The sequence below is a fragment of the Chelonia mydas genome, chromosome 9 (genome assembly GCF_015237465.2).
Source record: "Chelonia mydas isolate rCheMyd1 chromosome 9, rCheMyd1.pri.v2, whole genome shotgun sequence".
Classification (NCBI taxonomy): domain Eukaryota; kingdom Metazoa; phylum Chordata; order Testudines; family Cheloniidae; genus Chelonia; species Chelonia mydas.
In genome coordinates, this window is record NC_057855.1 from 83,476,725 (window position 1) to 83,620,903 (window position 144,179).

The 144,179-nt window shown below is 42.7% G+C and overlaps 2 protein-coding genes and 1 long non-coding RNA gene across 9 annotated transcripts; 1 reads left to right on the plus strand and 2 right to left on the minus strand.

The window, feature by feature from the left end:
* Positions 1-950: 950 nt before the first annotated feature.
* LOC122461582 lies at positions 951-2,165 on the minus strand. The gene is made up of 2 exons (XR_006283551.1): positions 2,023-2,165; positions 951-1,090 (listed from the first exon to the last, which is right to left on the minus strand). It is a non-coding gene; the product is annotated as an uncharacterized LOC122461582 (long non-coding RNA).
* ACSL4 (acyl-CoA synthetase long chain family member 4) lies at positions 2,125-50,477 on the plus strand. Of its 7 annotated transcripts, none has more exons than XM_037909444.2 (17): positions 2,168-2,228; positions 22,358-22,521; positions 28,436-28,482; positions 32,041-32,280; positions 32,607-32,784; positions 34,614-34,723; positions 34,818-34,956; positions 36,501-36,651; positions 38,484-38,607; positions 39,776-39,847; positions 41,020-41,159; positions 41,707-41,879; positions 42,099-42,173; positions 42,643-42,831; positions 44,103-44,217; positions 45,566-45,723; positions 48,103-50,477. In XM_037909444.2, exons 4-17 carry the CDS (start codon positions 32,053-32,055, stop codon positions 48,258-48,260), a joined length of 2,010 nt encoding a protein of 669 aa, XP_037765372.1. In that variant the 5' UTR covers positions 2,168-2,228; positions 22,358-22,521; positions 28,436-28,482; positions 32,041-32,052; the 3' UTR covers positions 48,261-50,477. The 7 variants fall into 7 exon arrangements, 6 of the variants coding, with proteins under 6 accessions (XP_037765371.1, XP_037765370.1, XP_037765373.1 ...); XM_037909446.2 differs by having other exon boundaries at positions 2,172-2,228; positions 32,044-32,280; XM_043521728.1 differs by lacking the exon at positions 22,358-22,521 and adding an exon at positions 23,790-23,866 and having other exon boundaries at positions 2,188-2,228.
* Positions 50,478-66,666: 16,189 nt separating this feature from the next.
* NXT2 (nuclear transport factor 2 like export factor 2) lies at positions 66,667-81,198 on the minus strand. Its single transcript, XM_007060146.4, has 4 exons — positions 80,589-81,198; positions 79,857-79,943; positions 78,551-78,695; positions 66,667-77,983 (listed from the first exon to the last, which is right to left on the minus strand). The coding sequence occupies exons 1-4, from the start codon at positions 80,601-80,603 to the stop codon at positions 77,805-77,807; spliced, it is 426 nt and encodes a 141-aa protein (XP_007060208.1). The 5' UTR covers positions 80,604-81,198; the 3' UTR covers positions 66,667-77,804.
* Positions 81,199-144,179: the final 62,981 nt, after the last annotated feature.

The window sequence follows — 144,179 nt, forward strand, 5'->3', positions numbered from 1 at the left end:
TCTTGTGAAGTATTATGAACTTCAAAGGACTATATTGAACAATGTACCAGGCAAGAATGGACTTTGGGGATAAACAGTGTCAAGTGGTTTGCCTGGGGGAATCTCTAGGGGGAGGTGAGGGCAATTGCAAATTCCACACTTCTGCTTATGCAAAAACCCAGTGTTTTGAAGCTTTGTCCAGAGCAGAGGACGATTATCAGCTGATTACCTGCTTAGAGTCTCAAGATCAAAGGCGCAAGCTGTACAAAGGAAAGACTAACTTATTAGTGGGGTTTCTGGTTCCAACAGAACATGTCATGAACTCGTAACCCCAGGGAAAACCCAGTTGTGGATTTTGAAGGACTGACACCTACCAGAGCCCCACACAATATCTACACTAGCACTTTTGTTGGTAGAACTTTTGAATAAAACCACTCCCCTAACCAACAAAAGTTTCACCAACAAAAGCGCCAGTGTGGACAGCACGACATAGCTACTGCTGCCCGTTGGCTGTGCTGCTGTAAAGTCCATAGTGTAGACATAGTCCACGTCTGGAGTAGGAGTGATCTCTGGTAAGCTTATTAGCATGCATGTAGGTTCATTTATTGTTTTAATACATTTTCTCTATAATGTTTTCACCTTAAGAACAAATGTGCTTGCTTAGAAATAGCTGTTGTGGTAACTTGTAACTGTTGTCAATTACAGCTGTTCATAGCCTTTTGACAGAAAGTAAAGCGCAGATGCTGGCCTGTTTAGGCAGTCTGGTTTGTTGGGGATATCACAGTGTAGACAGGGAGCTGTGCTGCCTAGAAAAAACCTGGTCAGGATGGGGGAGATGTAGGTCTCTGGCCCAAGAGAGGTGATGGCTGGGAGCTGGAAGCCTAAAAGTGGGTGCCCTTGTTGGACCACAGAGGGGGAGACAGGTGCAGTTGCTCTGAACTGTAACAGATGGCATTTAACAAATAATTATATATGATGCCCCGAAAGCCTGAAGTTTAATAAAAAAAGAAATCCTGTATGATTTCAAACAGCCTGTTCAGCTACTCCTGTCATGTGTCCCCTCAATTGGGAGTGGGGTCACGGTCACCTTTTGGGGGACTCCTCAGGCAGGCTAGGAAACAATGACAATGAGACCTGCCTTAGTCATTCTCCAATGGGGTCTCTTAAATTCACTGTCTCTTGTTACTCCCCACATATCTCTGATCTGATCACCCCCCCCCCCATGCATTCCTTTGCTCCTTCTTGCCCTCTGTTCACTTCTCATCCCCCCATTAATGCTTCTTCTTCCTCATTCCCTGCTTCTCTTCCTCACCCTGCTCCCACCACCTCATCCCCTGCTTTCCCGACCTCACCCCTCTTTCTTCTTCACCACACCTCATCCCTGCTCCTTCCTCACCCCTGCTCCTCCCACTTCACCCTCCTCCCCACCTCATCCCTGCTCCTTCCTCCCCCTGTTCTCTCAACACCTCATCTCCTTCTTCCTCCCCCTTCTCCCCCACATCATCCCCCGCTCCCCCCCACTTCACCCCAGCGCCCCCCCATATCCCCTGCTTCTCCCTCCCCGCCGTTCCCCCAACACCTCATCTTCTTCCTCCCCCACCTCATCCCCCGCTCCCCCCCACTTCACCCCTGCGCCCCCCCATATCCCCTGCTCCTCCCTCCCCCCAACACCTCATCTTCTTCCTCCCCTTCTCCCCCACCTCATCCCCCGCTCCCCCCCACTTCACCCCTGTGCCCCCCCATATCCCCTGCTCCTTCCTCCCCCTGTTCCCTCAACACCTCATCTACTTCTTCCTCCCCCTTCTCCCCCACCTCGTCCCCCGCTCCCCCCCACTTCACCCCTGCGCCCCCCATATCCCCTGCTCCTCCCTCCCCTCCGTTCCCCCAACACCTCATCTCCTTCTTCCTCCCCCTTCTCCCCCCACCTCATCCCCTGCTCCCCCCCCATATCCCCCGCTTTCCCAATCTCACCCCGCTTCATCCCTCCTCCCTCGACACCTCATCTCTGGCTCCTCCCTCACCCCAGCTTTCCCCACAACTCACCCCCGCTCCTCCGTCATCCCCCGCCGGCCCCCGCACACCCGCCCTGTCCCCGCCGCCCCCTCCCCGCTCTCGATGGCGTCAGCGAGGGGGATTGGCCAGCGGGGCCCCCCCGCCCCCGCGCGCGCTCAGCCATTTTAAGTAGCGGGAGGAGCCAGCCGCCGGGGTCACTCGCTGCAGCCTGAGCCTGGGCTCCGCGCCACGAGCCGGTGAGTGCGCCGCGCCTCCCCGCGCCCGCGGCCCTTCCCGCGGGGGGAGTTTGCTGGCCGCTTCGCCTGGGGCGGCGGGAGTCGCTGCGCCCCGGCGGGCCTCGGGCGAGACGCGCGGCGGGTGGGGGATTCCCCCTCCGGCCCTGGGGGTGGGGACGCGACTGTGACGCTGGCCGGCGGCGGACAGCTCCTTCCTGAGGGCGGGCCGGAGCGGGCGGCGGGGGGATGCTGCTGCGTGGGCCGCAGGCGGGGGGCCCGGGCCGAGGTGTCCTTTAAAGCATCGTGGCGCGCCGGGTAACTCGCTTCTCCAGCGTCTCCTTCTCCCTCACGCTGCCGGCCCGGAGCCGCAGGCCTCGGCCTGCTCCCCAGCCCTTCTCCCCCGTCCGCTTCGCTGTGCCCTCGGGCTGCATCACCCGCAGTCCGGACACGGTGAAATCTCTGGGGACTGCGTCTGGCTCTGTTTTGTGTGGCGTGGCCGGAACCGTTATCTCCCCATTGACACGTGCTCTCCAGGGGTGCTGAACGCCGAGCAGGTGCCTGGAGTGTGGCACTTGCCCAGCAGCATCGCCTCCTTTGCCTCCTGTGTCCTGCCTCGCCACTAGCTGCAGAGCCAGTTGCTTGCTGAAGTTGCCCTGCATCAGCAGCACCCCCCCACCCCACCCCCGGCTCATTCACATCGGCCTTCCCAGGAGCTGGATGCAAAGCAGATGGCTCTTTATGGCCTCAGCTGTGATATCTTCTCCCGCACACGCCCCTTTCCTGGTTGCAGAGAAGGCTGGGCTCAGGAAGTGGCCTGATGCTGATGTAGTGCTCGCACACGCACACACACAAAAAAGCAGGAAAATGTGATTCATTGCTTAGCACCATCCAAGGTTGCATATTTTCTGTTTCACGTCATGGCAAGAGCATATGCTAAATGCAGAGCAAGAATGTGGCGTTTTCCTCTTTGAAATACAAACTGAAATTTTATAGAATTGTAAAATCTTTGCTGTGTGGTTTTTGGGGGTTGTTTTTCAAGCTGATAAGCATACATGTGTATTTACTGCATAGGAGGTAATGACACTTAAATAAGCCAGTTTGGGGGGCACTGGGGATTAATTTTTCTGGTTAATGTAGGAAGTCCAAGTTCTGTTGTAATTCTTTTTACCGGTTGTTGCTTTGAGGAAAATATTGTAGATCATTTTCTGAACCATGATGCATTAGTTATCTTTTTTTGGTTGTCATCTTACTCTTTAAGTCTTCAGACAAGGACCTTTAAGTAAAGCTTAATAGCATGAAAAGATTTAGCCCAAGCTGAGAAACACTATAAATCAAGTTTCAGAGTAGCAGCCATGTTAGTCTGTATTCGCAAAAAGAAAAGGCGTACTTGTGGCACCTTAGAGACTAACCAATTTATTTGAGTATAAGCTTTCGTGAGTGAGCTGTAGCTCACGAAAGCTTATGTTCAAATAAATTGGTTAGTCTCTAAGGTGCCACAAGTATGCCTTTTCTTTTTAGTACAAATCAAGTGAATTGGCTGCCACAATCACTTAAGATTTTTAAAGACCATTGTCAGGTTACAGTCCTCCCCTACATTGTTGCTACCATCTTAGGTTATTAAAACCTAGATATTAATCAAATTTACTTTTGACCGATAATATTGTTTCTTACATTTCCATCATTGCCAATCCCAAGTACTCAGAAATCATGAGTCAGGCCACAATGATCATGAGACTGTCTTAAAAATCATGAGATTATTAAAAATAATACACTCTAGGTTCTTTTAAATTTGCCTTCTGATTTGGGGACTTTTTAAGGTTCATGTTGTCAAGCTTTTCTCCACAACCATGATGCCTAGAATCTTACTTTTTAAAAAATCAAAAGCTCAGATTCTCATGGGATCAAAAACAAACAAACCCTACCAACTATCATGAGACTTATAATGAAAATCAGTAGTAGCCAACTCTGCCACCCATCTCAAACAACAGATTTAGACTAATGAGTTAGACTTTCTGTCTTTCATGAAGTAAAAGTAAGCTGCAATTGGGTTGAAAATAATTGAGGAGAAGGATTACATTTAGAAAACTTGGTTCATTTGAATTTTGAAGTTGTTTTAGTATTACAATAGTTCTAAAAACATTTTTGCATATTTAAATTAACAGCTTCTCTACACTGATGGATAATTTGGGCCTAAATTACCCATCAGAAAATAATACAAAAAATGAATGAGACCTGATCTTGCTAAGGGTTTCTTAATGCATCCATTGTTCAAGTACCTTCCAGGCAAGTATCCATGTATAACTAACTAACTACCTACATACATAATGTGTTGACAGATGGTAGAATACTTCATTATTGGACTGTATTTATTGGGAGCTATAATGATTTACACTGGCTAGGGATCTGGATCTGTTCTTGGGATAACCCTCATTCTTCTTGTAAGAGTACTTCTCCTCTCCTAAAACTAGAAGAAGTTTCACCTCTAGAAGGCATTATTAAATACAAATATTCACAAGCTTCTGAAGGGTATTTCTAACCTACCAGAAATACATATCATGCTATTTTAGAATTGAGTTAACATTTGAATAAAATATTAAACAGGGATATGAGCTCGAGCCAAATAATTGAATATTATGCAAAATGAGTATATTTTGCTGGTTAATGTTAATGGCATTTGGCAGTTTAGAGAAAGTAACTTATCTTTGTCTCGGATGACTATGCAAGATATAAATTTTTTTTTTTAAAAGCTAATTACTGAGGGTACAGTAGAGCTGGAATAAATACATGAACAAGTTTCCATTGCATGTTTGGTTGTTTATACAGTCATTTATCTTGAGGACTTTTATTTTTTTAAGGATAGCTTGGAGGAAAGGAAGTTTGAGTGAGGGAGTTTTTTTTTTTCCAGAAGGATGCAGGATGTACAGTCACACTATAGTGTTTTTTTATTTTGGTTAATTCACGTAGTTGGCTGCCATTACACCATCTAACCTTTGGTAATAGGTGGTACACACATTTTCGTCGGCCATACTTATCAGTCACCCTGCTTCGTAGAATGGCCAGAAGTAGCTGCTTTAGGGTTTGTCTTCACTGCAAAGTTAACTTGAATTGTAAATGTTGCATCTAACTGGAGTCCCATCCACACACAAACCCCCTTAATTCAAGTGTGGTGGTGCTTCTAACTCAAGTTGGCTGACCTAAGGGGAGGAGGGGGGGAAATGTAAATTTGAGCGAGTGCAGCTCAGCAGCTGCTAATACGACTACTTTGTAGCAAGGTTGCAGGCTAGCAGGGCTTGAGTGCTACTAGTCCTCCAGTGCCTTCCCAGAGTTCCCCCGTGTGCCCAAAAAGGACGGACAAGTTCTCCCACCATTTATTGGAAAAGAATCATAGAATGGCTTAGCTTACTGCAACACTAAGATTGGGACGTACCCTGAGAAGTGCAACACTACTGTGGATGCAGTGAACGTTGGTGGACACACTGAAAACTCCCTTGAGCTACGCTAACCTGAGAGGAATAATTTGAGCATAGATACTTGTGTAAACTCTGCAATGAAGACCTGCCCTTAAAATGGGGTAACCCAATTAGCCTTTCTTCTGCTCATATAACTCAGCATGCTGTTCTTGTTATATTAAGCTTACAAGCGCCTCTCCATTCAGACTGATCTTTGTTTTGTTTGTATTCTGTCACTTCGTAGTTTTGAACTGTATGGTCGTCTGGGCAGGGAATCTTATTCATTTGCTTAATTTGCTTTCTGTATGTCATTGTGTACCTCTACAGAGCTAAGTAAACTGTAGATAACATAGAACCTCTTAGGGTATTCCTACACTGCAGCTTGGAGTATGCCTCCCACCCTGGGTACACACTTACACTATCTCAGCGTGAGCTAGTGTGCTAAAAATAGCAGTATGGCTATTGCGGCGCTCAAACCCACCTGACCTTGTGGGTCTGAGCTCTGGTGGCTAACCCTAGCCTTTATCAGTGCCCCATCATCCACACTGCTATTTTTAGCGCACTAGCTCAGCTAGAACTAGTGTGAGTCTGTCCCCCTAGGCTGGGGGAGACACTCCCTGCTATAGTGTAGACATACCCTTATATGTACTTGTGCCAGGAGTTAGTCTCCTCTCAGAATTGGTTATCCTCAGTGCCTGTGAGAGAACTTTTGCACATGGCTTTTATACACCTAAACTGAAAAGACCTGATGGAATAAGATTATGCATAGATCTCTAAAAAGGGAGGATGGTTCAGACATCAGTGGGACTTGGGAGACCTGGGATCAATTCCCTGCTTTGTCAGAGCCTTATTGTGTGACCTTAGCTAAGTGACTTAGTCTCTTTGTGCCTTAGTTCCCCATCTGTAAAATGGCAATAATAATACTTCCCAACTTCATGTGGGTGTTGAGGATGAATACATTAAAGATTGTATGGTGCTCACATAATATGGTAATGGGGACCATATAAGTACCTAAAATAAATGGATCTGCTGTGTCTATGTAGCCTGAAGCCATCCCGATGAGTAAAATTTTAAATATTATACAAGCTTATCAGGGCAGGAATTGTCTCCATATGTATTTGTACAGTCTCTCTTGTCCAATGGATCGCCATCATGATTGAGGCCTCTGGGTCCTACCATTATATAAACAGTTTGATTATAATAAGACCAGTATGTAAATGTGTAAGGGGAGTTTTACAGTTGCTATTTTCAGTATTACACATAGTTTTGACTCCTTCCCTAAAAAAAATATGGTGGCTTAACTAATGTTCCAAAGAAATTTGAAGCACAACAAAGTGTTGTCTTTTATAACTAGGCATGTGGACTATAAAATATGCATTTATGTCACTACTAATTGAAAATATTAGATACTGTAACAATGTATTCAGCAGACTTTTCTTCCCAAGACTTTGGACTGAGTACAAGTCTTATGAATAGAAGATCATTTAACTCTGAATTTGTCACCGCCAAATTGGCGGTATTACAGTTTTCATTTATGTTAAGTGATAGTGGTTATTTTGCTGTTCATTTTTGAAGGGATAACAACCTATTCATTTCAAGTATTCTTGCTATAAAATTCTTTTCAGAGAGGATAATAAGAGTCACAGATAGAGAACCCACTATAATATCAAATAGATTCCACAGGAAGATGGCATTTTATTTCACACTTCTTCCAGGATACATTAATCCAATACAGTGTGAGGACCTGTCTACGCTGTGCATTAGTCTGCACTAGAGAGGTGTAAGTTCTAGGACACACTAGGGTGTTGCACAGTGACTAGCCTTTGTGGACCCTGTTGGCGGACACACAACGTATTAATGTATTACCATTGCGTGCGTATTAATGTAGTACCATTTGAAATTTTCTTTGCTGTAGAATCTAATCCATAGAGCTGAGCTCCTTAACTCCCATTGAAGTCAAGGAGAGTTGAGTGCTTTGCACTTTTTATACAGTTATGTCTTTAACTGGATGGTGCACCTTAAAGTCAAGGAAATATTTGTATTTAAGCTTTATGTACTGCTGCATTGTGTCTAATATCAACATACCATGTATTGTGCAAATGAGGCATTGCCTTTAAGACAGGGTGATCCACAGATAAACTTACAGTTCTTTCTGAGGCAGGGTTGAGGGCTAAGGTGTAGTCAACTAATAGTGAGTTCTCTCTTGATTAAACTGATGCAACAGCCAAAACTTATTAGGAATTGCTCTTCTTGATGTATTTTTTTTAAAAGCACTTTCATTTTGTTAACTTGGTTATTCTGTATGGTAATCTATATAGAAAATATGCATATGAATAAGGGCCATGTTGTATTAACTTGCACAGTGTGACGGGGCAAGGCCAGATGGCTATAGAAAAGTAGTGGGAGATAGACATATTAGCTCCAGGCTAAACAAATCCCTGGTACCAGGATAAGTGAAATGGCAGCTGCTCCAGGTCAATTAAGACACCTGGGGCCAATTAAGAACTTTCCAGAAGGCAGGGAGAAGGCTAGGTTGATTGGGACACCTGAAGCCAATCAGGGGCTGGCTGAAACTAGTTAAAAGCCTCCCAGTCAGTCAGGTGGGTGTGCATGTCAGGGGCTGTAGGAGGAAGTTGTGCTGTTGGAGAGGCTGAGTAGTACACACCATATCAGGCACAAGGAAGGAGGCCCTGAGGTAAGGGTGAAGTGGAGCCTGAGGAAGTGAGGGCTGCTGTGGGGGAAGTAGCCCAGGGAATTGTACATGTCATGTTTCTAAAAGGTCAGCTACCATAGCTGATACTATTAGGGTCCCTGGGCTGGAACCCAGAGTAGAGGGTGGGCCTGGGCTCCCCCCCCCCCCTTACCTTTGCCCCCTGATTAATCACTGAGACTGGGAGACAGAGACTGTGCAAGGAAGGATAACTTCTCCTCACCTCCCTCGCTGGTTTATAATGAAAATGGCTCAGTAGACAGTGACCCTTGTCTCTAGAGAGAGAAGGGTTATGTACAGGGTCACGGTGAGCCTCTGAGGCTAGTGAAATCCACCAGGAAACGTGGGACCCACGGAGGCAAGAACAGAGCTTTGTCACAACAGCTACAGAGAAGGAAAATACCTTTTCTTATTCGATCTCTCCAAAGTTAGATTACATGTAACACAAAGTAAAATAGTACTAACAGTGTCTTTTTGTCCTGTTACTATTAACCTGAATGTATTTATCAGATGGTAAATTGTATATGCTTCTAATTCCAGCACCTGGAATCTGTATATATGTATGTTTTAATCCAGAAAGAGCTCTTTAATTTCCATTGTAAATGGGTTAGATGTGTTTATTTCACAAGCATGTAAATAGCTTTTGCATTTTTAAGAGCGGGGTGGGGGGGAAGTTTCGTTTTTAAATAGCTCTGCCAATAATGCATGTATTGTACAAACCTATTTACATGGGGAAGAGGAACAGCTGGAAGACAGAACTAAGCTTGTTCAAGTTTGTGTCTGTAGCAGACCTACTCAAGAAAGAGTGGAGGAACAGCCTGCCAGCACAACTGCACCTGGTACCGCCATTTGGTGTATAAGGACAACATCCACACACTCTTAGTACATTAGGCTTATGTCCAAGTCACAGAAGATAAACTGTATAACTGTTTAAATATCAGACTCTAATACTTCAGAGCTTCCTCATCTGGGCCATAACTGTAGTTCTGCATAGACTCTCTCCTGTTGCTTGACATGCTTTTAGTAATTTTACAGCAGTGTGGCTGAACAGTTTAGCTTCCTTTTATGAAGTGGGACTTACTGGAGTATTGTGAAGAAGCTGAAAGTTTTAGTCCAAATAGTTAAGAATTGGAATTTTTTTTGGTGGTGAATGCACCTAGCAGCACAAACAAACCTTGAGCCTACCCAAAAGATAAGGACACCTGCAAAGGGGTCATAAACAAATATGGGACTATTTTAAAAACAAGACAAAACCCACCTGTGATTTGTGTTCACTTCTTAATCTGGATACAAACACTGCACTAATGAAATAATTTTTCAGCACCTAGTCCTTCCTGTGCAAACAATCAAAAGCCTTCCCAGATTCCAAGTTTGCAAATAAAATTATAACAAGATCACAAGTCCTCACCGAGGGTTTTGCAGTCTCCCCCCAGATAGAGCCAGCTCTCTAACCTTCATCTCTAACTAGGCTTTAAAGGAGTACCTCTTATGAGTAGAGCTTTTTAAAGGAAATCTGAGGATAATTAACACTTTTTATATAATAAATCCTTTTCTTCCCCAGAGAAAGAACTCTCAGAACAAACATGCCCAATAGTGTCTGCTACCTATCACTCCCCTCAATGCTATATAATTCTAAGGCTGCTTTATCACAAAGTGCCATGTTGCATAAAAGGTTTATTAAAAAGGGTTAATCTAACTCCTTTTGTATCCTATTAAAGAGGGTCTGGTGCCTTAAGTAGCTACTCAGCCACTGAATTATCTAGTCCTCTAGCAAAAACATTTGGTTATACCAGTACAAGATCTGCAATAAAAGCCTCCTAGGATTTTTTTCTTTTGTCCTGAACAAGCAGGCTCTTTATGCTTTTGGCCTAAATAAACATAAATAATACAGTAAGGCTTCAAACCCTTCCAGACCTTGCTCTCTCAATACTTCAGGTTTTTCCTCAAAATTCTTCCCTTTTTCCAGTAATTATTCTAGTTTCCCACTTAATCTCATGAATGGGGGAAGAGGGGGCAGAAAGGGGTGGAGTGGCTGTGTAGTTACCTCAGAACTTCATGTGCTATTGAAGGAGGTTCTCTTATCTTGTTAGGGTATTGTCATGCTGCTTAAGGGGATTAGCAACCTATAGTTTTCCATTAAACAGCTAGTTAATACCAACTTCCCACACATCCCAATATTAGAGAATATATGCTACACTTTAGTTAATAACCTCACTTCCTCTTTTTAAAGTGCAATTAAATTTAAAGAACTGTTGCAACATTATTATTGACATTCATACATTGTCCCCTCTGGTCTATACAAAACACTACCACCAAAATTCTCTCCCTCACCCATTGATCCAACTCATTAAATTCCTTCTCTGGCTGCCCTTATCATACTGCATTTAGTTTAAACTTCTTTGTACAACCCCATTCCCCGGCCTATATCTACAACCTCATCTCCTACAGAATGACTCTGAACAATATGAAAACTTAGGGTGGGCTTTTAAAAAAAAAAAAAAAAAAAAAAAAAAAAGAGAGAGAGAGAAAAAGAAACAAACCCCTTAGAACAATCTAATGATCTCAAGGAAAGCAACATAACATATGGTTACACCTAAATCTTTTCACGGAGTTGTGCAAAAGTCAGAAAGTTCTATTAGTCTCGTAAAAGAAACTTTCTGAGCCATATTTTAAGTTGGTTTTGGACATGGAAGATCTGTATTAGTTTGACATAGTTTAGCTTTAAAACAAAGGACTGGGAGGATAAATCCTGATGCATTTTTATGAATAATTACCATTTAGTTAGTATAATTCAGCAAAAAGGTGGTGTTTTGGACATCTAATTGCCAGATGCCTTTCATTTAAGAAAGCTAAATTGAATCCGTATACAAATATATAGGATTCTGTAAACTCATCTCACAATTGACTCCACAAAAGTTTAATTTAAATATTGCATTGCTAAAACTCAGTCTAGCTGTTATAAAAGCATTTCATTTAAGGCCTGGTCTACACTTAAAACTTAGATTGACATAGCTACCATGCTCAGGGATATGAAAACCCCATATCCCTGAGCACTGTAGTTGCACTGACTTAAATCCCTGACAAAGACACAGCTAGGCTGTTGAAAACATTCTTCTGTTGACCTATTTACCATCACTTGGGGAGGGGAGATACTACAGCAATAGAATAACCCATTTTATTGCTGTAGTAACTTCCCCACAGTATCTACACTATAGCCATAAGTGTGCTGCTGTAACGCCTTAGTGTAGACAAGCCACAAGAGTATATTTATCAGTTAAGATTCATTTTGCAGGTTTGATACTGGTATTACATGCTATGTGACTTGGATATCTGAGGGTACGCACAGTATATGGTTCAGTTAAAAATCTCCCATCTAAGAACGTCAATGTAATGTGTTGCAAACCGTTTTGTTTGACTTCCAGTGAAAAGGTCAATCTGTTCTATTTTAAAATAGAGCAGAGCATGTTATACAATTGCAGGTACTTTGATTGCCAGTAAGTTGCTGATGGAGCTCACATTATTGCAGTAATCTAAGACAATATTTTGATTGAAAGGTTTGTTTGTGTGCTCGTATTTTAAAAAGTGTTTGTCAACCTTTTTTTGTTTTAAAAACAGCCATTTGGCTCAGCTACTGAAAGGTCAGTTGCAGTATGGTTACATGCACTTCATTAAATATCTTCTGGAATAATTGGCTCATTATACTTCAAGGTAAAATAAATACTTTTTTTCTGACCTCTGCTGCTAATAAGTAACAATACTGGCAATAGCCAGGGGTGCTTCATTATTTATAAACTTTGTTGAAATCCTACATACACGTTTAACTTTCTCACCTCAGGAGTAGTTATGGCTTGACTGGAGCTGTAAGGGGAAAGATGAGCATTCTTGAAGTTGGTAGAAACATTTTCTAGTTCCACTATAGCTTCTTGAGTACCTCTGCATCCTAGTCTTCCTCCTGTCAGGCATTACCTAATTAGCTAGTCAGAGTGGTGACAATGCCCTCCTACATGATGGGGCTGTCACCCAGACATATGATTCACTAGTGACTGACTTGTACTTCAAGACCATAAGGCATAGTTTTTAAAGTAGTTACATTGTTCCTTAAATATTACCATACACACCTCACGATTATCATTAGTGATAAGTTACAAGTTTTCAGTAGAGACATTATGTGCTACCCTTGATGGATAAATACCATGGAAGTGGTGTATTCAGTGTAATGGTGTATCAGGTCTGAGGCAGGAGTTGCTTTTAAAGAAGGGTGAACCCTTGCCCATTGGCACCAATGGGCCTCTGTGTCGCAGTGCTGATCTCACTGAAGGGAAGAAAAAAATACTTTTAACACCCACGGTCCTCTTCTTGACTAACAGAAGAGAGATAAAGAGTTATGGTACCCTAGAGAAATATCTCCTCCTTCAGGCAGATGGAAGGCCACTATGATATGAAAGCTCTGAGTGTCGGGAGAAGCGGGTGTTTTGTATTTAACACCAGTTAAGTAGCTTGGATAGTCAAATATCCAATCTGTAGGCCTCAAACAACATTTCAGGCTTCTTTAACCATTGCTTATGAAGGTTTCTCTTTTGGAGAATAAAGACCTAACACATTTAATTTCTACATAACTCCTCTTGATAGAGTTGTGGTCTCTGGCTACTGTTACTGGAGAACCTTGTGTTTAATTTTAAAAAGTGGCTTGTGTAGGAAATATGAAAATTTAAAGACAAGCCTCTAACTCTTCCTTTAAAAAACAAAGGCAAAAAATCAGTCATTTCACTATCACACTGATGATGGCTGATATCTAAGAGGGCAGGAAGTAAAAAATGCAAATGCAAAATTGATGGTTTCCTTGATAGTGTGTGTGTTCATATGTAAAAGGATACATTTATAAAAAATGATGACAGAGCATTTTTTCCCCAGTAATAAATTGAATCCTAGATAGACAAATGGATATTTCAGACAACCAGATGTCTCATTTAATACAATAAACTGAGTCTAACACTTTCAACTCTTTCCTCTCCGACTTTAAACTAGTTATTAATAAACTATGCATTAGTCAGTGTGTAGTAGTTGTAAAAAAAAAAAAAGGGGGGGGGGATTGGATATCTAAGCAAAAAAAGTTTGCATCATAATTTGTCAGGATACTTGAAGTAAAAAGGAGATGCTGCTGTAGTGCATAGTTTCAAATGAGTGCAAATGAATAGCATAGGATGGATTAATTTATCCAGAATCCTTTAATACAGCATAAGGAGGGGATTCTCTGTAATGTTTGCCAGTGTACATTACATATTTAGCTGATCAGACTGGCATATTTTCTCAATTACTTGTATGATCCACCCCCTCAGCCAGAGAGGTGGTTATTGGGCAAAACTGATACATTTAGTTTTCTTCCCTTCAGGAAGTCTGTTGTGGCTGACTGTTTGGTGTTAGCTATTTTTCTAAATCTCCATTATGAGACCATCACTGTGCAGTTGAATCCTGTTGAAAAAGACTAAAATCTTTACCTTCTTCGAGGAGTGTCCCTGTGGGTGTTCCACTTTGGGTGTCTTGGCACCCTGCGCATGTAATTGGAGGTTTGTAGTAGCAGTGCCCTGGTTGGCCGCATATGTGCGGCAGCCATCTCATACCACTTTGAGCAGCTACCTAGCATGCGCAGCCAACCGTCCCTCAGTTCCTTCTCTACTGCCTTTGGTTTGAGTTGGAGTAACAGCAGCGCCCCGTCTATTTAGTGAATTGTTTACATTCCCACTTTTCTTTATTCCTTTTGTTGGTTTTCCTCCTTTCCCCGTCCTTATTTACCCACTTAAGAAAAAAATTCCTTTGTTTGCTTCCTCCTGCCACCGGCGGGTCTCGGCCAACGGTGACTGAACTATGGCTGTTTTTCTATAGTCCTGAATATCCTCAGGCATGCCTGGCTTCCCCGGCTTTAAACGCTGCCTGACCTGTAGGCTATCAATTCCTGTATTTGATGGTCCCACTCAGTGCATCTGCTGTCTTGGGAAAACCCACATACCACAGAAGTGTCCACACAGCAAGAAATTATCTGCCAGGATCCTGAAAGCCAGGGAACTCCAACTAAAATTATTAATGATGGAGAAATCTCTCAGGCCAGCCTCCGACCCAGAGTCCAGGACTCCTCCTGGCCAACAGTCTCCAGCAACAGCCTCAGACAATGGCTCCACCCAAACTGTAGCTAAGGACCCTGCACCTAGGAAAGCGACCAAATGTCAGTTGCAGTCATCGCCACAGAGAGATCTCCCTAAAAAGGAGCAGTCTCCTGGGAAAAAATCTGCTCCGTAACCGATGGCACTGAGAACCTTGGACCAAGAGGCACTGGGAATGTCCAGTACCAAGACGTTCCAAGGCACCAGTGCAGCCAGGCTCTCACTCAGCTGCATGAGCTAAAGCTAAGCTCCTTAGCTCGGCACCAACAGTGCCGAATAACTACTCTGCACAGGCTAGTATAATGGTGCCACCTGCTGCATATACACAGCTTAACAAGACCTTGGCACCATCGGTGCATACTACGGTGCCATCCATGGCACCGAGCTTCCCAGGACTGCAACCCTTCACCACACAGGCAGACCTGGCAATCTTTTCCGTGCCGGGAACCCCTCTGTTCGGCACTGAGGGCACCCCAGTCAGGCCAGGACCGAGCCAAGTAGGCACTCCTGTTAGATCTGCACCCCCACTATCCAGTGATGAGGATGACTCAAGCCTTTACACCCCTCGTCATTCCTCCCTGAAACCGGGACCCTCTCACCAACAACAGTCTCTGTAGCAAAGCTAGCAGGCAAAACCATGGATGCCACTACCCATTGTCATGCCTCCCAATTGACCATACGGGGACCCACAGGCAATATACAGAGCCCAGAACCTTAAACCCCCCCCCCCCAACCCGCTGGCGACAAGGGCCACCCAGTCCCCTTCACCCACGAACCCACCACCATCAGAGGCCCAGGAGGAAGAGGGAGAGGAGCCAGAAGAGGCTCCTGAAGGTGATACACTGCCACCCACCCATATTTCGTCTTCATCCCCAGATGAAACAACTATGCCACCACCTCCCACCACAGGAGATGACTTCAGGTCCTTCCAGGACTTATTCAAAAGAGTTGCAGAATTCCTGGACATCTCTTTAGCAGAGCTGCCAGAGACCCAGCTCAAACTTACTGACCTCTTGCAGGCATTCCTGTCAGCAAAGATAGCTCTGCCCATTAACTCAACCATAACGGACCCTTCAAAGATAATATGGCAGACACCTGCCACTGTCCCACCATCCTCTAAATGCTCGAACAAAAAATTCTATACCAGCAACAGGAGCTGAGTTCCTATTCACTCATCCGGCTTCTAATTCACAGGTCGTAGAGGTGGTGCATCAAAGGGGAAAACAACCCCAGTCAAAAACTACACCTTATAACAAGGACTGGAAAAGGCTTGACCTCTTTGGACGCAAATTTTATTCCGCCTTGTTGCAATTTCGTATAGCAGATTATTCAGCTCTCTTAGCAAAGTACACCTACAACTTGTTCAACAAATTGAAATCCTTTATTGATCAACTGCCAGAGGAAGCAAAGGAACAATACAAAGACAACGTTGCAGAGGGCTCCCTAATCGCCAAAACAGCCCTGCAGGCTGCCCTCGACTGCTGACACGGCAGCCCAATCCATGGCCAAGTCGTCGAGCCTCATGACTTCATTCATGACTGAATTCCCTAGGGAAGTACAAGCCACAGTTGAGGACCTGCCCTTTGAGGGCCAAAAACTATTTGCCGAGAGCACAGATGCAGCTCTTCATATCTTAAAGCAGTGGTCTCCAAAGTGGGGTGCATGCAAGACCATCCCTGGGGTGCGCGGCAGGAGGAGCGCCGCCAGCACGGCGGCAGCAGCGCTCCTGGACCTTTGATTCTTCAGCGGCATGCCAGCGGCAGCTCTTTTTTTGGCTTCCGTTTAGAGCTGGCCCAGGGGGTGCGTGATCCAAAAAGTTTGGAGACCACTGCCTTAAAGGACTTGCAAACAACCTTGAAGACCTTGGGTATTTATGTTCCCCTGAACGCATCCTCATGGGGAAAACCATTTGAACCCCTTGCAACTTGCTCTTTGCTACATCTATCGAAGGTTTCCTTATCGAGATCACTTCAGCAAGAAGAGTAGGGGAGCTAAGGGTACTAATGACACACCTGCCCTTACCACATTCCATAAAGACAAAATTATCCTAAGAGCCCACCCTAAAGTAGCCTCATTTAATTTAAACCAACCCATTTACTTACCCGTTGTGTTTTTTCCAAAACCCCATGCCAACTTTAGGGAAGCATCCCTTCCCACTCTCGACAGCTGTAGAGCTCTGGCCTTCTATCTAGAAAGAACAAAGACATTTAGAAAATTATCATGTCCCTTTCTATCAGTCGCTGAGCAATCGAAGGGTGAGGCCATCTCTAAAACAGAGACTCTCTATTTGAATTTCTGGTTGTATCTACCCGTGCTATCATCAGAGCCACATCCGGGCTCCAGCTGGGGTTCATATGCACTCCACCAGAGCGCTATGCTCATCAGTAGCGTTTTTCAATAATGTATGTATCGCAGACATTTGCAGGGCAGCTACCTGGGCCTCAGCCCACACGTTTACCAAACACTATGCCCTGGAACAACATTCCTCTGCTAACACTCAGTTCAGACTCTCTGCTATCCACTGTCAAAGATACTCTGAAGCCCCTCCTTCCATCGAGGGGTACTGCTCCATAGTCCCCTAAAGTAGAGCACCCACAGGGACACTCCTCAAAGAAGAAAAGGTTACTCACCTTGTGCAGTAACTGAGGTTCTTCGAGATGGTTGTCCCTGTGGGTGCTCCACTACCCTCCCTCCTCCCCTCTACTTCGGAGCTTCATGCTGACTCTCTGGGGTAGAAAAGGAACTGAGGGTTGGTTGGCTGCATGTGCTAAGTAGCCATTTGGAGTGGTCAGCGAGGGCACTGCTACTACAAATCTCCAATTTCAAGGGTAGGGTGCCAAAACTCCTAAAGTGGAGCACCCACAGGGACAACCATCTTGAAGAACCCCAGCTATTGCACAAGATGAGTAACCTTCTTTAAACCCTGAGTGTCTGTGTATAGCTGCATCCTGTTCCAGGAACTCTTGACCCCAGCAGCATGTCAGCAACACACTAGCCATGCTCTGGCTTCCAGCAGCCTTGGTTACCACTTGCAGGGTGACTCCAACATGTTCCCAATCCTGAATTTTATCTTAAACAGGAGTTCTGCATTGTCCAGTCCTCTCCTGGAGAGTTTAGATATTATAGGTCCATTGCCCCTGTAAGGGTCAGTAGCCGACAGCCTGCTACTTTAAATGGAGTTAACAGCTCAGTTTAAACAGAACACTAGTATCGTTTGTATTAGAAAAAATAAAACAAGTTTAACTACAAAGAGCTAGATTAATTGAATACAAGTATAAGGCATTAAAGTCAGAAATGATTACAAAAAAAATGAAGACAAAACATTTTCTTATAGCTAAAACTTAAACTAGACTTGGTTCAAGGTAAAATCCTTATCACATGCTCCCAGCAACACTGCTGACCAAAATCTCAAGGTGGGATTCCCCAACCCTCAACAACCCTCAACGTCTAATGTCTAGTTCCTTTGTCTTAGGTGAATGAGAGAGTACAATATGGAGAGAGAGAGAATCCACGGGTTGTTTTTGTCCTTCACTTTTATAGTCAGTCACCCTTTGAAATGCATTTTCATGAGGGTTATTCCTAAAGTTCCTTCCCAACGTGAGGACGAAGACATGGAATCTCATGGTGAAAGAGGTTCCATGTTGCTGTTTGCTAAAATGCAGATCAATCTGTTCCTGCCCCCCTTCGTTGCCAAAGAATGGGCACTTTGACTGGTGATTGCCAATCAACTTTAAGCACACCTGACTAGAGGCGTCAGCTTGTTTGTCTTTGAGAAGCAAGTTTTTTCCTCCCCTCCTCTGACTTGTCTGGTAAGCACATTTTGTGGTAATTTTAGCTTATGTTCATAACTTTACACACAATGTTGCTAAAGGCATTTCACCATGATATTGACCAGTGAGCTGTTAGTTTTCAAATGATACCTCACAAGACATATTTTGTATGAAGATGTTACAATAGTATGTAGGGTGTAAATACAAGGGGGCATTTGGTCATAATCAGTAATTGAAAAAATATGCCAGACTAGTTGCTGGTTTAGCAGATAAATGTGTGGTCTACAGTGGGGCTTAGGTGGGCTTAAGTATGTTTCCCAGGGGTATGAAGTTTTCATACCTCTTAAGTCATGTAGCTAGGTTAACCTAATTTTAGATGTAGACCACACCTCACTTAGTAATATATATTCAAATCTCGTTTTAAGAATGTTCTGCCTACTTCAGGCACTTCTGATGCACCTCTCACTATAATATTTAAAACACCTGTGAGGTCATGATGTACAAATGTTTAGTATCAAATCATATTTGAATACAGGCTACAAGAGCTGCAAGACTAGGGTAGGCAATATTTAAACAGTTCATTAATGATCTGCTAAGCTTTTTGAATAAGCCCCTTATCACTGTTTTCATAGAGATGTCCTATAGTCACCCTGATAGCACAAACTACCAAAAGTAAATACTTTATTTCATTAGTCTTGGCCCTGTAGAATATTTAATCAAGGCGCTAAGTTTACTCTGGACACGCACGCACCAGAATGTAATGAAAACTATCAGACCATGGAAACGTAAATATATATGTCGCTCTTATACACTCATAAATGTTTTCAAAGTTTTCTATATGGAGAGATACGGTTGCTCATTTTCTGTATTTCTTATCCCCTCTTTATTACTAGGGATGTTTGCAAAATAATTCACAAATTCTATATTTTTTTATCTGTCCCTGATTGCCCTAACTAATGTCATAATGCACTGACATCCCAACTGATTGCTGCTGAGGTTATTGTCACAAACACAGGATTATGACTTTTGAGTGGTGTATGAGCAGATCATAGCAATGTAGGGCTAAAAGGGATCTTGAGAGGTGATCAAGTACAACCCCCTAAACTGAGGTAGAAACAAGTAAACCTAGACCATTCCTGGCCTGTGTTTGTCTAACCAGTTCTTAAAAACCTCTAGTGATGGGGATTCTACAACCTCCCTTGGAAACCTATTCCAAAGTTTATTACCCTTATAGTTAGAAAGTTTTTCCTAATATAGATTCATAGATATTCAGGTCAGAAAGGGACCATTATGATCATCTAGTCCGACCTCCTGCACAACTCCAGGCCACAGAATCTCACCCACCCATTCCTGCAAAAAACCTCTCACCTATGTCTGAGCTATTGAAGTCCTCAAATCGTGGTTTAAAGACTTCAAGGAGCAGAGAATCCTCCAGCAAGTATCTAACCTAAATATTCCTTGCTTGCAAATTAAGCCCATTACACCAACCTCTAGTGGACAAGGAGACCAATTGATCACCATCTTAATCTGGGTAGCTTCATTTCTCCTGCTCAGCAGGTGAATGCAGAACTGGGAGACTGATCAAACCCTGAGCTTTCACACTTTGTAATTTTATTTTAAATTACTTTTAAACTGAAGTAAATCTATGCTCAGGATAGGGGGTTGGATCTGGGTGGCACTTATCTTGGGCGGCTCCCCGCAAGTGGCGACCTGTCCCTGCTGCTCCTAGGCAGAGGCACGGCTAGGTTGCTCTGTGCACTGCCCCTGCCCCAAGCACTGGCTCCGCAGCTCCCATTGGCTGGAAACCGCATTCCCTCCTGCACCCCAGCCGTTTGTCCCGAGCCCCCTCCCACACCCAACCCTCTCCCAGAGCCTGCACCCCATAGCCCTCCTGCACTCTAAACCCCTCATAGCCGTTCCTCCGCTACTTCCAGGGAGCCACATGGAGCCAGGTAGAGAGTCTGCTGCCCCAGTGCCAACCAGACTATAAACTGGACTTTCAGTGAAGATCAGAAATGCCAGTTTATAAAGGTTTCCAGTTGGTAAAGTGCCGATAACCGCTTTTACTGTACTATGTACTTATTTCCAGGAATGAAAATTCTGAAGAAAAGGCACGCATTTCATAGTGGACTCCACTTATCTGGAGAATTATACTTTGTTTTTATTTTAAATAAGTTTACAACTTATTAGAATACTGCTTGAAAATCTGGTATATCACATTCCCAGTGTGCTGCCCCTGCCCTTAGTATCGGCAAAATTATCTGTTATGTTTTCCCTTTGAAATGTTAAGTCAAGAGCTACCTTCCTACTGTAGAGAAGTAATGATTTGTATTCATTTACCTTTCCAAGATGTAGTTACATGCCTATATTTGTCATAGAAATATTACACATCTTATTTTTGCATCAACTTGCAGTGTTTTTTTCAAAAGAGAAGTTACCTACAATTTGGAACCATGCTAAAATTCTGCACTGGTTTCTTTCTCCATATGCCAGTTGAAATAACCTTCTCTGTATGCCATAAGTATTTTAAATTCAGTTTTTTGGAACTGGTATGAATTTAGAATTCCCTTTTTAAAATTGCCATTTTAAAAATCATGTTAAAAACTTCTGCTTTGAGCTTGTAGTTGCATATTAATCTGAGGCATACTAAAAACAAGTGGTGTGAACTTGCACAGAGTACCTTACACATAATATAGCTTTCATTCTTTTTGCTTTCCTAGAACGTGTTAAAAATAGAACATGACTACAGTACATTTGGAAAGTGAGGTCAAAGTAATACTGTATAGTTGGAAGTAAAGACCTACTAGCAAAAGGATACCAAGAAAAACGCACAGATACACTCAGAAGCCTCAAATGAAGAGATGTACATGAGGAAATTGGAATAAGAGGATAAACTAACTTGAGAAATTTCAACTCAAAATTTTAATGCATAATTTTGGTGGTTGAGCATAAAAAGAGGCCTATTATTTTCTCTTCTAAGGAGAAACAATTATTAAACTGTGTTAAGGAATAAATTTCCCTTGGCATATTTTATATACCCCCTTTCTATGTGCAACATTGTTCTTTTTTTGCTTTCCTGTATCTACCTCAAAGTGTTTGCATCTCCTCCTTGCTCAAATGGTCCCCTACTACAGAGTGAATTAGTTTAAGTAAGTGTATGGTTTTCCATAGAAATAACCAGTCCTAGTGGATAATCTGAAGCTTTCATCTGTGATCATCAGAGAACAGTCCAAAAATTCTGACCCATTTCACCAATCCAAGTATTATCTGATTCGGGTGCTATACTCTAAGTCATATTTATGGTTAACCAGTTAGATTTCAAAAGCAAGAATGGCAAGCACTGTAGCATTTATCAGCACGCGGTATTTCTCTCTGAAGTGAAAAATGTGCAAAGGATGGCAATATGATACAGCTGTTTGTTTGCCTCTTGAGATCACCATGAGGGATAACACCAGTGACTGAAACCTCTGATCTCATTTTGTAATTCTCTGGTGTCCTCTCTGGTGCATGGTGTCCTGAAATGTGTGTGGATTTGTTTGTTTTGGAAAACTGGTAAACTTGCTTTGATTACTGAGGGCTGGTTTTCACAACAGAGCTAAATTGGCACTGCTGCAATTGATGCAACGGCATCGATTTAGCAGGTCTAGCAAAGGCGCGCTCAATCGATTTCTGTACTCCGCCTCAACGAGAGGTGGAAGCAATGACAGCGGGAGAGCATCTCCTGTCAACATAGCATAGTGTGGACCCTGCAATAAGTAGATGTAAGCTATGTCGACTTGAGTTACGCTTCTCATGTAACTCAAATTGCGTAGCTTAAATCAACCAGCAGCTGTAGTGTAGACTCTTCCTTAGTGAAGAATGTTCCTCTATTAGAACGATCACAGATAAAGGTAGAAGACTACATATGTTTATGGAGAAGTGTAATTCATTCATGTGTTTGTTTCTTGTATGGCCAGGGAAGTTAATAAATCCTACGACCAATCTCTCTACGTCTGAGTGTTCAGGTTTTATCTGAAGTAATGGAAGATGTACACATCTCATGTAGTTCTTATGTTTGACTTCCCAGACCACGTGGGCTGCCTGTGTCCTCCTCTGCACCCTAATTGCAGAGAGGAAATGACGTAGAACTTCCCGCTGCTAGAGACAGGACAACAGTGGAAGAGGCCTTGGGAGACTCTTGGGGGGGACCTCGCTTCCCCTGCCCCCCACACCTCAACCCTGTTTTTTTCTGTAAGTGTCTGAAAATGAGGCTGAGGTGTTTTGGTTTTTTTTGTTTTTTTTCTGTAAGGGTAGGGAGGGAATGTGGATGCTCAAGCTGTGTGAAGAATTCTGACTGGCAGCCTAATCCAAGGAAAGCATGGAAAGGCTTGAAAGGGAAACAGATGAAAGGGAAACAGAAGTAATTGTACTTTTGGCAAATTGCTTTTTTATTTTTGTTTATCAGTTTTTCCTTTTACATTGTAAGCTCTTAGGGGAAGGTACTGCCTTCTATAGGTGTACAATTCCTAGCCCAAATGGGGTCCCAACCTTGGTTTGCAGTCTTTAGGTGCTGCTGGAATGCAAAAAATAAATAGTACCATCATCTGTTGGGAGGAGGGTGTTTATGTTCATTTTGTCCTATTTTATATGAAAGGACGCAAATTTTTCTTGATATCCCAGTTTGAGACTTGTATGAGTAAGTAGAGCTCGAGGAGGTTAAAGAACAGATGAGCAGGACACGCATGGAAGTCTTGAACCATTATTTTAAGAACCCAGGGATCATGTGGTAGTACAATGCATATGGGTACTGTGTGCCACTCCCTAAAACTATTTACTTCCTTGGTATTGTTTATAGGTTTTTCTATAACAGTCATCACTGCAGTATCTGGATGCCTCACGAACATTAATGAATTTATCCTTATCACCCATTGTGTGTGTATGTATAATATCGATCTTCAACTCAGATACATAATAGTTGAGCTTTACCATAGGAGGCCAAATCCTGTACTAAGCCTATGGAAATGGGCTGGGCAAAAGGAGTTGAGAGGGAGATTTTTCTTTTCCAACTTCAATAGGAGTAAAGGTCCTAGTAGCTAGATCTGTAAGCAAAATGAGACCTTATTAATTGTCTTGAGTTTCTTTCGTTCCTTACCAGAAAAAATATAAATTGTGTAGTGAAGATAGAACAATATTGTCAAGGTCAGAAATAGGAGCTGCAGAAGTCACAGAGGTTCTGGAAAGTCTGGTCCTATTTGCATTTCCTGTGCCTTGTGACATAATGATATAAAAATATGCAGAAAGCTGTCTGAGAAAGGAACAAACTTGAAAACTGGTCTCTGGATGCTTATTTTCCAGCAAGTTTTTAAGTTGCATAAATATTGGCACAGTCTGTTCTTACAGAACATTGACATCACTTGTAAACATTGAATCATTTCATTTCCGTTGATTTTTCTCTCAATGCTTTCTGGGATATAAAGGTTGAAATAAGACCTAAAACTTTCCTAATGTTTTTTACGTAGGCTTGTCTCTTTGCCTTATAAGTGCTCTCTTATTCATGTGCCTAGGGACATCCGTAATAATCTTGGAAAGAAATTTGGTGAGTAGTTGGTGTACTGAACGCATTTTCCTGTCTGCTTAACCCAGTCCTTTCTTTCCAGCAATATCTTTGTTTCAATATCTTTAATTTCTTCCTCTGAATCTTTGTTTCAAAACCAAAAAGTAAAATAGACTTTCAGTTCTAGTATTTGAATAAATCCAGGGGGTCAAGATTAATATTTACTGTTGATCATGGTAATAACCTATACATTCATTTGATGTACTCTGTTATATCTTTGTAATGTGTAAAACTGGATTTTCACTAACGTTTTGTGAATATTTACCATGATCTCTAAAATGCATAGATTTGTCTAAATGATAGACAAATTCCAGAAACTTTCTTGGTTATTCATATTTGGCTTTTTTGTGGGTGGAAGGTTTCAGTATCATCTTCTGAAAGAATTTAAACTTTGAATGCTCATTCTAAGAGTGAAATCCTGGCCCAATTTGAAGTCAAAGGGAGTTTTGCCACTGACTTCATTTGGGCCAGGATTTTACCCTAAGTGTTCATCTAAAACTCTTATTTAAACTCATTTAAGTTCATTTAAACTCTTTCACACATTCCAAATTCTAGTCTTTCTTTACAAAAGTAAATACTTCCTGCTCTTTCAGCCCACACTCCACTTCCTCACTAAAAAGATTTACTATTGTATATTCATTATTCTGATTTATTTCACTATAACTGGACACTTTTGTAAATGCAGCTTCTTTATCTGAAATGTTCATTTTTCTGTTTATGCTGTTTTACAACCAATGCAAACATAGGCAAGTCTTTTGAAATAACCAAGGAACTAATACAATTCATATGCTTTTGAATGTTTCATTGTCCCTCTGTATGAGTTTTTTTTGTACTAACAGAATCTCTTGCTAGTGGAAATAACTGTTAAATTCATGCTTCTTTGCAATTAAATTAGGTTAAAATTTCTGGGCAAACACACTTAAAATAAGTTTTAAAATTATACTTTGGAATTCTAATTGCTTATGCAAACATTTGATGAGTAAATATTACTTCCTCTGGTCTAACTATTGAAATCTAGAGCAGTACATTTCATCCTTGGTGAATAGTTTTTGTCCCAGCTTCTAGAGCTATAACCTATGCCCCCTCTTTTTCCATTCTTTAACTGTCAACTTAATTTAAGCTTTGATAATAAAACTAAGAGCAATTATTGGAAAAATTAAATCTCTTGCCTGCCATTTATTCCATGTGTGCCATTTATAAATTAGTCATAAATTGATGGCCTCTCTGATGTCCCAGAATTGGTGCCCTGTTTTAGGCTTTCTTCGAAGGATTTAATTGCTAGAGAATAAAGAGATGCATATCAAAAACTGTCTCTGAAGCTTTTAATTGAACATCAAAGCTAGACTATGTTGTAACTATTAGTTACTACCTACCATAGATGGTAATGCTTATGTAAGTAAGCAATGACATCACTTGTACTATATATTTTTCCAAGCATTTGGACAACTGAACTATAAAAGTTCTGTAACTAACTTGTAGCTAGTTATATAAAGTGTGCTGTTGGCTTATGAGAGAGGACTTTGATGTTTGTACTGTAACAATTCCTCCCAAACTGAATGAGGTCTCGTCTAGACAGCTAGCATATTGATGAATAAGCTTTGTTTCAAAATTGACAAAATGAACTGACTAACATGGAGGAAAATCCAGTGGGAACAGTGAAAATGTAGCTATCAGAAGGCAACAGACAATAGCTATGATTATTGTTTGTTGTTTAGATTGTGTTAGTACTGAAAATGTGCTAGTTTCTTTTTAAACAGAGGGTAGTACAGTTCCACTGAAAATATAGTTCCTGCCTCAAGAAACGGAAGCTCCACTATACTGTCTCCAAAATAAATAGTGTGTAGGCAAAAGGGTTTTGAAATTAACACTTAATTAGGCTTTGCAGTACAACATTTTTTTCCTAAACTGATGTAATGTAGCATATTACTAGGTTTTTTTCCCCTAAGTGTTCTAGGATTACGAAATGTCGTCTTTTTCATAAGACAAGGATTTTTACCCAGAGATACAATGTGAACTTTGTCATACTTTGGAGTAATCCATACTTTGGCTTGCCTTGAGAATGTCCTTGATGGTTTCACAGATACAAGACATTTGCAGTCCCGTTCTCCCCCCCCCCCCCCCCCCCGGCAAAAAAAACACATGGAAAAATAGACAATGAAAGCATAAGCTTAGATGTCAGCACCAGGGCTCATTTTGTAACCAAATGAAATCAATATCTAGACAGTCTGCTGGTCTGAAATGACTGTTTATGATGTATATTATGTGTAATATATGCTGTGGTATAAAGGTTTAAATGGCATGCGTTTGGGATGGTCACATTACCAATGAGTAGAAAAGCCTTAGTTATACACATCATCCCATAAGTGCCAGTAAGACCTTTAAATCACAAAATATTGTGTTTTTGTATTTGTCTCATGTTTCAAGAAAAGCTATTATAGCAACTCTCAGAACATGTTGTGTGCGGCTTTTGAAAGTATTGGGACTTTTCTCATTGTCTACACTTGCCAAGGGGATTGACGTGCAGCGATCGATGCTTCGGTGGTCGATTTAGCGGGTCTAGTGAAAACCCACTAAATTGACTGCAGATCACTCTCCCATCAACTCCTTTACTCTACCGGATTGAGAAGAGATGGGGGAGTCAATAGGAGAGCGTCTCCTGTCGACATCGTGTAGTGTGGACCCTGCAGTAAGTAGGTCTAAGCTACGTCGACTTGAGTTATGCTATTCATGTAACTCAAATTGCGTAGCTTAGATAGGCCTTGTCTACACTACAGGAAAAGTCTTAGTTACTATAGGGAGGTCTACAGAGAAGTGCTACAACTGTGCTGCTTTAGCGCATCTGGTGACCATGCTCTATGCTCACGGGAGAGCGCTCTCCCATCAGCATAATTACTCTCCCTCTGTGAGAGATGGAAGCTATGTTGGCAGGAGAATGTCTCCCGCCAACATAGTGCCAGTGTGGACAGCGCATAGGTTGCTGTAACTTGCGTGGCTCAGCGGATGTCTTTTTTTTTTTTTTTTTCACACCCCTGTATGATGTAAGTTAGACCAACTTATAGTGTAGACCTGCCCTATGAATCCAACTATCTAAGGGTCAGAGGGAGAAGAATTTTATAACTAATAATCTGTTAGAAAATTTAGGGCATTTTAAATCTAAAAGTAACTATCCTTGAAGACAGGTTTCACAGTAGCAGCTGTGTTAGTCTGTATTCGCAAAAAGAAAAGGAGTACTTGTGGCACCTTAGAGACTAATGTTAAGGAAAAGTTAGCACATGTGACTCCATTTTGGTTTGGGGCCCACCATTGTCTAAAAGCAAGCACATCATGCACCAGGAGGAGTGTTCCTTAGATACTGCATTCCTGTGAAAATCCTCCCCCTTGTCTCCAGCCTGTCTTGACTCCCGGTATCTGTTCTTTGTCTGTCCCTACCTCCCTAACAAATTTATTTGAGCTGTAGCTCACAAAAGCTTATGCTCAAATAAATTTGTTAGTCTCTAAGGTGCCACAGGTACTCCTTATCCTTGAAGAGAGATAACAAACTTTAAAGTCATAACACTTATAGGTATAGAAAAGATACCACTGATGCAGAACTAAATCTTGGCCACACTTGAGGTTGTAAAAACATAATATGATTTTGGGGAGTGGACTGAGTGAGAGACACATACTACATTTGGGGCAGAAGAAGGAAATCTTTTACTACACTGTTACGTTAGAGGCAGGAATCCATGGGGTGGTTAGAGGCAATCCAGCCTGGCCTAGCTTCGCTCTCTCTCCTTTAAGACAAGCATATCCTGCCTATGGTTACCATCAGTGCTTAATTTGTGCCAGGGCTGAGCACTAGCACCTCTAGGCTTGGCAGTTCGTAGCCCTGGTAAAACTTCTTGGCTTGCTGTGTCAGTTATGAAAGTAAAAAAAAAAAAAATTGCTTCAGCGCTGGCACAAAATTGGTTGAGCCCTGGCACCTCTTCTGTTACAAATTAAGCACTGGTTACAATACATCCCGGGGGCTGGGGGGGGACAGAACCTGCAGGAATAGAAAAGTTGTTTGTATCCCTGAACGCTGGCTGATGCATGTTCTAATGGCTCACAACTTTAAGCTCAGTCAATACATGATGGATCATGTGTCAGAGGTGCACAGTCATATGGGTAATTTCAGTAGATTTCCATAGAGTTTAAGGCCAGACAGTATCATTTGATCATTTAGTCTGACCTCCTGCATTCTCACAGGGCACTAACTTTCACCCACATACCCCCTGTATTGACTAAAGCATGACTGCATATGTTCAAAGTACAAGACTAAAATGTGAGTAACTTGTATATTTTGTGACTCCGATGAAAACTTACTCTGATTCATTTAAATAGAAGAGTAGTGACACTATCTTCCTTTTCAAAAGGATAGGGGAGAACATGAATTTATCCTCACTGTTTAAGTACATAAATAGCAGGTTTCAGTTTTGGTTTCTACATTTAATATTTTTAGTTAGCTTGGTACACAATCTTATCAGTCTCTCTCTTCTCTCCCCCACACTCTTCTCTCCCATTTTACTGTAGAGTGAATCATCATTGAAGAAAACCCAGTCATAACTGTTAGATATCCTGTAAGTATCTTAACATTTATTTGTTAAGGCAGAAAGTTACAAGTGTTTTTCTTTATTTTAAGTTTGGACTTGTTTTTCATCAAATTCTATGGCATTTTTTGGATTTCCAGCTGATCTCAATAGAGCAATAGTGGGTATAATAAGCCATGGGAAAGTGTGTTGGAAGGAGAATGAGAGGCAAATGGCAGTAATGTTAATATAGACCATCTGTGTGCATAACTTAGTTTCCGTGTATTTTACAATACAAATCCAACTACAGAAGCCCACTGTACAAGAGTAACTAGTACTTTGATATTACAGCAGTGAGTGCCAGACAAAACCCTAATGCAGGTAGAATGTGTGTTCATTTTAAATTAGTTAATACAGAAATCATCTTAAAATGTTTGTTTTGGGCCATATGCTTCAGATAACTATGAGTTATAGTAAATGTAAGGATTCTTAATAAAGTGCCTAATAGATTTAGCATTCGTTGCTATCCCCTGTAACTCTTCAGTATACTTACACAATGAAAATACCTATACAGTGTAACTTTAATCACTCCTTTCATTGTGTTGGGGGCATTGTACAAGCTGTTTAAATACCCACGTTAAAATTAATACTCTAGCAGCCTATGCTTCTTCCACAATCTTTATTCCAGTTCAGAATTGTACTTCTCTTGGTACTAATACTTAGGTATACCTATCTTCTACGTTTGCTAGTTTGTCTCCAGATCTTCTGCCATACTAAGGGACAGGTGTTGCTCAAAAAAGCAGTGTTTGCATTTGAAAATGGGGAAAGAATGTGTGTTAGATGTCAATCCATTCAATCTCAAATATTTGTCAAGGGACTTGAGTAGATTTGTAAATTCTCAGGTCCCAGTTCAGCCGCCTTTACTCAGGCTGAGTAGTACTTACTCAACAAATAGTCATGCTGGTTTCAGTGGGACTGCTTGTGGAGTAAGGCAATGAAATTGTGCCTTTAAGTTTGCATTAGCCTGCTGTAATCTATTCTCTGGTTCACTCGCTATATTATGTTGCATGCTTTTGTCTCTTGAAAATACTGAGAATTCCCTTCTCAGTGCTGATTTTATCACATTGTGTGGTGGTTAACTGCCATGCATTGGAGCTTTAGCTTTAGTCCTAGCATTTCTGCTTATTTTTATGTACAACCTAAGCTAATTCAGAACACTCCAGCTGAAGTAACTGGAATGAAATTATCAGCACATCATTTTAAGACAAATAGTATAATAAATGTCTGCCATTCATTTGAAGAGACTGAAGTTTGGAGTGCAAAACAGATGTTTAGGGCTTTCTTCAAAAGACTTATTTATGTAAGACCTATTTTAACCTAATGGAGCTAATGTACAGTAACTTGGGTGTAATACACACAAATGGCTGTTTAAATAGTTGTTGGTAATACAGTGAGACTTATTCTGTTATGCTATGTTTGCTGAGCAGCTACTTTGGTGCACTTTTTACAGTATCAGTATAGTGAAACGTGTCTTAAGGAACCACTCAGTAACTAGCTTATTATACTTCACTAAGGTGGCCATCTAATAAAAGTGAAGCATAACTCTTCTCAAATTTATTGATATTTTGAGGTGAGTTTTAGGATGGGAGGTTTAGTTAAAACAACTGATTTAAGTGGATCAGACAGATGTCACTGTACTTAAATCTTGGTGAGAAAACATGTAATTCACTCTGGGGGGGTGGGGGGAGAATCTGTATTTTGTCAGAATTCAGCTTAGTACTTATGACTCACTCAATTTATTTGCTAAATATGCAATTCTTAAAATTATTCTGTAGAATGAAACCACTACTTATCTCCTACCAGATAGCGTGGCATGTACCTACAAATCTCTCATGCATTATTTCATTCAATCAGACTATGCTTATACCTAATGGATACTATATGTGTTGCTGTGTGCTAAAGAAAATGTAATTTTCCATATTAATAATGGGTGTTGCTGGTGCTTGTTGTGCTGTTATTGGCAGTTTAAAAAATTGAAATTTTAGTCACTCTCCCTCACCTGAGGTGATGAATATATATAAACTAAATTCCTTGGCGTGTCTATACATTCTCCATTCTTGATGGTGCCCTGAGAGAATTCCCACATCCTCAAGTTGCCTGTTAATCAGATCTCCATCTTCCAGGTGGGGAGGGGATAGGCCTTGCCCTAAACCAGTCAGCACTGCTCCCTAATGTGTTGGAGCTGTTTTGGTAGGTGCTCCCTTTCCTCTGCTTCCCTGGGGCTGTGTGCATTGCCTCCTCAGCAGTTGCAACCTTCATCCGACCAGGAAACAAGGGTTAAATACTGTAGTTGAACCCATGTCTCCCACATGTCGATGCAGAATACTGGTGTTAGGCCACTGAGTTGGCCCAAACTAAAGTGGGATTTTAATTTTTTTGTGTGTGCGTGTGTGTGTGTTTTTTTTTTTTTTTTAATATTTACCCATTAGTCCTCTCACAGACCTAATTTTTACAGTCCCTACTCAGGAGAGATTCCTGTAAAACCAATCAAATACTTCAGGATTTGATTCTAGTTTTATGATGGAAGGTGAGTTGGACTTTTTCTTCCAGAAGTCCTTACGTTTGTGTATTAGAGTAATTGCCTTACAAATCAAGTCTGTGTAAGCTGTGCACATTCAAATAGAGCTTCTCAGGCCTGCTTTAAAGTAAAAGCAGTTACCCAGGTGATGTTAGAAGGAGAGTTTTATATGAATCTTGTGTATTAATTAGGTCTACAGTGTGTGGGTTTTTTATTTTATTTTGAGGAGTCTCAGTAAATATGCTGTATTTTGAACACTGAGTCAATTGATATAACTTTATTTCTGAAAGTCATAAAAAACCAGTACTACCATATCTTCCTACCCCTAGCACAAATATTTAAGAAAAAAGCTACTGGCCTTTGACCATAGTTATGCAACTTCAGGATTGCTCAACTAGCTTAGAAACACAATATTTTGATGTATATAAAGGACACAGTGCACTTTAAAAGACCAGAATTATTTAAACAGAGACAAAGGGGGCATAGGGGGGGACCTTACAAGAGTAAATATTTGTGAAGGTCAAAAACAAATAAGGAAAAGATTCCTCTCAGTCTTCAAAACCAATTGCTCATGTGCCTCTCAAACCAGTTACTTCAGCCTCCTTTGTCTTGCTGCATGTTGGGGTGAAATCATAAAGGATTGAAGCTAATGGACTGATTGCTGGTGTCACTAATTTGTTAAACTTTCTTTGTTTTCTTTCCTGCTGTCTGCTTGGCTGTGATCTTCACCCACAGGTGTCTGACTTCCAAAGGTTACTAATGTTTTAGATGTTACTCTAAAACTGAGCTATCTAAGCTTCACTTACTGTTGTTTCCTTGACTGTACTGCCACTTGTTGCTGCTTCTGCTCTTACCTTCTTCATAGAACCGAGATTCTCTGAACCCAAAGGACAAAGGAAAACTTTTTTGAACTATCCACTATGAAACTTAGACTAGATGTATGTGCCGTTTTCTTGCTCCCTGTGTACTTCTTAATATCTGTGTACAGTGCCCTTGTATTTATTCCATGGTATTTTCTTACCGATGCTAAGAAGAAAAAGGCTATGGCAAAACGCTTAAAAGCGAAACCCATCTCGGACAAGCCTGGAAGTCCGTTCCGTTCTGTTACTCATCTTGAGTCACTAGCAACCATAGACATTCCTGGAGCAGACACTTTGGATAAGTTGTTTGACCATGCTGTAGCAAAGTTTGGGAAGAAGGACTGCCTTGGGACCAGAGAAATACTGAGTGAAGAGAATGAAATGCAGCCTAATGGGAAAGTATTTAAAAAGGTAATCTTTAAAGTTTTTTGAATTCTTGAAGTCTGTAATGTCAAAAGCTTTGTGTCTTAACGATAAAGTATCTGTTGCAGGCCCCCTTTACACTGTTTACCATTTACATTTTATGGTGTAAAACTGGATATTTAACTGTAGCTCAAGAAAGGAAGCTATAATACATGCTGTTAATATTTTTCTTCAGCAAAAAAATTGAGATGAGTAACTTTTTAAAAGATTGTATTTGCTAGTATGTTTTCCACACCAGCTTACGGAATAGGTGCAAACATGTACACGAACAGTTTAGTGTCATTATCACAAAACTATTCTACTCTTTTTACCAGTTAATCCTAGGAAACTATAGATGGTTAAACTATGAAGACATTAACCAGAGAGTGAATCATTTCGGTAGAGGACTAGCTGCACAAGGACTAAAGCCAAAAAGTGCCATTGCCATATTCTGTGAGACCCGAGCGGAGTGGATGATTGCAGCACAGACCTGCTTCAAATACAACTTTCCTCGTGAGTGTTAAAGTTGCATTTGCATTAACTATATTTCTAGAAAAATTTCTTCAGTCAATTCAGTTCTTTACGTCTAGTACATCTGCATATTTCTGGGATAGCATTTGTTTAAAAAAATTCTGGAAGAAAGTGAAAAGTCCTAATTTGTGTTCAGCTTTCTAATAAACTATATGTTATACATTGCTGATTTGTGGGATTGTTGCTAGCAGCTGTAGTCAGACTAATTTGTTCTGCTTATTATACAGTAGAATTTTTTTTTTTTTTTAGAATTCAGAACTGACTTTCACTTTTTGGAGGGCAGGAAAGAGCAATTAATATGGACCCTTTGACTTAGTTAGCCACACAGATTTGATAAACAATTTTGCTCATAACTGAAAAATGCAGCAATGCTATTTCTTTGATTGCTTCTGCCACGTGACATGTTGGGGGAGACTGGATTTTGGGTGGAATGGAGAAATGTTAGGGTAGCTGAAATATGCAAAGCAGCTTCTGAGGAGTCTTGTGAACTGTTTAAACCCTCCACCTTACTTTAATCAATGTACAAGACAAGTACTTTTGAAAGAAAAATAGCAGTCCTGAGTATATTAATACACCAAAAACTTCATTGTGAAGCGGTTAGGGCTGTTACACCCACACACACACGCTCTCTCTTTCGCTCGTTATTGCTTCTATCCAACACAAACCATGCACCACAATTTGAATTCTGCCCCCCTTTCATTTTTCTGCGTTCACTGAAACACCTTCCCTCCTCCCCCCCCCCCCCCCCCAACTCTATTTGTTGTGAATGTTTGGTGCAATGGTTGGTTGTGTAGGGAAAGGGAGATTTGGCAAAGAAGGTTTGCTGGAGGACTATTAAAGGGGATGATGGAATGCTGGCACCCATAGGGAAATATAACTAAGATTGTAGTGCAGGGGTCCCCAGCGCGGTGCTCGCAGGCACAATGGCGCCCGCCGGGGCAGTTGTGTGCACCCACAGGACACCGCACCACTGAAATGCCACAGCCGAGCGCGGCTGCCGGAGAACCACCTGCTGAAATGCCGCTGAGAAGCGTTGCCATTTTTTGGTGGCAACGCTTCTTTCCACGGTCGCATTTCGGCGGTGGACTGTCTGGCGCCCGCCACAGTCTTCTGGGAATAGGAATGTGCTAATCCCACAGAAAGGTTGCGGACCACTGTTGTATTGTGTAGTCTGTGGAGTACAGTAACTGTAGTAATAGTAAGGTGTGTGCATGTGGTGGCGGATACTGTTAAGTGGCTTAACTTTTTTTCCATTTTCTTGCTTTTGTCAAGTAGATGTATGTGTAGTAATCCTAACTACTTCATAACAAGATTTTTGAGTATTAATTCCCTATTTTAATGCTTTATTGGAGGTGATGCCTTACACTGAACACTTGTTCTCTTGGAGAATTGATTAGTAAATGGTAGACTGGGTTTCACTCTTCTCTGGTATGAAGCTTTAAGAATGGTTTATAGAAGCAGAAAAATAGAGGAGATCCTCAGGACTCAGCTCTCCCAAAGTTTTTTCCTCCCTCTGTGTGAAACTGGAAAGAACACAGATTTGTTTTCAGTCGTTTATCATGCGATATTATGACTGAAATTACATTTTCCTCTTTCCATACCACTATTATCATTACCATAAACTCCTTGCTTCATAAAATTCCATCATGGAAAAACTAAAAGCTGCTTTTATTCCTCAGTGGAAAAGGATTGCAGTTGAAAAGTATTCCTTCCCCTGTCTCCCCCTCCTCCACGCGGACTAAATTCTATACATAGAAAAGCTTTTGGTTTGTATCATTCTGCTGTTAAACTTATTTTTATTTATAAAACAGTTGTTACTTTATATGCCACTCTTGGTGAAGAGGCAGTAACCTATGGTCTGAATGAATCTGGAGCATCATATCTAATCACTAGTGTAGAACTTCTAGAGAGTAAACTTAAGGTAAGTTGGGAACAACTATTTTGTCAACTGTATTTCACCCGTAATCTTACAATATACGGTACTGTAAGTACTAAATTTCCTCTTTCTTCAACAGCCTGCATTGTCAGAGATCCCCGGTCTCAAACATATCATATATGTGGATAAGAAGACTATCAATAAATCTGAATACCCTGAAGGACTAGAGATTCATAGTATGCAGACAGTAGAAGAATTAGGAGCCAAACCAGAAAATTGTAAGTGAACCAAATCAGGATTACCCAAGCAGTCCAGTAAGTGATTGAACCTGATTTGAAGGGATATGTATGGGAGGAGAAATGTCCATTTAACCTAAAAAGGAACTGGCGTTTACTGTAGAAAAATTACCAGTCCAACTCAATTTTTTAAATAAGTGGGAAACTAGAAGTAAAATATTTGAGTCTTTTATCTTAATGTTCCGTTGTCCCAAGTGGATTTTGTTTCAGCTTAAACTAAGTTTAATTTTAGAATGTGACTGGCATGGTTTGGCCGAGCTCACTTTCTAAAAGAAGGGAAGGTCATACAGAGTTAAGGTCAGGCTTGGTTATTTGTTTTTGGTTTGTTTTAATGAACGTTTTAAAAACTCCATCACTTTTTTTTTTTTTTTTTTTCTTTCCTGATGTCAGGGATGAGCATTTGTTTTTAGAAAAGTCTTTCTGACCAATTTTGTAGCTAGAAGACCCCCCCCAAAGCCAGGGTGATAAGCGCTGGACTCCCTCCTCCAGTCACTGTGAACTACAATTGGCTGGCTGGAGTAAGAAACCAGCTTCATTAAGGAGGAAGTGAGCAATCATGAGGTTTTGCTTCCTGACACCCAGGTCTACAGTTCCTGCCAGGCAGCTCCTCTGTTACTGGAAAGGAGAAGATGTGAGCAGTTAAAGGAGTTGGTTGGCAGGAACCGGAGGCTTATGCAAGAAAGTACGCATTCAGTAGAGCTGCTTACTTTGTGGTAGGTTGCTGATTTCTTGAATTTGTTGCCAGCACCAAAGGGCTAGAGGTAGGTTTGGGTATTTTTGTGAACTCCCCTAAATGTCCTCCCACTCCTACCTTTGCTCCCCTTTTCTGCTGCAAAGTCATCAGCCTGAGGGTTACGGGTTTTCACAATAACCAGGACAAAAGAGAATAAATGTCAAGGCAACAAACTGGGTTAAAACAAGTTTAGTTTATTTTCATAAGTTTATTAGCTCAATGTATACTGACTTCTGGGTCTGTAAAACTCACTTTCCACCAAGTGTGAGATTTTTCAAGGCATCCTGACTTTGAAATATTTAAAAACAAACAAACTATATGTTTTAGCATCTACAGCCCTGGCTTTAGAGCTGTTACTAATAGAAAACTTGATATGAGTTTGTCCCTCATCACTCCAAAGTATGAGCCTCTTCTGCACTTCTCCCAGGCATTATTTTAAAGGGTTTGACTAGAACGTCATTAGGTTTGTCCAGTGAAACTTTGCAATGACATTACACTTCCAGCCAAATCTATCTCCAACTTACCCTATTGCCTTGATTGAATCTGCTGGTGCTTGTTGTTCCTAATGGGATCTGCCACTTTTTTTTTTCTTTTTTCTGGACTGTTTACCAGTAGAGCATCACTAACTTTGTTTTTGTCAGTGTCTTATGAAGACCAGTTAACTTAGTTTAGTCTTTCTGGAGCTTCGATTTCATCTCTTAGTTTGTCCAAGAAGTAATCACGTCCTGCTAAAGTCCATGTGAATGACATTTTTTTTCTCTCTCTTCCCCCGCCCCCCTTCTACCTTTTGTAGTAGACATCCCTCCAAGCAAACCTGTTCCCACAGACCTGGCTTTAATAATGTATACTAGTGGGTCTACTGGGAGACCTAAAGGAGTGATGATGATTCATAAGAACTTGATAGCTGGAATGACAGGCCAGTGTGAGAGAATACCTGAATTAGGGTAAGAAATGCTCAGTTGCCCCGTGTATGTATAAAATACCATTTTGTTTTATTCAACTGGAATAAATTTTCCTGGATTCCAGAAAGCCTCTCACTTGTATAATTCTGAGAGTCCTGGTGACTGTTTCTTTTAAAAATACGAACTTCAGCAAATCCTGTTTTTTATCCACCAATCTTACATACATCATATGTGAACTGAGATTTCTGTAATCACTTTGAATTTATCATGCTCTTGGACACAACCATAAGTGTCTCTCTCCAGCTCTTTAGTCCTGTTATGATTTTTCTACAACTAAATGAGATTTAAAAAGATAGACAGTATGGCTTCTTTAGTTACGTCTCCTCCTGAGATGTACTTTCAAGATATCCATCATAACTGATCATTATGGGGAGAGTCTGACCATATATTTTCGCACAGGGTATCTGTCTGTAGATTATTATTGGTTCCCTGTCCTTATCAGCATGAGTCCTGAGAAAGTGGAAGGCAGAGGCTGGTGGTTTCCAAGCAGAAATTTTTAAGCAGCTAAGATAACTTCAAGGAAAGGCCTGCCTATTCCAGGGGTCTGATGAGACCAGGCCCATATAGATCCTTCTACATGTGCTGTACGTAATCTGCTTAAATACCTTGCTTACTTCAAGCTGGTTTAAAAGACCACTTTCATTTGGCAGCTAATTTGGTCTTTCATTTTTTAATTATTTTTATTAAGCTTATATAATATTGAGATAAAATAGGCAATAAAATGAACCGAGAAATATATTAAGTTTTGGCTATTCAGTAACAAAGTAATGGCAGACTTTCATGAGGGTTCTTCAGTGTGTTGAAGGATAAATTGGTATCCCTGCACCCCCTTCTCAACAAGTTCATGAGGGGCATGACACCTTTTGAAATGACCCATATACAAGAAACCCCTTCATTGTGGGATATTTATGTGGTTCTGCGCTGAAAGATCTCTTTCGGACCATTTGATAACTCTCAACTCAAGGTCACAGAACGAATGAGCTTCAGGCTCTAGTGACTGATCCACCTTCTACTAAAATATTTTAAAATGAGGAGCTGCTATGAATTTTTTTTGGGGGGGGGGGGGGGGGGGGGAGGAGGGATTTGAAGGTGGAAGGGCTTTGATTATCCAGCTTCAAATAGAAGCTAGTTTCAGCCTTAACTCCATAACTGGGATTAGAGACCTCCTACTTGGAAAGGAAAAGGCAGTTGGAGCACTAAGGACCTCCTGTGTTCCACTGCAAGAAGAATCCCTCTGCTAGAATCAGTGGGTGAAATCCTGACCTTGTTGAAGTTAGTGAAAAAATTCCCATCAACTGCAATGGGACTTTCAAATGTTGAGCTTAGAGAATTCCCAGTGTAGTTGCATACAGGCAGTGGCGAGCTGGAGCCACTTCGCACCAGTTCGCGCGAACCAGTTGTTAAATTTTGAAGCCGGTTTACAACCGGTTGTTAAAGAATACAAGGAACCACAGTGTGCTGTGCGGCAACTAGAAAGCTTTTGAATGTTATAACAAGAAAACACTTAAGCACATGGTTAACTTTAGGCAATTTTTACTCACCCGGTGGGTCTTCGGTGGCAGTTCAGCAGTGGGTCCTTCAGTGCTGCTGAAGACCCGGAGCGAGTGAAGGAACCGGTTCTTCAGCTTTTGGCAGCTCATCACTGCATACAGGAGAACAGACTCCAGTAGTGATCTGTTTATGATGTAGATTTTTGGAAAACTAGTAATTCTGTCTTTCTGTTCTTGATAATACAATACTCTATTGCACTAGATGAAGTATTTTCAGCCCACTCTTGGATCCCTACGTTAATTATATAATCCTTGCTTTGCTAGACCCAAGGACACTTATGTTGGCTACTTGCCTCTGGCTCATGTATTAGAACTGACAGCAGAAATATCCTGCGTTACCTATGGCTGCAGGATTGGATACTCCTCTCCACTCACTCTATCGGACCAGGTGAGGGGAAACTTTCAGCACAGTGTTTAAGCAAAATCTTGGTGGTTGTACTTTTTTTTTATTTTTCTTGATCAGTTACTTATCTTATTGCAAAAATATGATATACAATGCAGTTAATATCAAAAGCAGTAGTACCTTCTGAAAACGTAACCACAAACAAAAAGCTAAGCTCCTGGTGAAACTGTACAATAGATTTCAAAACATGCATTTCTATCTACATTTTGAGTTTTCATCATCTTTAGGTAAAATCAGAATTACCCATAAATTAAAAGAAAAACCAAATGACTGCACATAAGTGGTGTGTTTTGTTTTGTTTTGTTTTTTTTAGTTTCTGCCTCAGTAGATACAGTATTATCCATTGTCACAACAGGATATCAATAGGTATCAAAAGACTAACTGCACTTGATTTTTGCTATAGCTGACTGAGTGTCAAATGTTCTCCTTTTAGTTCTATGATTTAAAAAAAAGATTTAACCATTGGGTAATTCACACAAAAGAAAATTAGTTTGTGTAAAAGCTCTGCTGAGCCTGCCCTAGCTTTTGGTTCTCTTGCTTGCCTAATAGTTGTCAATGAGGTGAAACCCGTAACAGAAGATCCTCCATTAGCTGACTGAAGGGGCAGAGGCACTTGTTGGAAATGGGTAAATAATCAATAAAAGGCTGCAATGTGTATCTGCATCCTCCAAATGTAAATAACTGAAAACATCATAAACATGCTGAAGAATGTAATAAAGTAGAAGAGAAAATGAACACAAGTTTGTTATGCAAACTAGCCAGCAGATGCACAGCTTGGAAGCACTGAGGCACAAGAAAACAAATCACATGTCGGATGGATTTGTGGGGATCATCATAACTTGGTTCCTATTGAAAATCACCCCTTGAAGTCAGACCATACAACAGAAAATGCTAGAAGGATAACTAAAGAAAGCAAAAACGATGCACACAATGTGGCTTGGTCTAGCAAGCTTTGATTTCAGCCGATATTTGGCATGAGATGAGGCTGACAATACACCTTTCTGCTCCACCCCACTGAGAAAATAGTAATCTGGGGAGGGAGGGGGAGAACTTCAGAAACTGCACACTAGGTTATCTCCTGTTTCTTTCTTATTCTCCCCTAACCAGTCACCAGTTTCTCAGTTTAACGTTTTCACGTTTGTCTTTATTTCAGTCAAGTAAAATTAAGAAGGGAAGCAAAGGAGACTGTACTGTACTGAAGCCCACACTGATGGCGGCTGTGCCTGTAAGTATGAGAAGGTAGAGGACATGATTAAGGCTACGTTTTAGTCACGGGTATTTGCCGTAAAAGTCATGGACAAGTCGCTGGCAGTAAACAAAAATTCACAGCCCATAACCTGTCCATGACTTGTACTATATACCCTTAACTAAAACTTGGGCTGGGGGGGCTGCGGGTGCTCCGAGGTGGGAGGGTGGGCGGCAGTGCATGGCCTGGGACCCCGCTGGTGCTGGACGGGAGTTGGAGAGGCTGGAGGGGAACCGCAGCCAATGGGGGCTGCGGGAGTGGTGCCTGCAAGCACAGGCAGTGTGCAGAGCCCTTGGTCCCTTCACCTAAAATGAAGAGCTGCAGGGACATGCCAGCCCCTTCCGGGGAATCCCCCTTTTTCCCCCCTGAGGTAAACGCCACCCCGCAACACAACCCCCTGACCCAGCCCTGAGCCCCCCTCCCACACCTAAACTGCTGCCACTGTTCAGGCAGCCCCTGAGCCAGCTGCACCAGCCCCTGCAAAAGTCACGGAGGTTATGGAAAGTCACAGAATCCATGACCTCCATGACAGACACGCAACCTTAGGCATGATTAGCAAGGACATTCTTATTTTTCCATATATTCACTCCAGCAATATCCCTAGATGGCTAACAACATTGATGTGAAGTGTTTAAAAAGTCTAAGGTTTAAGATGCAGCTTGTAGAAGTGCATCAGTGTGTTAACTAGTGGAATAGTTCTAAATGGTCTCCGAGGTAATTTTGGTTACTTACCTAGGACTGACTATAGAAATTCAAGGCCAGATTGCCAAACTATAAAATGTTTTACTATGTGAGGCTTTTTCTTTCTCCTAGGCAATCAACTTCATAACTTGAAAGGGGTTTATGAGGCAGGATGGATGAGGAAAGGAAAAAATGTGACTTTGTCCTCCAGTTCTGTTACCCATTTCCACACATTATTCTACCACCTTGAATAGTCCCTAGCTGGAATAGAATATAAAGTCATTAAATAGATGACATATTAAGGGAAAATGTTAGTATTACACAACAATTTGGCAGAGACTGCATAGCTAAAGTGAAATCATCCATTTAAAATGAATAGTACTTTTCTTGTTTTGTTTTTTAGTTGGGTTTGATGCATGTTTTCAATCAGAAGTAGTAATTCTTTGTCCTCTTTTCAATCTTTGCTGTAGGAAATAATGGACCGAATTTATAAGAATGTCATGAGTAAAGTCCAAGAGATGAACTATATTCAGAGAACTCTGTTCAAGATAGGCTATGACTATAAACTGGAACAGATCAAAAGGGGGTATGATGCACCTCTGTGTAATATGTAAGTACAGTTAAAGGTTCAAATATCTTTCAATGTATATAATTTATCAGAAATTAAGAGGTGATTTGAGCAGTCTGTAAGCAATTCTCCTTGTGTAAGTAATCCGGTACTAGAGGACTCCAGGCTAACAGACAAAGGCATAACAAGATCCACTGACTAAGTCTAATTCAGAGAAGTTCAAACTGAAAATAAGATGAAAGTCTAACAGTAAGGGCCATTAATCATTGAAACACATTACCGAGGGATGTAAATTTTCCATCTTTTGGATTTTTTTAAAAACCAGACCGGATGTCTTTCTAAAAAATGCTTTATTTCAGCCACAAGATACTGGGCTAGACGCAGGAGTTACTATGTAAAATTCTATGGCTTGGGTAACACTTGACAGACTATATCATCATGATGGTCCCTTTGGGCCTTTAAAATCTGTGAATCTTATTACTTGTTAGATGTGTCCGCTGAATAGATAAAGAGGGGTATGAGAGTCTCTAGCCTTTCCTGCAAAGGAGTAGAACAAGTAATATTTATACATGGTTTCTTTTACCTCAAGACTGCTGTTTAAAAAGGTAAAAGCATTGCTAGGAGGAAATGTGCGTATGATGCTTTCTGGAGGAGCCCCTCTTTCACCTCAGACACAAAGGTTCATGAACATCTGTTTCTGCTGTCCTGTTGGCCAGGGTTATGGATTAACAGAAACCTGTGGAGCTGGAACAATTACTGAAGGTATGTTAACATACTCGTGGAAATCTGCATGTTTAATGTAGATGTGTGAATTTTTTAATTTTCAAGTACAGTTGAAAACATTTGTAGCTCTTAACTTCTAGAGAATAACTTGAGTTAATAGCTACCTTCCTATTCCAGCTCTGTGTTTACATTTCAGTATTGTCAGATTAAAAAAAACTTCTGGCCACCATCTTACTGTTTCTTTCTAACTTCCCATAGTTTCTGACTATAGCACTGGCAGAGTTGGGGCTCCTCTTATTTGCTGTGAGATTAAATTGAGAGACTGGCAAGAAGGTGAGAACATTTTTTTTTTCAGGACATTCTACTTAATTCTTTCAGTGAATCTGGCTGCAAATTTCAAGCTACAGGTAAAACATGAATATGAACAGTTCTTGTCAAAATGATCAGTTGGCATTCAAACCTGAAGATACACAGCAAACATAGATAGCGATGACAAACTGCAGAGCTACCAAGCCTTTAAGATTCATGCAAATGCATGATCACTGTTGCATAATATGTGTAACAGTATAATATTTTGATCTCCGAGTAACTAGTTTTACTGTTTCTAGCCTGTTTTCCTGCTGTCCACAAAATCAACTGTAGACGTTGATGTAATGATGTCATTGAGTATTAGTATCTTGTGATCTCTTGATAAATGGATAATCACTTTATTTTGTGTGTGAATTCTTCAGTATCTTCCAGGGAAAGGAATGTATATTGTATCAATCTGACTTGAAAACAGTTTTACTTATCTGGCTTTCAGGTGGCTATACTTGTAGAGACAAGCCTAATCCTAGAGGAGAGATTATAATAGGTGGACCTAATGTCTCTATGGGATACTTTAAAAATGAAGAAAAGACAGAGGATTTCTCCGTGGATGAAAATGGCCAGAGATGGTTTTGTACTGGAGATATTGGAGAATTTCATCCTGACGGATGTCTACAAATCATAGGTTGGGGCCTTACACTTTTTGCCAATTTAAATGCCAGTTAAGCAAGAGCATAACCTCACACACGTGAGTAGTCTCATTGAAGCCAGTAGGACTACTCATGCTTAAAGCTACACACTTCAGTAATTTGCTCAACCATGGTGTTAAAACATATTCTCAAAACTTAGTGATTGTGAAGCCCTGAAATTGATGCGGCTGTCTGTAATCTCATTAACTGTCTCTACTCAGCCTTCACTTTGAAAATTTACACTTTGTTTTTTAGTATTAGTTTAATGGCTAAAATTTAGATTCCCTGTGACTTTTTTAATTTTAGTTGCAAGTCTGGAAAAATTACTCCTAAAGGGCATTTTTTAAAATGGACATTTCCTTAAAAGTTAAATGCTAATCGCTTCTAGGTCAGAGGTGGGCAAACTATGGCCTGCAGGCCACATCTGGCCCGCGGGCCTGTCCTGCCCAGCACCTGGCCCGGGAGGCTCGTCCCTGGCCTCTCCCCCGCTGTTCTCCCTCCCCCAGTCACAGCGCCGCGTGGGCAGCGGAGCTGCGAGCTCCTGCCGCTCTGAGAGGCATGCTAAGGGGGCGGCGGCGGTGAAAGGAGTTTGGTAGAGGGTCCTGGGGGGCAGTCAGGGGACAGGGAGCAGGGGGCAGTTAGGAATGGGGTGGAGGTTCCTGTCACGGGGTGGGGGTGAAAGGAGTTTGGTAGAGGGTCCTGGGGGACAGTCAGGGGACAGGGAGCAGTTAGGAATGGGGGGTCCTGGGCGGCAGTCAGGGGACAGGGGGCAGTTGAATGGGGCGGAGGTTCCTGTCACGGGGTGGGGGTGTGGATAGGGTTGGGGCAGTCAGGGGACAGGGAGCAGGGGGGATTGAATAGGGGTCGGGATCTGGGGGGGGGGCGGTTTGGGGCAGGGGGTCCCAGGTGGGGATGAGGAGCAGGGGGGGTTGGATGGGTCAGGGGTTCTGAGGGGGACAGTCAGGGGGCAGGAAGTGGGAGGGGGCGAATAGGGGGCAGGGGTGGGGGCCAGGCTCTTTCGGGGGACACAGCTTTCCCTACCTGCCCTCCATACAGTTTTGCACCCTGATGTGGCCCACCCCTGTTCTAGGTGACTTGTTTGGCGTTCCTTTGCTTGTACTTTTTTTTTTTTTAAGTCTTTTGCATGGTATTCCATTAAAATTAAATAAGCATTTAAAATGTGGTACTAAAATTATTTTAACTGAGTATATACAAGTGGAAGAATCTAAACTCCTTTAAAGCAGCATGCCTTTCTAACTGTTCCTAGATCGTAAAAAAGATTTGGTGAAGTTGCAGGCAGGAGAATATGTATCTCTGGGTAAAGTAGAGACAGCACTGAAAAACTGTCCATTTATTGACAATATCTGTGCTTATGCCAAAAGGTAAGTTACATTAATATTGTCTCTTCCCCTCAAACTCATTTAGGGGCATTCTTTTATTTAATGCTTGATTTATATATGGTATTCAAAAATCCTTTGTCTGAAATGCGGATTGTAGGCCTAATTCTCCAGTGTACTAAGGCCCTCTTATAGCACTAGAAGAGTAAAGGGGGTGGAAATACCCCTGAGGCTGCCCCCCCGTGCAGAGGGTCCCCAGATTAGTGCAGATCTGACATAAGAGCTCTACCCTGGCCCTGTTCCCAGCAAGCCTTGTAGGGAGTAGGAGTGAGGGGTGTGGTCACTGTGCACTATGCTACAGCTGTCCTCTGCATACACAGGCCCTTAGAACAATGGGAAGCAATGTGTAAATTAGAACAGTGCTGAGGCCAAGCAGGCTCCCAGCTGCACCAGAATAAGGGGGAGTGCAGGATCAGCTTAAAGCTTCCTTGATGTATGTGTTTCCCACCACAACTCCCCTCATTACTGCCCATGGGGGGGCGTGTGAACCACCGTCTGGGGGAGGCTAGCCTCCCAGTGCCACCCATAGCCATGGGCCCAGTCCTGCAGCTAGCCGCCCTAGCCCCAAAGGAGCGCTGGGAGGGTGGGCAGCGCGCAGCCCTAGCCCCGGAGCGCTGGGAAGGTGGGTGGTGTGCGGCCCCAGCCCAGGAGGGCGGGCAGCTGCAGTCTCCCCAGCTCCAGAACATGGAAAGGTGGACAGCATGCAGCGTAAGCCTCCCCAGCTGGAACACTAGGGGGGCTGGAGCTGGAGGACTGGAGCCACATGCAGGGAGCAGTCACGGCAGGGGCGGGACCACGGCTGGCTGTTTAGGGAGGCACAGCCTTCCCCCAGCCTATGCGACCAACTGCCCATGTTCCTGCCCCAATGCAGGGGCAGGGTAACTGAAAATAGCAGCCTTCTTACTAAACATAAGTACAATCTATTGTTTATAGATGGCTTTGGCCTTCAGTCAAAATGCTATGGTGTTTATGTTGACACTTACAAGCCTGATCCAAGCATTTTCTGTGGGCTTTGGAAAAGTCCCTACCTTCCCTTAGTAGTAGATGGTGAGACTTTACTTGCACTCACTTGCTGGATACTGGATTTAGTAGAGACTCTGGACCATTCTATAACTTCTCTCTAGACCAAAGTATGAGACTGATTGAACCCAGTCACTTACTAAAAAAGCTTCATGATAAAGGTTGAATAGTGTGGTGGGGGGAGGAGAGGAAGAAATTAGCTATATATCTGAAAGAATTGGGGAATATTTACTTAGACTCAAGTAAACTTTGACAGTCTGAAATTCTTCTTACTTCCCTGGTTTTTTTTTCTTGTACTCTCATCCTGTTTTAGTGATCAGTCTTATGTGATCAGTTTTGTGGTTCCTAATCAGAAGAAGCTGACTGTATTAGCTGAACAGAAGGGTGTCAAGGGAACGTGGGTAGAAATCTGTAACAATCCTATCATGGAAGCTGAGATATTGAAAGAGATTAAAGAGGTGGCAGATAAGAGTGAGTATAATTTAATTGTTTTATATACTGTACTAAGCCAATTTCACATCTGTAGATATAGTCCTCTCACTCATGTTTTCTAACTTGCTGGGAAATCTGTGGAACATGTTACCTCTGGATGTAGTTGATAATTTTGAATAGAGTCAAATCTTATCTGAATGAGTAGAGGAGCACACTTTCAGGCAATTTCTTGTTCCTAAAGTAAGACACTGTGGGAATCCAGTCCAGTAAATGTTACATGAATGATACAGCTGGTTTTAAAACATTCTGCTAATCCTTGTTGTAGTGCTGGATGAATGGCCAAAAGCTGGTCTGGCTGCTCTCTAACATAGCCTATGAGGCCAAAGAAACGTAGGGTGACTTTTCAAGGAACAAGGAAAATTTAATTGAGACTTTATGGCCGAACAGAAACACTAAAGATGGTATTGGGTTTTGTCTCAATTTCAGTTATTTTGGCAATAACCGTACTAATAGAGTACACATTACATACTCTTCCATCACTTATTCCTACAAGATTAAAATAGACTGATTCTCATCAGGACAATAGGTTAAAACATTTACAGTACAATTCTAAGAGGATGGTAGGCAGCTTTTGCATGAGTTGTTTTGTTAAATTTCCATGTGTCCCATTGAACTGGTGGAAAAACTTAACTCTATTATTGTGTTGCATGTAAATCATAAAATGTTTTCCACATAACTTTTTTTATTCTTGTTCCTCTAAGAGCTTGGCTTATAGAGAAAAATCCTTGACAGCACTAATGTTTTAGATAGAACTAAGGCCAAGATCTTTCCTTTGGCCTTCATTCCAAGGGAACATTAAACAAATCATCTTGGAATCACTTTTTAGCAGAACATTCTGTAGTTCAATCACAAAAAGGCATATATCTAAACGAAAACAAAACTATATTGCAACAACAGTCTAAAGTTAAAGCTATAAAGTTAGGTCATACAGCAGGAGCTATTCTTTGTTGCCACTGATTCTAATAATTGTAATTTGCTGCCATCTACTTGTTGTACTTGTGATAGCCTGTTTTGGAAATTCAGTTTCTAATTGGGGATTGGTGGCATTTTCATTTTACTCTGTTTTGCTGAAGTATTAATATTATGAAGCCAATATCCTTGTTTAGTGTTTGTTATTATGGTTAATTATGTTATGATAGTGCCTAAGGGCTACCTGAGATTGGAGCCCTATTATGCTAGGCCCTGTATAAACACAGAATAAGACCGTTCCCCCCTCCAAAAGAGTACATAATCTAAAAATGTTAAATGACTTTCAGCATTTCCATTGATTCACTTTCAAGGGTTCATAATTGGTCACTGGCTGCAAGCAAGGATTTCTTATTTGAAGGAACTGACTTTTTTTAAGGGCCATGTGGACTTTTAAATGACACTAACAAAAGTAAGGAAATGCTTGCTCACTTTGTATGTTTGCTTATTTGGAACTCTTCTGATTTAACAACTTACTTACCCCATTTAGTCTATGCTGGTAATTTGTGTCTCCTCCCCCCGAATATTTTTAAAAGACACACAACCAACAGATGAATTAGCATCTTTGTGCATGGACTGTACATTGGAAACAAGTATGTCCCCTAAACATGTTTAGTCATAACATGCAGAGGGGTCAGATTTTCAAAAGTGTGAACGCAGTGTTGTCTGTAATGTGGGAGTGCACATGTGTATATGCACACATCTGTAGCTTATACTCTATTTTGGATTTGTGTGCGCACACACTTTTAAAAGCTGTCAACTGTGTTCTACTAAAATATTCTACAAAACTGCACAGTAAATAAAAATAATTATGTAACTTGGGTGGATCATCATATCCTATCACATGGTATGAGTACAATCCGTTTCATCCTTCTTTAATTGCTACTGTGAATAACAGTAATCATGGGCCTGATCATGTAATCCTTGCTCACAGCTACCTTCCTGATGCATGCTACAGCCACTTTTTTTTTTTTTTTTTTTAATACCTTATTGTGCCTAGACTGCAGTCTCTCTTTTGAGGTAGGGACTCATTTGTTTTGCACTTTTCATTTAGCGTGCAACTTTGTTACTGCTTTGAGATTTTATTCTGTGATCCTCATTTGTTTGGCACTTTTTTATTTACAGTGCCAATCCGCTGGAGCTGTACCAAAGATAAATGCTATGGCATGTGTTACTAGAATAATAGCAAACACTAAGTATTACAGCCATAAGTTTGCATTTTCTTTCTTCAGTGTGTCGATTCCGTGACTGTATTGATATGAAGTTATTCCACTATAGTACAGCAGACTATTGAATATAAATCCTATTCCTGTTGTATGTATGAAGTTGTATGAATCAGTGTTATCTGTGAATGTAATCATAAATGTGTTTTTGTTTTTATTACCCCTGCAGTGAAATTAGAGAGATTTGAAACACCAATCAAAGTACGGTTAAGCCCTGAACCATGGACCCCAGAGACTGGTCTAGTAACTGATGCTTTCAAATTGAAAAGGAAGGAATTAAAGAACCATTACCTCAATGATATCGAGCGAATGTATGGAGGCAAATAAACTTCTGAGCTGCATTGACTAGAAAGTTGTGCAGAAAGTTCCTTCTCAGACCCTACAGGACAGAACTCAAGCCTCATAATATTGGACATCCTTGTGTACTGAAGTTACAACAGGTAGTTCAGACAGTACACGAAATCAGTGAAGACCTCCCTAACCTGTAAAGCCGGGTCCTATGGGGAAAAACACTTTGCTTATGGAACCAAACTTTCTAGCTGCTCGCAGAAAACACTTACCCACTTTAAACTGTTTCATTTGATCACTTCCACCTTGGAGCTGGATGTGATCATGTGAAGCAGTGTGACTTGATAACCTGATTTCCACTGTTGCTTCTGTATTCCAACTGCTTTCCCACCTGTTTTTCTCCAGTTCCCCTTACAAATATGAAAATGAGTTAAAATGGAAATCTGACCATTCCTGCATCAGAGAAAGGTAATTGGTGAGGGGAAAAAATAAACGTATTTAAGGTTTGCACTTCGTAATGCAAAAAGTGAAGATGAAGTAGGAAAACGTTAAATACAAAGCATTGCAGCTTTTGCAAAAGTATTGGTTTAATGTCTTATCTCAGGTCCTGTCCTAGATTAAATGAAAATAAATAGTTTAACTTGACACTGATCTGTATCAATGTTACCTAAAAGGCCAGTACAGATGCATAAAGCGCCTTTTATAATTTAAGTTCATGGAAGAGGGAAAGAAATCTGAGGTTGTTGCACTGCATTTAAGCCCAGTTCTAGATTCTACTATGGCCCCTTTGTATTCAGAAGCTGTGAGCCAGAAGGTTAGCTTCAAATACCACCTCTTCACATCCTACCCCAGTTATATCCTGCATCGAGCTCAGGTCGACAAGATCCAAGAATTGGGCCCATTGATTAATACTCCATACTACAGAATTTGTTCAAGGCCACAGAATTACATGGCACTGACAGTAGACTGAATCTTCTGCACATCAGTTATACTGTGAATATTTTCAGTGCCTAAAAAGGAATATAAAATACTTACTGAAATAATAAGGGTGAACTGAAAGGCTTTTTAAAGATCAAACTAGTCAGAATTTTATTCTTCATGAGTGTTCTATGAACAACTTATCTCCAGTAGACTTTAAATGTTCTGAGATTTTTTTATACTTGCCAAGATGGCTTGCTTTTTTTTTTTTTTAATTCAAAACAGCATTTTCAACTTTGACGCAAAGATTTAAAAAAAGACTCCCACTGCAAGAACTGTTGCTTGTTAGGGAGGTCACCAGCTAGCATATAGAACTGAGGTCTTAAACAAGTAAAGGCAGAACTGACATTCAGATCATTTTTGTCTTTAAACAGCCGTGAACCTTTAAAGTCAATATTCTGTTATTGCTTTGAAATATTAGGCCCTGATCCTCCAAATGCTTAGTTACATGTGTAGCACTACTCTTATGAGTAAAGCTAAACACACATGTAAGAATTTACAGGATCAGGGCCTAAACCATTTTGTATTAACTTATTAAAAAGTATTACTGTTCACCTTTTTAAATATGTCAGTCAAAACAAGCCACAGGTGGAAGCCAAGCATTTCCCATATTCTTCTTTTACCTACGCTTGATGAGCTTGGTCTCTGGTTAGGGATTTTTGTTCATTAAACTTGTTAAAAGAGGAGAAAATACTTGAGGTAGAACTTTGTCTTTCTGTTTGTGAAAATGTTTGTTTTAAAAACTGGAAACCATAGAGGTGCTGAAGTGGGAAGGAGGCAAAATAATAGAATAATTTGTTTTGCCATTGAGTGTGTAACATCCTGTACTGTTTCTTCAAAATCGTTAGTTATCACTCTGGGCTCATATATCTCTCCTAGCTGTTCCCACTTGAACCATAAATACTGTAAAAAGTGGAAGCTCTTGCAACTGTTCTACTTTGCACTTCTTTCTTAATCATTTTATATATGTTGCTTACATTTTGTACAGATGTGGCTCTCAACTGTGATATTATAACTTACTTTGATCTAAAGTATTTATAAAATAGATTTTGTCTATTCATAATATTTAAATGTTGTGTATATGATGGTAAAAAGGAAAATTATCTGATATTGTCATTGTAAAGAGTGAAAGGTTTTATATGAAACATCTTCATTATATAGTGATTTTAAAAAACAATCAGGGCAAGATTTTCCTTCTGTGAGGTGTGTGTGAATCCTTTTTTTCCCAGCTCAACCAACTTTCAAAGTGAAAATAAATCATGGTTATGGATTCGTTAACTATAAGCTCTCGGACTGTCCTTTCCTCTGGGGACCAATTTATTTTTAAACTTTCAAGGAACTTTTTTTTATTTTTATTTTTTTACATGCATAACTCTAGTCAAACCATAACACTGCCAAGTGATTTTGCTAAAATCCCTTGGGGATGGGGAGCAAATCAATTTAAAGTCAGCTGCTGCTAGTTGTGCATGAACTTTCAACAATCATTAAAGGGGATCAGAAAAAGGCCTCTCTTCCTTATCTAAACACATAGACTTGTTTATGAATACAGGAAATACAGCCCATGTCAATAGTGGCTTTTCAGATTATTAGTCTTGGAGATATGTATGTTTTCTTTGTGTATTAAAATTATTCATTGTTAAAGAACTAAAATAGCTTTTAGACTACTTAAACACCACAAAAACTAATTAAACAAATGTAAAAAAATAGTTATGTGCATTTAGATCTGATGGCAGATCTTATGAACTGCTTTTTTTAAGCACTATAATGTATTTATTGGGCCTCAGTAGTTTTCCCTCTATTGTACCCAGATGTTTTCATTGATGGGGATCATTATTTTCAGTGTGTATGAAAGTTAAAGTAATCTTTCACAGATGGAATACAGTTGAATTGGCTCTTGTTTGTCAAAGTGTTTGAGAGACTGCATTTTTGCACAACACTATCTTAGATCAGTTTTTAGATAAACTCTTTAACATATTGATTTAAACTGAATAGAGAGAAGTGGCCCATGCTTTCATGATGGGCAGAACAGGTATCTTAAATTTCAGAGAATTGCATCTTTTTACCTACATCCTTTTGATATCGAAGGAAGGGCTTGATCCTGCAAACATCTTTAGTGCTTTCAAGGGGACTATGCACAGTAGTACAAACTCCACAGGTATTAAGTATTTGCAGTGCATATTGTAAGAATTCTAAGAGGTGACTCACTCAGGGGGTTGGGGGATACCCTACAGCATAAAAAACAGATCTGCACTGACCCTTATGTTGCTTTAAGAAAGTAACTCCTATCTGTATGTAGGAAATATGGAAACATTGAGGGGAAAATCTTAGTACTGTACAGTATATATTTCTTACATTTAAGGAAAAAAGACTTCAAACACAGCAAATATTTACAATAAATCTTGACAGTTATAGAAACAAAGACAGTGTTGCATACAATACTTGCCCCTTAATAAGAACTTCATTTCTGTGACTTACTTACTGTTCATTGTACATAACCATGGAACTTAAGTTGCTTCTGGAAAAAATGTTTTAATATGCTGACTGAAAGTAGTACTGCAGATACAGAGAGGAGACAAATTATTCTGTTGGTGGATGATAGTTTTTTCAAAAACATTTAGCAACTAACATTCAATACACCACTAACCAAAAAAAAACAAACAAAACACTACGCAGCTTTCATCAGCACAGATGGTTGTATTAAGGTAGGGGCCTGGCTTCTCGTCCGACAAATATACTGAGCTGCAATGGAAGCTGGTCCATCTCAGCCACTTGCTAGATGTATAAAAAGGTTGGGAATGTTCAAGGTCTGGGAAAGCTGGTTCAAGCCAATCTCTAATAAAAAGCCATCTCTGAATGATTGAGTGATTTGACAAAGACTGGATTAGAGTGGTTAAAATGGTGTTGGTTAACAAAGCTACTCTATGAATTGATTACTTTAAAGCTCCTTTCTGTTAAGTACTATTTATATACTTTCAGGAAGGAACTTTTTTTTTTTTAAGAGGCTTGAAGTGAAAGGTTGTAGAGCTGACTTCTCTCTTTTTTTTTTTTTTTTTTTTTTTTAAATTCTGTAGAAAACTGTCCATTTTTCATCACTTTCAAATTCCTAGACATTTTTCCAAACACCTCCATACGTGAATGATCATGCAAAGGGCAAACCTATTAAGATGATGTAGCTGCTTTAGATAGCAGAACCACACTAACTTTGGCTTTATTTTATTTTAGCCATATTTTTCTGTAGGATATTTAAAAATGCATTTAAAATATGACCTGGCTCATCTAGATTAGTGTGAAAATGTATTTGGACTAAAAAAAACCCTTTAAAGTGGCAAAAAGAAAAGGAGTACTTGTGGCACATTAGAGACTAACCAATTTATTTGAGCATGAGCTTTTGTGAGCTACAGCTCACTCCGATGAAGTGAGCTGTAGCTCACGAAAGCTCATGCTCAAATAAATTGGTTAGTCTCTAAGGTGCCACAAGTACTCCTTTTCTTTTTGCGAATACAGACTAACACGGCTGTTACTCTGAAACCTTTAAAGTGGATTTATATTTAAATTTCTTGAATACCATTACAGATTAAACCAACCACATAGTAAAGAGGACTGGCTACATTTAATAAATATAGAGTTAAAACATCATTTTTGGTTACTCTGATTTGAAGAAATAAGCTGTGATAGAAATAGGGCCTTTTAGGTCTTTGAACTGTTCCATAAGTCTACCACTGGGAGTGAGATTTGATGCAAGAGTCAGGCCTCTGTTCAAAGACCACTTGGACATGACTAGTTACTGTTTGTTCCTGGTTTGGTGTCTTAAGCACAGAGCTGGTTTTGCAAGTAATTCTTCCTAAAACACCTTCAGTTAAAAGTTTCCAGTCTGGTCACTATATTAAACTAAACTAGCATATTAGACATATCCAGATTAGCTTACTCTTAGAACATAGAGCTCTCTAAACGTGAAAAAATTCCTCCCACGGCTAACATGGGCTCTATCTGTGCCTTTAAAGCAAATTTGTTCATTTCTCTGCCTGTTTCCCAATCTGTAAAACAAGTGTAGCCTTAATTTTTTACTAATGAGTATGGTGAAAATATTGGTGCCTGAATCTGAGGGCAGAGAGCCACAGGCATTCCATATACCTACTTGTGTATTTGCGCACGCTGTCAGTCTTAATGTGACCACAGCACATACAGTCTTCCTGAAAAGCCAGGCATTGGCCAGTATACAGTACATGAAAGATGCAACAGGTTACAGAAGTACTACATTATTTAAAGAGAAATTTTGTGAGATGTTCCTGTCTGATGGGAGCTGGGTATTCATTTAATCTTGAGCTTCATTTTCTTGGTACCTCTGAATTCTCCCCTAGTAGGACTGTCTTCACGCAAGACTCGTCCTGAGGATCCCCATCCTTCTAAGCAGGGACCGGTATATTGCGCTTTAAATTCCCTAACACAGCCCTTCTAGCCAGCTGCAATGAGAAGGAAAGAGTAAATAATCTTCTCTGGTGCTGCCCATAGGGACCATTCTACATAGCAAAGTAAGTTTCTGGATCCCAAGGAGCATCTTTTCCACAATACTAGTGAGCATTTGGTTAAACTGTTAAGGCATATTTTATTTTTGTTGCCCATTTTACAATGTGTTACTGCAATAAACAAAGGTGCTAGTTTGGGTTTGAAGTGTATTATGAACAACACACACTGGCAATGCCCACTTCAGTCAATGGAAGTTGCTTGTAGTTTGTGAGAAGGCAAAATTTGATCTGAAATGCCTGCTAGCTCCCAGTGAGTTCAACGTCTGTTCCAGCAGAGAATTAAACACTGGCACAATTGAGCAAAAAAGGCTGGGGGGCGGGGGGGTTGTTAGGGGGCTTATTCCTTCACCTACTTACTTCCCTGGTCCTTCTCGCATGAACAGAGAGCAACAATACCCGAAGTCCAAAGGTGCAAACAATTCAATGTTTATTGGGGTGAACTTCCAGCAAGCATGATTCCAGTTTCCTTCCTTCCTTAGTATCCCCCTTCCCAGCTCTGCCACCACAGAGCCATCCCTGTTCCCATTCCCCCCGCTTAGCAAAACATGATTCCAATTTCCCCACCCCCATTTCCCCCCTCACTTCCTGATTCACTGCAGACTATAAAAACTTGAGTTCTGCTTAGCTATACCTTAACCAGGGGGCAGTGAGTTGTATTGGCCAGTGGTGCCCAGGCTCCCGCAATATTCAGGGCCCGGGGGCCCGGCTCCACCAATGTTTGGGGCCGGGTCTCTCCCCCCGGCCCCACCTGCTGCCGCCATGCACCTTCCCCAAGTGCCCCTGGCCCCACTTGCTGGCCCCGCTCGCCTCCCCCGGAGCCTGCAGCTCAGCTCACGTTGACTCTGCTCCGCTGGCTCCCGGCATCAACTGCTCCCGCAGGGTCCTAGTGCCCACCAACCACCAGTGGTAGGGCAGGCTGCCCTAACCCTGCCCTACTGCCCTAGCCCTGAGCCTCTCCAACACCCCAAACCCCTCATCCCCAGCCCCAGCCAGAGCACTCATCCCCCCACACTCCTGCCCTAGCCCTGAGCTCCTCCCTCATCTCCAGCCCCAGCCAGAGCCCTCATCCCCCCCACACTCCTATCCTCTGCCCCAGCCCTGAGCCCCCTCCTGCATCATGAACCCCTCATCCCCAGCCCCACTCCACAGCCCTCACCCCTGCACTCCCTCCTACCCCCAAACTCCCTGCCCCTTCCCACACACCCCTCCCGCCCCCAAACGCCCTCCCAGAGCCTACACCCCTCCCACCCACAAACTCCCTCCCAGAGCCTGAATCCCTCACCCCCTCATACACCTCCATTCCCAGCCCAGAACCCGCACCTCCCACCCCCTGCCCCAGCCCGGAGCCTGTACCCAGCACCCAAACTCCCTCCCAGAGCCGGCACCCCAGACCCTCTCCCCCACCCCCTCCCAGGACCTGCACCCCAATCCCCAGCCCAGGACCTGCACCCCAGACCTCCTCCCCCCACCCGAACTCCCTCCCAGAGCCTTAGGCAGGTGGGGGGCAGAGTTGGGGAGGATTCTGGGCACCACCAAAATTTTTACAAACCTGCCACCTTAACCAATCATTTTACTGAAATTTAATTAACCAATCCTAACATATTGTAACATGATTATTTAACCAATTATATCCCACCACCTTAATTGGTTTACACCCAGCAAAATTAATTATACAGCAGACAGAAACAATCACAGAACCAGACAGAGATTATACAGACAAACAACAGGGAAATGGGGACTACAGTGATAGAACAACAAAGAAATGAGGATTCTACCTAGCTATTGATAAAGTGAGTTCTTGCCAGACGGGATGCTATCAAACTAAGTTTTCTTTTACAACTTCTAGGCACTTCCCTTTCTCTAGAGGCGATAGGACAGGATTGTATTCCTAACATCCCAATAGCATCTTATTTCAATGTGACCAGTTTGGAATGTGAGGATGTGACCGTTCACTTCCCAGCTTATGGCTGCCTCTGCTGCTTAGCCAAAGGCCTTAGCCTAAAACCAGGGCCTGAGACTGTCACAGTAAGAGCAGGCCCTTATACCGGCAGACAGTGATTTTGACTCTTTCTTTTATAACCTCTATAACTAGCTAAGTGATAAGAATACACCTAAATTCTTAGAGTATAGGCCTTTACAGACAGGCCTGAATATCTATATCCTAACAGGGAGGTAGATTGGCATAAAAATGTCTTTAAAAGGGGGGGAGGGGCTGGTTAGCACGCTAGAAAGTGAAGGCACTAGTGCAGTAATGCTGGCAGTTTTGATAAAGGAAGAAGAGACCATCACAAACACTAAGCTGCTGTTTCTTTAAAAGTCGCTGATGACAAAAATGAGCCTCCTGGTTAGTTTCACAAGAACATACAGCTCATTCTATAAACATTTACTCTATTTAGATGCCTCAGGACTTTAGGTATGTGCTGGCAGGGAATTGTGCTTGGAAAGGAAAGAAACCGAAAACATGGCTTGATCCAACACAGTCTCAGCCCAGAAAAGCAACTTAGATGTCGGACTGTGCTGAAAAAAATATAGAATATCAGGGACCTCAGGAGGTCATCTAGTCCAACCCCCTGCTCAAAGCAGGACCAATCCCCAATTTTTGCCCCAGATCCCTAAATGGCCCCCTCAAGGATTGAACTCACAACCCTGACTTTAGCAGACCAATGCTCAAAGCACTGAGCTATCCTCCTCCCTTTGCCAGGGTCTCAATGTTACACTATCCTGGTCTTTGGCTTACTTTAATTACAGGTGACCATTGTAATGTGTAGAAAACAAGCTGCACTGATGTTTCAAGCTGGGGTGAGCACCACTGAACCCTCTGTATGCACTCAGCAGTGTTATTTATAGTTTGAGTATTGTAGCCTGCTGTGGAAAGCCTCATCTATGATACAGAAACATCTTTTTAATAAACCAACTATTTGAGCTAACAATGTTGTGTGGATGGGCATAACTTTATTTAAAAGGTTTCAGAGTAGCAGCTGTGTTAGTCAATTCATCCGATGAAGTGAGCTGTAGCTCACGAAAGCTTATGCTCAAATAAATTGGTTAGTCTCTAAGGTGCCACAAGTACTCCTTTTCTTTTTGCGAATACAGACTAACACGGCTGCTACTCTGAAACCTGTCATTATGCAAGGCACTGAATTTAGCCATATGGAGTGGAAATCTATCAACTTCATGAAAAAACTCGTACAGATACAGACAGACATCATCTTCCTTTCCAAATGCAAACAGATGGATATCATACTAAAAGGAGTGAAGGTAAAAAATCCATTACAATCTACATACCACACAAACTATGTGACAGCTTGTGCCACACGCTCTCAAAGAAACAGCGGAACCACCTGATCAACATCCTCTACAGCAAACAGGGAAAGATTAATAAAAGCCACTGAATGCATCCGATGAAGTGAGCTGTAGCTCACGACAGCTTATGCTCAAATAAATTTGTTAGTCTCTAAGGTGCCACAAGTATTCCTCTTCTTTATTTAAAAGCTTTTTTTAAAAAAAATTTCAATGTGGGATAGACAGAAAACTTTGGTCCAGTTCACCAAGCCTTGCACCTTGTGTAGCCACATACACTAGTGCTAAGTGGATGTGAAATCACAGCCATTCTGAGATAGTAACATTTCTCACCTTGTGCTGATGCAAGCTACTATACAAGGTGCAGCACAATAGTGAATTGGGCCTCAAATTTTTAGGAGCAGTATCGTTAGTGGTGAGGACACCTCCGTTGCGCCAGGGTCTCAATTTTAAAAGACCAAATGTAAATGAGTCAACCTCTCTCTTTTGACAGAGAGCACAGACATTAAGGAGCCATTGGGTAGGAATAAGGTTGGCAGAACTGCCAGGAAGATCTTGTAATGAAGTCTGTTCTGCAGGAATGGTCCAGAACTTAAAAACTAGAAGATGGCAGGGCCATGTGGTGCTGCTTACACATAGAGCGTGGAAAAGTTCAGTGCCAGTGCCCCCTTTAGCTCCGCACAGACTTCTTTATAGTTCCAGCTGCCTCACAAGCATGGAGCGCGTTCTGCCTGCTGCGGGAGGGCAGATCCAGCATCTCCACCATTGCCTCTGAAGGAAACTGGCAAAATGCTTCAGGAGCAGTCCCAGCTGTGTGCTCCGGAGGTGTCAGGAATTGGCAGAGAGTCAGGCCAGCCAAAGAAGCTGCACAAAGGGAGAAGGGGAGGGAAGTGCAATGAAGAAACTTGGCTCTGTAAAGCAACACGCAACTTCCCACTGCCCCGAGGAGAAGGCGACAACTGTTGTATTTAGAAACAGTGGCAGTGTTAGTGTCTGATACTTTACTGCACTGTAGCCTCCATTTAGATAAGTAAGGACTTACACACCTGCTTGGGTAGGTGCTGAGGCACTAGGGCTGCCTGATTCTTATAACCCGTTCGCCAGATTGCAGGCACTGGTTCAGGGCCTAATCAGAGGTGATGGGCGTAGGAGCAGAGCCAGAGCTGCGTTGTGCTTGCTGCTAACCTTAACCACTGCAAGGCCCCTTTGTTCTAGTTGTTGTCTAGGGGAAGGGTGTGAAAATGGAAGGGGAGGTTCCATTGTTGGAGGTGGATCCTAATTTTTAGTTTGTTTATTTTTTAAAATAAGTGCCTAGCACACTAGGAGGGCAAGTTTGAAAAAAACAAAACAAAACTCCTTGTTTGCTGTTTATGGGTTCAGGGCCATATTGACTCACTGACCCTCCTCCCCTAAGGCTATAAAATACCCCTTTCTGCTGGTACAGCACAAAGCATGTTGAGACCAGTACAGAGCTCTAAAATTTCCTGAACTATTCTCTCCAACCTTTTCTTCTCACAGACCAGGCTTTCCTCAGCCAACTTTAGCTCCACTTAACATAAAACATAAAAATGACTATAATGGGTCAGACCAATGGTCCATCTAGCCCAGTGTCCTGGTGCCAGATGCTTCAGAAGGAATGAACAGAACAGGGTAATTTCAATTGATTCATCCTGTCTAGTCCCAGCTTCTGCCATTCAGAGGTTTAGAGACTGGGATTACGCCTAATAACCAGCGATGGACCTATCCTCCATGAACTTATCTAGTTCTTTTTTGAACCCAGTTATACTTTTGGCCTTCACAACATCCTCTGGCAATGAGTTGTACGTTGTGTCAAGTACTTCCTTATGTTTGTTTTAAATCTGCGGCCTATTCATTTCATTGGGAAAACCCTGGTTTTGGTTTTATGTGACAGAGTAAATAATACTTCCTTATTCACTTTCTCTGCACCATTCATGACTTTATAGACCTCAGTTATATCCTGCCTTAATCTCTTTTCTAAACTGAACTGTCCCAGTCTTTTAAATCTCTCCTCATATGTAAGGTGTTCCATACCCCTAGTCATTTTTGTTGTCCTTCTCTCTACCTTCTCCAGTTCTATCTTTTTTTTTACATTAGGCAACCAGAACTGCACACAGTATTCAAGGCGTAGGTGTACCATTGCTTTATATAGTGAGATTATGATATTTTCTGTCTTATTATCTATCCCTTTCTTAATGGTTACTAACATTGTTAGCTTTTTTTTTTTTTTAAAACTGCTGCTGCACATCAAGCAGATGTTTTCAGAGAACCATCCAAGATGACTCCAAAATCTTTCTTGAGTGGTAACAGCTAATTTAGACCCCACCATTTTGCATGTATCGCTGGACAATTTTTCAACATTGAATTTCATCTGCTATTTTATTGCCCAGTCACCCAGTTATGTAAGATCCATTTGTAATTCTTTGCAGTCAGTGTTAGACTTAATTATCTTGAGTAATTTTGTATCATCTGCAAATTTTGCCACCTCACCGTGCATCCCCATTTCCAGATCATTTATGAATATATTGAATAACACATGTCCCAGTACAGATCCTTGGGGGACTCCCTCATTGACCTTTCTCATTGTGAAAACGGATTTTTTTTTTTTTAAATAGGTGTTACCTTAGCTATCCTCCAGTCATCTGCTACAGAGGCTGATTTAAGCGATAGGTTACATACCACAGTTGTTAGTTCTTCAATTTCACATTGGAGTTCCTTCAGAACTCTTGAGTGAATGCCAACTGGCCCTAGTGACTTACTACTGTTTAATTATCAATTTGTTTCAAAACCTCTTCTACTGACACCTCAATCTGGGACAGTTCCTGAGATTTGTCACCTAAAAAGAATGGCTTGGGTGTGGGAATCTCCTTCACGTCCTCTGCAGTGAAAAGCAATGCGAAGAATTCATTTAGCTTCTCCACAATGGCCTTCTCTTCCTTGAGTGCTCCTTTAGCACCTTAATCATCTACTGGCCCCACTGATTGTTTGGTAGGCTTCCTGCTTCTGATGTATTTTAAAAAAAAAATTGTTTTTGTATCTTTTGCTCTTCAAATTCTTTTTTGGCCTGCATTATACTTTTACATTTGACTTGACAGAGTTTATGCTCCTTTCTATTTTCCTCAGTAAGATTTGACTTCCAATTTTTAAACAATGTCCTTTTGCCTCTGCCTCTTTTACTCAATTGTTTAGCCACTGCTCAGGTTCCCTGTGCCTGCCCAGCTCTTTGCAACTGCTTGCTTGCCCACTTTTCCCTCTGCCTCCACTGCCCTGCAACCACTGTGCTCTAGGGGCTTGTTTACACAGGGAAATTTACAGGCATAGCTTGTCCAGAATAACTACTCTTCTATAGCCATGGAGATAAGGTCTCATATGCCTACTGCTTAACCAAGATTTGGACTTTGCACAAAAAGAGTTGACTGAGCACACTGATGAGAACTCATGTTTAACAAACATATTGAGAACTACCTAATCAAACAGGTTTTAGTGGGCTGGGTTCTGCATTTTTATAGCAACCTGCTTTGCAGTAAAATGATCCTGTCTTGCCACTTAAAGAAGCCTCCAGGTTGGATCTACATTTACACTAGACACTAAACAATCTTTGCTAATTAAAATGGAGCTTCCCATAAAAGCAAGTAAAGAAACCAGATGGTGTCAAGTTCATATTTGCCCAAGCAAGGAGTGTAAGAGGAATGGTTATACAATATGGCTCAGTTGTCACACCCTATTGAGGAGCGTGCCCCAGAGTGGCACTAATCTAAATGGCTGATCTGCCCGCTGGATGGATTTTTCTTTCCTATGGAGCAAGGCTGTGTGTTTAAGTGAAGCTTGGATAGGTAGACATTAGAGTTGCGTGACTAAGGAGGAGGGATTTCCCCATTTCAAATACTGGTAGGGTGACCATATGTCCCATTTTGGCCGGGACAGTCCCTTTTTTAAGCCCTGTCCCAGCCGTCCCAACTTCTTTGGCAAAAGTGGGCATTTGTCCCATTTTCTCTTGCCAACTTGATCAGTTGGCACGAGCAAACAGGACAAATGCCCACTTCTGTCAAAAAAGTGGGGTTCGGTGCAGAGAAATATGTGGGGGGGAACGAGCAGCTATGCCAGCCCCCCTCAGGAGGGAGGCAGGCCTCGGGCAGCAGGGGAGACAGGGCTCAGTCGAGCAGCGATCCCAGCCGTGCGGGGGGTGGGGGTGAGGGGCAGGCAGGGCTTGGGCAAGCAGCTCAGCCAGCCAGCCCCACACTATGTCCCATTTTTCCTTTTTGGAAATATGGTCACTCTAAATACTGGCCTTTTTTTCCTTTTTCCAAAGAAGAAAACCACAGAACCATTATTACTGAAAGTCTTATAGCAGTGCCTAGTTTGCCCAATAGGTATCAGAGGCCCACCCATGGTAGAAAAGGAAGTCTGTTAGCATCTGAGCTACCTAAATTGTTTGGCACCAGGCTTGAGAATGGATGGTTCAATAAGACAGTAAAATCGCGGCAATTTGGAATGGAAAAAAGCCCCAAGGCCATCTAGTCCACTCCCTGCCAGGACAGGATTGCTTCCCCTCCATCCACCACTGTGTTTCGAGGGCTTTTTCAAAAAGACTTGATACAACATTACTGCCCATAGGTTAATCCAAAAGTTCAGGCCTCACCACTATCAAGTCTGGTCTAATAATATTCAGCTTCCGTTCTTCTTTTCTTATATCAATCAAGTTAGTTCTAGATCTAGCCCCTTGAAAAGACACAGCCTGAAAAAGCTCCTTTGTAGTCTCATGAAGAAAAGTAACTTGTTTTTTTAAAAGGCAAAGCTAATGAGACTGGTCAGAGAAAATGCTGAACTTTGCCTTGCGTCTCCTCAAATGAATCTCAGACCTTGTTTTTCAAGTCACGATACAGAATGCATCTACTAGCAGACACCATTAGCCTTTTGCTCTCCAAATTGTTACTCTTCTAAACTGAGCAGTCCCCCACTTTAACAATATCTTGCTACAGGAGTCTGGCAGAACCATGCTATTGAACATTTTATTCATCCAATATATCTTACAGACATTAATTAATTAATCCTCAGAATTCAGTCTGAGGGAGGCAAAGTATTGTTATCCCCATTTTACAGTGGGCACACTGAAACACAAAAGAACTTCTACAACAGGGGTGGGCGAACTTTTTGGGCCAAGGGCCACATCTGAGTGTGGAAATTGTATGCCGGGCCGGGGCAGGGGGTTGGGGTGCAGGAGTGAGTGCAGGATGTGGAAGTGGGTGCGGTGTACAGGAATGGGCTCAGGGCAAGGGACTGGGGCAGAGGAGGGGTGCAGGGTGCAGCAGGGGGCTCAGGGCAGGGGGTTGGGGTGCAGGAGGGGTGTGAGGTACAGGCAGGGAGTTGGGGGGCAGGGTACAGGAGGGGTTCGGGATCCGGCCCAGCGCCGCTTACCTAAAGCAGCTCTGGGGTGGTAGCGGTGCACACCAGGGCCAGGGCAGGCTCCCTGCCTGCCTGCGCTGGCCCCACGTCACGTCACGCTACTCCGGGAAGCAGTTGCACGGCCCCTGGGGGCAGCACCACCGGGCTCTGCATGCTGTCCTTGCCACACCTCCAGGTACCTTCCCCGAAGCTCCCATTGGCCATGGTTCCTGGCCAATGGGAGCTGCAGGGGGGGAGAGGAGGGCGGTGCCTGGAGGCAATGGCAATGCATGGAGCCCTCTGCCCCTCCTGGGCCCCAGGGATGTGGTGCCGGCCACTTCTGAGAGCTGCGCAGGGCCTGCAGCACCATGGGGGGCAATCCTGTGGGCTGGATCCAAAGCCCTGACAAGCCAGATCCAGCCCACGGGCCGTAGTTTGCCCACCCCTGTTCTACATTAAGGAAACTTACTCCAGCACAACTACATAAATGTAGTTACAACAGGGCAGATCCCAAATGTAGGTGGGCTACCCAGGTGCATCTTAATCCATTTCACTTTAATTTTCACATGGGGACGGTTCTTCTACCTCCCTGATTCCCTGACTGACACATGCCACTGCCTCCCTCACCAACACATGCACTAGATATAAAAAACACGACTAAATTTAAGTAGCATGGGGAAATGCTTCTACTACTGATGACTGACCCTCTTCCCATAAGGTGCAGAGCATCAATTTCTATCAGTGGTTAACAGTGTCCTAGATGGAAGGTGCTAGTTCCCCGGCAGGGGCAGCCCCTTTATTACTACTCTCATAAAAAGCAGCCAACTGTCCTTTTGCTGGAAGTTCAATGGTAGGAATAATCCCAGAGTAAAGTTGCAAATCAGAGTTCAGTTTTTACAGCCAACCGCAGGTACAAAGGGGTTTCTGACTAAGTCCCTAACTACAGCTTCTTAAACTGGGCACCCTGAGAACTCTGAGTCTCTCTAAAAGGTGAGAGGTTTCAGAGTAACAGCCGTGTTAGTCTGTATTCGTAAAAAGAAAAGGAGTACTTGTGGCACCTTAGAGACTAACCAGTTTATTTGAGCATGAGCTTTCGTGAGCTACAGCTCACTTCATGGGATGCAGGTGAGAGTCTCTCTCTTTAGGCAGCCAGATGCTCTCATCATTTTAGCTGCGATTTCCCCATTTAACCTTGAAATACGCAACATTTTATCCCTTTGTCTGCCAGATTAAAGGTAAAGGGCCCCTTAATCTAGCCAACAGAAACTAGTGGCTGAAAGATGAAGTCAGCGAAACTCAAACTGGCAATAAAATTCAGCTACTTAACGCTGAGTGAGGGTAATTAACCATGGGAACAGATCAGGGAGGGATGTAGCAAATTCTCCACCGCGGAGAGGCTTTAAATCAAGCTGGGAAGTCTCTCGCTGAGATACGCTTCAACCCCGCACGAATCCTTGGCCCAATGCCGGGCCTATGCTGCACAGGTCAGACTGGGGAAACATCGCGGTCCCTTGACGATCTCCCTCTGCTAGGGCGGCTGAAAAGCAGAGTTCTGTTTCCGGGACATAAACAAGGCCTAGGGCAGCGGCTCTGCCCGCCCGGCTGCCGGGAACATCTCCACTTATGGAGCAGAAGAGCCCCGCGGTGGGCGGGGGAAGCTGGGTTAAAGCCTCCGCGCAGCACAAAGCGGCCAGGCGCCGCGGCAGGAGGCGAAGCGCCGCGTCCAGCCGGCTGCAGACTCCCTCCGGGGCCGCGTTCATTGCGGGGAAGCCGGGCTGGGCGGCCAGCCGCGGCGGGACCCCGCCTGCAGAGCCCCCCCGGCTGCCCCTCGCCATGAACTGCAGCGAGGCGCTGCGCCTGCGGACCCTGCTCAGCCACCTGCTGCGGCAGCTGCCCGGCGGGGCCAACGCCAGCCGCGGGGCCGCCGCGCCGGCGGGGGACGACGCCTACCTCTACATCCTGCTCATCATGATCTTCTACGGCTGCCTGGCGGGCGGGCTGATCCTGGCCTACACCCGCTCCCGCAAGCGCGAGTCCAAGCACGACCCCTACCACCTCTACATCGAGCGCGACTGGAGCGGGCGGCCCGAGGGCGCCGACCAGCCGCTGTGAGCCCCGGGGCGGGCCGCGGAGCGAGCTCAGGGGCTCGCGCCCAGACCCTACCGGCGAGCGGCTGGGCAGGGTGATGGCCCGCAGCCGGGCTGCTCGCCAGAGAGCGGCCACGGCCCCCCCCCGTCCCCGGGGAGAAGGCGGGGGCCGCGGGAACAAGAAAACCCACTTGAGCCTGAGGTAACCTGAGACCCCCCCCCGCTTCTGCCCCCCAGCGAGCCGGAGTGAGCGCGCCCGCCCGGAGCGCCTGGGCCAGGCGTGCGGTGAAAACGGCGCCCCCTGCCGGCAGCGTTCGCCGCTAAAGCCGGCCGGACCCAGCCTGACTCCAAACAAAGGCAACCCCGGAGACTCCTTTTGCTTGAGAGGCGAAAGAGCAAATAACGCGAACAGACGTCGATGAAGAGGGGTTTAGGTTTTAAACATTGTTTTCAGAACTGGTATTTTCTGTAAGGAAGGACGTCTCAAAAGATCTAGACGGTATCTCTGGGAGAGCAAAGCTGAGGGCACACACAGGGATCGCCCTGAGCAGCCATTCACAGAATGTCGGGGTGGAAGGGACCTCAGGAGGTCATCTAGTCCAACCCCCTGCTCAAAGCAGGACCAGTCGCCAACTAAATCATCCCAGCCAGGGCTTTGCCAAGCCTGACCTTAAAAACCTCTAAGGATGGAGATTCCACCACCTCCCTAGGTGTAACCCATTCCAGTGCTTCATCACCCTCCTAGTGAAAAAGTTTTTCCTAACATCCAACCTAAACCTCCCCCAATTCCACATAAATTAGATCAAAAGGCAAGATACAAATAAAAGGACAATTTTCCAAAGCACTAATGGGAGTTAGGTGTCCAATGCCAGTCGACTTTCTGATTTCCCTGGGATCCATTTGTGTAACCTCATTCCAAGAAACTGATTAGCTTTTTTACTGTCACCAATGACAGGTCAGAGATGAGACCCCAACCTGCCATGAGCTCTGTGCAGGCCAGTCCCTGTGTCCACCCAGGGTTCATTACAGGATGGGGGGCTAAGGCGGGAAGCAGAATTTTCTTCTGAACTTCTCCTTTTATTTGAACTTAATCAGTCCAAATCTCAACTATACTTAACTATATTTGAGTTTCAGATGTATTTAACATTCTTCAATAGAGACATTACTACAAGCTATGTAGCTAGGTGAACAGGAAGAAATCAAAATTGGCAAGTGTTTTGGCTAAACATCAAATCAAATTTGGCCCAAAACAAAGTATCTGAAATTCAGCTCAACTCCAGTAAGAATCTTATACGTAATGAACTACTCTGTGGGAATTAAGCCTTTGTTAACATTGTATACATCACCAAGTAGCTACTGAGATGAAAAAAACAGATTATGTAATGCAAAAGGTTTATCTTGTAACATGGTTGTCCTTTAACAATTGGGACTGATTTGCATTCATTTTCTACTGTATTTATTTTGGTTAGTGTATCTCTACATATTTTTCTTTTGCTCAAATGTTTTCAAGCATTATATAGGATAAGGTATTTCTCTTTAGATGGGCTAGTCATAGTCAATTTTATCTGAACTAAAAATGCTGTTACTGAAAAATTGCTTTGATCAATTTGTAAATGCAACTGTTTCTAAAGACACTCACAATAACTTAAATTACATGAAAATTATCTGTTTTTTTGTAACATCTAGCCCTATAACACTATGATGAAAAGACTTAAGTGCATTAAGACTGCATACAGTACTTTTTAAAAAAATATAACAAATGAGGCCTGTCCCTCTGTGACATTCCCCAGGATACAATCTGGATTGTTGAACAGCTGCATTCCTTTGAAAATCCAACTTGGGGTGCCTTTTATACCACTCTGCTGTAAAAACATCCACTCCTGGACTGTTCACACACAGCTGCTAACATGCAAAATCACTCCCAGCTACGTTACATAAATGCTCTGCCAGCCACTCATGAATTATGTACAGGGAAACACCAGCAAATTCCCAATTCCAGCCTTGTCCCCCAGAAATGTGCCTCTTGTATTGCCCAGCATCTGCTGCACAAAGCAAGCTCATAGAAAGTCTGTCATTTTATCAAAGGAAAATGATATGCACAGGTGCTGTTATCTCAAGTGGTGGTTCCTAAACACTTCAGTCCAAACTCACATTGGCTTAGATAAAACAAGTTTATTAACTACAGAAAGATAGATTTTAAGTGACTACAAGTAACAAGGCATAAAAGTCAGAACCGGTTACAAAAGAAATACAAGATAAAATGCAACTGACATCTAATTTAAACTAAAATGGATTCAGAGCAAATGTGTCTCTCTCACTGACATGCTATAAAGAGGCTGGATTTCTTTCCAGCCAGGACTACCCCAAGCAATTCAGTATGTCCTTCTATTGTTGTTCAGATGTTGATAATGTAGCCATCAGAGATAAACAGAGGAGCAGAATAAAGTGTTTTCACCCCTTTTATAATTCAGTCCTTTATTCTAGAAAGATCTTCAATTTCCAGCTGAGTCATCTGGTGACAGCCTGTCTCTTGTGGACTTGAGCTTTAGGCCATCCCTGTGATGGAATGTAAATTTCTTGTTCACTTTCTCCCACTGCTGAAGAATGTTCACTTAACTAGGTGACAGCCTTGTTGTCTCTGAGGAACTGGTTTTTGGGTGTTCCCCAGAATAACATCATATTTCAGTAACAATCATCCTATGAAGTGAGCTGTAGCACACAAAAGTTTATGCTCAAATAAATTTGTTAGTCTCTAAGGTGCCACAAGTCCTCCTTTTCTTTTTGCAGATACAGACTAACACGGCTGCTACTCTGAAACCAATCATACAGTAGACTCTTATGACTTTACATATAGTGTTGCTACACTTTACCAGGATAATAATAATCAGTAGATTATGACTTTTCAGATGATACCACACAAGGTATACTTTGTACAATATATATTGTAACCTTGTAACAGTGATCATAGTGGCCTACCCTGTCACACCCTCCCTATGCTATGACTTCAACAGCTCAAATAAAGTCTACAACACCAAGTCTGCAGCTCCTAGCAAAGCCTGGTGCTTCTGTGATCCAAATCTTTCCCTATAAATCTTACAACAATGTGGATTGGGAGTGAGAGAGAGTACACACAAGAGAACCTAACCTGAGGAGAGGAGTTTGGAGCGGACAGGGGAAAATTAGGACCCTGGAACAAAAGTTGTATGTACTGAAGTCCAAATGGTTGCAGGAGTCTATACCTATGTTAGAATTCAGACAGCAGCCTGACTTATGCTGATAATATACTACTTGTGTTTTTGTAACAAAACCAAGGAAATTCCCCAGTCACTTTGACAACTTACAATAAAGTTAGTTACAAAAATGTAATTCCAAGAATATGTTAATTAATAAAATCTAAGTCTTAAAGTGTGGAAATAAAGGTAGATACAGATTCTAATACAAAACAAGTTCTCTAACTAACCTAGATATGCAAAAATATACACTGGGCATTCCAACCACATCAACTCCATCCTTTGTTTATTGTTTTTTCTGTAAGACAGTTAAATTGTTTAACTGATAGGCTATTAAGTGCCCTTATTAATTTTATGTTTAGTGTATTATGGGAGCTTTGCCATTGACTTCAGTAGAGCCAGGATTTAATCTTCTGTACTTAACATAGAAGATACACTGTAGGAAATTGTGCCTTATGTAACACAGCAGTTTTGATACATAAAACAGTGTTGTGTGTGTATGATGTCTGCATATTTCAATAATTAAAATGTTAGTATTCTGCAGCAAAATGTGTGTGCAACATATCTTGAAATTACTATTTATATAGGTTTAAAACAAATAAAAGGAAGTTTTTCTTCACACAGTGCACAGTCAACCTGTGGAACTCCATGCCTGAGGAGGTTGTGAAGGCTAGGACTATAACAGGGTTTAAAAGAGAACTGGATAAATTCATGGAGGTTAAGTTCATTAATGACTATTAGCCAGGATGGGTAAGGAATGGTGTCCCTAGCCTCTATTTTTCAGAGGGTGGAGATGGATGGCAGGAGAGAGATCACTAGATCATTACCTGTTAGGTTCACTCCCTCTGGGACACCTGGCATTGGCCACTGTCAGTTGACAGGATACTGGGCTGGATAGACCTTTGGTCTGACCCAGTATGGCCATTCTTATGTTCTAAGACAATTACTGTAGTTATTAGTACTCTGTTATATACTTGTTGAAATAAGAGTTAAGTCTTTAGTTTTCTTTCTGTAACAAACTAAACAATTCTTGATAATATGTCTTTGTGGTCCGAGACAGTTATGCAACTGTCTGTGTTGCCAGCGCTGGAGGGGGATATTTACAGCCAACCCAACCAACCCTCAACAACAAAGTTTTCACTGAATTATTTTCAATCAGATGAAAATGTATTTAATAAATATTAGGCTTGTAAAGCAGTGATTTGGAGAGAAAAGAGGGTCCCAAACTACCTGATAATGGCACTTTAATATCTGTAAAGAGCTATCAGTGCTATTATTATTCATAGGTTTTAAGGCCAGAAGGAACCATTATTTATCATCTACTCTGTCCTCCTGTGTAAGTCAGCCCACAACTTCAGGGTGAACTAGACTGGTTGTCTTTCTAAAAAGATACGCTGTATCTCAACTGACTTCTACCAAGATTGACACATCGTTTCCTTGGCTGCATTAGGGTCTTGTTGGAGGGATGCTTTGAAAACTTGATTACCGAAGAAAAGAAGCTACACAACTGAAAATAAGTTATATTATTTCCCTGACAGGACTCATAGGAAATACAAACTGGTCTTGCTTAGAGATTATCACTATGCCTACAAACTACCTAGCACCTGGTTAATTGGCATGGCCCTGCTGCCACCCCACATCACAGAACAAGTAGCATTAATTCTCAAAGATTGTAACTCACTTTGTGTTATGAATGCTGAGCAGTTTAATATTTAAGGAGATATAGAACCCAACTATGACTAAAGATGGAAATAGGTATTTGGGTTGTCTTTTGCTGTTTTCCTGCTCCATGCATGCACTGTATTTCTGGGTGTTGTAGCCCTTACTCCGTTCTTATCCACAAATCATCAACAATCAAAGCGGAAGACAGATATGTAGGCACATTGGGGAAGAAATTCATGGAATGAGTTAGGTTCCATGACTAACAAAAAATACTATCGAAATGCCCCATGGTGCAGTTGGTCAGTGTCAGCTCCTGCATGGTGCTGGGTATCCTCAGTTCCTGAGTTTCAGTAGGGTTGATCTACATCTGATTCAGTGGGAGATGGGAAAGCTTAGCACTCAGGAGGATCAGACTGGAATGCTTGGCCCAACCATGCTTCCTTGAACGGGGGTGCACACAATAAATACTTCACAAAACTTTTTTGAGAAGCCAACATTGTCGCACTGGGCCTCCTAAATCAATTCCATTTTCTTGTGGGTGACGGGGGGAAAAAAAGAAGAGTTCATAGTGTAACCACATAGTTAAACATTTCATTTAGATGAATAGAAATGTTCAGAATAGCTTCCCGTAGAGTCACCAAGACTTTAAACTGTTTGTATGACACAGGATCATCCATCCATTCATTCACTTTGGAGTAATAGCAGGTTTTTTTTAAAGATTTAATTATGTGGTTTGCACATTAGAATTTAAACTTGTTTTTTTCTAGCATAGTCTGTTTCAATGAATATACACAGCAAAATATGAAGTATTTAACTATGGAATCTCTATTTAAGACAGGATCTGGTGCCTGGTAGTGATTCAGTAGGCTAGAAGGAGTGATTTGGTGGGTCTCAATCCCATACCAAGCAGCCAAACTTTCACATCACAAAAACCCCTGAGACATTTGACACTGACTGGCAGCCTCAGCAGGATCACATGAATCATAGAGACAAATGCTCTGTAGACCCTGAAATGGTGTTTGCTTGATAGCCCCAGATATTGAAGTTATATACTGCAATCCTACAAGCTTCTCCCTCAGTATTGTGTCAAGGTGTCTAAATTACATCGCAACAGGACCATCATTGTGGGGTGAGACAATAGTTCATTCCCTGTTGTTAGGGCTCCATGATTTCTGCAACAGCCAGCGTGGCTAACCCCAGAGCCGCCCAAGCAGCTGCCCCCACAGCCAACTGCACCGGCCATTTCTGAGCCACCCCGGGTGCCAGATGTACCAGCCACTGCTTGGGCAGCTGGCCCCAGACTGCCTGAACAGTGACCGGTGCAGCCGGTCCCAGGGGCAGCAGGAGCAGCTGCAGCTCGGCGACCCCTGGCATCGGTCCCAGCAGCAGCTGGGTTGCGACCCCCGGCAGCTGGTGCTGCTCCCTCTCCTCCAGAGCAACAGCACCTAGCTGTGCCCCATCCCAGAGCATTGGCTCCCTCCAGGACCCCCCCAGTAGCACCTAGCTAAATATTTTGGGACTCATTCAACTACTAAAGGGTCTGAATTACTGTTTTAGGAGGCATGAGTCCTAGTGGACACCAGGTAATCAAGCAAATGTTGTCATACTCTGTAGAGAGTCCAAGGACTGAGTGGATGATGGGTAAGGCTATGATTTAGTCAGGGGTATTTATAGTACAAGACATGGATAGGTCATGGGCAATAAACAAAAATTCACAGCCCCATGACCTGTCCATGACTTGCACTGTCAATTGCAGTTAACTCAGAAAAATTAATCGTGACTAATTGGTTTTAATCACCCTGTTAAACAAGAGAAAACCAATTTAAATACATTAAATATTTTTGATTTTTTTCTACATTTTCAAACATTTGATTTCAATTTACACAGAATACAGTGTATAGTGCTCACTTAATATTATTTTTATTACAAAGATTTGCACTATATAATAAATAGTATTTTTCAATTCACCTCTTACAAGTACTGTAGTGCAATCTCTACTGTGAAAGTGCAACTTACAAATGTAGATTTTTTGTTACATAACTGCACTCAAAAACAAAACAATGTAAAACTTTAGATCCTAGAAGTCCACTCAGTCCTACTTCTTGTTCAGCCAATCAAGTTTGTTTAAATTTGCAAGAGAATGCTGCCCGCTTCTTGTTTACAATGTCCCCTGAAAGTGAGAACAGGCATTCACATGGCACTGTTGTAGACAGTGTTGCAAGTTATTTACATGTCAGATGCAGTAAAGATTCATAAATCCCTTCGTGCTTCAACCACCATTCCAGAATACATGCTTCCATGCCGTTGATGGGTCCTGCTCAACAACAGTCCAAAGCAATGTGGGCTGACCCACGTTCATTTTCATCATCTGAGTCAGATGCCACCAACAAAAGGTTGATTTTCTTTTTTGGTGGTTCAGGTCCTGTAACTCTTTAAAGACTTCTGAAAACATGCTCCACACCTCATTCCTCTCAAATTTTGGAAGGCAGTTCAGATTCTTAAATCTTGGGTTGAGTGCTGTGGTTAGCTTTAGAAATCTCACACTGGTACCTTCTTTGCATTTTGTCAAATCTGCTGTGAAAGTGTTCTTAAATCAAACAACATGTGCTGGGTCATCAGCTGAGACTGCTATAACATAAAATATATGACAGAATACAGGTAAAACAGAGCAGGAGACATAATTCTCCCTCAAGGAGTTCAGTCACAAATTTAATTAATGCATTATTTTTTAACAAGCATCATCGGCATGGAAGCATGTCCTCGGGAATGATGGCCAAAGCATGAAGGGGTATACGAATGTTTAACATATCTGGCACGTAAATACCTTGCAATGCTGGCTACAACAGTGCCATGCTGTCAAGGTTCCTTCCCCGCTCTGAACTCTAGGGTACAGATGTGGGGACCTGCATGAAAACCTCCTAAGCTTACTTTTACCAGCTTAAGTTAAAACTTCCAAGGTACAAAGTTATTTTACCCTTGGATTTCCACTGCCACCACCAAACTTTATCTGGGTTTACTGGGAAACGTGGTTTGGACACATCTTTCCCCCCAAAATCCTCCCAACCCTTGCACCCCACTTCCTGGGGAAGGTTTGGTAAAAATCCTCACCAATTTGCATAGGTGACCACAGACCCAAACCCTTGGATCTTAGAACGATAAAAAAAACATTCAGTTTTCTTACAAGAAGACTTTTAATAGAAGTAAAGGAATCACCTCTGTAAAATCAGGATGGTAGATACCTTACAGGGTAATTAGATTCAAAACAGAGAATCCCTCTAGGCAAAACCTTAAGTTACAAAAAAGACACACAGACAGGAATATTCATTCTATTCAGCACAGCTATTTTCTCAGCCATTTAAAGAAATCATAATCTAACACATACCTAGCTAGATTACTTACTAAGTTCTAAGACTCCATTCCTGTTCTGTCCCCGGCCAAAGCATCATACAGACAGACACAGACCCTTTGTTTTTCTCCTTCCTCCCAGCTTTTGAAAGTATCTTGTCTCCTCATTGGTCATTTTGGTCAGGTGCCACCGAGGTTACCTTTAGCTTCTTAACCCTTTACAGGTAAGAGGATTTTTCTTCTGGCCAGGAGGGATTTTAAAGGGGTTTACCCTTCCCTTTATATTTATGACACATGTGAACACCTGTTCTCATTTTCAGGTGACACTGTAAATAAGAAGCAGACTGCATTATGTCCTGTAAACGTAAATAAACTTGTTTGTCTTAGTGATTGGCTGAACAGGAAGTCGGACTGAGTAGACTTGTAGGCTCCAAAGTTTTAATTTGTTTTGTTTTTGAGTGCAGTTATAGAACAAACAAACAAAAAATAAAAATCTACATTTGTAAGTTGCACTTTCACAGTAGAGACTGCACTACAGTATTTGTAAGAGGTGAATTGAAACATACTATTTATTTTTTACAGTGCAAATATTTGTAATAAAAATGACTATAAAGTGAGCACTGTACACTTTGTATTCCGTGTTGTAACTGAAACAAAAATATTTGAAAATGTAGAAAACATCCAAATATATTTAAATAAATGGTATTCTAACTGTTTAACAGAGTGATTAATCGCTTGAAAGCCCTACTTCTTTTTAAGCTCCTCACCCCCATTCCAGAACTTTTATGCTAGGTAAAATGTCCAGAGGAGCAAGAAAGGCCGTGGGGAATTGGCAATGCAAAAAACAACTGTAAGGCTGTCCTCCAAGGACCCGTCACAAGTTTTGTACAAAAATGTTGTGCCACCATGAGAGGGGCATGGTGGGGGTGGAGCCACAACACTAAAGAGATTCTAGGCAGCATTCCAGCCCAAAGGACAGCCTCAGGGAGTCCCCGCAAGGTAGGTACAGCACAGAGTTTTTAGGCTCACATTTAAACAAAATGTAAAGCACTTTTCACTGAGTGACCAACCCTCCAATGAGTTCAGCACCCTTAACTGCTATTGATGTTGATGAAAATTGAAGGTGGTCAGCACCTGAGTGTAAACTTGTAACATTAGTAGCCAATTGGTCTACTGAACTCAGCCATTCTTGATGCTAAAAAGGAAAAACATTGTGAATTTAGTTCTTTGGGTGAATGTTCTATTTATCCATAGACGATATAGAGCATAGGCATAGTCTATGCCTGGGGGGAAGGGCAAGGAAGACATTTACCGTCCAAGCATCTTGCATACACTATGTGTTTGGCTGACGACTTCTTAGAATTTGTTAGATGGTGATGTAAACTTCAGTGAATGTTATCCAAGGGAACTGCCGCATTCCCCAGAGTTTTTACTTCTGCGCTCTGAAGTATCATTTACCTCAATTATGCTGCATTACTGTTGATGCACATGACTGTGGAATCAGTTGCCATCATCAGTTCATTTTTCTCATCACAGGAGAGACACCACCACCATCAAGGAGCGTGCGTGTACACTGGTGGCTCTGTTCTGAGCCATTTGAGTACCATACGGTGGCAATAATTAGAACATATGTAACCCAATGCCAAAACCCAAACAGCAAAGTTGAAGAGCCAAATGTTATTTCCTGAACTTTAATATAGTAAGAAAACACTATGAAAGCTTGTAATAAAAATAAAGTACCAGATCAAACGATTTTTTTAAAGTGACACCCTTACAAGAGGTCTTAAATAGTTGCAAAAGATTATAAAACATTCAAGTTTGTGGAAAGCTATTTTGATGTTAAAAAAGCATCACTTCTTTATATTTCAGAATTCTCTCATCAGATAACAAGCGTTACCTAGCCTTTGAAGACAAAATACTTCCCTCCAAGAAATGGCAGCACTGAGCACTTTAAATGACTTGTGGCATGCTAAAAAGAGCAAAGCAACATAACTAGAATGTCAAACAAAGTTGACCAAGGGAGGCAATACAAGATAAGCAAAAGGTATTAGGATTTGCATTTGCTTAGATTTTCAACTTGATTTTGTATGACTGCTTTGCTACATGCCCAGAATTTACTATTTGAATAGCAAGGGAAAGCATCAGAGTGTTTGGACTTCTATGCAGTTTAGTTCTTATGATTTTGCACAAGTATTAAGAATTTTGGTTAGCAGGCAATTATGGCAGCCTGAGTACGCTCCTTTTCTTTAAGGCAGATCACCTCCAGCTACGAGGACATAACCATCAACAACTTCCAAAGCCAAAACCTTATTATAGCTCTACTGAAGGGAAGCAGGAAGAATAGTGCGGAAGATCATCACTTCCACCAATTCCACAAAAATCCATGCTAGCAACAGCCAAGATCCACTTCCAACTGTGAAATTAACATGAAGCACAATGGAAGGCAGAGCCTGTACAACTAGGTTAGTTTGTGCACACACTAAATTATGCTTCAAATAGTAAGAACTCAGAGCACCAGCCATACTTAAAGCCCAAACCTGCTTCCATCTGAACAGAATGTATAGAACAGCTACATCTACATCTAAAACTTCCACTGTTGTGACAGAAAGTTTTAGACAATTTTACATGCTAATTTAAGATTTAAGGCGTCATCCCAATAATTTTAAATAAATATTTACTTGAGTATAAATGTGGTTGTGTTCTAAAGACTGAATGTCTTCATAATTCAGAAGCCTAGTGCTGGAATTTCACCCATAAATGTTCTAGAGAGAAAAGTTATACTGATACCATATGTAGACAAGATACATTAGGAATATGAATTTCATCTGTAAGAAACAGTGAGCTGTAACCATAATACAACACCACCACAGTTCAACAATGCTATATAATTAGCAGGTAACTTCAACGTTAATTCTTCTTTTGATCTGGTAGAAAAGATACGAAAACCTCCCAACATTATTGCAAGATGACATTACACAGTTAAAAAGGTCAATCTTTCCTCCACTATGCACACAATCGCAATACATTTACGACAGCTACAACGTTAAACAGTTTTGTAGTCCTTATGCCATTTTTAGATTCCTGTTTTCTCAAAAGTAGGAAAACAGAGGAAAAAGTTTCTTGAGCAAGGACTTTAGAGAGACCATTTCCGACTTTAACTATAGAAAAATTTCCATTTAAGAGAGTTGGACAATATATTACAAATTCTCCAACCTAATGATATAAACATTTCTAGAAACCCTTTAAGTTCAATACTGGTGCAGCCAACCATTTCATCTTTATATCAACTTATACCATTATTTGTTAAAAACATATGTTAAGTATACATACGTTTTTAAAATATGGTTTATTTTCTGTTTTCTGATTTATAAGGAATAAAATGAGTGGTTTCCCAGTCACATATTCCAGCCTTACAAGTATAAAGGTAACAGCCTTGTGAATTGTCAAAACATCCGTCAGGATGAAATTAAGATCAGATTTATAAGTTACAGTCAAAGAGATTTTTACTTACAAGCAGAGTGTGTGTTTTCAAGTACTTACTATGTGACTAGATTTCCATCCTTTTAATTTGCTCAACTTAGATTTTAGCAGTCTGAACACAAAGTGCTGCCATCCTGAGATCTAAAGCATTAATTCAGGTTAAGAAAGCAAGCTACCCTCTAAACTTTAAAACAATAAAAAAAATTTAAAAAATAGAAACAAGAGTATAGCAATTTAAGGTAACCATATTCTGAGAAACCCATAATAAAAACCAAACAGGAGAAAGACAAATGAAAGTTGTGCATTAACTTTGGATTGAAGGAAGATAAAGTTTTCTCATGTTGAGAGGTTAATATCCTTCTGGGACCACAGTAGTCAAAGCATCTACTCTGAACAACTGCACTAAAGAGATGACTAGCATATCATATATACAATTTCAATGCCACTTTCCTACTATAATGTTTCAGACTGATGGGGTAAAAGCTTGCAAATTCAAAATAGGAGAAAAAGTTGCAATAAAATAAGTATGTTGTGCTTCATAGTAATAATGAAATTACTAGCTATAGAAAACAAAGGATGAAACAGCTGACTGATATGTAGCTTATACTCCAAGACTTCCAAAGAAAGGGAAGCAGCTTCTCAAATCAGCTTAATATGCTTGTCCTTTCCCTTTGCATTCAACAGAGCTGTTAGTGTGGACCTAGATCTACATAAGTGATCCTAACCAAATATTAACAGGGTTAAGCCAAAGGAGAAAGCTGATAAGCGTTGTATTCCTTGTACATCGAGGACACTAAACATTGGCTTTACAACAGATGATTTTTTGAGAGTTTACACATGTTCAAGTGTTATATTTTCAATTTCCAGAGAGGAAGCAGAAAGCATGACTGTATTTACCAATCCCTTTATTCCCCCATCCCCCAAACCATGTAATTCATTGGTGACACTACAACTCCAAGTGGGATCTCTCCCATCTATTATATGAGAAGTTACTTTGATGTGGCCACTCTTACTGGAAAAAAAAGAACTCTAATTGTTGCCAGATCAAGCTCAAGGCTCAAAATAAGCAGTTCTAAAGTTTCATACACGTCACATAGGAGCAACTAACTCCATTGCTCACTGTCATAGGTGTCTGCTTCAAAGATGGTGTTTCTAAGCTGAAATGATTGCACATCTGTATAAATGGATTCACTGTTCAAGCAGTGGAGATTTTAGCATTCAATATTACTGAAAAAGTTCCTGAAGCAGCAGGATAGTTGTAAGTAAGGCATTTACAGGAATGATTTCAACATTACATAAGTGAATCACTAACACAAACTTCAGGAACGGGTATGCCCTTTGGCTCACTGCCTTAAATATTTCACAGGGGCCCAATTAACTTGAGCAAACTTCTTCCATTTCAAAAATACATTTGCCTTTAAGTCCTGGGCCACTAGGACTAGCACAACACAGATCTGCAGTACTTCCAGAACGAACGGCACACTAGAAGGGATAAAGGTCTTCCACGTTTAGAGAATGACTGTCCAGAGAGCTAAAGTCACACAATGAAGAGGGAAAGCAATCACCTCTGAGTCCCCATTAACTGGCCCAATCCTGGAAGCGGAAGCAGTCACTTGCAATCTTCCACACTGTGCTGGTAGGTGTAGCTTGTGCCGTCAGTAAGAAATTCTGGGTGAAGTAACGTTGCTTGTTGCCATCAAATTTTACTCTCCCACACGTCACTACAAGGACTGTTGTCTGGCTTTGAGTAGCTTGCTCTTCACAAAGAGAATGAAAGATGTAAAAGAATAAAAAAGTTATGCACAATTTCCCATCACCTCAGCTGCTTATGTGAAATGCTAGAGTGTCTACTTAACTAATAATCATTTCCATACAAGTCACAGCTGCAGGTCTGTTAGCAAACAGTTGGAAGAGTATGTGTGTTAAACTGATTTTTATGTTGTATTGTTACTAACAGAAACACCTGTGGTAACTTGTTCATTAGCAAATGTTGCTTTTTAATGCTATTTTTAACTTGCACTGTTTATGTTACAATGCCATGTAGTTAGTTTAATATATTAAGAGTAACTGCTTCAGTGCATGAAAATATCAAGGTTATATCTGAGTAAGTGTTCTTAAAGAGGAAGTTTAATAAATTCTACTGTACAGTTTTAAGTAGTCACCGTCCCACTATACCCCTTTATTTAAAAATAGCCCTACATTTCAGCCATCAGGTCTTTTCTTTACCTTGTTCTAATAGCCACATCAATCAATATTTATTACATTTGTTGTTCACATTCTACAACTATTAAAAAAAAAACCCCAGAATTATAAAATAACCTTACCATGAACAGGTTGGCAGTCTAACATATTAACCTGGAATTCACTAGATGGCAACATTTCAAAAAATTCTTTCAGTGCTTCTTGTCCAGACACAGCATTACCATTCCAAATTAATGTTGCTTTGTCCAGATAAAGTCTAGCCAACACCTAAAGGGATTACGAGAACATATTTGGAAAAAATCCATTATTAAAAATCAAGCTACTTGTTGCCAATATGGGAAACACATTCATATGATCAGAAGAATTAAAACAGTATTGCAGATATTAGATCCTCCTTCATAAAGAACTGACTGAAGTGTCCTACTCAAACATTGGCTTCCATTAGCAACTACCGTCCCTGATCAAGAATTGAAACAACTACACAAAATGAATGTATGTTTCTTCGTAACTTATTTTGTTAAGTAACAATGTGTCTAATACTCAATATAGACACTGATTGGGTTCTTCAGCTGTTTCTTGTAGGGGGAAGGGATGGAACTGAACCACTTCCCAGCATAGCCAAAGCCAAGTATTCCCCATTAAGAAAAAGAACATAGGGAAGTGTAACCTGAATAAAATTAACATGCATATAAACAAGGGCCACTGGAAAGTTACAAAAGAACACAGTGTAGCATGTTTGAGGAAGCAGGCCAGTGCTTGAGCTCTATAATACAAACCTTAAAGAAGGGTCTATGTTGACCTCTTGCTATCTCTATCACGCACACTCATCTAGAGATCCATATATACCACCACATTAAACAAGTGTGTGAAAAAGCATTCAGATCAGCAATTCTTCCACTGTAGTCCATGGAGCACTCCCTGATCATAAGATGCTGGAACCACTTTCTCTTCCTCAGTCATTTCTAGAGATACCCAAACTCAATTATAATGAAGGGACACTGCTAGCTTAGAAGGTTAGGAGAAAGGAAACTTACTAATTCATGAGATCAGAGATGAGATATTCTCAAAAAGGAAACTAATACAACCGATTTTAACTGTACATATTCAAATTTACTATGCACTGTAGCTGCCGAAGAAATATAGAGACAAATAGTATCATGGTTGTGAAGGGATCTATGAGACACGCTTTAGAAGCACCTCACACAATGAAAAAAAATTAAGAATCCCTAATTTAAAAAGTGTTTTGAAAGATACTTCATAGAGCAGATCAGAATACACACAGAGATCTGGACTCTGCCAGTAATGATAAGATGGGTGGTAGCTAACTCCCAGAAGCCTTGAAGTATATAAGAGGATCAGTCTGACAATGGAAGTACACACAAGAGCAACAAGGGGATAAAAACTGAGTCTTGTTAGGGATCTACCTACCCTTCTTCTTTTATCCATCGTATCATAGTAAATGTTGACAAACTCTTCAGCAGCTCTACAAGTCTGATCCACATAAGTTTTAAAGTTCTAGAAACAACAACAAAACCCTCACAATTATGTAAGGCAATGTAAAACAGTTGGTTTGATAAAATTCTATGAGCAGTTTCTCCAGCAAGTAAATTAACATGTACAGTAACAAAATGAGATACAAAATGCTGAACTGTTTCCTATGGCATACACGACAGGGCTTTCAACCCCCTGTGAATTCCAGGGACCACCTTGCAGACTGATCCACAGTCAAACTGATCTCGAACGAGAATTGGCATGTTAGTTTTCTTAACATTCCCGTTAAGTTTCCCTGGACATTTCGCCCAGTGACTCCCAGTTACCCCTCCCCTGCCCCCTCCCCGACAGTCTGTCATTTTCCTCCCCCAGGCGCATTTATACCCTGCAGATACGTGCAGACAAATCTCACCCCCTCCGCCCTGCCTCCTCTGCGTGCCGATTCCGGCTGCTCGGGGCAGGCCCCGTGCAGCCAGCGCTCGGCGAGCCTCGCTCAGAGGGCCACGAAATGTGCCTAGTTCCGGAAGTCCCCGGCGGGCAGGCCCGCGCGGCGGCTGGCCCAGGGGGTCACCCCACACGCAGTCCCCAGGCCCTGGTCCCCTCAGGGAGAACGAGCTGCCCCCCCCCGCCCGGTTCTGGCCTCCCGCTCCCGGTCGCCCGCGGACTCACCACGGAGGCGGCCATACAGGCAGCGAAAGGGAGGCCCCGACCCAGAACCGTCGCAGAGGACAAGGCAGCAGTAGCTCTCTGGGACTCGGAGACCGCGGCGATCAAAAGAAAGCGGATGTGTCCCACCCAACCAGCGTCCCCCTTCCGGTCGCGCTACGGTCCATTGCACAACTCCTTCCGGTGAGCAACACGGATCTGGGCCGCGGGCTTCCACAGCGAGGGTGGGGCCAACCGTCGCGCATGCGTCGCGAGTCCGGTGATGGGGGCAGTGGTCAGGGCGGCTTCAGGTGCAGGTGGCGGGACCGGGGCGCGGGGAAGGAGAGGGGCGGAGTAGGCAGCCCTGACACGCTCCCGCGAGCCTTCCTCCCCCTTCCCAGCCCGCGGCGCTTGGTGTCGGGCGAGGCGCTGCCACCCGCGCCCCCAGAGGACGGTCAGGGCCAGATGGACCTCGCGCCCCTGGCTTCAGCAGCGCCAGGTCCATCTACCCCGCCCGAGGATCCGGTTCCCGCTGTCTCTGCGCGGCGTGCAGCTCTGTCCACACACATATAGCACGGCGCAGAACTGGGCGCAGAGTCCGGGAGTTGCACAGAGTTAATGCAGAGGCTGCTGCAAACACCCTGGCGAGAGAAAGATGCTGAAGCATTTAAGCAAACGGGGAAAGGTCTGGGCTCCACTGAGATGAGAATGAGGCGGGGAATCAACGTGCACAGATACATATATCAATAAATAGGAGGGCTGGTTTATCTTCTCTGTAGTGTTCATTAATCGGCACTGCAGAGGAGAGGGCTCTGCTGCCGACAGTGCCTGGCAGCCTGGTCACCACAAAGATTCACAATTATTGTACCCTAATGTAACAGGATGTTTATTATCCATATAAATGCCTAGGCCTTTTGTGAACCCTGCGAGGCCCTTTGTCTGAATGATATCATTTAACAATCTAATCTTTAGAAATTGCAATAATGTGCATTTATTGTCAAAGTTGGTATTGTCCCTCTTATCTTATTAATATAATACCATTTATATTGTCATTTCTGTCTTGTCAGAGTGTAGAAAATACTATAGATATAGGTACAAAAATATAGGCAATACAATATATAGATATCTTGAGTATTTCTGCTTTATTCACAATTTGTCTATGTATACAATGTACCTTCCAGAGGTATATAATAAAAAAATTCAGGTTACAAGATAAATCTAAATTGACCCAATGTCAGCTAAAATACTCCCTTACCAAAAAAGAAAGAAACAAACAAAAATTAAGCCCCATCTCCTTTGCCAATACTCCATGTGCACGCTCCAATAAAATCATGGGTAAATGGATAAACTTTACAGTGAGACTTATAGGTGAACAAATTTGGGTTCTGGCACACCAGGCTAACAGTGAATCTGAATTCCAGAGTCCAGGGTCTTCCACAAGAAGATGCCCTGCTTTTGTTCAACTCTTAAATCAGATTCAGATTTTTACCCAGGGCAAAAAATGCAAAGGAGGAAGATAGGAATAGTTTGAGGAAGTAATTGATTTGGTCTTTTAGCATTAAAAACATTGTTTAAAATGTGGGACCCGTGATCAGGTAACTCTATTAGAGCAACTGTACATAATTTAACCATCAAAAGTAGATATTAAATTCTCTCTGCACTTTGTCATTAGAAGGTCCAGCCAAATTCTTGGCATTCCTTTTCTTTTGTTATTGTATTATTATTGCACACTCAGCAGTGTCACTGTTTTCACATGCATCAAAATTCTTTCACTGTGAAGGACAGACTTTTCAGCTCACAAATATTCCAAAATGTTAAGGTTTCACAAAAGGCAATTTATGGACTAACATACTAATGACTCCAACTAAACTAGCTAAAGTGGCTCACTACTTAAGAATTATTATTGTATTTCTCACCTATAGCTCACCAAGACTGTAAGGCATGAGTGAATTATAAAGATCTTTTATTTTTATGAAAGAAACATAATACTTACCCTTCACGGGTGAGATAAACTATTTGCTCTAGATAGATCCATTTTCAAATTAAATTAAGTTATTGAAGTTTTCCATTCTTGAGCAATTCTGTTAGAAGAGCAATATCAGGCAAGAGCCTTGAATGATATGATTTGTTATTTTCAATGTGGTGAGCACTTTTGCTCTGGAACAGATATAAAATCAACAAGACATAGTGTGGGAAAATTGAATTAGAGATCCAATTCAGCAAAACACTTAAGTCGAGTGAAATGGGCAGGTCTCAGCACGGAGGCTGCAGACCAAACCTGAATGTTTACATTGCAATTGTATAGCCCCACAATCAGAGCCCATGAGCCCGAGTCAGCTGACCTAGGATCTGACACAGTGTCACAGGTTTTTTATCGCAGTGTATGCATACCCTAAATAAGCACATGCTTAACTTTAACCATGTGCTTAAGTCTTATTGAAGTCAATGGGATTTAAATGCATGTTTAAGTGCTTTGTTGAATCAGGGCCTAGGTTAAGAAGATATGGGCCTTAGAAGTAACTTTGTCTGGCATTGGGTTTATTTCCTACATTTGATTATACCACAACACAACACTAGTGATTTCATGAACTGAAGGCATATTACAGTGCCTTCTAGTGCCTTACAATCCAAGTCATTGTTTAATTGCTGTAATTTGAGAATCTAAATAACTGAAGTCATTGTTATTCAAAACCATCCCTAACCTGCAATGAATCTGTCATTATAGGAGTCAGTTTTACAGCACAGCTGAGTTCCGCTTTCTACCATGCTATATTTCCTCAACCTCTCCTCATTCAAGTACTTTCTAAAATGCACTTTTATATGTGATGGCCAACAAGTCATGAGTTCACAATAAAATAAAATAACAATAATACATAGTAAATATGTTAACAAAAACTTAAGTTATTATTCTCTCCTTTTGATTTCCCAAATTATCCTGTCTCTTTTTTAGACTGTATGTAAACACTTCTCTCATAAATAAGAATCACCATAGCTGGCAGAAGATAAGGCAATTCCAGAGTCTGGCCATTTTTAGGAACCACTGCAAAGCATTCTTCACCAAAAAGGCCTTTCTACCCTGAGAAAGACACTCTCATCATTGACACCCCTTTTTACTCTAATGCCCCTGCCAAACCCCTCCCTCCCAAACAAACAAACAAAACCTACCCCAAACAGAGTTTTTACTCCAGAAAGAGCGAAATGGCAGAGACTCCATTAAGTCCACTAAGGATTTGCTATATAAGAGATATTGATATTGATTTTATATGGAAGACACTCATATATTAAAGTGATGGGAGAGCAGTATGAAAGCTGAAGAAAGATAAGTAACTGCTGCTGCAACAGAAGGAAAAGCCTTATGGTCAAGAGTTTCAAAGCCACCTTGGAGATCTGGATGTCTAATTCCCATTAGGAATTGGGAGCTACTGGGGACTCCCCCACACCAAGGGAATTCCCAGTTAGGGGAATTACAGCTACTTTTTGCTCCTTTTGTGTTGCCAGAGTGATGCAAAGGAAAAAAGTCAGGGGGCTGGGATTGATCCACACCTTTGTTTCTTAATTTGACTGAATGTGGCTTTTTAATATTTTTATCTCTTCCTGATGACAGATTGGTTCCAGAATCTTCAGTTTGTTGAGACACAGGGAAGTGTATTTACAGTGTATTACTTTTGGCAATGGAGGCATCCTTGAAGCTCTCCACTATTGTTCAGGAAAGTTCAAATGAAGACGATACAATAATTGTTATCTTATTTGACACAGCCACCTTTTAAATTGTTTTCTCTTGCCTATAGCTTGGGAAGGAATTGTTTTTGGTTTTTATTGATACAGCTTATGTCATTCCTGCAGCAGCCTTTGCACGTGTTAGCATAGAAAACATTCCATTTCATTTTAAACCTCTTGGTTTAGAGGTAAAGCAGAATAGGCATATGTATATATCAGCTATGCAAAATTCAATAAACAAAAAATAGGAAAAATTCAAGCTACCATGGTGTTCTCCACTGATACTTGGAAGCTGCAGGGATTTCGCTTATCTTTAGAGTTAAGGTGACCTGGCATCATTGAAAAAATAGATCTACTTTTGATCTTAAGATCTGAGTCATAAAACAGCTCTTCCAATTGCTGCACAATGCACTCAGAAATTGCTGTCATTTATTCGGGGTAAGTTTATGATTTTGTTTTTCCATCACAAAGTGAATTTGAATTTCCACTCAAATGCACCTTGCATGTATGAGAACTACAGATACAGGGCCAAATTCTGCAACTTTTATTTATGCTATTCGCATGAGGATGGCAGGATTTGATCCATGTTTAATGCCTGATTTTGCAATCCTTACTCTCAAGCCATGTCTACAATGGGAAAATTTATGAAATAATTCCCACCAGTTAAACTGGACCAGTGTGGGGAGCACTAATATAGATAGAGCTCCAGGATCCAGATCTATTTTTTACCAAGGTTTTATAAGAACCTGCTAAAAATCAAGTCTACTCAAACAGTGGCAAAAATGGATCTGACCATATGTACACAATTGCTGCTCACCTGCTTCTAACACTGATTTGCTGAACTGGTTCTTAAAACTGGGGATTTTTATAAGGCCTCATTGAGTGGTACTTAATAACATCTGTATTCCTACTGAGAATTGCAGACTCAGGCTCTTAGGTAGGCTATCTTATAACTAGCCTTTTACAAAACTCTGTGAATAATGTGTAAGGAGAGAATATAAACTCCTCTGTAGTGCTACTTCATTTCACTCAAGGCAGAAGTGATTTTGATTGCTAAATAAATACAAATACTTATTTTGTGCCTATATACTACTTCATGCTTTGTTACCATTCATAGTTGGTTCCTTCTTCTTGGCAGGGTGAGCAAGTCTGAATGAAAGCTTTTCCTGTGGGGATTTTAGAAATAAGCACTGTGAATGTTTGAAATTGTATATACTGCGTTGTAGGAAACTCCCATCTACATACAGTTCAATGGAGGCATTTAGGCTCTGATTCAGGAAAGCACTTAAGTATGTGCTTAAGTCCATCCCTATTTAGGACAGTGCTTGAACATATGCTTAACCTGGTGGATAGACACCATCAGCATTGCAATTCTTGGCAATCTCAACAATGAGGCAAAAGAGCTGTGGAGACTAGCCCTCTAGAGCAGCGGTTCTCAACCAGGGGTCCAGGGCTCCCTGAGGGGCTGTGAGCAGGTTTCAGGGGGGCCACCAACCAGGGCCAGCATTAGACTCTCTGGGCCCAGGGCAGAAAGCCGAAGCCCCACCGTATGGGGCTGAAGCCCAGGTCCCTGAGCCCCGCCACCCAGGGCTGAAGCTGAAGTCTGAGCAATGTAGCTTTGTGGGGGCCCCTGTGGCATGGGGCCCCAGGCAATTGCCCTGCTTGCTACCCCCTAACCTCGACTCTGGCTTTTATATGCAGAAAACCAGTTATTGCGGCACAGGTGGGCCATGGGGTTTTTATAGCAGGGCGGGGGGCTCAGAAAGAAAAAGGTTGAGAACGTCTGCTCTAGAGGTGGTCCATCCAGGTCAGGGCTAAGGGATGCTGGCAGGGCACCATGAAGGAGCTGTCATTGTACTTATCCTCTGGATACATATAGAATGTTGCTCTGCAGGGCTATAAATGCAATATCTTCCAGGAGCATTATAATGTTCATAAAGGGCAGGAGGTGCTATAACCCTGAGCTAATCTGAACTTAATACGCACTCTTTGAAGATGGCTATCACAATGTAAATACTGAGTTTTATAAGTGTGTATATAAAGGCGTCTTTGCTGAGGCCAAATTCTCACTGGTTTCTAAAGCAGTTTGGCCAAAGTAAAGACTGAGTCAGAATTGGATGGTTTGGACCATTATTTTTCTTCCAGCCCTTTACAGGCATGAATGAAACTATTAAGCCTAACATCTAATCCACAAGTGTTTTTGTGAGTGTGGGTGTGTCCTCTCCCATAGTGACAGGCATTGTTCTTGATACAGCATCCTTAATTAAAAGGCTATTAAGAGAGAAGACACAAAAGCCAAAATGCTACACATAATTGCTACTCTTGCAGAGTCATCAGTTATTATTAACATATGTCAACAGAAAAGCCTGTTCAGCCTAGACCTGCTTTATCTTTGAAGCTGCTTTTGGAATTAATACATGGCCCCTGAAACAGGGAAGAGATTTGCACTAATGTAACGAAGAGAATTTTCACCCTGATATTCAGTAAAGAAATAGAACTATAATAGCCTATAATTCATTATTATGTGGAACATCTTTAGTTTCTTCTCATTTAGATATATGAATATGTAACCCCTGACCCTCTTTTTATTGTTTCCCTGGACCCGTAGTCTGTAAAGCACTTTGGGATGTAGTGAGTATGAAAGCCATTATAGAAAATGAGACTCTATTTCTTAGCATGTTAATGCTGCATGGTTCCATGCAAATACTTATGCCATGGACATCTGCCATAAGTGCAAAATTCCAGCCAGTTGGGGTTCTGTAATGATTTTGCTTCCACTGCAACTCAGCTGTAAGTATTCAGGGCTCAGTGGAATAGCCCTACCTCTGCTGTATCTGTGAATATGCAGCATGGTTCAAAGGCAGAACAATTTAGATTTGTATACCTTGCAGGGCAAAGCCAGAGGTGATGTATAGTGGTGTAAATTAAATTTCAGAATTTAAACTGGTGTAATTTACACCTCTTGGCCCCCCACTGCAAACTTAATCTCAAACTTCATAGCTATCTAAATAAATGCAATTAGTGGGAAGGAAATGTATCCACATTTAGGGAATGTCTACACTGCAAGCTAGGGGTGTAATTCCCAGCTCAATTAGCCATACTCAGACTTACTTGGGCAGCTAACCCCTCCTCCTACTCGTGCTGCCGTGGCTACACTCCTTTTTCAGCGAGTGAAGTGACACCTCCAGCTCAAAGTGTAGACATACCCTTACACAGAATCAAGCTCGTCTGCTGTTATCTTTTCAGACCTTTACTCAAGGTTTCATCTGGTAAATGTCATTTCTGAGGATTTGTTGCAGTGGGCAAAGAATAGTTTGTACAAACAATCTGTTGGAGGAATTTGCCTCTCACCCCGACCACCTGTTCTATGTGGCAATATGATGCTGCTTGTAATGTAATGTAAATATTATTCTGTTGAGACATTAACCAGAGTGAAGACTTCTCTGGGCTGGCTGCAGGGAAGTAGCCAACCATTTGTTGCACTCACACCCAGACAAACAGCCCTGTTTACAAAGTATAGGCTCCAGAGACAAACTCTTCTGGGCCAGTCTAAAGGCAACACTCTCTTCCTTTTACTACTTCCAGTTCCAACTCATGCTTTGGGGATGGTCCTCAAAAGCATGGGCTTGTCCACAGGTTGGCTCCCTTCCCACGTTGCATGAATGGGCTCCCAGAGCACCATAAACCACAGTATGCAGCATTTGTGCCACAACTCATTGTCACACTATGGTGGCGTAATGTCTGAATGTGAACTGAACACGCTGTCACAGTGAGTTCAGAAATTTCCCAAATTGTTTATTCAGACCTTGGCCTCTCAGCCAAGATTGTGCTTAGCTATGTCTCACTCAAGTACATCTGCACTGCAGCTGGTGGTGTGATTTGCAGCTCCTGTAGACATACCCATACTAGCTGTACTCTAGTTAGCGCTAAAAATAGGGGTATGTCTACACTGGCAGAATTACAGTTACAGCGCCGCTCAGAGAGCGCTGAAGGGAAACCGCTGTTGTGCGTTCACACTGTCGGCTGCCTGTGCAATAGCGTGGTCACACTTGCGGCACTTGCATCGGTATTCAGAGCGGTGCACTCTGGGCAGCTATCCCACAGAGCATCTCTTCCTCTTCTGTTGTCCCAATGCCCCGTGATGCATCGCTTCACAGCCCAGCAATCCCTGTGCTTCCATCTGCATTTGGCGCCATCTTTCAACAGTTTGTGTACTGCATGCTCTGCCTCTTCCGTCTGCAGGAATGGACCCCACACTGTTGACCAATATGCTGCTTGCTCTCAGTAAGATGTCATGAGTGGCAGTGGAGTTATTCCTTAAACTACAAAGGCAAGAGGAGTTTGACATTGATCTCGCCATGTATAGTAGCTATGACACGAGACTATTTGTGGCATTCACAGAGGTGCTGACCACAGTGGAATGCCACTTTTGGGCTCAGGAAACAAGCACTGAGTGGTGGGATCACATCGTCATGCACGTCTGGGATGATGAGTAGTGGCTGCAGAACTTTTGGAAGAGGAAAGCCATATTGATGGGACTGTGTGATGAGCTCGCTCCAGCCCTGTGGTGCAAGGACATGAGAATGAGAGCTGCCCTGTCATTGGAGAAGCGCATGGCGATTGCACTGTGGAAGCTGGCTACTCCAGACTGCTACCGATCGGTCGCTAACCAGTTCGGAGTGGGAAAGTCGACCACTGGAGTCGTGTTGATGGAATTATCCTGCTCCGAAAGACTGTGACTCTGGGCAACATGCGTGACATTTTGTATAGGGAAGCCCATTTATGCAAAGCTAACTGCGGAGGGGCGATAGATGGCATGCATATTCCAATTCTTGCACCAGACCACCTAGCCACCGAGTACATTAATTGGAAGGGGTATTTCTCTATGGTTCTCCAGACGCTTGTGGATCACCGTGGGTGTTTCATGGACATTAACACAGGCTGGTCTGGAAAGGTGCATGGTGCATGCATCTTTCGGAACACTAGCCTGTTCAGGAAGCTACAAGCAGGGACTTCCTTCCTGGACCAGAAGATCACTGTAGGGGAAGTCGAAATGCCCACTGTGATCCTGGGAGACCCTGCCTACCCCTTAGTGCCGTGGCTTATGAAGCCATACATGGAGAACCTTGACAGCAGCAAGGAGAAGTTCAACAACAGCTGAGCAAGTGCAGAATGACGGTTGAGTGTGCTTTTGGCCGTTTAAAGGCCTGCTGGCACTGCCTATATGGGAGGCTGGACCTGGCTGATGACAATATTCCTATGCTTATAGCTACATGCTGTATGCTCCATAATATTTGTGAAGGGAAGGATGAAAGCTTCACTCAGGGCTGGACCACTGAGGCTCAGTGTCTGGTGGCTGAATTTGAACAGCCAGAGACCAGGGCTATTAGAGGGGTGCAGCACAGGGCCATAAGGATCAGGGATGCCTTGAGGCAGCAATCTGAAACTGAAAGACACTAATATTTGTTGCTATGCTCGTGAGTGCAGTGCTTGTAATGATAGGAGGTGACTGTGATTGGTGCAGAAGATGCACTGTGAAGGTTTAAGAAAATTGCCTGTTGCTTTGCAGGGCTCTCTTTGCTTTCAATCAATAGAATAAAGATTGCTTTCAAACCAAAACCATTATTTTATTCAAAAACAACTGGAGGAGAGAGACAAACAAAAAAACACATCAGTACTGTGGGGGATGGGGGAAGGGAGGGTCCCAGGAGGAGGTGGGATCCCAGGACGGTTAAAGATTTGTGTTTGTCCAGGTATCATATGTAACCTTGTCCTTTGGAGTACAGTGCAGTGGTTACTGTACTTCAGTAGGGCTAAACAGCAGGTGTTGAGTGCAGTGGGTACTGGGAGTCCGCAGGCCTGGACTGTGACGGGGCAGGAGTGGAATGCAGCGGGTATAGACTGGAGCCAGGAGGTTGATCAGATGCATTGGCGATGACTGGGGGGTGCATGGGAAAGAGTTTTGAAACAGTGGCTGCAAGGGAGGGCGGGCGCGGAGCTGCTCGGTTTGCAGTGCTAGTAGCGCCTGGAGCGTGTCCGCTTGGCACTCCATAATGTTTAAGAGCTGCTCTGTGGCTTCGTTCTGGTGCACCATGTTCGTCTTTCATTCCCTCTTTTTGGTGTCATGGCACTCCTTCAATTCTTATTTTTCAGCAGCGGAGTGCATCATGACATCACGCAGAAAGTCCTCTTTAGTTCTTCGTGGCCACTTTCTAATTCTGCACAGCTGTTCAGCCAACAATAACAAAGAAGGAGGCTGGGCTCCCAAGGTCATATTTGTGAAGCCAAAATGCAACATTTTACAGAAGCAGTATTGTGTGCAACACACAGACCACTGATTCAATGATTTAAAACCCAGCCACTATTCACATACCTGTCACTAACTGGCTGACCCCAGGCAAGCACACATGAGCCACAAGACCCCCCAAATGGTGAGTAACTGCAGGGGCAGGGGAAATCAGTGTTCTAGGACCATACTGTACACTTGGCACATGGCTTTTGGGGTGAGCCAGCACTGTAGGGAGAGCCTTATAATCATCACTGTCCCCACATTTTCCACAGACTGTGTTCATTATGGAAGATATCTCACAGCTGAGGGTGAGCAGGGAATCAAGGGAGGGTCTTCTCCAAGACTGCAGCTTGCACCCTGGCTCTTATGCAGCTCACCTGTGTGCAGCAATGGTCCAGGTCCCTCCCCGCCCCAAGTGACAGTAGAGTGGTACGGGAAAGTTACCCTTAATGGGGCAAGAAACAAAGCAGCTCTGCCAAAGAACCTGCAGCAGTGGATTGCCCAGTATCTCCATGAGAGTTTCATGGAGATCTCCGAGGCAGATTCCTGTGAAGTGAGGGAGTCAGTCGACACCCTGTTCCACCACTCAGACTAGGCAGGTGGTGGTTCGTGTATCATACAGACAAATGCCTGCTGTCTGCAATCTGCCTGCCCCCAACAACTCACTTCAGTGATTCCCAAAACCAAAGCCACTTATCAGGGGCCTCCTCTCCTGTTTGCGCTTCGCCAAGCTCCAACAGCTGTGACTGGCTAGCCTCCTCCAGGGTAGAGAAGAGCTCCTGGCTGCATGCATCTCTGACCTCCGAGTCGTCCTCTGCCTCTGGGTCCCTTGCCCCCTCCACATCCTTATCCAAGATTTCCTCCTCCTGGCTTGGTCCACTCTCGACTGGCACGTGAGCCACTGAAGTATCCACAGTGGCCTTCACAGTGAAGGTGGGGTTGCCACCGAGTATCACATCCAGCTCTTTGTATAACCGACAGCTTGTGGGCACAGCACCGAAGCAGTGGTTTGCCTCCCGTGCCTTGTGGTAGGCGTTCCGTAGCTCCTTCACTTTGACCCTGCACTGCAGTGTGTCCTGGTCATGGCCCCCTTCTGTCATGCATTGTGAAATCTGTCCGTAGATATCATAATTCCTACGGCTGGAGCGCAGCTGGGACTGGACAGCCTCCTCTCCCCAAATGCTAATGAGGTCCAGCAACTCAGCATTGCTCCAAGCAGGGGATCTCCTGGTGTGTGGAGCAGGCCTGGCCACCTACAAAGATGTGCTGAGACCACTGCATGTGTCACCAAGCAAACAGGAAGGGGACTTTCAAGCTTCCCAAGGAATTTAAGGAACCTGAGGGCAGGGCAGTAGAGGTCAAACCAATGACCAGAGAGGTGAGAACAGGCATTGTGGGACACCTCCCGGAGGCCAATCACAGCGCTGTAATCAACCAGGGCGTCTACACTGGCACCGTAGCGCTGTAGCACAGAAAGCCGTACGCCTCTCATCAGGGTGGTTTTTTTACAGCGCTGCAACAGCGCAGTTTCTGCGCACTAAGTGGCTTGGCAGTGTGTGCACCTCCGGAGTTTCAGTGCAAAAAGCTGCTTTACTGCACAGAAACTTGCCCGTGTAGACAAGGACCAGCAGTGAGGATACCACGGCAACATGGGCTTCAGTGCAGGGTGCACTAATAAGTAAATATGCAGGGGGGTCAGGCAGGCTTATGCCGCCTGCACTGAAGCTCCCATCACTGTAGCCTCACTGCTATTTTAAGTGAATTTGCTAGATTAAAGCTAGCACATGTACATCTACACGAGCTGCAAATCATACCCCAGCTGCAGAGTAGACATATGTTTAGCTACAGTGCTGTAGTGTCATGAAATTCTGACCTGCTGTCTGCTCAGAAGTGATTATTTGTGCAGGATTTAAAACTTCATTGTCCAGAGCATTGAGAAATGTCTGTTCTTGTTTTAAAGATGATTTCTATTTTAATGGGTTGTATGATAGCCTAGATGTGCATCGCTGCACCAGGACAGCCTTTTGAAACAAGATGATCTATTACTTCATGGGCCCCCCCTCTCCCAGGGCAAAATATTATGAAAACAAGAAATGCCTTTATTAAAAGCACAAAGGCAGTGGAGGCATTCAGAGACTGATGTGCATTGGAACAGTGGGTCTGATTTCACAGCCCTGGATCACATATATATATAGACTATGAGGAAGGGGCACTGAAAAAGTTTCCTCTTTGGGCTTCATAAAAGGCTTCACAGCTTTCTTACAAAGAGGGGAATGTTTACACTGCAAGTAAAGGTGCAGCTGTAGTCTGGGTAAGCATACCCATGTTAGTTTTAACCTAGCTAGCCTGGTAACAATAGTTGCGAAGATATAGTTGTGCAGATATGGTGGCACAGGTTTCAGCATGGGCCAGCTGCCCAAGTAATAAGCCCACCAGGACCCTGGGTACATACTTTGGTTGCTAGTCCATGCCACCACATCTGCACTGCTGTTGTTACCCGTGCTGTCCAGATTAAATCCAGCATGGATCTATCTACCTGCACTACAATCACACCTTCTGTGGCGGTGTCATCAAGCACAGCCCAAATTCTGAGGCCTCTGCTCAGGCAAAATTTCCACATCAGCAAGAGTTGGCCTGAATAAATATTGAGAGGCTGATTTTGACTGACCTTTATAATAATATCCAGTTCTTATATAGTCCGTTTCCTCCACAGATCTTAAAGCGCTTTATAAGGGAGTATGTGAGGTAGGTATTGGAATGTGTAAAGAGCTCCCCTCTGCCAGCAGCAGCACCCCCCATGCCAGAGCGACTCACAGCTGCAATCCCAGTGCTTGGGACAACATGGACTGCTTCCCCGGGGCCTGATCCAGCACATATTGTAATCAATGAAAAGTCTCACATTGATTTTAATGGGCTTTAGATCTGGCCCTTGATGTGCTCTCAGCGCACACATTGCCCCAAGCAGATGGAGAAGAAGCAGGTCATGGTGCACATGCACACAAAAACCATAAGCACCTGCTTACCGCAGAAGAGATTGTATCTCCCTGAGGCATAGTCCTTTCTTAACCATGCCCAATGGCAGGGTAGCTCTGTATCACACCCAGACACAGCTCCGTGCCTCATGTGCACATGCTGGCCTAGAGTATGGACTTCAGGATTTGTCCCATTTACTTTGTTGGGAGTTGAGGATGCAGCAAGTTCTCAGCTCCTCTGGGATCTGGTCCACAGAATTCAGCTTGAGTCATTCAAGGAGAGTCACCTGAGTCACTTCAAGGAGAGTTTTGCTCAAGTAACCAAGAAGGGTCTTAGAAATTAGGCCTATTTTGGAATAGTATTTCCTCATGGCTTTTGACCTCTATTGCAAAGAGCTACAATCAGCACTTGCAGTTTAGCATGCTGTTCAGTTCAGCCAAACAGAAATACAAGCTAAAGACAACTTTGTGCAGACAAAGTTTTGGGTAAATTTCTCCAGCCAGCAAGTGAAATAGTGGGTGTGCCAGGGGAGAACTGGCAGCTGTCTCAGAGAACCACACATCTCTTATTGAAAATCAACACTGAGACTCAAGTTCCTGCACATTCTCCCTGAAAATCCCGTCTCCACAGGCCAGACTGCCAGTGAAATATTTATGTCAAAGCTGAATTCAGTCAAAAGCCAAGAATAAACTGATCTTTTCAAAGCATGGTTTTGTTATTCTGACGTCACTTGATATCAGTGGATATCAATATCTGTTCCTACTAGAGAAGCAAAGTAGCTGTTTGCTATTGAAAGTCTGTCTGATAGTAGCTCAAGTATAGCAGAAGCTATAGCACAAAGGATTTCAATGGATTTATTGTGACACCGATAAAAGTAGTTTGGTAATCTTGTTTTATACCTTTTGCAACATTAGTGCTAGAGCTGACTGAACAAACACAAGAAGTGATTCACAAATATTTTGCATACATAATATTGGAGTTTGATTTACCGTTATTTGGGAGTATTTGGATGGCCATTGGGTATTCATGAAAATGTTCAAGAAGTTTCTTCTGTTAGGCCACAATTGATGATTGGTGGAAAATTCATGTTAAAGTGTGCTATTTGTTATTCATTATATTCCTCTTCAGAGAATTTCAGTTATCCAAGCAGAAAGCAGCAACACTGTCATATAACTAAAGTGCCCAATTACACCACAAATAGTTGAGGGTGAACTGTTTTCCAACCAATAGGCTAAAACTGGTTCCTGTGATCTATTCAATAAATTCTTACAAACAGAGACTACATTAATAGAAATCAGGACCAGTTTGCATACAACTGGTAAACAGAAAACAGAGCAACACTAACAAAATTATTCACACAACAAATAATTCACACTTATTATTATTCACTTTTTAAAATGAGCAATATAGAACTAAGCAGCACTCCCCCCATAAATGCAGTCACCAAAACTAATGGCTAAAGTCTATAAGGAAAACCAGACATTTTATTTTTAAAGACAGTAAGATCCAATTCACCAGCTTTGTGGGAAGCTTGCAGGCCTCTAAGCATACAGCAGCCAGTGATCTAATGGACAAGAAGTATTTAAACTACTGAGAGTTTGCTATGGGAAACCCAAGTCTCAGAACTGTATTCTGGAAGGGAGATCTGTATTGAAAGTGTCAGATTATAGGTACAATGAAATCTTAGAATTAGAGAGGGCTTGATTCACCCACTGCGTTGCACTTTGCCAAGTCATTCATGCCTGTACCAATGGAGTACAATGTGGATATAAAATGCTACAGTTCTGATTAAGTAGCATATAATACTCACTTGCACAGATGTAAGTAATTGCACCTGGTGCTAGGTAGTGGAGAATCAGCCCAATCCTTCACGTTTAATGTATGCAGTGTAATTCACCAGGTTAGGTGTAATTCAAAGGAGGCACTTTATGAAAGCCAAAAGAGTTACTATCTCTCTGGCTTAGTTTCACATCCATCATGACTCCAAGCAGAGCGAGTTAGAGTAACATTGTCTAAGACAGAGGTGGGCAAACTACAGCCCATGGGCCATATCGGGCCCACGGGACTGTCGTGCCTGGCCCCTGAGCTCCCAGCCAGGGAGGCTAGCCCCCAACCTCTCCCCTGCTGTCCCCCCTCCCCTGCAGCCACACTGCTGCACGGGCAGTGCTCTGGGCGGCAGGGCTGCATGCTCATGCAGGGCAGCGCGGCAGCGTGTCTGGCTCTGGCTGGGCTGCACGGCTGCCAGACATGCTGCTCTGAGTGGCATGGTAAGGGGGCCGGGGCCAGGGCCGGGGAGTTGGATAAGGGGCCGGGGTTCCAGGGGGCAGTCAGGGGACAGGGAGCAGGGGTAGTTGGATGGGGCAGAGGTTCGGAGGGGGCAGAGGACAGGGAACAGGGGGGTTGGATAGGGCTTGGGAGTTCTGGGGGGGGGGCTATCAGGGAGCCTGTCAGGGGTCAGGGCAGTCAGGAGACGGGAGCAGGGGGGTTGGAATGGGGGTGGGGTCCCGGCGAGCTGTTAAGGGCAGGTGTGTGGACAGGGGTCGGGGCAGTCAGGGGACAGGGAGCAGGGAGGGTTGGATGGGTCAAGGGTTCAGGGGGGCAGTCAGGGGATAGGGAGCGGGGGAGTTGGATAAGGGGTGGGGTCCCGGGAGGGGGCAGTCAGGGGACAAGGAGCGGGGGGGGGTTGGATGGGTGGGGGGCTCTGAAGGGGGCAGTCAGGGGGCGGGAAGTGGGAGGGGGCGGATAGGGGGCGGGGGCCAGGCTGTTGGGGAGGCACAGCCTTCCCTACCCGGCCCTCCATACTGTTTTGGAACCCTGATGTGGCCCTCAGGCCAAAAAGTTTGCCCACCCCTAAGACCTGAAGGGAAGAAACAAGTGACAGATTCTGTACCTGCCATGCTGCTATTATCAACAGTGTCAATAGAGTGCAACTGAAACTGCTATTGCTATTAGGCTGCAAGCTCAATGGCTCAAGTCCCTCACTAGGAGTTGGTTTTATGAACACTGCTGACACCACCATGCAGTACAAGGGTCGTCCACAATGGGTGAGTTATTATTATAATACTCTCCATGTATACAGAGCCTTTCATCTGATCTCCATGCACTTGGCAAGCATCCATCTATTTAGTCTCTCCACACACCTGTTAAGTAGGTTTTATCCCAAATCCGCTCCTGAGGGGGGTGTAGTAGTAGTGTAGGCTACTGCATCCTGTGATTGCTGTCACAGTTGTAGAATTGCTCTGCAACCTGGGTGAAGAACTGTGCACCCCAATCCCAACCGCGACCATTTTCTCAGACGATGTACTTGAACAAGAGGTTTCAGAGTAGCAGCCGTGTTAGCTTGTATCCGCAAAAAGAAAAGGAGTACTTGTGGCACCTTAGAAACTAACAAATTTATTTGAGCATAAGCTTTCGTGAGCTACAGCTCACTTCATCGGATGCATGCCGTGGAAAATACAAGTGGGAAGATTTTATATACACAGAGAACTTGAAACAATCTCTGTGTATATAAAATCTCCCCACTGTATTTTCCACGGCATGCATCCAATGAAGTGAGCTGTAGCTCATGAAAGCTTATGCTCAAATAAATTTGTTAGTCTCTAAGGTGCCACAAGTACTCCTTTTCTTTGAACAAGAGGGTATCCCTTGGAGTTTAAATGGCATGTATCCGTCGCTAAAGGTTGAAGGCTCAAACTGGCATTGCCAGTATCTGAACATGAGACTGGGGTTATTTTACTCCTAATGTTCAGGTCAGTGAGCCATACACCTTCTAAAGTGTTCACCATGATTGATGAAGGTCCAAGGTACACAGTGCTTGACATATTCCCCCAGAGCCCACTACAGGAGCCAGACATCTGTAGACTGAAATATTTTGTTCTTCTACAGGGAGCTGTGATATTTTGCAATCATGCATTTTTTCAGGGTCTATAATAGCTGGGATTTTGGGCCTCACTGTGTCCCAATACTGCCCATTTGGGGATCTGTTTAATATAGCTCTCCAGCGGGAAAGTACTAGGTTTTGTGTTTACATTTTGAAGTGCCAGAGTCTAACACAAGTTAACTATCTCTGCAAATATTATATATGTTTGCATTTCCATTCAACTTGGTGACATCTTTTTCACATATTACCAACCTGGTAGGAAATGAAAGTGTTTCTACTACAGAAACATTTAGGGCCAGATTTTCAGCACAATTCTAACTGAGCCTCTGTTTGAGTATGCAGTTATTTTGGCACATTTAGTGTTATTACAACATCTAAGTCCCTGTTTGCATTCACAAATACGGTAACTACACATCTAAGTGACCTAAAGTGCCTTGGCCAATTCTTGAAGATGGAGAAGTGCACTCATTTTCACAGATACCATGGTGATCTGTGCTTAGAAATACCTAACATAAAGACAATTTTTTAAAAACTTTTCTCCGCTGTACCTTTTTCCTGTTGTCACTCTCATTCCTTTCAATGATTAATGTTTCTCTTAAGAATTATTATCAGTGCTGTTCCCTTAGTGAGCCAGTAGGGGGTGAGACTGCATCAAGCCTCCAGCTCCCTCTCTATAGAAATTGAGTCATTCAGATGTGAGCAACTTCCTCGATTCTGTTTTCTTCTATCCCAATTCTTCCCTGGATTATATTGAGCCACCAGGCTGGCTCGTTTAATTGAAATGTTCATAAAGCCACGGACAAGGCTTCAACTGGAAAATACTTGAATACCAAAGGAATCTATATCGATCTGCATTGATTATAATTTCAGGCCACAATCCTGCAGACGCCTACTCTGGCAAACTCTCAGTGAATTTCCATGTTAGTTTCTCTGAATAAGAACTGCAGGATCAAGCCCAATAAAATGCACCTTAGTAGAAGCTTACTTAATGTATAATAAATGTGTTTATTTTGAGGAGACCAAACTTCCCATAGGCCCAAATCCTCCTTACCCAGCTCCTTCTATTGGTGCATAGGGCCTGAATGGCAGCAGAAACACTGTGGTTATATTATATGGGCTGATGTAGGACTAGCTGTGAAGAAACTCCATATTGGGGTGGGGAATGGGCTCTGGGAGGCTGCATGTGCGATAGCATTGTGGACAGGTGTGTGTGATTTAGACGATTCTTCATAGTGATGAAGCATCGTTAAGCTACCCTGACAATAAGCAATGCAGAATCGCCCTTCCCCCACAGCCCCAGAGGTGGAGGAGGAGAAGCCATATACCCCCCAGGCTGGGAGGATTGCGGCCACCACTCCCAGGAGGAAATGTAGGTGGTTGGTGACTCTCTTCTGAGAGGGACGGAAGCCTGACATGGCATCCCGGGAGGTATGCTGCCTGCCACGGCCCATATGCGAGACCTTACAGAGGGATTGTCGAGGATTATCTGACCCTCTCACTACTACCCCATGCTACTCATCTATGTGGGCACTAATGATACTGTGAGGAATGACCCTGAGCAGATCAGAAGTGACTACAGGCCTCTGGGAGCTGGGGGCACAAGTGGTGTTCTCTTCGATCCTTCCGGTCAAGGGTAGGGGCCCAGGCAGAGACAGAAGCATCCTGGAGGTGAATACCTGACTGCGAGAATGGTGTCGCTAGGAGGGCTTTGGCTATTTTGATGACAGGAGGTTGTTTTGGGAAGGACTGCTAAGCAGAGATGGGGTCCATCTATCGAGGAAGGAGAAAAGCATATTTGGATACAGACTGGCTAATCCAGTGAGGAGGGCTTTAGGTTCAGTGGGGCAGGAGACAAAAGCCCACAGGTAAGTAAAAAACATGGAGTCCTGGGAGACAGGCTGGAATCTGGGGAGACACAAGAGAGAACATAGGGGGGAAATCAAATCAGTATCTTAGATATCTGCATACTAATGCGAGAAGTATGGGGCATAAGCAGGAAGAAATAGAAATGCTAGTTAATAAACACAGTTATGACATAGTTGGCTTGGTGAGCCAATGCACGACTGAAAGATTGATATAAAAGGGTACAGCTTGCTCAGGAAGGACAGGCAGGTAAAAGAGAGAAAGTGTTGACTTATATATCAAAATGTATACACTTGGACTGAGGTTGAGCTGGAAATAGGAAATAGGATAGGTCCATCAATGGCTGTTAGCCAGGATGGACAGGGTTGGTGTCCCTAGCTTCTGTTTGCCAGAAGCTGGGAATGGGTGACAGGGGACGGATCATTTAGTGATTACCTGTTCTGTTCATTCCTTCTGGGGTACCTGGCATTGAACACTGTCAGAAGACAGGATACTGGGCTAGATGGACCTTTGGTCTGACCCACTATGGCCATTCTTATGTTCTTATGGAGAGAGACTTGTTGAAAATATCTGGGTAAGGATAAAAGGGGTAAAAACCAAAGGTGATGTTGTAGTAGGGGTCTATTACAGATCACCTAACCAGGAAGAAGAGGTGGATGAGGCTTTTTATAATCAACTAACAAAATCATCCAAAGCACAGGACTTGGTGGTGATGGAGAACTTCAACCACCCAGCCATCTGTTGGGAAAATAACACAGCAGGGCACAGATTATTCAACAAGTTCTTGGAATGTACTGGAAACCATTTTTTTACTTCAGAAGGTGAAGAAAACTTCTAGGGGAGAGGCTGTTCTAGATTTCATTTTGACAAATAGGGAGGAACTGGTTGAGAATTTGAAAGTGGAAGGCAACTTGGGTGAAAGTGATCATGAAATGATAAGAGTTCATGATTCTGAGGAATGGTAGTAAGGAAAACAGCACAATAAAGATAATGGATTTCAAGAAGGCAGACTTAAGCAAACTCAGGGAATTAGTAGGTAAGATCCCAGGGAAAGCAAGTCCAAGGGGAAAACAGTTCAAGAGAGATGGCAGTTTTTCAGAGATATTATTAATGACACAAGAGCAAACTATACCACTGCATAGAAAAGATAGGAATATGGCAACAGACCACCCTGGCTTAACCAGGAGATCTTCAATGATCTGAAACGCAAAAAAAGAGTCCTACAAAAAGTGGAAACTAGGTCAAATTACAAAGGATGAATATAAACAAGTAACACAAGTCTGTAGGAACAAAATTAGAAAGGCCAAGACACAAAAAGAGAGATAAAGAATAACAAGAAAACATTCTACAAATACATTAGAAGCAAGAGGAAGACCAAGGACAGGGAAGGACCATTACTCAGTGGGGGGGGGGGGGGGAAACTATAACAGAAAATGTGGAAATGGCAGAAGTGCTAAATGCATTTTTTGTTTCAGTTTTCACCAAAAAATGTAGTAGCAATGAGACATTAACTTAATGAAAGCCAATGAAAATGAGGTAGGATCAGAGGCTAAAATAGTGAAAGAATAAATTCAAAACTACTTAGATAAGTTAGATGCCTTCAAGTCACCAGGGCCTGATTAAATACATCCTATAATACTCAAGGAGCTGACTGAGGAGATATCTGAGCCATTAGCGATTATCTTTGAAAAATCATGGAAGACAGGTGAGATTCCAGAGGACTGGAAAAGCTATAATGCCAAGCTATAAAAAGGGGAATAAGGACAACCTGGGGAATTACAGACCAATCAGCTTAACTTCTGTACCCAGAAAGATAATGGAGCAAATAATAAAGCAATCATTTGCAAACATCTAGAAGATAATAAGGTGATAAGTAATAGCCAGCATGGATTTGTCAAGAACAAATCATGTCAAACCAACCTAATAGTTTTCTTTGACAAGGTAACAAGCCTTGTGGATAAGGGGGAAGGGGTAGATGTGGTATCTCTTCACTTGAGCAAGGATTTTGATACTGTCTCACATGACCTTGTTATAAACAAACTAGTGAAATATAGCCTAGATGGAGCTAATATAAGGTGAGTGCATAACTGGTTGGAAAACCATTCCCAGAGAGTAGTTATCAGTGGTTCACAGTCAAGCTGGAAGCGCATATAAAGTGGGATCCCACAGAGATCAGTTCTGGATCTGACTCTGTTCAATATCTTCATCAAGGATTTAGATAATAGCCTAGAGAGTACACTTATAAAGTTTGCGGACAATACCAAGCTGGGAGGGGTTGAAAGTGCTTTGAAGGACAGGATGAAAATTCAAAATGATCTGGACAAACTGGAAAAATGGTCTGAAGTAAACAGGACGAAATTCAATAAGGACAAATGCAAAGTACTCCATTTAGGATGGAACAATCAATTGCACACATACAAAATGGGAAATGACTGCCAAGGAAGAAGTACTGTGGAAAGGAATCTGGGGATCATAGTGGATCACAAACTAACTATGAGTCAACAGTGTAACACTGTTGCAAGAAAAGCAAACATCATTCTGGGATGTATTAGGAGGAGTCTTGTAAGCAAGACATAAGAAGTAATTCTTCCGCTCTACTCCGCTGTGCTTAGGCCTCAACTGGAGTATTGGTTCCAGTTCCGGTCACTACTTTTCAGGAAAGATGTGGATAAATTGGAGATAATCCAGAGAAGAACAACAAAAATGATTAAAGGTCTAGAATACATGATCTATGAGGGAAGACTGAAAAAATTGGATTTGTTTAGTCTGGAGAAGAGAAGACTGAGGGGCACATGATAACAGTTTTCAAGTACATAAAAAGTTGTTACAAGGAGGAGGGAGGAAATTGTTCTCTTTAAACTCTGAGGATAGGACAAGAAGCAACGGGCTTAAATTGCAGCAAGGGAGGTTTAGGTTGGTCATTAGGGAAAACTTCCCGTCAGGGTAGTTAAGCACTGGCATAAACTGCCTAGGGAGGTTGTGGAATTTCAGTCTTTAGAGATAGTCTAGAAAATACTTTGTCCTGCCTTGAGTGCAGGGGACTGGACTAGAAGACCTCTCGAGGTCCCTTGAAGTCTTACAACTCTATGATTTGGGGTTTAGGCTACATGAGGAGCAGGGGCCTGGGTGGTGGATCCTAATCCATGGGTCCACTAGCCCTACTGCCCTTTATTGAATTGAATCATAGCCACAGATTCAAAAATTGCCTTTCTTGGTAGTTCATCACTGTTGCTATGTCACTAGGAAAAATGTCATCCTTCTGGATTTAAAGATACAAAGCGGGTGAGGTAATCTCTTTTATTGGACCAACTTCTGTTGGTGAGAGAGACATGTTTTTGAGCTATACAGAACTCTTCGTCAGGTCTGAGAATGGCACTAAGAGCGTCACAGTAAATAAAAGATCAAACAGATAGTTTAGCATAAGCAGTTAGCGTATATTCTAGGGGATCAGTCAAGATGAAATGGCCTATTAACACCCTGTAGTCATAGGACAAAAAGGGGGGTTTGTGAGTTACAATTTGTTGTAATAAGCCATAAATCCAGTGTCTTTATTGAGACCATGATTTTTAGTGTCTGGCAAAGTTATGAATTTAAGCTCCCAGGCTCGTCTCTTGAAAGTGTTGTGCAGGTTTCCTTTGAGGATGAGGATTGATAGGTCAGATATAGAGTGATTGCTTTGTGGTGTTTTTGTCTTTTATCATTTTCCTGTGTAAGTTCACAGGAAAGACTGAATTTACTTTTTTTCCTATTAATAATCACATTTAATCTTCACTGTTATAAAAACAATTATATAGCATCATACCTTTACATGGTTCTTTACAAACTTAGGGCCCAATTCTGCATACACTTGGCTAAGTAACACCTGTATACTGTACTCAATTCTATAGGACTACTCAGTGTGGGCTAATGGACAGAGCACTGGGTTGGGACTCAGGAGACCTAGGATCTATTAATTGCTCTGCTACTGGTTTGCTAGATAAACTAGGGCAAGTCATTTCACTTCTCTGTGCTTCAATTGCCTTATCTGTAAAGTGGGGATAACAATGCTTACCTGTTTTGTAAAAGTGCTTTCAGATCTCTGGATGAAAAGCTGTATGTAAGAGCTAGCTGTTATTTCTCATGGTAGTAAGCATTATGCCTGGTAGTAAGCAATTGGAAGATAAGGTCAACAGACCCAACAACTGAAGTTTAAACTTTTAAATGATGTAACAATCCTTTCTGTAAAGATATAAGTGACTGAACTACTGAATGGAAAACTCTGGTAATGAAGCTCTTTTTTTTTCTCCTCTCTGGTAATTTCCTTTAATGGTAGTCTTGTTCTTCCAGTTTTCAGAGTTCACGCTCCTGGAGTTATCATTATTGGAAGTTCTTTCTCTGAAATTGTTTTACAGAAATACAGACTTCCCCAGCAGTAACCTAAGCTCTGTGGTTGGACTGTTGAGACTCCCAGACATGCCTTTCCTCACCCCCTGACCTGACTCAACCACTGATGGGGCTTCCTAGTATTTTTGTTGAAGTATTTGCAATTTGAGCAGAACAAGGCTGTCAGAACATTCATCCATATCAGGCTCTCTGAAGACTTACTGTCTTTACTGAGACTAGTAGATGAAACAGAAGATTCCATTTGAAACATTTTTACATTATATTGAAGACTCTCTGCAGGACTCTTCCATTTGCCATCCCTTAAGTTTTGGAGCATACTTACAACTTCATTAGAAGGAGATGGAGTTCCCATTTTGGGTTGAGCAGTAGATACTCTCTGTCTATAGTCCAAATATACCCCTGTATTGAGGCTTGACTTTTGTGGTAACTCAAATATCAACCAGCTATAAACCTGTGCTTTCTCTCCCCTGTACAGTTAATGTCACTGTGAATTTTTTACACAGCCTTTAGTGGGGCAGGACTGGACCCTTAATCCCAAGAATAATCTTTAGTCTTACAAATGATCCTACTGAACTAATGTAACTACTCACACTAGTATGGATTTGCAGGATCAGATCCTGTTATATATAATACTCAGTTATTTAAAGCCACACAATCAAAATTGACAGTCTCAAAATTTAACCTCTTCTAACAAAAGAAATAGCAATTTCTCTTTTAAAAAGAGCTGCCTGATCCTAAAAAAAATCTGTCACCTCTCCCCCTGAGGGCTACAGTATAGTTCAAATACCAGCTGCATGGATGCCAAAACACGGTACAGCAAACTCGGGAGGCAGCAAAGGGCAGGACGCTTGTATATTTTGGTAGCTGGACTCCTCACAGAAAACAATCAGGTGAGGAGTGTGGAAGGCTAGTTCATGCCCTGTTCCTGTGAATTTAAAACAAAATCCCTTATTTTTAGGCTTGCCAGCCTTAACAGTGCCCACAGTTCTTCAAGATTCCAAAGCTGGGAGTCTTCCTCCCCTAAATTAAGCTAACAAGCATCACCTTTTAATTTGCATGGCACGCTTGCTAATAAAGTCTAATTACAGTACACAGATTAAACAGGTGTGTTAATGCTGACAGGAAGGATTCTGCCAAGGTCAATGACTCACAGACTTTTAGCAGGGAAATAATACATTGTGAGACATCAGACTCCAAATTTATAGCTTGTAATGCAACATGTTTACAGCCACGTATGCAGTGTGGAGGTTGTAGTCATTCTCCTGTAAGATGCTGAATGTTTTTTGTGAGACACAGTGCTCTCAACTCCCATTAAAGTTAATGGGAGTGCTTGCATGAGTAAGTTATTCATACTTGTAGATGTTTGTAGGATCAGGTCATAAGCCAGGTTTAGCAACTTCACAGAGCCAAATTCAGAGAGGTGCTGGTCACTCACAATTCCTACTGGGCCAGATCCTTATTCAGCTTTTACTTGAGAGTTTTGCATGAGCAAGGACTGAGTGAAGACCCCAGAATCCAACCGCTGATTTCAGTGGGAGCTCCAGGTAGTCAGCACATGCTCAGCATCTCTCAGGCTATGGCCTATGTCATTGCCCACTAGACAAGATGACATCATTATTCATTTGTATTGCGGTAGTGCCTAGGAGTGTCAGTCGTGGACCGGATGCCATTGTGCTAAGCATTGCACAAACACAGAACAGTAAAGATGCTCCCCACCTGAAATAGCTTATAATCTAAGTATAAAACCGGAGACCATAGACAGCCTGGAGAGTACAAGGAAACAATGAGACATTATTGGTCAGCATGATAGCCAGTGGTCTCAGCACACCAACAGCCTAACCACTGGCAAGCTTATTGGAGGCATCCCAGGGAGTGCCTCCCGGCTGTGAAGGGCAGCACAGGAGAAAGCAGGAAGGTGCTTGTTTGAAAATTTAATAATTGGGTGATGAAAGCTGGCGTCATAGGCCAATTTGAGGCGAGTGTCAACAGCTCAATAGTGAATGTGAGCTGACAGGTAGGTTGGGGATAGGCTGTTTGTAAAAAGCCTTGACAGTGAATACAAGACAGTTGCTAAAGGTATTTCAGACAAGAGTTTGGATTAATCATGCCCCAAGGATTTTAAAGAACTGCTGTTGGAAGTTCCTTCTCAACAAAAAAGGCATATTACCCCAGATAGACCCAGGCAGGATCTTTCAAATGCAGACCCCGAGATTGTTACAATCCCACAGGGACTTTGAACTCTGCACTGCTCCACCTCGAATTCCTCTCATGCCAGACTTACAGGAATGTAATGACTTTTATCCTGATAAACATCCCTCTTGTTTTTTAAAGAGAAGCAGTACTTGCTTTGTATTGAATGGACAGAAAAAACCTACTCAGTAAGCCACATAGGGTACATCTACACAGCAACTGAACACCCATGGCTGGTCTGGGTCAGCTAACTTGGGTTCACAGGGCTGTAAAATTGCTGCGTAGACACTGGGGCTTGGGCTGGGCTTTTATTCCAGTGTAGACATACCCATAGATTCATGCAGACATAGTGAGAGTTATTCTTTAGATGTCATCCATTGCTCAGCACCCACATTTTCAAAACAGCTCAGGTCAAAGTGTTACAATAGTAGTTGGGTTCAGGGCACTTCTGAAAATATGGCCCTGTACAAATAAATCCCAGGCAAAGCAAATATATTTGCACTGCAATTCACTCCATGCTGTTTAACTGCAACAAGTTACTGACCTAAATGTAAATACGAGGGGGGTATATAGAGAAGCCTGCCATCTGTCTCTTAGGCCCACCATACAAAGTCATATCATCAAGTAGTCCTGCTTAGCACTTGTCAGTTTTGCCTCAGGTTTTTAGGTTAAAGCCTCAACTCAGGTTATGCTCAGAAGATCTGCAAAATGATCTATGCAGGGAGACCACGACTTCAACCGGATGCCATGCAGATTGTTTTGCAGGACTGGGACTTCAGTCTCAACTCTGGTAGGAGCAGAAGCAGCCAAAGCAAGGACCTTTGGACATTCAGAGAACTTTCTACAGTTCTGATGGGATTTACTCTGCCCTGTACTGAATGGCTGTTTGCACCAATCCCCAGTGTCTTCTCCTCAGATTCACTTCACCACACCAGCACCTCTTACCCTTTTCTTCCTTGCCCCACTCAGACCCTTACCTTTTCTTTCCATTTAGCTGATCCCCTCCTAACTAAGCCTCTCCCCACTCTTCTTCCAAAAAAGTCCTACAACATGCTGTTGGCTGCCATCACATTGTTCACTCTGCTTGTGTGTCCCTCCCCTTTCCCCACCCTGTATCTCTTGCCTATTTAGATTGTAAGCATCTACTTCTCTGTGTTTGTACAGTGCTTAGCCCAGTGGGGACCCAATTTTTGCTTGGCACATAATGTACATGATTATAAATAATATGTCCTGTCCACACTAAACAGCAAATGATTTGAAGAAACAGTGCCTGGAACATCTTGAGCACACAATACCTATATATGCCTTGCGTCTCACACAGCCACTGTCCGGAGTGTTTTACGAGCACTGCTTGCAACACTTGGGTCAGGTTTTCTTTAGGTCATGTCCAGCTAAACCAGCACTGTCCATAATGGATTTTTAGTCAGGAAGCCATGAGCATTCTAGCTGCACTGGTTCAGCCAGTCCTCCTGCCCACTCCTGACTCAGTTGTGAAATGCTCAGTTCTTACTGAGGCTGGGAAGAACAAGTCCCCTCTGCTCTCTACTTCCCTCTTTGCACAGGTTGTCTTTAGACAGATGGATCAAATGTAAAGTTTTGGGGATCAATTCTCCATTGCCTCCTCCTGGCTATGTTACATTGCTCTGTTAGTACAGTGAGGCCATAAAAGCAGAAACAGCCCCAAAGGAAATACCGCTAGTTCAGGGAGTCTCTGGCCTGCAGAGGGCTGGTAAAACCAGCTCCACTCCTGATCCTCAGCACAGTCAGGGCTTAAATTCAGCCAGAGCCACTCTGGTAAATATTTTCAAACACGCAGGAGCCCCAGTGCCTCCTGCAGGGCTGAAAAGCCTGAGACACCCCAGCCTCCCACAGGGCTAAAGCCCTGAGATTCCCTGCCATACAGCTGAAGCCCAGAGCCTCAAATGGAGGCGGGAAGGGGCTCCCGGAAATAATCTCTGAGAATTTAAATCCTGAGCACAGGGGTGTGTGCTAGGGCCAGGCAGGAGTTGGGAGGTTTGGAAATGAAAGGGGGGAGGAACGGCTGGAGCACCCTGCTTTTCACACTTCATGGAAGACAAGGGAATGTAGAATGTAAGATACAGCAGCAGTCCTAAGGCTGCTATAACTTACAGTACAGGTTTGGCAGGCTCTGGAGATGAGGGAGTATAAAAGGTGCCTTTAAGGCACCTCTGCCCCCTCCCTCCATCCAGTGCAGAAATAGAGTAACAGATAGGGATTTGAAAGATAACTCTAAAACTAAGAGCCTGAATGCTACAGACATCATCATGTTTCTAACACCCTATGAACCAGCTTACTCTCAGGTTATGTCTACACTACAGTTTACGTCGGCAGAATTTACGTTGCTCAGTGACATAAATAAACCACCCCCTGCACAACGTAAGTTACACCAACAGAAGCACTGATGTGGAAAGCACTATGCCAATGGGAGAGCTCTCTCCTGTCAGCTTAGAGCTTCTTCACCCGATGTGCTACAGCAACATCGCTGCACATGTAGACATGTCCTTAGACCAAATGTGATTGCAGTGTTGCCAACTTGCGATTTTATTGTGGGTTTCACGTGGTGTGGTCTTTGCTTAGAGCCCCCATCTTCTGATGGGAATACATGAGAACCTCAGGCATTTTTTAAAAAAAAAAAAAAAAAAAAAAAAAAAAGGTCTTAGCCCTCACAGTCATGGAGAAAACATGAATGCTAGAAGCCCAGAAACCACAAGGCAAATGAGAACCCAAACTGTAAATTATTTAAAATAGAATGATTTGGGGGGAGGAGCACTTTATTGTTTTTGAACACTTGGGATTGGCAGTACCAGTAAGCAGACTTTTGAAAGGTGGGGCATGGCGCAATGGTAGAGTTATATGAATGTTAGATTTGATTTATCTCAGTAGTTGCTCAGACATTTTCTCAGGCTTTTTCCACACCACTCTGATGTTTTTGTGCTTGTAGCTGGGTATCTCTCTGCTTTTAATACACTTTCATTGTGAGGTACCTAGGATTTCCATGGGAGATAAGGACTGTATAAAATAAAATTCATTAGCATAATCTAATTTATTGCTGAGATGTATCTACCATGTGTTGATACTTCCCATTTGGAGAGGGGTATGAAAGGTTACATGTTACAACAGCATATAAACCCACAGTTGATATGCACAAGATACATCAGCTACTAGAAATAAAATAGGGCAGGAATATTAGAAATGGGCCCAAGATACAAAGTTTGGATTTTGATGAAAACCCTGGGGAGAGTTTGGATCAAGCCATCTTTTTGCAAAGCCCATTCAACACCCCCTCCCTCCATTTTCTAGCTTTCTGCTGAGAATGTTTTTCCTAACGCTGAAAAATTAACTAGCACCTTGTCAAAGAAAACTAAGAAGTCTGCTAAATTTAATACAGTTTTGTGGATCTTTAGCTGCGGGCCTGTTCCTGAACATCCGTGTTCACCATTCGGCCAAATCTTAGAGGTTTTTTTTCCCCTCTGCTAGAAATTCTGATTAAAAAAACAAAACAAAAACACTTGTTTCTGTTAAAAAGAAAAGCAAGTTGTAAGAAGGGCATCCCCACCCAGGAGACTATCGTACTGTGCCGTGGCCTGCTGCAAGTACCCCAGCTCAGTTTCCTTCTGTGAGTCCCCAGAAATAGTCCAAACCATCTTCTCAACTATAAATATAACCCTTCTGGGGTTCATTTATTATAGAAGTTCAGTGTACATAAACCATAAATCCCAACACCATAATCCAGATTACCCCCAACCCCACTTTACAGGACATGCAAAACTTTAGCAGAGCCATCTCCTGTCTTGGTACCAGGACAGGCAACCCAGCCTTTCCAACTGAAGTACAACCCCTCGCTTTCCAGCAGGAACCCCCACAGCCTCTCTGCTGAGAGCACCCCTCACGATCTTATAGTTCCTCTAGATCTACCTGACCAGGCCTGGAAAAATCAACAGGTAAGCTTTTCCACTACTCCCTTATCTTCAGCCCTTCCCAGCTCTCTGGCTTAGAGAGCCAGCAGAAAACTCCCTCTACCTCTCCTCATGACTTCAACCCTCTCCAGCCCTGGCTCTCTAGCTTGGGGATAGCAGTTTGCAACTTCTTTTTCTACTTTCCTGCCTTCAGCCAGGTCCAAAACATGCAACCTCCAAGCCAACTCCTCCCTCTCCCCAGGGCAGGCCTATAGAGAAAGAGTACATGCATGCCACAGCTGTCCCAAGACCCAACCACCTTCTAAATATCTTTTACCAGGACTGACTGACTCATTCGTTGTGTCACTGCCTGACCTTTTTTAGCCCCTCCCCCTCCCCAGGTGTTGCCCTGACTTCTTAATTGGCCAAATGGGAGCACCTGGTCTGGCACAGGGGCATTGGACCTGCTTCATTTACAGGGGCCAGCCACCCTGTAACAAATATTTCTTGACAAACAGTTTTCAGCTGTTTTAGCCAAAACCCCCAAATTTTCAAATTTGGGAAACTTGTTTTTTAAACAAAAACAAAACAAAACAAAATATCAAAAATTGCTGTGGAAAGCTTACAGAGTTTGTGAACATTTAAATTTGGTTGAAAACCCAATTTTCCTTTGAAAACCAGTTTTGAAGGACATTTTTTGATCAGCCCTATCCAGCATAAAATGTGTCTTGACAGTGTCTTTTAATGCCTTGAAGCCAAATTCTCCCTGCAGTTACACCTGTGCAACCCTGCAATTTTAATGGGGTGGCACAGATATAATGAGGGCAGAATTTGATGCTTCATGGGCATGTTCTGCTCATGCAGGCCTCTTGACTTAAACAATATCCTGATCACAGAGCACATTTAGGACCTGGGTATCTTTTCTTAATGCCAAAAACGTTGGCCTGATTTTGATCTCACTCACACAACTGTAAATAAGGAGTAATTCTAATGAAGGCAATGGGATTGCACTATTGTAAATCTGGTTTGAGGGCGGGGAGAATCAAGCTGTGTTTTTAATTAAAAATATATATATTTTGGGAGCATGGGTAGCAAAGATTCTTAAAGAAACGTATCTCAACAATGTAACCTACTTTATACAATCCACTTTGCAGTTCAGTTTAATGTACGTTCACAATCTCCATTATGGGAGATAGTAGAATTTTAATGCAGGTTCTCTCTATGAGGATAAACAACCTAAATTGTTTCAGGAGTATAAAATGCAATCTGCTTTATGCTTACTCATGACATAGATCATGATATATTGATTGAAAAACAGTCAAATTTTATTGGCAAAGCCAGTACATCTATTTTTATCTACTGAGCTACTTGTTAAATTATATGTAAAGAGAAGCGCATCATATTGCACTTTGTAGCCTGCTTTACTTATCCCAGTAGTTTACTGATTTACATTAAGTAAACTTGACTTCTGCGTTTCATTTATAGCTTACTGAAATAAATGAAGTAAATCACTACTGGTGGATGTTTATGTAAATAATAAGACTTTGCACTTCTTTAGCCCTGTTCAGCTTTGCTAGAGAAGGGTCTAAAGCAAAACTCTGGTCCAGGGCAGATTCATCCCTGCACAGAGGTCTGATTTTTCGCATGAGCCTCTCTTAGACCTTAGCTACACTTGCAAGTTAGAGCCCATTAAATCAGCCCTGGGTGCCATAACTCCTGAGGTGTCCACACTGGCAAGGCACTTAGAGCACCTGGACTCTGCAGCTGGAGTGCTCCTGGTAATTCACCTCCATGAGAAGCATAGAGCTTGCTGCGTCCTGGCTGGAGCACCGGGGTGTCAGTGTAGACAACATGTCACATTACTGCACTGTGATTGGCCTCTGGAAACGTCCCATAATCCCCTGAAGTGGCCACTCTCATCATTGTTTTGAACATGGCTGCAGGCATGCGGATATCCCCTTTCAAAGCTCCGTTTCTGACAGCCTGCATGCTTATCTGCTCCAGGACACAAAGCAAACCATTACTGTGGAATGCTCCTGCTGCAGAGGCAGGCATTTGTGTGTGTGCATGTGTGTGTGTGAGAGAGGTGGGTGGTGGGAGCTGATGTCAGGTTTCCCCCTTTCCTCTGCCGCTGTCTGAACTTACAAGATAGCATGCTGACACACTCTGCCCCCCATGCTTTGCAAACCCTTTCAAAGCACGCTGCAGCCACTTGCACACTGGGGTAGCTACCACAATGCACTGTTCTCTGTGGCGTTGCAAGAGCTGCTAATGTGGAGATGCTCCACAGTCAAAAGGAGCACAGTGTGAACACACAGCAGTGCTTTCCCTGCTGCTGTCTCCAAGGGCTGGTTTAACTCCCGGTGCTCTACATCTGCAAGTGTAGCCATGCCCTTATTTAGGAGCTGTAGAGGCTGGTGTATTAGACTGCCTTAATTTGAGTCCCTGTTGTAATGTGGGCTATTGGAGGGAATGCTGGTTGCCCCACACAGGCCTCCTCTTGTCCCTGATGTCTCCTCCCAATAGACTGTCCCACCCCGAGTCCACCCCACCACAGAATGCCCCTTGCACCCAGGGCTGCTGCTTATGCCTGTCCTATCACTTTTTTAGTCATAGCACAACAATGAATCTACCCCTCAACTTTGGGTAAGTCTTAATCTGGCCCAATACCTTTCAGATGTACCCCATCTCTGATCCTTACTATAAGGCCTTTCATGGAAAGATCTCAAGTGCTTTACAGACATTACCTAATTACACCTCACAGCCACTGTGTGAGATTCCAGTTGGCAAATATCATTACCTCTATTTTAAACTAGGGTACAAGGATCTGGAAGCATTCACATCCTTTTGTAAGGCAGGACAATACCCTTTTCACTGAGAGATAAATGAGACACAGAGGAGTTCATTGACTTATTACTGGCCACACAGCAGTCAATGGCAGGGCAGGACACAACCTAAGAGTCCTACCTCCCAATCTTTTGTTCTAAGCACTAGGCAGCACATCTTGAGGCTGATAATAGGCTCAGAATGGTTACTTGGCTGGTAGATTGTTTCAAGATGTACATTTGGGACTCCTATTGCTCAGGCTGGTGAAGGTTAAGACTTGACTTTCTCACTGTTCTAGGGGAGGTTTTAGCATATAGCTAATTGAATAATCAAGTATTGTGCATATGCAGCTGTTGTAAGGGAAAAGGCTGCAATTATTAAAGGGAAAAAAGCTTTCCAAAAATGTAGGGGCCACAAACCCAGTGAACCTTGATCAAACTGTCTCAAATTCATTGAGTCATTCACTTGGATGGAGTAATATCTATGGCATATGTCCTGCCATGTATAGCGTAGAATGAGAGAGCATGTGCTTAAAGCGGCAAAGAGTCCTGTGGCACCTTATAGATTAACAGACATATTGGAGCATAAGCTTCCGTGGGTGAATGCATGCATCCGATGAAGTGGGTATTCACCCACGAAAGCTTATGCTCCAATACGTCTGTTAGTCTATAAGGTGCCACAGGACTCTTTGCTGCTTTTACAGATCCAGACTAACACAGCTACCCCTCTGATACTATGCTTAGAGTGACTCCTCTGCAAATACACTGGAAAAAAGAAAAAAAAGTATATCATATAACTTTTCCATACTGGCAACTCCCTTAGGAGTCCTTTAGCCTGGGGTTCACCCACTGTGAGTGTTAGATAGTTATTGTTTTCAGCAATACTGTATTGCTCTGCATTGGCTATCATGCAACACTTCCTGAAATGAGCAATAGGGTTTATACAGTTAGACAAGCCAGAAAGTATCGTGTAGAGTGAAGCCAAAGCCAGAAGTAAAATGTTCTGCCTGGAAACTCTTAGCCAGATGGAACAGATTAATCACATCCAAAATAGAGAATCCACCAATTTATACACAACACAAGGACAACATTACCACCACAAACCATTGGCTCAGACACCTCTTACTTTACCAAAACGTATTGTATTCTAGGGAAGACCGTGGGAAGGGAATCTGACATCAGTGGTGCCTTTGATCTAGGGATATTTATTTTCATATGTGTCTTGTAATTTTCCATGCAGTTTTAAAATATCATGAACAAACAACTAGACACTTAGCCTTTTTATTGTTTTTCAGTGACTAACTATTACAGTTATAGATGCTTGACAGACAGACATTTAGATCAGTAGACAGATGGAGGTAATGCTTCCCCCCCACTAACGGCCTAACATACAACAATTTACAAAGAAGCTAGCAGTGTTGTTTTGGAGGAATTTTTTTTAAAAAAGAAGCTTGATCATATTTATATCATCAGGGCCAGCTCTAGGTTTTTTGCTGCCCCAAGCAAAAAATTTGCCGCCCCAAGCTCCAAGAGCGCAACTGCCCAAGAAAAAGAAAAAAAAAAAGGGGGGGGGGGGCCGGAACGCTGCCCCTGGAATTGTGCCGCCCCAAGCACGTGCTTGCTTTGCTGGTGCCTAGAGCCGGTCCCATATGTCATCTATCCTCCTGGAAGATCCCTAAGTGTTTCACAAAGAAGACACAGATCTACAGTGATTTTCAGTGGGAGATACTGGGTAAAATCTTTCCTCCATTTTCCTTGGATATTTAAAGAGAGGAGCCACTGGGATTTCTTTGTCTCATTAAATATAGACAGTGTTTGTGCTATCTAGCAAATTAACATTCTTTCTGCCCAACTCTAATGGAGAACTCGAGCTGGGGGTTGAGTTTGGACTGAAACCCACAATCAGAAGAAAAGTTTTGTTCTGAATATTTTGTACAGCTGCAGTACAGTGAGATACTATTGTAAGTAAAACCAAGTCTCTTGTGTGGTAGGGCAGTATTGTGTACTACCCATCAGGACCACACTAGTGAAATACATTTCTCAAAAACAACAGGACATGAACCATAAAGTCAATGGCGAAACTATTAACTTTAGCGGGAGCAGAATCTTTTTTTTTTCTTTAGTCAAGGTAACAATCTGGAGGATAAAGCATGCTGAAAATATAACTGGTAACTAATACTACCTCAGTTACGCAACTTCATCTCTAGGGCTGTATTTTTAGCAAATAACTTGGCTAAATGTCAAACAATTCCATTAGCTATCTGAACATAAATATTAGCCAGAGACGGTGTCTGAAATAATTTCCCCAAGCACCATTCAATTAACCTACTTGGCTGAAAGGTGATACAAAAGTCAATATTTTGTAACAGATGCTTGTGCTTCAGATGAAACTAATCAATAGACATCACAGCAATTTCAAATTAAAGACTGATATGGAGAAAGTTAACGACAAACCATCAAGTAGTTTAGGCACCAAATGTGTTCTAATTTAAAATAGTTCTGTCATTTGGTGTAGAATATTCCCTGGATTCACATTTCAATATATCATTTGTTTTATTAAATTCACCAACCCTTTGCTGAAATAAAAACAAAAGCCCAATCATAGTCACCATTTTGGAAGACCGAAAAACCCAGGTGTGAACGTCCCCTTCTGGTTCTGCAGGAGCTGTTAATTAGGTGCATTTGGGTTTCTCCAGAGAGTATCAGTTTGGGAAGACCTGGATATCTGGAGTTCTTGTGTTTGTTTTTCATGAGATTTTCCCCTGCACCTTTTATGAGACGGAAATAATATGAGACTTGGTCTTCTCTCTTTATTTGCCCTACACTACCAGGAACAAAAATACTGTGAGGAGATCAAAGGTAACATTTTCAAAAGTGCCTAAGTGACTGAGGAGCCTAAGTTCCACTTTCCAAAGTGATTTAGGTGCTTAGGAGACTGAGTTATTTACAATAGGACTTAGAATCTTCAGTCACTTAGGTAAATTTTCCCCCAGATCTCATGATATTTTGGACCTGTAAATGTGTAAACAAGTCAGTGAAAAAATAAACACCAATGCCTGAAATACAAGGAAGAGCTTCTTGTTAACTAACAAATGCGATTTACAGAAAGGAATGTCCGTAGCAAAGAGGAGATATACAGATATTTGGGTAGATCTAACTTGAATCTACCATTTCACTGTCCGGTGTATCCTCCAATTATACTCTACCGAAGCAGAAGGTAGACTTATCGGGGAGCTTCCAATGAACTATCTCGTACCCAGCAAAGCCATTGTCATGTCCACTACTCTGTTTCTCCTTGGTAACCATAGCAATGTGCTCTCTAGAAGAAGAAAGAGAAGGAAGGTTACTCTCCTTGTGCAGCAACTGAGGTTCTTTGAGATGTGTCCCTGTGGGTGCTCCACTTCAGGTGTTGGTGCGTCCTGGTGCCGCCGATCTGAGATTTTTGGCAGCAGTGCCTGGTCGGGACATGTGTGCACAGTAGCTGTGTCGCGGTGCCGATGGCACTTCATCTAGCACTCGTGCAGCCTGACCCCACCATTTCCTTCTCTACCATAGAGTCCTTACTGCGAACTCTGAAGTAGAGGGGAGGAGGGTGGGTAGTGGAGCACCCACGGGGACATCTCAAAGAACCTCACTTACTGCACAAGATGAATAATCTTCTCTTCTTCTTCGAGTGCAGTCCCTGTGGGTGCTCCACTTCAGGTGAATGTAGAGCAGCGCCCTCATGAGGATGGAAGGGACTACAGAGTTGAGTTTGTTGCTGAGGCTAGTACAGTGAGGCCTAGTCTTGTGTCTGAGCTTGAACCGAGAATAATTGCACAGTGGTTCATAAATGTGTGTTCAGAGGCCCAGGTGGCCGCCCTGCAGAGCTCTAGGATGGGCACATTGTGTAGGAATGCTATGGAGGTAGATAAAGCTTTGGTTGAGTGGGTTCTGATGCCCGGAGGGGCTTCAGTGTTGTGTAGTGAATAACACATACCGATACAGCTGGATATCCATTTAGATAATCTTTGTGTAGTAGATATGGCAGAGCCCTTTGATCATTCTGTTGTTGACACAAAAAGTTGAGGTGATTTTTGGAAGGGTTTTGTTCTGTCCAGATAAAATGCTAAGGCACGGCACACATCCAGTGTGTGCAGGGTCACTTCTTGAGCGTTAGTGTGTGGTTTTGGATTAAATGTAGGTAAATTAATAGGTTGTTTGAGGTGGAATGAAGACAATATTTTGGGCATAAACTTAGGATGTGTTCTAAGTGTTACTTTATCTTTGAAGAATATTGTGTATGGGGGATGAGCCGTGAGAGCCCTTATCTCACTGACTCATCACACGATGTAATGGCGACCAGGAATGCCACTTTCATAGATAAGTAAAGTAATGAGCATGTAGCTAAGGGTTCGAATGGGACTCTGGTTAGACTTCTGAGCACGACATTTAAGTCCCATGCTGGTGTGGGTTCTCGGATGTCTGGGTACTGGGTGAGTGAATATTGAGATCCCGTCTACCTGTTGATGGAAGGCTGTGACGGCAGCGAGATGAACTCTAAGCAAGCTCGTAGCAAGTCCTGAGTTCTTTAGGGATAATAAATATTCCAGGATTAGTAGAAGCAGTGCCTGGCTTTCAGATATTGATTGTTCTGGCACCACAGGAAGAATCTTTTCCATTTTTGGAGGTAAGTGGTATATGTGTTGTGTTTCCTGCTGTTTATTAACACTTGTTTTACTTGTTCTGAGCAGGTTAGTCCATCATGGTGGAGCCATGAAGGAGCCATGCCTTCAGATGAAGTTTCTCCAGGTCTGGATGGAGGACTTGACCATCGTCCTGAGAAAGAAGATTCCCTGGGCGAGGGAGAGTGAATGGTGTGCAGATCGCCATGCGTGTCAGGTAAGGGAACCAAGTCTGTCTGGGCCATGTTGATACTTTGAATCATGTCAGTTCGTATTTTGTATATTACTCTGGAAATTAGAAGTATCGGTGGGAATGCGTATAGAAGAAGAGCGTTCCCCCAGGAATTGTGCTCCTAGTCCCACTCCTGAGCAAAACTTTGGGCATTTCTTGTTTACTAATGTTGCAAACAGGTCTATGTGTGGGGATCCCCACATGTGAAATTATTTCATTGTTTATTTCCCATTCATGCTCTTGGGAAAACCGTCCGCTTAATGTGTCTACCACCATGTTCAATCGACCTGGGAAGTATGCTGTTGTAATAGTGATGTTGTGTTTTATGCACTAGTTCCATAGTTTTAAGGCCTCTGTGCATAAGGAATGGGAACATGCTCCACCCTGTCAGTTTATATTGAACATACTGTGACAGGGTTGGGCCAGATGGCTACAGGAGAGTGATAGAAGGCAGATATATTAGCCCCAGGTTAAGCAGGTCCTTTTCCCCTGGGTAAGGTAACAGGGGCAGTTCCAGAACAATCAGGAACTTGCTGGAACCAATTAAGGCAGACAGGCTAATTGGGACACCTGGAGCCAATTAAGAAACTGCTAGAATCAATTAAGACAGGCAGGCTAATAAGGGCACCTGGTTTAAAAAGGACCTCACTTCAGTCAGTGAGGGGCGCGCAAGGAGCTGAGAGTGAGAGTGCATGCTGCTGGAGGACTGAGGAGTACAAACACTATCTGGCATCAGGAGGAAGGTCCTGTGGTGAGGATACAGAAGGTGCTGGGAAGAGGCCATGGGGAAGTTGCCCAGGGAGTTGTAGCTGTCACACAGGTGTTACACAAATCACTACAGACAGCTGTGATCCACAGGGCCCTGGGCTGGAACACGGAGTAGAGGGTGGGCCTGGGTTCCCCCCATGCCCCCAACTCCCTATTGGATACAGGAGAAGTTGACCTGGACTGTGGGTCCCACCAAAGGGGAAGGTCTCTGGCCTGTCCCCCGATCCACTAGGTGGACCAGCAGAGACTGTGGGGATTGTTCTCCTTCCTTTCCCCCATGCTGGCCAGTGATGAGGTTAGCTGAGTGAACGGCAGGTTTGAGCCACTAGCAAAAGTGGCCAAACTGAGGACTGCCGTGAATCTCTGAGGCAAGCAAATCCACCAATAAGCGCAGGACCCACCAAGGCAGAGGAGGAACTTTGTCACAATACACACAATGTTGTCCATCAGGACCTTTATTGTTTTGCCTCGTATAATAGGGAGGAAATGTAGGCATGCGTTGCGGACCGTGCGTAATTTGAGCAGGTTGCTGTGTAAATGTGTTTCCCTGGGGGACCACTTGCCTTGGGTTGTATGTATGTTGGTTTAGGTGAGCTCCCTCTCCGATCAGTGAGATATCTGTTGTGATTTGTATGAATGGTAGATCCTGTTGAAATGGGATGCCTGAGCAAAGGTTTATTGGGTTTGTCCAGCATTGTAGTGCATGTAGAACCTCTGGGGTCGGTGTGAGTCTTTTGCTTAGGCTGTGCTTTCATGGAATATATACTGAGCTCAGCCAACCTTGAAGGCAGCGCATGTGTAGTCTGGCATGTTTTACAAAGAAAGTGGTGGCCGCCATATGTGCCAAGAGTTGTAGGCAGGTGTGTGCAGACACCCATGGGCTGTCTGAGACCATCAATATGAGGGAAGTCATTGCTGTGAATCGGGGCATCAGCAGTGATGCATTGGCCTCCACCGAGTCCACGTGTGCTCCTATGAAGTCCAATTGTTGTCCTGGGGTTAGGGTAGATTTTTTTTCATTGATTTGTAGCCCTAGGGAGTGAAAAAGAGAAATAGTTTGTCAAGTAATGTGTAATTTTTGTGTCAGGGTAGGACCTTTTAGCAATCATCTAAGTATAGGAATATCAATATTTCCTGTCTGCGCAAATGAGCAGCTACCATCACTAGGGTTATGGTAAAGACTTGTGGAGCCATTGACAGTCTGAATGGCAGTACTCTGTATTGGAAGTGATCTTGTCCCACTATGAATTGTAGGAACTGTCAGTGAGCAGGATCGATGGTAACATGAAAATACACATCTTGTAGGTCGAGGGCTGAGAACCAGTCCCACTCTTCCAGTGCAGGGATGATGGAGTTCAGTGTGACCATTTTGAATCTGTGGGTATGGACAAATTTGTTGAGTTTTCTGAAATTCAGAATGGGTTTCCATCCTGTTTTTCTTTTGAGTCAGGAAATAATGGGAATAAAATTCCTTCCGTCTGTGTTGTGTTGGAACTTGTTCCACGGCCCCTAATTGTAGAAGGTCGATGTACTTTTTGTCTTAATAGGTGCTTGTGAGAAGCGTCCCTGAAGAGGGACAGGGAAGAGTGGTGGGTAGGCAGGATGGAGGTAAAGGGGACGGTATAACCCGTTTGAATGATCTCTAAAACCCAGTGGTCCGTGGTGATAGAAGCCCACATTTGGTAAAATGGTCAAAGCCACTTTGGGTTGTTTATTCTATTGGTGCTGGTGGTTGGGGGAGGTCAGTCAGACCCTCAACCAACGTTTCAAAATTGCATCTTAGTGGTGCCTCAGACGTTGCCAGCTGAGACTAAGGTGGTCAATGTCTCTGTGGTCAGTGTCTTTGTCTTTAATTGTGAAATGGTCTTTGTTGTCGCTGTACCATTGTGTCCCTGTTTTGATGGTAAGGTTGGTATCTCCTACGTCTGTTAGGGGGTGTATAGATGCCCAGGGTTTGGAACGTTGTTCGGGAGTCCTTCACTGAATGTAGGACTTTGTCTGTCTTTGTGGAGAACAATTTTTCTCTGTCAAAGGGGAGGTCCTCAACTGTAGTCTGGAGGTCCCTTGGAATTCCAGAGGATTGTAACCAGGAGGCCCTCCTCATGATGACCACCATAGCAGTCGTGCGAACAGCCATGTCCATGACATCAAGGAACGTTTGTAACACTGTCCTTGCAATGAGTTGTCCTTTGGTTAGGATATATTGGAATTGCTCCCTTCTGCCCTCTGGGATGTCTGCAAGGAACTCATTGAGTTTCAGGTAGTTTGTCATGGTTGTATTTAGCCAGTACAGTGGTGTAGTTGGCCATGCGAAACTGAAGGGTCACGGACTAATAGACTTTGCGACCAAACAAATCCAGTCTCTTAGTCTTGGTCACGTGGGGTAGATTTATACTGGGGTTGTTTCCTCTGTTGGTTCACCACATCCACCACCAAGGAGTTTGGTTGAGGGTGGGAGAAGAGGAAGTCCATACCTTTATTGGGCACATAATATTTCTTCTCTGCCCTTTTGCATCTTGGAGGTATGATAGCTGGTGTTTGCCATACTGATTCTGCCGGCTCCATCAGGGCATTATTTATTGGCAGCATTATCTTTGTTGAGGATGCTGCGTGTAGGATTTTTAGGAGCTGATGTTGGTTTTCAGTCAACTCTTTCAGAGGGATGTTCTGGCTTTGTGCCATCCATTTGAATAAGTTCTGAAATTGTTTTGAGTCATCTGTGACAGTGGGTGGAGAGCGCGTAACCACCTCATGCAAAGATGAAGTTGAGTTGTGAGCTGGTGAGCAGTCCTGTGTATTGGAATTGTCTAATTCCTCTACAGAATCTTCAGGTGCCTTCAAGGCTCTATTGTCACCGCACGAGGATCTGTCTGTGGATCTGAGACCTGTAGGCAGCCCATGTGTTCCATTGTGCTCAGTGCATTGGGAATGGCATGGGGGGCACACCCATCGGTTAGCTAGCCTTGGGGCATGTCTCTATGAAGACAGTCTGGCACTTGTGTGCGACGGCCGTGGCTCAGTGCCTGATGAAGAGGAGTGTCTGGAGTAGAAGACTGCCTCCTCCAGGTCATCTTCCTTATCACTGGAAAACTGTGGAGTAGACAGTGAGTCCAGCCGTTCTGGTGTCATTGGCACCAGGGAACCGTTGGAGACCCTGGCATGGATGATACTTCCATGTCTGTTGGTTGAGTGAGGGAGCACGGTGCCCTGTTCTTATGTGTAGACGCCTAGAGGGGTCAATCCGGTTGGTGCCGCCTGCTTGTGTGTGGCCTTGGTCAGTGCCGGTGGTGCTGTCTTAGTGCGTTCTGGTAACTGCTCTGTAGTAGCTGGCACCGGTGGAGGTGGTCTCGCAATCGGTGATGATTTCGGCACCGTGTCCTTCCTGGGAGTATTCAGTGCCATGGAGGTGGAGGCTTATTTGTGCCTGCCACTAGACTTCTTGTCCCTGCCAGCTGCGGTCCCAGTACGGATGGTGCCGAAGGTGCCTAGACCATCGAATGTGTTCACCCTGATGGCTGTTGGCACCGAGAGTAGTGATCTTGCTGGAGACCATTTTCTCTTTAATGGTTTTCCGTGTGCGGGAGATGTTTCCCTCTTCCTTGACTTTTTGGAGGAAAGGGTTGTGATGTTACGCTCCATATTCTTCATAGAAATATTGTTATGACATGAATATGGCATAATTAAGATATGTTTTATGCAAGATGGGTCATATGAGATATCATTGGAAAAGTTATGATTTACTGAATGTGATTATCCAATCGGTATGCATGTATCATTTCTGTATCTAAAATTAGGAATATTGACTATGTAACAATTACAACTGTGTGTGTACTTGGGAAACAACCACCAGACAGCAAGCCATCAGCCGTGATGGGCCATTAGGAAGAAACAATAAGACTTTGAAGATACTAATCTCTCTCCTTCCTGAGAAGCTGGGACGTTTCTTTGACACTACAAGGTCAGGTGGTCATGTCAGCTGGTATTAAACACCATCTTGGACTTCTAATGATTTTCCACTAAAAGGTGGGGGAGGTCAAGACAGGGAAAAAAAACGTTCCCGCCTTAAGTAAATTCTATTTAAAGCTGGGGAGTAAATTGATCTAGGTTCACTCTTCACTGAATCCCCACCCAGGATGACAGCTGGAAAGATCTGAGAAATAAAGACACAGGGCGGGGGGGTGCGGAGAGTTGAGCCCAGCCTGGAAAATGGATCTGGTCTGTGAACATGGTGTCTGAAGTTTTAAGCTTCAAGCAGGATAGCTAACCTTCAAGAATTTCTGCATCATGCCCAAAAGCAAAATTTAGGGTGAGAAATTACTTCTTGAAACCAATCTCTTTAAGATCTTAAGCTTACTATGCATGTTTTGTTTTATTTGCTTAGTAATCTGCTTTGTTCTGTTTGCTATCTCTTATAATCACTTAAAATCTGCCTTTTGTAGTTAATAAACTTGTTTTTGTTTATTATAAAACCCAGATTTTGCAATTTATAAATGGGGGGGAGGGCAAGAAGTTGTGCATATTTTCCTCCACATTGAGGAAGGGGGCGAATTTATGATCTTACATTGTATAGGTTTCTCTACAGCGCAAGACTATATTATTTTGCGTTTATATCCCAAAGCAGGTGTGCACGTGTGTGCTGGGTGAATCTCTGAGCTGATTCCTCCCACACAGAGCTGATCTCAGTATCTCTGTGTCCATTTGTAGCTGGGTGTGTCCTTACCTGTGTGCGTTCCGGAGAAGGCTTGAGGGCCTTGCACAGCTAAGACATGGTGAGGAAACCCAGGCTGATGGAATGGGCGGAACTAGTGGGACCCCAGCACATAAGATGGCATCCCGGGCGGGGGCGGGGGCGGGAAGCATCCCATCACAAGGGTACTTACTCTGTCAGGGAGGAGGCACCCTGAGAGTCCCCCATTGGGGTTTTTCCAGAGTCAGACGGTGGCGTTAGGGATTTTTCCATAAGGATCATTTTAAGTCGGAGATCCCTATCCCTCTTCACTCTGGTTTTGAGATTGCTGCACTGGGCTTATTTTTGAGGAATGTGCGCCTCTCCTAAGCAACGGACACACTGCGAGCGTCCATCGGAGACAGGCATAGCGTCCTTGCACGAAGTGCATCTTTTAAACCCAGGTGAGCCTGGCATTTTCTTTGTCTATCTTTGTTTCTTTTGAATTGGTACAACTAAAGAGAAAACGGAGGGGAATCTCTGACTTTTTTTTTAAACAGGGAAAAGTCTAATTGGTTAAAAAACAGAAACCTAAGATTAGCGATGAACTAACTACTAGAAACCTAAACTTAACAACTAGCTATTTCTAAATCTTTTCTAGGTTATTTTCTGACACTGCCATTGGAGCTCCGTCTGCAGCTGAGGACAGCTGAGAAGGAACTGAGGGGGCCAGGCCACGTGAGTGCTAGATGAAATGCCAATGGCACTGTGAGACAGCTCCTGTGCATGCGCATCTGGTCAGGCACTGCTACCAAAAATCTCCAATCACCGGCGCCAGGACACACTGACACCTGAAGTGGAGCACCCACAGGGACAGCACTTGAAGAAGAATCAGAAGTTTATAGAAGGACCACTACCGAAGGGCCTAAGAAGAGACCCAGTATGGTGAAGTGGTGGTTTCTCTGCACACAAATTCCCCATGACAACAAGGCATTGTCCAGGTATAGGCAGCCTGTCTATAGCTCCTTACACCTTTCTTCTCCCTTCTGAGATGCCAAGGTCAGTGTGGGACAGCATCAGAATTCTGGCTCAGACTACTAATGCTACTCCAGGGTTCAGCTCAGCTGTGTTCCTTGGAATGGGATGAAAATGGTGAACATGCCTCTTCTGCATTTTGAGTGGCTGCTTTGATGGCGGCAGTCACTGGACAAGCTGCCTGTACTTTTCCCCTAATTCTGTCAGCTCTAAACCAGCCCAAATACTAGGACTGGGAGGTGAGCTAAACCTGCCAAATTTATCATTTCCAGAAGTAACTCCCAGCACAGCTTAGTCCCAATGAGAGCCAATTGGCCCAACAGATAATAGAAGAAGCTGAAACAGCAGGTGCAGGAATGAGCCCACTTCCCCTTTACTTTACAGGAACCCCTGTCAAACCTAACAGTAAGCACCCAGGATTTCCTGGATTCCTTGAAAAGGCTCCTCACTGCCATCTCACTATTCGCAAGAATCCTTGAGATCCCTATTGAAATCTGTGAGACCCTACAAGCCTCCTTCACTGACCGCCACAGAAACCTGCAGCCCTAACTGATAGTCACAGGCACCCTTGTGTGACACTGTATAGAAAGCAGGTGACCCTCTAGTTGCTACCACTGCTATACAATTGCAATAGATCTTGTACAACATATGCGTGGTAAGGTATCAATGGAAAAGTTTTATAGTCTGCTAAATATGAATATCCTGTTTAAACCCATGTACAGTATTATCATTGTATCTGAAGTTATGAATATTTGCTATGTGTTTGCAAATGTGTTGTGTTCCTGGGTAACACTAAGACAGATTTGCATTGAGGCAGCCAGCCTGTGTTGATGACCCATTAAGGAGAATCAGCTCTTCAGTGAGCCCCTCCTGAGGACGTCTGAGAAGGCACAGAGACTATGGATGCCCATGACCCAGTGATGGCATGTAAGGAAGTGTGATCTAAGACGCTATGTTTGTGCCAGTAACTTTCCATGCACATGGGCTGAGGATATAAAAGTGGAGACTGTGGCATCACTTCTTTGCCTCTTTCCTGTTCCACATCTCTGGATTATGATTTCTAACAAAGAAGAGCTTTGAACAATGGACTGAGGACTTCCAATATTTGGGATGAACCAGAAAGACTTATTACAAACTGGCAGATTTAACATCACTGCTATTATCCTGCTCTACAAACTCTTAAATCAACTGCAGTATATATGATTCATTTTAACCTCTTAATAATTCTCTTCCTTCTTTTTTATATTAATAAACCTTTAGTTTTTAGTTACTAAAGGATTGGCTATCAGCATGGTTTTTGGGTATGATCTGAAGTATATTTTGACCTGGAGTCTGGTTCTTTGGAACTGGAAGAACCTAATATATGTGATTTTTGGTTTTAATAGTTATTTATAACAGAAGTCTGTTTTGTCTGGGTGGTGCATAAGGGGCTAGAATGCCTGAAGGGGACTGTATGTGGCTTCATAATAACTAGTACACTATTTTGGAAGCACGCATTTGTTCCTGGCTTAGTGAAATCTTATGATAGAATATACCACCAGTTAGGGGTACATGCCCTGTTTTCTGGCAGTTTGACCTGAGATTGGCACTCTTAGCTGTCTCCCATACCAGGCAGTGTGATACCTTGCAGACACATATTAAACCTGCACTGAACTTTGCTGACATCCATGAGAACCTCCATTGGCCTCCAAAGGCCCTGACACACGACCATTGCTGTCATCTGTGAGGCCCCTAACTGACATCCACGAGGTCCAGAGCACTGTTCCAATTTGCTTTAGTTCCTTCCTTTGGTTTTTTTTTTAATGCCCTCACCTTTTTTCAGTAAATAACTCTTATGCTGTGTAGGAAATGCCTTTTACCTTCCCTTAATTTTACAGCGCCAATTGCCAATGAGTGAAGACCCAGAGGAGCTCTGGAACTGGGTCAGTCCATAATTTCTTAGGTCAGTTTAGCAACATAATCCATTTTTTTATTGAAAAGCCATAATGCCCAAAGTGGGGCTTCATACTATGCATGGTATATGGATCTTCCTGTCACATATTTCCTGCTCTTATCAAGAACTGAATAGAATGATTTCTCATCCCCACTGAAGACTATTAATAACAAATTTCCCATTGCTGGCATCAAAAAATTGGTTCACCAATGAGCACTCTGATTTACAATTCCCACGACTGTATCAGTCACCAAATGAGGAATATATTCAGAAAACACAGTAGTAAGTACTAGGGCACACATGTTGTGAGTGATTCACAAGAGTCCTCTTGATTTTATCATCAGCCAGCCAAAAAGGCTGAAAACAAATCAGAAAACAAATCCTGAAGCACTTCACAAATTGCATTTAGGCATTTTTTCAGAGTTTATATTGACTAAAGGGGAGTGAGTGTCATCTTCAAATTAACTATCACTCCACAAGACCTTTCTCCTGAGAAGAGATTTAAAGGTGTGGAGATTCTTTTCAGAAAGTTTTAGAAAACCCTTACTAAGTCAGGAGCATGAACAGCCTTCTAGATGCAGAATACCCTTGGACTTACATTTCATGGACACCAGGGTATACCCTGTTTTAGAACAGACTGAGATGCATCACCTGTCTCCTAACTAGACCCTAAAAACAATTAGGTAACTAGGTGACTTAAGGAGCTATGGAGCCACTCCCAACTAGCTCCTCAGTCCTATCCAACCAGCTCAGAAGGGCATTCAGTGGCATATGTGAAATTTGTTAGTGGTCCGAGATCAAATCCTAGGAAACAAGTGTCTCCTAGAATGATGGTTCTGCCACTAGTGTACCTGGCACACTGTCCCTTTCAGAAAAGTGAGGATATAAAAATTAAAGATAGATAAGTAAAATACTATCCCTCTCTCTTTTTAAATGACTTCAGGAATCTGAAGTACTAAGTACAATTTAAAGGGCCATCACTTGTGTTCATGTTTTACACAAATTTTGGGACTCTGCTCATGGAATTATAACAGGCTATGGCCCTAAAGTCCCCTTTACTTGTGTTATGTTGCATAGTCTCTCTCATTTAAATTTCAACAGATTAATACATAACAGTTCCAGAAGTAGCTCCTTAAAGGTTAAGAGTATCCAAGAAACTGGTACTAGTGCCATCCAATCAGCTAAGAATAAACCCACATGCCAATGCTCTATTGATCTATTCCAGAACTGTGCACCTGGACCTTAAAGCTGTCAAACATATTCCATCTGGAGTAACAGCTGTTTACTCAATAGTTGTCATGTTGTCTGACATGAACAATTGCCTGCTAAATTTGTAGTCAGACATTCTGTAATTGGTTTGAAATATTGGAAAATGTCATATTTTGCTCCTGTCCTGAGGAGTACCACACATATTTTGCTAAAAACATAAGCCCTGAGTCTGATTTCCTTGGAGCAAGCCATTGTTCCATTTCTCACCAACAGGTGGCACATAAGCAACATCTCGGAGTTGGCTTTTCTACTCTGAATACTGTAGAGATGACAGCACTGTATATTTCTACACTTCAGTAATGATTTCTGACTAAGGTCAGATGAGGGCTAAACATTCCTAAACTACCAAACAATATATGGTTTGTGACTGAGGTCAAACATCAATGCAACGCTTAGTCATCACATTTCAGAGTAAAGTCTAAAGGGCAAAATTTGGTGCAATATATTTACTTTCTATCCAGGGAGGAACTTTGGTTTCAAGTGTCAGGAATTAAAAAATAAGAGGCACATTTGCAAACACTTATTTAACAAGGCCTTGTGTCAGAGGCAGAGCAGGAACCCCAAAAAATTCAGCTGTTGTAGATGGAAATATGGCTTTCAGCATATTTTTTGGGGGCGACGGACAAAAATGATTGCACTGAAGTCCAAATGGAACAACAGATCTGGCGATATGGCCCCAAAGATCATAAGAGATGCACCAGCTCCTATCCAAGAATTACTGATTGTTGAACATCAAAATGTTTGGAGCATGGGTCCAGTTGGATGAACACCCCTATGCTTTCATGTTTTTTTCAAAGCTTGTGCAAACTTCTGAGTCTGTGAAACTAGTCTGGAAGCATTGTTGGGGGCTTACACAAGCCCACTGATAAAATACTAAGACCAGACCATGAAAATGCTTTTCTACTAGAACCAGACTGACACTCACAACATTAACTGCCTAATTCACAGACTCAATCCCCCACCTCTCCAAAAAGAGAGTTCTGTAACCTGAGAAAGGAGAAAAGCCAGAGAGACTCCACGTAGTCCAGGAGGAACTCTGCTACTGCCACTCTGTTTTATATGGAAAGTGCTCAGATACTACGGTGATGGACAGGTTGTACAACAGCCCAAGAGAGGCAGAAACCAAAGGAAAATAAGGAATGATTTTCCTGCCTTGGGAAGAGGTCACCGCCTCTTTGGATATTGCTAAATCATCCCTCTGGAAGGTAGAAAAAGCAAAGGGAGGGAGAAAGGGGGATTTTATCTTCAGGGCTCATAAAACTATGTCTGGGGAAAACATTTTTTGTCTTTTGGAATGCAAGAGATTGCACCAGGCATTGGGTATTTTCAGAAACAATTCCCCATGGAGGACTCTCTCTCTCTCTCTGGTCAGAAATACATCCTTGCTCTTTAGCCTCACGCACCCTGTGCTCCTGTTTCCTGGTCTTAGTTATAATTTAGAGCTGCAGGACACATTGCAAGTATATTAGCAAACAATGGAATATCCCCAAGTAGCTCATTTTAACATTTAAGATGTTGTGAAACTTTTTTCTTTTAAACCAGTCTCTCTTGGGCCTGATCCAACTCCCTCTGAAATTTATGGGAGTCTTTCCATAGACTTCAGTGGGAGATAGCGAATGCCTTTAATCCTCTTCAAATAGGTACCATGATGGACATTGGACCAAATTCTACATTTAAGGGAAAATTCTCCCCCCTACCAAAAAGCCTGCACAAGGCCCTAAATCTTCATTTAAGCCACTCATTAAAGGCTTTGCAGAATGTGGGGCTTGTGCTGGCCTTCTGCATTGGAGTGAATTTCACGCGTCATTCCATTGAAATCAGTGGGATTGCAGCAGCATAGGTGAGAACAGAATTTGGCCATGTATATGGAATTTAATTAGATTTTAGCTAAGTAACAAAACCTGGAAAAAGCCCAAACAAACAAGCAAACAAACAAACAAGCAGACTGTTTTGACAATAAAAAGCAAAAAGTTTAAGCATCTATTTAATGATCAGCTGCCAAAGGCAGATAGCCACTGTGGCCCTCTCTGGAGTTTTTCATCTGTCTATATTATCACTCTTTGGCTAGCCCCTTAGCCAGAAAAAATAATAGTGCTACAATGCTTCAGAGGGTTATGTTGTAACAAAGTATCTGTCAACATGGACATCACCTTTGTCTATCTCACAAAATACATGACACAGGAATAGGACTGTAATAGTTTTTAAAAGTGGGGTGTTATTATCATAGAATCATAGACATGTACGGTTGGAAGGGACCTTGAGAGGTAATCAAGTCCAGCCCCCTGCAGAACTGAATAAACCTAAACCATCTCTTCCAGGTGCTTGTCCAACCTGTTCTTAAAAACCTTCAATGATGGGTGTGACATTCTATACCTTGGGGGAGCACCCTGTAATCCTCATATTCCTCACTTATATATAATTGTGATATTACATATAAAACAGGCTGTGTGAGGTATCGGGGAAAGGTTATGATCTGCTGAAAGTCATTGTTCTATCTAAATATATGTATCATTAATGCATATGAAGTTATGAGAATTGTGTTGTATGGTTGTCACTAAAATATGCTGTGGGTTTGGGAGGCACGCAGATACTAGCTCTCAAGAGACAATGACAAGGGAGGTAACCAAAGCCTGGGTGGATGCTGAACAGCAGACATCACCAACCATTGCCCAGCAGAGGAGTAACAATTCAATAACTCACCTGCATAAGGCGACACCAGGGGAATTTCAGAGTAACAGCTGTGTTAGTCCATATTTGCAAAAAGAAAAGGAGTACTTGTGGCACCTTAGAGACTAACCAATTTATTTGAGCATAAGCTTTCGTGAGCTACAGCTCACTTCATCAGATGCATACTGTGGAAAGCACAGAAGACGTTTTTATACACACAAACCATGAAAAAATGGGTGATTATCACTACAAAAGGTTTTCTCTCCCCCCACCCCACTCTCCTGCTGGTAATAGCTTATGTAAAGTGATCACTCTCCTTACAATGTGTATGATAATCAAGGTGGGCCATTTCCAGCACAAATCCAGATTTTCTCCCCCCCCAACATCCCCCCCCCCCCAAAAAAAACCACTCTCCTGTTGGTAATAGGGGAATTGCTCAACCTTGCCTGGGGACTCAGCAATGCCCACCAGACATGCCTGGACTTGTGTTCTCCAAGCCAATGGACTAAGGGTATAAAACAGAACACCGTGGCCATACGCTGGGCCCCAACCTATGCTGCAAGCAACAAAGACACTCAGAAGACTGAAGACTCCAACAGCGGAGACTGGCCCAGGTTCAAGGGACAAACCTGTATATTTAGGACTGCAATATCCAGTGGGGTGAGAAAAACTACTTAATCTAGATGTTGCCCAGTCTAAGGGCTTGTCTACACTACCGGGCGGGGTCAATCTAAGATACGCAACTTCAGCTATGTGAATAGCGTAGCTGACGTCGATGTACTTAGATCTACTTACCACGGTGTGTTCACTGCGGTAAGTCGACAGCCAACACTCTCCTGTCGACTCCGCTTGTGCTCCTTGTTCTGGTGGAGTACCGGAGTTGATGGGAGAGGGCTCAGCGGTCAATCGCTGCCCGCCGATCCGGCAGGTAGTGTAGACAAGCTCTAATAGGGTTGAGAGTTTAGACTCTGTGCTTATATTTTCTTTTCTTTTGGCAACTAACTGACTTTTTGCCTATCACTTATAATCACTTAAAATCTACCTTTTGTAGTCAATAAATTTGTTTAACTGTTTATCTTTACCAGTAAGTTTGCCTAAAGTGTGTGGTAAATCTGCTCAGGTTTGCAAAGGCTAGGGTATATCCACTGATGTAGTGGTGAACCAATTAATAAATTTGCACTGCTTGTCTTGAGTAGTGCAAGATGGTATATTCCTGAGGTAGAGTGCTGGGAGCTGGGGGGATTTGGCTGGTGCCTTTCTCTGTGTGATTCATGAGTGACTCTGGGAGCATTCATGTAATCTAGTTGCATGCGGGGCTCCACATGTTATTGTGCTGAGTGATAACAGGTCCTGGAGGGGTTTGCTGCTTGTCACTAGCAAAGCAAGAGACAGCCCAGGCTGGAGAGTTAACGGGGGGCATAGTGGTCCCACAGTCCCAGGCTGTACCCAGGTCACAATGGGGATTCCACAACCTCCCTCAGAAGCCTATCTACACTATAGTTAGAAAGTTTTTCCTACTATCTAACCTAAATCTCCCTTGCTGCAGATTAAGCCCATTACTACTTGTCCTACTTCATGGAGAACAATTTATCACTGCCCTCTTTATAACAGCCTTTAACATATTTGAAGATTGTGATCAGGTCCCCCCTCAATCTTCTTTTCTCAAGACTACACATGCCCAGCTTTTTTCACGTTTCCAGATAGGTCAGGTTTTCTAACCCTTTAATCATTTTTCACATTTTCTCCTCTGTACTCCCTCCAGTTTGTCCACATCTTTCCTAAAGTGTGGCACCCAGAATTGGACAGAGTACTCTAGCTCAGTGTTTTTCAAAGTTCAGACAGTGCTGGGTTGCAGCATGTAAGGCACTGGGTTGCCTTGCTCAGCACCCAGGGACCCTAGCGCCTCTGGTCAGCATTGCTGCCCAGGACTGTTAAAAGTCCCGTCGTCGGTGCTGCCCAGCTATGGCAGGCTTGTGCCTACCTGTTCCGACACTGCACTGCACCCCGGAGGCGGCCAGTTGCAGGTCCGGCTTCTAGGCCGGGGGGCCATGGGGCTCCGCACGCTGCCCCCACCTTGAGCACTGGCTCTGCACTCCCATTGGCCAGGACCTGGTCAGTGGGAGCTTGGGTGGGTGGTGCCTGTGGGTGAGAGCCATGCGGAGATGCATGCACACCTCCGTCTAGGACTCGGACCTGCTGCTGGCTGCTCCCGGGGCGCAGTGCGGTCCGTGGTGCAAGCACAGGCGGGAAGCCTGCCTCTGCGCCCCAGCTGTGCCACTGTCCGGGAGCCACCAGAGGGTAATTCCATGCCCCAAGCCTGCATCCCAATCCCCTGCCCCAACCCTGAGCCCCCCCAAACCCAGAACCCCTTCCTGCACCCCAAACCCCTCATCCCTGGCCCCACCCCAGAGCCTGCACCCTCAGACCAAAGACCTGACCCCCTCCCACACCCCAACCCCCTGCCCCAGCCCTGAGCCCCCCCCCCAAACCTGGAGCCTCCCCCCCAAACCCCTCATCCCCGGCCCCACCCCAGAGCCTGCACCCTGAGCCAAGAGCCCAGACCCCCTCCCACACCCCAACCCCAACCCGCTGCCCAGAGCCCTCCCCCCTAAACCCCTCATTCCTGGCCCCACCCCACAGCCCTCATCCACACACTCCAACCTTCTGCCCCAGTTCTGAGCCCCTCCCACACCCCAAACCCCTCATCCCCAGCTCCATTGGGTTGCAGGCATCAACAATTTTCTTCAGCTGGGTTGCCAGAAAAAAAGTTTGAAAACCACTTCTCTAGCTGAGGCCTCACCAATGCTGAGTAGAGTAGGACAATTACCTCCTGTATCTTACATATGACACTCCTGTTAATACATCCCAGAATGATATTAGCCTTTTTCACAACTGCATCACATTGTTGACTCATTCAGTCTGGATCCACTATAACTCCCAGATCCTCTTCTGCACTCTCAGATCCTTTTAATACCACACAGCCAGTTACTCCCAATTTTGTAGTTGTACTTTTGATTTTTCCTTCCTAAGTGAAGTACTTTGCACTTATTTTAATCGAATTTCATTTTGTTGGTTTCAGTTCTCCAGTTTGTCAAGGTTATTTTGAATTCTAATCCTGTCTTCCAGGTTTGCTTACAATCGCCTCCCAGCTTGGTGTCATCCACAAATTTTATAAGTACACTCCCCACTCCATTATCCATGTCATTAATTAAAGTGTTGAACAATGCCAGACCCATGACTGACCTCTGCAAGAACCCACTAGATACGCCTTCTAAGTAGACAGCGAACTATCGATAACTACTCTTTGAGCATGATCTTTCAACCAGTTGTGAACCCACCTTTTAGTAATTTCATCTAGACCACATTTCTCTAGTTTGCTTATGTGAACCTCATGTGGGACTGTGTCAAAAGCCCTACTAAAATCAAGATATATTACAGCTACTGCTTCCCCCTATTCACTAGGCCAGTAATCCCATCAAAGAAAGAAATTAGGTTGGTTTGGCATGATTTATTCTTGGCAAATCCATGTTGGCTATACCTTGTTATCCTATTACCTTCTAGGTGATTACAAAATGATTGTTTAACAATTTGTTTCAGTGTCTTCCCATGTATCAAAGTTAGGTTGACTAATCTATAATTCTCTGGGTCCTCTTTGTTCCCCCTTTTAAAGATAAGTACTGTGTTTGCCCTTCTCTACTCCTCTGGGACCTCACCTGTCCTCCAAAAGTTCTCAGAGATAATGGTTTCTGGTTCTGAGTTTGCTTCAGATAGTTCCTTAAGTACCTTAGGATGAATTTTACCAGAACCTGCCAACTTGAATACATCTAATTTATCTAAATATTCTTTAACCTGTTTCACTATATTGGCTTGTGGGCATACCATGGGTTTATATAGAGGCAACATGATATTTTCTGTCCTATTATCTATCCCATTCTTAATTATTCCCAGCATTCTGTTCACTTTTTTGACTGCCGCTGCACATTGAGTGGATGATTTCAGAGAACTATCCACAAGACTCCAAGATCTTCTTTCTTGAGTGGTAACAGCTAATTTAGATCCCATCATTTTATATGTATAGTTGGGGATTATGCTTTCCAATGTGCATACTATCTTTCCTTCCCTGCAAAGTAGAGGACCTACACTTTCCTTCATCTTTCTCTTTCCCTACTGTATTTAAATAATCTCTTATTGCCTTTTATGTCCCTTGATAGGGACATTTTGTGCCTTAATCTTTCTGGTTTTGTCCCTACATGCCTATATTATTCTTTTGTACTCCTCCTTAGCAATTCGTCCATGTTTCCCCTTTTTGTAAGATTCCCTTTTTGATTTTAGGTCATTAATGAGCTCCTGATGGAGTCATAGTGTCCTCTTACTATTCTGCCTACCTTTCTTTTGCATCGGAATAGTTGGCAGTTATGCATTTAGTATTGTCTCCTTGAAAAATTGTCAGCTCTCCTGTATTCCTCTCTCCCTTAGATTTTCTTCCCATGGAACCATACCTACCAGTTCTCTGTGTTTGTTAAGGTTTGCTTTTTTTAAGTCCATTGTCCTTCCTTCCTTCCTTTCATTAGAATCATGAAATTTGTTATTTCATGATCACTTTCATGCAAATTGCTTTCCACCTTCAGATCTGCAACCAATTCCTCCCTGTTACTCAGAATGTTAATATATAATAGGAATCAGAGTGTCTAGTGATTGAAGTACAGGACTGGGAATGAGGGCTTTCACATCTTTGTCTTAGCACTGCAAATAACTTGTGCTGTCTTGGAGGCAAGTCAGTAAGGCCTACATTTTGAAAAGTGGCCATTGAATTGGTGTGCCTCCATTTTCGGCTGCCCAACTGGAAACATCTAGGCATCTCAAGTTGAGCACACAATTACGTGCTGCTTTTGAAAACAGGCTTCACCCTTTCTGTCTTATTTTACACATTTTAAAAATATATATCAACCACATAGACTTAATTAATTGATACTTGTGGGGTGCTTTGAGATTCTCAGATGAAAGGTATTGGAGACATACAAAGAATTGGCCTAATTATGTAACCACCTATTCATGAATAAGCTGCTAAGGTCCATATGATTAAAACATGGGCCTTATTACTGTACACTGCATTTATGTTCTAAACTAAGATTTACACTTCACCAAACTGGTTGTGCCTGTGCAACTGACAGCAAAATTTGAGCCAGTATCTTTACATACCATAGACCAAAGGAAGAAAGACTCATGCTTATCATGTCTTGTTTAAAATGTGAATGAAAGATTTGATCATCATGACAGAAGAATTCCCATTTCAAGCAGGAGGACAAGCAAACAGAATGGCTGCTGTGATGGTATTTGTCGTAGCATGTTGAATAGGGAATACAAAGAGGTAAAGGTTACTTATCCTGTACAATAACTGGAGTTACTGGAGTTACACATCTTTGAGATGTGTGTCCATGTTGGTGCACCATTAGAGATGCTCAGGCACCCCATGTGCTTTTGATCAAAGATTTTCAGCAGCAGTGTCCAATCGGTCTAAGCATGCACACTGTCCTTGTGCCCCATATAGAGGGTATATAGAGTTGTGATGGACAAACCACTCTCAGTTCCTTTTCTACTGCAAAGTCCCACAATGAGGAGACTTGGAAGCAGAGGGGAAGGAGATGGGTAGTTGATAGCACTTAGAGGGACATATGACTCAAAGAATTCCAGTTAGAGCACATGGTAAGTAACCTCTCCTTCATCTCTGAGTAGTGTCCCTATGGATGCTTCACATGTGGTGCCTCCAGAGCAGTTTGCTGTGAAGGAGATGGGAGCATTGGAACCCAATCTAGAACTTTTTGTAGAACTGCAGAACCAAAGGCAGCATCTTCCTGAGAAACATTCACTAGGGCATAAAGTCTGGAGAAGGCTCTGTATATTTTCACTATAAGGACATCTTGTATCAAAGCAACCGATGTGGACTGAGATCTGGTAGAATGTGCTATGACCCTAGGTGGGCACAGCACATTAGCAGCTTCATAGCAGCAGAGGATACAGGTGGAAACCTATTTAGAAATTCATTGGGTAGACGCTGGTGTTCCTTGAGCTTTGTCTGCAAGAAATACAAATAATCTTGGAGAAGGTTGGAAGGGCTTTGTCCTGTCCAGATAGTATGCCAGTGACCTCCTAACATATAAGGTATGGAGGGCAGCATCTTCCCTAGTTTGAATAGTCTGATTTATATGAATGTCTGAACTGAATTTAGTCAAGAACTGCAGATGTGGCCATACGGATACCTTATCTTTGACATAAACAGTGTTGCGGGGAGGGGAAGCCCTCAAAGCCCCTACCTTACCAACTCTTTGAGCAGAAGTAATGGCCACTACTAAGGCGGTTTTCATGATATGGTGTAGAAGTGTACAGGTAGCCATTGGTTCAAAGAGAGGTTTCATCAGAGGATTGAGAACTAAGATCAAGTCCACTGCTTCCTGACATTTGGGAAAAGGTGTGATAACCCTTCGATAAACCTAGAAGTTGCAAATTGAGCAGACACTGAGAAAGCTTCTACAAGAGAATGAAACCATATGATGGCTGTCAGATAGACTCTAACAGAGCTCCCGGAAAGACCTCCTTTCTTCTTGGGAAAAAGGTATCCCAAAACTTCTGAAATGGTAGAATCAACAGGAGACAGGTGTCAGCAGTAAATTTTTTTCAGTTTTTGAAAGTAAGTTTTTCCAGTGGACTCCTTTCTAATGTTAAGTTGGACCTCCTGCACCTCCCTAGAACAGGAAAGCTCTATTCCCAAGAGTCATTCAAAGTACCAGGCTGTCAGTTGTAAAGTTCTGAGGTTGGGGTGAGGAATGCTCCCTGAAGCCTGCATGATCAGGCTGAGTGTCAATGATAGGTTGATGGCCAGCTGAGAGGAGAGGAAAAGAAAGTAAAGGAACTCTACCTTGCTCTGCCCAGTTAGTGCAATCAAAATGACCATGGCTCTGTATTGTCTGATTTTGTTCCCTGAGAATTAGTGGTGGAGGAAAGGCATACAGAAGGCTCTTTGAGAAGAGAAAGGTGTCTCCCAGCGAACAATAGCTCAGACCTCCCATCAAGCAGAAGTTTGTGCATCTCTGATAGTGAAGAGATCTATCAGGAATCTCACAGGAAGCAGATGGGAGAGCTACAGGAGGAGGTGGCTAGGCTGAGGAGAATCCATGCCCATGAGAAATTCCTTGAGAATATTCATATGGAGACATCCAAAGCTGAGGAAGCTATCTAGCTACAGAGGACTGCTCTCACACCACCGGGGGAAGAGAATATGGCCCTGTTACAGGGAGGACACTGGCTGTTACTTCTTGCAGCAGGCAGTGCTCCACCCCTACTCCCAACCCACCCACTATGGTGATGGAAAATCGATACGCTGCCCTGGCAACGAGCAATGAGGAATCACCCCCAAAGGTAGAGGAGGAGAATCCATATATCCCCAAGGCTGGGAGGATCACAGCCACCACTCCCAGGAGGAAATGTAGAGTACTGGTGGTTGGTGACTCTCTTCTGAGAGGGACGGAAGACTGACATAGCATCCCGGGAGGTATGCTACCTGCCACGGCCCATATGCGAGACCTTACAGAGGGATTGTCGAGGATCATCTGACCCTCTCACTACTACCCCATGCTACTCATCTATGTGGGCACTAATGATACTGTGAGGAATGACCCTGAGCAGATCAGAAGTGACTACAGGCCTCTGGGTGTAAGGGTGAAGGAGCTGGGAGTGCAGGTGGCATTCTCTTCAATCCTTCTGGTCAAGGGTAGGGGCCCAGGCAGAGACAGATGCATCCTGGATGTGAATGCCTGGCTGTGAGGATGGTGTCACCAGGAGGGCTTCGGCTTCCTTGACCACGGGATGCTGTTCCGGGAAGAAGGACTGCTAAGCAGAGATGGGGTCCACCTATCGAGGAAGGGGAAGAGCAAAAGCGAACACCATTCTGGGATGTATTAGCTGGAATGTTGTAAGTAAGACATGAGAAGTAGTTCTACCGTTCTGCTCTGTGCTGATTAGGCCTCAACTGGAGTATTGTGTCCAGTTCTGGGTGCCACATTTCAGGAAAGACGTGGAGAAATTGGAGAAAGTCCAGAGAAGAGCAACAAAAATGATTAAAGGTCTAGAAAACATGACCTATGAGGGAAGATTGAAAAAATTGGGTTTGTTTAGTCTGGAAAAGAGAAGACTGAGAGGGGACATGATAGCAGTTTTCAAGTACATAAAAGGTTGTTACAAGGAGGAGGGAGAAAAAATTTTCTTCTTAACCTCTGAGGATAGGACAAGAAGAAATGGGCTTAAATTGCAGCAAGGGAGGTTTAAGTTGGACATTAGGAAAAACTTCCTAACTGTCAGGGTGGTTAAGCACTGGCATAAATTGCCTAGGGAGGTTGTGGAATCTCCATCACTGGAGATTTTTAAGAACAGGTTAGACAAACACCTGTCAGGAATGGTCTAGATAAAATCTAGTCCTGCCAGGAGTGCAGGGGACTGGACTATAGGATCTTTCGAGGTCCTTTCCAGTCCTCTGATTCTATGATTCTATGATCATTAGAAAATCCCAGGTAAGCAATATCTGTCTTGAGTATGGATTTATTGAGTTCACATTCATGAACCTAACTGAAGTGTCTGCTGAAGTCTTCGGCTATAGTGTTTTGAAAACTAGGTAGATAGACTGATGACAGAAGGATATGGTGAGCTATGCACCAATTCTATAACTTCATGGCAGGGAGATCTTCCTCCCCATATCATTTTAGGTAGTACATACTGACCTTGTTGTCTGTTATTATTCAAATGGACTGACCTTCTAACATGAGAAGGAAATTCTGGCAGGCATTCCTTATAACCTGACTTCCAGGATGTTGATCTGAAGGATGGACTCGTTGGCATCCCACCTGCCCTGTACAGTGTGATCCTGTAGGTGAGCTCCCCATCCGAGGAGGGATGCATTGGAAACTACTGTAATGGTGGGAGAATGTGGTTGAAAGGAACCCCTGAACACACCTTGTCTGGATTCTTCCACCAGTTGAGGGAGACTAACAGATGATGGGGGACAGAGAACAACTTGTTCAGACTGTCTCTATTGGGGATGAAGACTGACCAGAGCCAGGATTGGAGGCAGCTCAGGTGCAAGAGGGTGTGTAAGGTGACAAAGGTGCAACTGCACAAGGAGCTGGAAGCAGGACCTGGCTGTGACCTGAGGACTTAATTGAACTTGTGCAATGAGTTCCGTTAGGGTGAGGAATCTGTCCCTTGGTAGATAGACTCTGGATGTTGTAACATCAAGAGTGGCTCCTATGAATTCTATCCATTGTACAGGTAGGAGAGAGTACTTCATGATGCTGAGTTGAAGACTGAGCCTTGTGAATAAACTGTGTAATAGCATTCTTTTAGGAGCCAACTGTCAAGATAGGGAAAATGATTATTCCTGTTGACGAAGTTGTGCAGCAACTACTGCCAGAATTTTGTGAACCCCTTGAGGTGGTGCTGGCCCACTAGAAAGTATATAATTTCTTGTGAGAAGGATATATCATAATGCGAAAGTATGTGTCCTGAAGGTTGAAGTTCTTGAAATAACACTCCAGATCTAGGGATGGGATGATAACTGCTAAGTGTCACTATCTTAAACTTCTGAATCTTGACAAAGGTATCCAACATCCAGAGGTCTAAAATTGGTCTCCACCTGCCCTTCTTTTTGGGAACAAGATGATATCTGGAATAAAATTATCTTCCTTTGTACTGCATGGGAACTAGTTCTACAGCTCCTAAGTGGAGAACAGACAGAACTTCCTGACTCAAGAGAGGCTAGTGAGATTGGTCCTGAAAAGGGATGGGGAAGGGCGATGAGAGGGGTGTAGACTGGAAATACATGGAATAGTCTGATTTTACAATCTCCAATACACATTTGTCAGAGGTAATATGTTTCCATGAATTGCAGAAATGGGAGAGACAGTTTAACATGTGCCTATGCTTCTCCCATCACAGTGACTCCTGCTAAGAGAAAGCCTCCTCCTGGCACCTCATCTTACATTAGAATGGCATTCTTTTGCCAAAATGAATCACACAGCTGTGCTGTATTGACAGTAGCATTCAAGCCCTTACCAGTGCCCTTGTGCATTCAGCAATATTCTATATACAACTGTGAGTGCTAGTACTAGTGCCAGCTGCTTTCTGGTGGTTTCATTTGAGCAAGGAGATGTAGAAATGTGCACTAGGGAGGCATTCTCATTTTTATTTTTAGACAGATCTTTATAGCCTTGAACAGCCACAAGGAAAGGGGGCGGGGGGCGGTAGGGAGGGAATCCCAATGTTGTAAACAAACTTTGAACTAGAAATTCCTAGGTAACTATTCAGACACTGGAAGAATGAGATTGCAGTGCCTATGTGAAATATAAGAAGCAGGGCTTCATCTAACTCCCAGCTCTGTTAGGGTCTCACCGCCTGTGTCTCCCTGAAACAACCCCTACAGCTACACCCCTGTCTGTGACAGCCTCAGAATCTGGGGAATCCAAACACCACAGCACCCACCAACGTTTACAAATCTCCATGGCCTCTGGTGATTTCCGTGTACCGACTGGGAAACCAGGAAGTGGAGCCAAAATGTGACATTACAAGTAAGGAAAGGCAGAGGGTAGTTAGGGAACCTATAAAAGTGTGATGGCTATTGGTTCATGTGGGAGAGGGGGTAATGGTAGATAATGGTAACCTTAGTTCATAAACTCCATATCAATTAATGACAGCTTTAAGCTTAATGTACTGGAATGCCCTGGAATAGCATGAAAATATTCATCTAACCAGATAACAGGCATAGTCCATTGCTAATGAGAATGCCAGCAGTAAAACCAAGAGGAATTTTCCAGACTTACACTGACCTGGGTTGCAGACCAAAATTCCTTTTGTCTATATCAAACTGAGCAATTTTCCCCCTTTTTTTCCTTTCAGAAAGGTATACCTAGGAAGATCTAACAACATGCCAGGTGAATCTATCCTTTGCTGTCACCCTCCAGCAATGCAAGTGCATGAAAATATATTTAATTGGGCCCTCTTTATCCTGTCCACTACATGGGAAAGAAAAGCCATAAACTGCTAAGTGTACTCTGAAAAATAGTATAATGTGCACCAAAATGGAAACAACTTTAACGATACTCCTCTGTGCACTGATGTGTTGCTACCAAAGCATAATAACTTTGCACATCCCTAAAGCAGCACTCTGAAATGGGTGTAGCTAATGAGAAGAAAGGTGTGGCTTGAACCATGCCTTGTGTGTTCTAAAATAATTCCCATATGGTTTCTTGTTTTGCCCTTCCAATAAACTTGGTATGGTTGGCATGTGAATGTGCATTTGTCAGTGTAGTAGAAGTGTGACACACAGAGGTGCTGGTGTGGTTGATAAGGGTCAGAGTTACAAAAGGTACATGACAGAGATCAGTTTCCACAGACTCCAGGGACTCCTGTTGCTATCAGCACTTTACCTGGGTTGCTACTAAAGTGTAGTCACTGTTGCCTTGTATTAACAATATTGGTGCCTATTCATGCTAAACCATTCCGGTATTGAGACGTTCCAGTATCCATAGCTGTTCTGTATTCTCCAGGCTCTGTTACGGGCCTTCAGCTGTAGCCATGACTGTTACAAACATTGACAGCCATTCCTTCACTCTCCCTCAAGCTTGTTGTATTGGGCTCCACGGATCGTTCTGCCCAGTTTTTCCCCATTACTGGAATTATTTCCTAGTCATCTTTATGGCATGTGCATCTCCAGTTCCTTAACCTTATAGAGCTATTTACTGGATGAGTGCCAGCCCTTGTCAGGAGGACAGTCTAGTGCAAGTTACACAGGACAGTTTCTGCACCTTTTCAGTGTACATATTCTTTCTTGTGCCTTTCATGGGATTTGGTTCGCCAGGATCAAGCCACAAATCATGGGGCCCTCACTCCATTTTTACTTAGTGCTTATTCAGGCATTGAATACAAGAGATTAGGCCATGCAGGTGCGTTGCCCTCCTATATCAATCTATTGATGCATACATTTCATCAGATGCTACTTTGACAACAAACATTTTATAAAACAGTTTTTAACAGTTATTATAACTGTCTCCAGTGTAATTTCTTTTCCTTCTCTTTCCCTTTTCTTTCTTCATTTCACTTGTTCTTTCCCATCAGCCTTTTTCAGTCTGTTTTCCCTAAAATACATTGTTTCACAATATTCATTATCTTTTAAAATATTGTCTTCTCTAATGCTATCCTTGTTTCATCTCTCAAAAATATTTTTCTTTTTTAAAATGCTCTCTCTCTCTCTCTCACTCACACACACACACACACACACAGAGAGAGAGAGAGAGAGAGAGAGAGAGAGAGAGAGAGAGAGAGAGAAATAGTGCTGTTCTAGTGATGCTGTCGTTATAGTGGAGGAAGCATTTTCCTCCTAGCCTCCTGTTCTCAGGCACTTAGACCTTTGAACAACAGAAAATGACACTTTATGTTGATGTTTCTAATGCACTTAGTCTTAGTCTACAGGTAAAAAAATTTAGGGGACATCTGGAAAAAGTCCACCTGATAATTTTTAATCTATCTGAGCATGAAAAATAATTGATGGTTTTCACCATTTAAAAACAATTTTCAGATGCTTTTCTTAACTGGGGAAAACTCACAAACAGCTTCAGTATTGATTTCTTCTTCCTGTGAATGTATCCATCAATCAAAGAAGTTGTTACTTTTAAAAACTTGACTTGTGCATGTCTGCCAAAGAGGAACTGGTGCTCTTTCATTGTTTAGGGAAGTAATTTGGCATTTAACAAGTTCTTTATGAGGTCTGATCAACTCACTGAGGAAACTAATTAACAATTCATGTTGGGAAGGCCCCTGACACTTCCTTTGAGCAAGTAGAACAAGATTAGTGAAACAGTGTCTCTTTTAATATGATATCATATATTTACCAAAGTACATGTTTTGTGTTACCCTAGGCTTCTTCAGAGGAATGTGTGAAACTGAACAATTAGAAAATGATTGTAATATCATATGTGAGGTGCAGATTTAGTATTGTCTGCCCTTTAGGGTACTCTCACAAAGGTAATAGTTGCAGACTAGGGGCCTGTTTTAAGAATAATCTGAATAGGAAACAGACAATAAAACTCCTTAAGGAGCCTGTGAGCACCTATCAATCCATTCATTCATCATCATGAGGTCAATTATGCATTATTGACCTTGGAAAAAGAAATTGTACTGTTGATGGAGAGTCTCCTGTGTTGTCTAAACTACTGATGTTCCTATTCTCCATGGTGTTGAAAATAGCTAATGATACAAAGCCAGGATAATGGAAACTCCATTTTCTATCAATTTATACAGTATAAAAAGAGTAGGGGGTAGGGGAGAGAGAAAAAGAAAAAAGAAAAGACAGGCTCAAATGCTATAACTGTAAACCATAACACATATTTGGAATTATGAAATAGGGTATTTTTTCATACGTACTACTTAAAAAAATCACTGAGGTCTCCATTCTGTGGACCCGTCTACACTGGGGAAATTTCCTAACTGTTTAAAAGCTGGTTAGCTAAACTGATTTTAAAACCAATTAGAGTTGTAGTGTAGACCTGGTTTTAGGAGGTTTAAGGTCGTTTTGAAATCAGTTCAGTAAAAGTGGGTCAGGCCACCTTAAACCACCTAAAATTATGTCTACATAATTGCTCTAACCAGTTTTAAACACGGTTTAGTTGAATGAGTTGAAAAAACAGTTATCATTTAGACAGGACCTGTATATCAGTGAAAGTTAGGAGCTCCTGAATATTACTTCTGGTCCAAAATGGACTCTTTGCTTGGCCTTCAGCAAGTCATTTTGGCACAGGCCTGCAAGATGGTGAATGCTCATAATTCCCATTGAATAGCCTCAGCATTTTGCAGGATAAGGCATTTATTAGTTAATGGATGGAAGATGCTTTGACAATCAAAACATTGTATTATTATTTGTTACCCAATCTTTTACACAGTCACTGATATTGCTATTTTCAGATAAATGAGTACTTAAAACTTCTCCTCCTGAGGTTTTTTATAGGAACTAGGACAGTTCAACATCTCAGTGATCTGAAATGCACTGTCTAGAAAAACAAGCTGTGCATGAATGGAGAAAGGCTCGTTGAACTAATAGTCTCGTTTTCCTTTTGCCTCCTGTGCACTGGTTCACATCCACACAATTCTTATTTGAAATGAAAGTTTTGGTCACATTACCATTCCCATCACTAAGCCACCAGCTGCAATGATGAAGTTGGATGGCAGTTATTTACTGGTTTCAGAGTAACAGCCGTGTTAGTCTGTATTCGCAAAAAGAAAAGGAGTACTTGTGGCACCTTAGAGACTA

Excerpts from the sequence above, each read along its gene's own strand:
- ACSL4 (XM_037909442.2), top strand. The coding sequence starts at position 31,930 with ATGAAACTTAGACTAGATGTATGTGCCGTTTTCTTGCTCCCTGTGTAC. Across the intron at positions 34,957-36,500 it reads AGGAGCCAAACCAGAAAATT|TAGACATCCCTCCAAGCAAA; the intron begins GTAAGTGAACCA and ends TACCTTTTGTAG. Across the intron at positions 38,608-39,775 it reads CACTCACTCTATCGGACCAG|TCAAGTAAAATTAAGAAGGG; the intron begins GTGAGGGGAAAC and ends TCTTTATTTCAG.
- NXT2 (XM_007060146.4), bottom strand. Across the intron at positions 78,696-79,856 it reads CGATGGATAAAAGAAGAAGG|GTGTTGGCTAGACTTTATCT; the intron begins GTAGGTAGATCC and ends TAATCCCTTTAG. Across the intron at positions 77,984-78,550 it reads AGACTGCCAACCTGTTCATG|AGCAAGCTACTCAAAGCCAG; the intron begins GTAAGGTTATTT and ends CTCTTTGTGAAG.